The sequence below is a fragment of the Antedon mediterranea genome, chromosome 5, assembly GCF_964355755.1.
Source record: "Antedon mediterranea chromosome 5, ecAntMedi1.1, whole genome shotgun sequence".
Classification (NCBI taxonomy): Eukaryota; Metazoa; Echinodermata; class Crinoidea; order Comatulida; family Antedonidae; genus Antedon; species Antedon mediterranea.
In genome coordinates, this window is record NC_092674.1 from 25,676,070 (window position 1) to 25,778,142 (window position 102,073).

At 32.8% G+C, this 102,073-nt stretch overlaps 3 protein-coding genes across 3 annotated transcripts; 2 read left to right on the forward strand and 1 right to left on the reverse strand.

Moving 5' to 3' along the window:
* Nucleotides 1-5,435: 5,435 nt before the first annotated feature.
* On the reverse strand, nucleotides 5,436-81,573 carry LOC140050098 (cGMP-dependent 3',5'-cyclic phosphodiesterase-like). The gene is made up of 28 exons (XM_072095119.1): nucleotides 81,298-81,573; nucleotides 77,670-77,759; nucleotides 72,913-73,016; nucleotides 69,356-69,477; nucleotides 57,302-57,357; nucleotides 56,406-56,465; nucleotides 28,426-28,563; nucleotides 27,947-28,021; nucleotides 26,237-26,278; nucleotides 25,588-25,656; nucleotides 22,826-22,956; nucleotides 21,178-21,289; nucleotides 19,315-19,354; nucleotides 16,978-17,041; nucleotides 15,676-15,803; nucleotides 15,099-15,227; nucleotides 14,205-14,243; nucleotides 13,626-13,699; nucleotides 13,441-13,518; nucleotides 10,994-11,113; nucleotides 9,870-10,063; nucleotides 9,445-9,532; nucleotides 9,307-9,354; nucleotides 8,913-8,987; nucleotides 8,560-8,659; nucleotides 8,156-8,268; nucleotides 7,501-7,646; nucleotides 5,436-5,870 (listed from the first exon to the last, which is right to left on the reverse strand). The coding sequence occupies exons 1-28, from the start codon at nucleotides 81,457-81,459 to the stop codon at nucleotides 5,663-5,665; spliced, it is 2,805 nt and encodes a 934-aa protein (XP_071951220.1). The 5' UTR covers nucleotides 81,460-81,573; the 3' UTR covers nucleotides 5,436-5,662.
* Nucleotides 81,574-84,175: 2,602 nt separating this feature from the next.
* On the forward strand, nucleotides 84,176-91,109 carry LOC140049861 (major facilitator superfamily domain-containing protein 8-like). Its single transcript, XM_072094812.1, has 11 exons — nucleotides 84,176-84,348; nucleotides 86,531-86,631; nucleotides 86,931-86,974; nucleotides 87,164-87,413; nucleotides 87,923-88,036; nucleotides 88,165-88,377; nucleotides 88,624-88,723; nucleotides 89,058-89,189; nucleotides 89,610-89,713; nucleotides 90,144-90,373; nucleotides 90,813-91,109. The coding sequence occupies exons 1-11, from the start codon at nucleotides 84,176-84,178 to the stop codon at nucleotides 91,107-91,109; spliced, it is 1,758 nt and encodes a 585-aa protein (XP_071950913.1).
* A 2,151-nt stretch (nucleotides 91,110-93,260) lies between these two features.
* LOC140049862 (major facilitator superfamily domain-containing protein 8-like) lies at nucleotides 93,261-99,758 on the forward strand. The gene is made up of 11 exons (XM_072094813.1): nucleotides 93,261-93,433; nucleotides 94,975-95,075; nucleotides 95,575-95,618; nucleotides 95,785-96,034; nucleotides 96,642-96,755; nucleotides 96,894-97,103; nucleotides 97,392-97,491; nucleotides 97,884-98,015; nucleotides 98,342-98,445; nucleotides 98,741-98,970; nucleotides 99,462-99,758. Exons 1-11 carry the CDS (start codon nucleotides 93,261-93,263, stop codon nucleotides 99,756-99,758), a joined length of 1,755 nt encoding a protein of 584 aa, XP_071950914.1.
* The last annotated feature ends 2,315 nt before the right edge of the window (nucleotides 99,759-102,073 follow it).

Here is a 102,073-nt window from a genome sequence, read left to right on the forward strand (position 1 = left end):
GAGAAAGAACCATGGTCCAAAAAGTTCGTGATCGAAGCTTAATAAATAAATCGTAGCAACAAACTACCTTGTCTATAAAGTCTACACTATCAAACTTTATGTGACAACAAAATGTAATGTGTCCATATATATGGACATGATGATGATGATATCACTACCATAATTGGGCACATCACACTTTTTTTGTCAAACTGGTTTGATAGTGTAGACAAAGGGTAGGACTCTAATGGTGTTCAATGAGTGTTTTCCACTGTATATAGTCTGTATATTAAATCGTACATATTGGATACAATGAAAAGCAAATGAGAAATTAATTTCTAAATTTGTAAGAAAGAGGATGACATTTTAATAACGGAATGTATTTTTACAGAGCTTTAATTTTTATACATGGATGTACGTGTTTTATCGTCATACATGACATGTGCGATTTCTTAAGGCCTACTCTGTATAAATTACTTTGAGATATTTGATTAGGGTTTATTAATACATGTGTTTGTACATATTGTATTACACGATTTTCTCTAACCGCTCGACGACGCATGTGCGAACTCTGCGCATACAAACTTTTGACCAATCAGGAGGCTTTCGAAACAGACATGTAATTGGAATAGTGTGAGTGAATTACATTCGTTACGTTCGGCAAAATATCAATCAATCGTTCCAAATCAGAACAAGCGAGTTTGAGAAGTGACATAAAACTGTCCAAAGATGTCGAGTCTCTATAAATTATGTATACGCAGATAGATTGTTCCAGAGCCTAGGCCCGTACGTCAGTACTGAAATTCCGATCTCCCCAGTTATTTTCTCAAAATCTGCAACAGTATAATTTAATTTTCTTCCATTTGAACAACCCTTGACCTCCTTGGGATTGGAAGGTAGGAATATTAACCACCAAGCTACAGCTCCGGTCTAATTGTTATAATAATAATAATAATATATAGGCCTACGCGTACGCGAGTCGAAGATAGTCGGTACAAAATATACGTAGAAACAACTTTCAGTATTTGTATCTAAAATTTAATTATTGCAATAATATCAACTATTGTGACGATCGATCACATCAATGGAGAAAATGGCTACAACATTAGTCATGTGATGTTGTCACCACCTAAACATAATGCTAAAGTCAAGGTACACAGTACAACAAATCCAATGCTGAATAGGTAACTAACACCAACACCTAAAACTAGAATTAATAGTGTATAAGACCGAATATAAGCCCATGTTCGAGTATCAGCTCGCACTCGAGTACTGTCTAAGACTAATGTTTAAGTACTGTGTGAGCTTACCTCCGAGTCTAAATTCGATTATAAGCCCATTTTCGAGTACAAGTTTATTTTCGACAATAAACCCATTTTAAGTATAAAACGATTATTCAAAAAGAGGAATACGACCACAACGCGATCGTTTTCGGTGATGTACATAATAGCGAGCACATGGGCTTATATTCGGTCCAAAACAACCATGAGGGTGGCACTATACCATTCACGTACATCCCTTTGATATCTATAATTTATCATTCAATCGAATAAGATCTGAAACAAACCTACAAAAATTCTAATTTCGTTAACTAGTTTCAATTATTTTCTGTAACAAGATAATCAAATATTTAATTTATTCAAAAACTAATAACCTATTATTTTCAGGTGAATTTAATCACAAGCATACCTTACACAACTTCAAAATATTTACCCTTTTTTTCAAGAATAGATTCTATAGTACAACCATTTAACATATAAGTTGTATTGGCAAACACTTAGAACATACAAAATATGTCTCCAAATAATACTGTTACATGTATCAGAATGGAAACCATGAACAAATTTTAACATTTTAGCATTTTAGTCAAAACAAATACATTATAAATCAGTGAAATTACATTCTTATTTCACTCTTCCCTGTTATAAACAAACTGTGAATGCTGATTAGGCTTCTGTATATCGTATTTCATATTTTAAACGCAAGATAATCCAATTGGTCATATCAAGTAAATGAAATACTTGATTAATATATGTAAACGTTGTATACATTGTTATGTATCATGTTAGTTATTTTATATGTGGGTGTGGGCGGATTTTTTATCTCAATTATTTTATATTGAATTGTATGTAGACACTATATTATTGTCAAATCGCATCGCATAAGCTCTGTCTACATTATCAAACTAGTTCGACAAAAAAGTGTGATGTGCCCAATTATGGTATTGATATACCCAAATATGGTAGTGATATGACATCATCATGTCCATATATGGGCACATGACATTTTTTTGGCACATAAAGTTTGATAGTGTAGAAAGTTAATAAATGGGAACTTTGTTGGAATGGTTTGTGCAAATAAAAAATGTTTTTTTGTAGCAATACGCTTATCTATCAATATAATTTCATATGGCTTCATAAGCCATTATATGTTGCAAACGAATGAGCATAAAGCCAAAAAATATAATAAACACATTAAATTGTGGCGAACGGGTTTGACTACACTTTAAAAAGGTGTTAACATTTCGGTTTGGTCAACAAATTAATGTTAAGTGTAAAGTTTTGTTTTGTAACAAGTTGAAATTATAAAATAGATTTGAATATTTTTAAATAATTAGTTGAATTACAAAATAGGAAAAAAGAGATAAAAAACTATAGTTGGATTTGAAATGAAAATTAATACATTATATACAAAAGTAATATAAAACTACACTATTAAAATAAAAATGATATACAGTATGTATAAAAATGTGGTAATAATTCTAGAAAAATGAACATAAATAATATATATACATTCTATGAATTCTAATAAATATATATAACATAAATAATATTTCATATACAAGTTGCAGATTTAGCAATTAATAAAGTTGTATTACGGTGACTAGATTCGATTTTCCACAATTGTATTAAAACAAATTAAAATATACTAAAACGTACTAATAAAATATCATATAGAAGTTTATTAATAATTTATAAATCTTAATTATTCATAAATTAACTAATTCAAATTTTAATATTACTAATGATATATTTGAATAGATATGTAAATTTTGTTATTTAACAAATTGTATTGAATTCATATTGGTATGAAAATAAAAAATAATTTAAAAAAATGTTCATAATACTATTTGATTTTATTATTATTATTAAATATATTTTATATTTGTGAGTTATTTTAGGAAAAATGATTATACTGCAGTTATTAGATTGATTTTTTAAACTGCAACAATCTATGCTTTGTGATACAGTAGAATCCCTGCTTTGAGAAACCTCTATTAAGAAGACACCTCTCTTACAGGGGACAGCTCTATTCAGGGGACAGCTCTATTCAGGGGACACCGCTCTTCTGGGACACTCCTATTCAGGGGACACCGTTCTTCTGGGGCACCCTTATTCAGGGGACACCTCTCTTCTGAGACACCTTATTCAGGGGACACCTCTCTTCTGGGACACCCTTATTCAGGGGACACCTCTCTTCTGGGACACCCCTATTCAGGGGACACCTCTTTTCTGGGACACCCTTATTCAGGGGACACCTCTCTTCTGGGACACCCTTATTCAGGGGACACCTCTCATCTGGGACACACCTATTCAGGGGACACCTCTCTTCTGGGAAACCCCGATTCAGGGAACACCTCTCTTCTGGGACACCCTTATTCAGGGGACACCTCTCTTCTGGGACACCCTTATTCAGGGGAAACCTCACTTCTGGGACACCCCTATTCAGGGGACACCTCTCTTCTGGGAAACCCCTATTATTCAGGGGACACCTCTCTTCTGGGACACCCTTATTCAGGGGACACCTTTCTTCTGGGACACCCTTATTCAGGGGACACCTCTCTTCTGGGACACCCTTATTCAGGGGACACCTCTCTTCTGGGACACCCTTATTCAAGGGACACCTCTCTTCTGGGACACCCCTATTCAGGGGACACCTCTCTCATGGACACCCTTATTCAGGGGACACCTCTCTTCTGGGACACCCTTATTCAGGGGACACCTCTCTTCTGGGACACCCCTATTCAGGGGACACCGCTCTTCTGGGAAACCCCTATTCAGGGGACTGTAATGCAAATGATGGGCAACAATGCCCCATATTAAGGGGACACTTAAGTCATGAAGTTTATTTTTAATGAAGATTATTCTATTAAATTTTATGTAAAAAAAAAGTGTCATGAAAGGGCAGTAGTAAAATAGTAAATGCTTTCACATCTTTTTGTCAAATTAAACCACCTATAATACATGCATATAATTACTGTTTTTAATATCAAGATATGGCTTTATGTGCAAGGAGGTAGTAGTAGAGGCGCCCAGCCTATTTTAATGCTTTCGACTCCTTAGCTAATGGAGTGGGAAATAAAGGTGACTTCAGTGTTCATTTTAGTGGCTTAACATAATAGTGTATCATTCCTTTCTGTATGTTCTACTTTTTCGTCTGAAAATTCAATATATTAATTAAATTAATAATTTGTTTTTAATGCACATATTTCCTGAGGAATTGATATGATATTTATGTAACAATTGAATCATAGCCTTACAATACCATCATCACTATCAACAATATATAATTCTGGATTCTAAATAAATACAAACAAAACCCTATTACAAACATCATATTCACTATTATATCCTATGTTGATAAACTTCTTTTTAAAAGTATTTTTATCTAAATTTACAATATTTTTTTTACGTTAAATTTACAGAATGTGAGGCGATAGACAGTTTTTTGAATTTTATATTCATTTTATAAACATTTATACAGTGCCTGATATTTACAAAGGTTAAAAGCACCCGACGTCATTCGTAACATAAAGCAATCTGGGGCTGTTGGTTGCATCTAAATGCCTCACAAAAGACTACAGAACATGAGGACCATCTGTGTATCCTTAGAAACCACTCATGCGTTGCAATAGGTACAACCCTAGCAGAAAGCAGGATTCAATCCTGCTTTCTGCTAGGGTTGTACCAACCTTTAGCTCTGTGGTATTGATATGACATCATCATGTCCATATAAGGACACATCACATTTTTTTGTCACATAAAGTTTGATAGTGTAGACAGTGTATAGTGTATTAGTTGGGAAAGCCACTCGACAGTGCAGTTCTTTTGAACTGATCCACTTTTGGTTACCCGCAGGTGCTGATAGTACTTTTGTTCTGTTTTGTTATATAATAAAATAAAATAAAAATAAAGAGCTTTAGGATTGAAAGCAAACATGTTAACCGTCAAGTTTGCTTTGAGTATTGATGAAAATTAGGGAGCAGGACAATTTCTTCCTAATGTCAAAAAACTTCTCCCTAACGCTCATTCTTCTATAGTTTGTGAACGTAATCGAAGCCCAACTTCTCCGAAACATATGATAAAGGCTTTTTATGTAGGTATATGCAGGAAAAATAAAGGTATATACAGTATATATAAATGTTAAAATAAAAAAGGGGAATGATGTATGGGGGGGGGGGGGGGTTGAATGGGTGGTGTCGGGTAATAAATTATTATAGAAATGTCGAGAATTCCCATGTAAACCACTTGAATCTCCTTCTGTACTGATTTGAAAATGGATACATTTTGTGAATAGACTTTTTGACACAACAGCTTTTTTCATTCATTTTCTTTCTTTTTTTTGCACTGTTAAATACATTCATTTTTCCTTGTTCGGAAAAGTTTTTCCTTATTCGTAATTTTCATTCTTCTTTGATGGTTTGCTCTCCGTTTCTATCTTCCAACAGAGCTGGCGATTCACTGTGGAATTGCATATCAAAGAAGTCAAGAGAGTTTGTGCTGCTGAGTCGTCTTTGCTTACTCTCGTCACGGAGTTTGATCCACATGCCACGATTGCCATCAACCGTGTTTAACAAAACTTGTGCCTCTGGGAAAATATCCGCAAGAATCCTATAAATAACAAAAAATGATCAAACAATAAGAGAAATTTTGAATTCTTTCAAAAAAATCTGCTTACTATACGAAAGCAAAAAAAAACACATTATTATAATTTATGTTTATTAGTTATTTAGATATTGTTGGCTCTTTAGTTACAGTAAAATGGTCAGCCTTTCACTCACTCAGAGAAAAAAATAGTATGACATTAGAGATGATTTGAACCCAGTACACTGGTATTGGTATCTACCAACACACAACTCATCTCAATGGATTTAGAATCAAAGAATAAATTAACATCAATGATAAAAAAACAAATTTCAAAAATGAAATGATTGTGCTATGCAGCAAATGTATGTACATACATCTGATTCATTATAATGTGTATATTGAGACACAGAGAATACAAAAAAAGCTGTCTGGTGCTTTAAAAAAGAGGTGAGATCAGCTACAGACTACAACTCCCTGCTAGAAGTATAGAAAAAAGTTATTCTAAAAGCCAAGATGTAGCACCTTCAATGTGGACAATAGGTTCAGCTAAGTTAAGTATTTAATGTGCTATTGTTTCTTTTTATGTTATTACACCCTATTGTTTAATTCTATCAATGAATCTGTAGCTTTCTGAAATAACCAATGATATTATTGAGAAATATTAGTGTTGTACTGGGAGTGGACATTAGCAATATAATATTGGTGATTTAGAAAGTAGAATACTCAAGCTAAAGTGTTGAAATATTTCAACACTTGTTATGTTATTAAAGGTATTTATTTATTCTGTCGTTATACTGAATGACACTTTCAGTGCTAAAGCATTGATTTCCAAAGTGGTTCAGTAGAGAAACGTTAACAATATAATAAAAATAATTCAAAGACAAACTAACAAAGTACTTTACATTAGTACACACACATTTATAAAAAGGTAACTATCTACAAAACATATATTTCAGTATATATATAAAAATGGTATTTTGGGTTGATATACAGTTTGTTTTTGTGTCATTTGAAAGTTTGTTCCATAATTTGGAAGGTAGATGACATAATTCTTCTTTTTTTTAGGATTAATTGGGTTGTCTTGAATCTATTCATCTTCATTATTATGTTATATCCTTTGTTTTTTCCTGATGCTATATCAACCTCTTTTATATGTATGATGTATGGATTCAAAATAAAAAGATAACTTTTTAAAACAACAAAATCAAACAAGAGTAACTCCAAACAAAGACATTCGATCATTTTCACATGGACAGTATTTACCAATTTACAAAAGTGTCACCAAAAGCAAGCCAATTTTACCAATGGTGGCTGTTATTGTTTTAGCCAAAAAACAGACAATTTCAAAAATATTCTCCCATTTAACTCATAAACATTCAGTATTCCTTTTAGTGATACATACAATAACAGGAGCACTGAGGAGAGACAAGCGGCTGTCAAAAACAACTCTAAAGCTTTGTCTACACTATCAAACCTCATGTGACATGTGATGTGCATGTATGGACATGATGATGTCATATCACTACCATATTTAAGCATTTCACTACCATATTTGGGTACATCACATTTGGGTACATCACACTTGTCACATAAAGTTTGATAGTGTCTATAGAACTAATTTGATACTGTAGACAGAGCTTTAGATATGACTTACTGATACACAGGTCGTGCTATGTGTTGAAGGAAATTTAGTTGAAGTTCAGGAATGAAAGCCTTTTCTCGGTCGTACATCTCTAGTGGCGGGATACCTATTGCCTTCTCAAGGTCACCTTGTGTGAAAAACTCTCTGTAGATCAGCTCCTACAAATCAAAAAAATACAAATTGAAAAAAAAACAGTTTAAAAAAATGTTTATTTATTGATATTTTTAAAGAGATATGCTGTAATGGTTTGGCAAAGCTTGGTTCCCACTAGGACGTAAACGCAACGCAAGCGTTTTAACCAATGACAAGCAAAGTTATAGACAGTTAGCAATCAAAGCGAATAAGCCATCGCTTGTGATTGGTCAATCCACTTGCGTTGCGTTACGTCCTTGCGTTGTGTCGCTAGTGGGAACCACGCTTAAGAGGCATGAGTTTGAGACCTGTCTGTGCCATTATGGCCTGTATCTTTGTCGAAGATACATTACCCTCATTGCCTCATCTTTGGATGGGACATACAGCTGTTGGTCCCCTGTACATACAACATAAATTGTCTCCCAATGTGTTCATGGTATTAGTGCGGCACTGTGACTGCTGTGGGTGGTCCGAATTTCCTCAACTGGACGATAAATAACAATACATTTACATTGTTTAAATTATAAATACTTACTGCAATTTTCTTAGTTGTCTTCCAGCCTTTTGTCTGATCTGATAAATCACAGCTTGTCATCAATAAACATAGCAGCAACTTTCTACAGCGTGGATCCTCCTTTTTGTACCCCTCTACAAAAGAAGAAAAACAAATATAAAACAAATAGTTATGAGCTAGGCTAGTTGGGTCTATTCACCAATCTAACAGCAGAATGCTGATCGAGCTCCGGAGATCAAAGGGTTTATCTGTGGCTGTGAAACGATCAGTTCAGTAATAGACACTGCGCGCCGCGGAGAATATGTACATAGTACAGTACTATTAGTATTTGTTGCAGCCAGACATAAGATGAAAGGACTGTTACAAGTTCCTATCTTGGCAAGGCAAGCTCAGTATCATGTTAGATTGCTTTGCTACTACATTACCCTTTGCCATTTTCTTCAAGTCTTTGATGATTCGTAAATGATGAGCTAAGTCTGTTGCCAGTATAATGTCTTGCATCAGATCAAGTACCTCTTGGTAATCCTTCAAATCAAACAATTTTAAATATTTAAAGCTCTGTCTACACTATCAAACTTTATGTGACAAAAAAATGTGATGTGGCCAATTATGGAAGTTATATGCACAAATATGGTAGTGATATGACATCATCAAGTCCATATGGGCACATCACTTATTTGCTAGACCACAGGGAATATAAGTGGTATAATGTAGTATTAATATTTACTGTACAATGACAATTTACACTGGAAATCGACAATTTTAAACTAAATCTTACTTGTCGTGATAGTGTTTCAAAAATATTGCAACCTTCTGTATTTAAAATGCACATTGCTTGGGCAAAGTGATGCCTCTGTATTGAGATAAAACAAAATAAATAATTAATTGATTTTAAAGCTCAGTCTACACTATCAAACTTTATGTTTATGTCTAAACTAGATATTGTACAGAGCTTTAAGCAGTAAATTACGACTTCCTTTTTTAAAACTCCTACTCTACTTTCTATGAAAATCATTCTCTCTACTGCCCCTCCCCCTCATACCCACACAACCCTTAAAACAAAGCACCAAAACTACTGCATCTCTAATAACTAGATTTTGTTTTGTACAGTATACGGTTATTATGGATCTTTTGATTTTGACCTATATTTATTTTATTTATTAATAATTTACCTCCATCACTGAGCCTTCTGAACTATAGAGGGCAGCAAGCACTGAATCCTAATAATTAAAAGAAAATCATTTTATTTATGAAGTATTGTATATTTTATTGGTGGGTTCTTTAGAAATAACAAATAACAGTAAACTTACAGAATGGACTTGAAAGCTGTTGTTGGTGCCTCGGTGGTCAAGGTCGTGACAAAGACAAGCAACAAATAACGCTAATATTTCAATTTCCCTAGAAAAGATGATTACATAAAAAATAATGATAAAAACTTATAAAGTGCATTATTCTAGGCCTCAAGGATTTAACAATAAAAGAAGAATTACGAAAAATACAAGTAAAAAGGTTGAGGTTTTAATGCTCTAAAATTCTCAATTGAAGTTGCCTGGGGGGATAGAAATATTGGGTATAATGTGTATTTTTTATTGGTTGGAAGTTTGTATGTCAACTTTTATATATTGTCCCCCCTTATTAAAACTAAAAAATAACCTATTCAAAGTCTGATTTTATTAATCTTTATTTTTCATCTTTTTGGGGGACAATACGTCTTTAAACAAGTAAAGTAAATTACCTGAGAGCATTTAAATTGTTGATATTTTTGTAGAGTAGATAACAGAAGTGTCCTACAGTAAATGCATGGTACCAGTTGTGGTAAGGAGGGTCACGATAACCCTTTTTCACCATCAGAAAGAAGTTAGTCAGTGTCTTCTTGTCTATCCTGTAGCTATTCAGCAGACCCATATCGTCAAACATACTTAGACATACCTAAAGAATGAATTATATAACAACCAATTACATAATATTAGTGAGTGGTCAAGCGGGTAAGACAGTGGAAAAGTAATTACGTATAGCCATAAAGCCAATTTTTTTGCTGAGCATTTCGATTCGCATGGGTACTCATGAAAGCGTCATAGCTTATTTCCTGATCTCTGATTGGTTGCGCAATATTTCGCTTCGCAAAAAGTAGAAATAATTCGAACTAGTAAATTTCGCTGAAGAACTTAGTACATCATTCGAGACAAATAGAGGGTTACGCCGGTGTACTATTACATCACAACCACTGATCATGACTGGGCCCTCTGGTAGACCAGTTTTTGCCTGAAGAAGTTTCCCAGTATAAATAAAATATTTCAATTCAATTCAGTCAATCAAATCTTTTGTTTTGGAAAAAAAAACATACCTAAGGTGAATATCTATTATCAAAATTAACTTTAGACCAGTGTTCCTAAAATTAGGCCTAACAAAAGATAATTGTTATGTCATTCAAGCCCGACCGACAACAGTCAGTAGTTCTTTATCCTGTTTGTTTATCATTGATGTTGTACTTAGGCAACATTGGGCCCTATTGATCATAAATATAGCTGACGAGGCCTAGTGTTTACGTTATGCATTCAGTCATACTGTATGACCAAATTAGCTGTGGACGAGCTGGTTATAAATTGGTCTAAAGCTCTGTCCACACTATCAAACTTTATGTGACAAACAAAATGTGATGTGCGATATATGAACATGATGTCATATCACTACCATTGTGGGTATATCCCTATCATATTGGGCACATCACACTTTTTTTTGTCAAACTAGTTTGATAGTGTAGACAGAGCTTTAGGCCTTTTGTTATGTAGTCATGATTGATTCACAAGTTTAAACCATATCGTAGCAAACATGGTATATTACTATACATGGGACCCTTACCATGATAGTATCATAATCAGCAATTCCTCGTGGTGAGTATGTCATATTAGTAATAAGAGGATCATATTCCAATATCGGTCTTATTTCATCACTTTCAAACACTGTGTCTTCATCAGTAACCTGAAATACAAAAACAACAAATTTTGTAATATCAATTTGCATTTATTTTAAATTATTGTATGTTTTTGTTATTAAATTACTATTTATTTTTCTTTTTTTGTGTATATATTTTATTAATTACAAAACAAAGCATAAAAAATAGCTACAATAAAGCATACAGAGTTAAAGCAAACAAATAAATTGAATGATATAAAAACAAGATTAAATATAAAGTACATAAAACCTAAGCGATTGTTGAAAAACTCAAATTTGGAAGTATAATAATATTTTTTTTTCTTTTTTGATCATAATAACAAAGTAAAGACATCCATAACTATTAACAATATAATGCATAATAATGCCATATAAAATAATGATAAAAAAATATATAATGAATGAATATTCACAATAATATAAATGTAAATAAAAATATTGAAAAGTATTGAAAATGTAAAAATGTGTTTCCATAATAATAGACGGTTAAACAGCTGCTAGTAAAAATATTTTAAATTAAGAATTTTAATGGCATTTTTTTTCATAATAAAATTTTATGAATAATTCTGTATATATCATCAGTATTGAATGAATTGTTTGTATTTTGATGAACTTAACTTTTAAGGTATTAATTTTTATGATATTATGAATAATTTTTTTTTTCAAGCCATCACCAATTACAGGATGGATAAACTAATTTATAATTTATCATGCTTATAAAATAAGTCTTATTTGAGGCTAAGGGAGTGAAGTTGAAAGAATCGTGAGTTACAACCCTGGAACTAGGTCAGGATTGAACCCTGGACCTTGGGATTGGAAGGCAAGCATGTTAACCACCAAGCTACAGCTCAAGTAATTTTCTGGTGCACCAGATGAATGTCACTGATATAAAACTAATTTTAAATTGCACACAAAAAATATTAGTATGTTTTGACAATTCACCAATATTAGCAAAATTCTGAAAATAATTTAGAAAAAGATAAATAGATTAAAAACAAGCAATTAACTGCATTAAACTAAAACAACCCACTGACCCACGCTAAACCACATGACACAACTTTGAGAGAAGAAATAAGTAGAGAAAATCACCAATATACTTTGAAAGTACTGTAAGATTTGATCAAACAAGTGCAAGAATTTAAAGGCTATAGTTTGCTGTCAAAAAGGGATTTGACAGGTATAAAGACAGTGCTTGTGAAATGCACAAAAGAAATTTTAATTTAGTGGAATAAAGTGCTTAGTCGAGTACGCAGAAGTGACACGCGTGTATTAATCGGATATGTAAATACTAGATACATACTTGATTCACCAAAAAATATGATGAGCCCATATATGGACATGATGGACATCATTTTACTACTATATTTGGGCATATCACTTTTTTCGTCAGTTTAATAGTGTAGACAGAGCCTAAGAATTACTTACAGCAGAACTTGTTTGATCATTTACAGTTAAAAAACACATAAAAAAACGTAGAAACATATAAAATTAGTTATTAAAATTCAGAAGAAAAAGTTGTGCTTTTACTGTGTGCTGTACAAGTATGTAAGAAGGAAAAGCACAGAGATTATTACCCCTCCCTCGCTTCTCTAAGTTACGCAATTGAACAAGGAAAAAAGAAATTGTTACTTATTAATTAAAAAAACAAAAACATAACATAATAATAACTGTTGATGGGCACAAAGTGCATATAATAAATAAATGGATTGTTTATTTAATGTCATAATATCCATGCTTATGAAATAACTTTGTGTCCATTTGAATACAGTAGAACAAAAAGTGTTCCCTTAATAGATGTGTTCCCTTAATAGATGTGTCCTCTTAATAGAGGTTAGTTTTAGTGTCAAAACATATATTTTTTGTGATGTGATGGGAGAGTGTCTTGTAAATAGGGTTATCTATCTTTATCTTTATCTATCATACTCATCCCACAGCGAGTAACTCGCCAATTACAGGATGGATAAACTATTTAATAATTCATTGTGCTTATAAACTAAGTCTCATTTGAGGCTTAGGGAGTGGAGTTGAAAGAGTCATGAGTTACAACCCTGCACTAGGTCAGGATTGAACCCGGGACCTTGGGATTGGAAGGCAAGCACGTTAACCACCAAGCTACAGCTCCACTACGCTACAGCTCTATCTAAAGATCTGTTTAGTTTACACTGACCAAAAAAATGTGATGTGCCCAAAAATGGTAGTGATATCATCGTGTCCAAATATGGACACATACTTTTTTTTGTCACATACAGTTTGATAGTGTAGACAGAGCTTTAGGCTGGTTGTGACATCATTAAAGATATTTATAGGGCTATTTCTACCTGATGTGTATACAATAGTTAAATTGTAAAACTGACCTTCATGTGGTACATCATAAGCTCATTGGATAGCTTACTACGGTACTGAGCATCTTTCATTCTCGTGTAGAGCAAACTCTATAGAAAAAAAACAACAGTTTTGATCTTAATCAAAAAGATCATGACAAAGATTATTAGAGAGATAATGATGATGATGTCACATCTCGGTAGTATTGCATACTTACATGAACGATACTAATGCCGCAGTAGACAGAAAAGGCACTGGCTACCTCTTCATCGTGTTTAGTAAAATATAATCCTGAAAAGACAACATATATATAATTTATTAATATTCGCTTAGCGACTTAAAAGTACTTAAGTATTTACTATCTCTAACCATCAAGATAGTATAACCATAACCGTATAATGGATTGAAATAACATTTTACAAAGTGTTTAGAGGGTTATCTAAACAGCGCATAGAGACTATCTGTATTTTGCGCTATATAAATTTAAAACCATTAAACCATTATCCTTTGCTCCTACTCATGTTCTTTGGACTGTCTTTGCTTGTCTTTTTTTCTTTGTTTCGAATTTGTTATTTTTAAGACTTTTTGATGTTTTTTGTATTTTTATGAGCAATAAATAAAAACAAACAAAGAAACAAGTAATCATAATCTAAATATTATTTTATTAGGCATTATTAATATTACGCAAAAAAAATTCGTTCGAACAGCTGTGTATAATGATATACTTTCCACGATGATAATGAATAAGGTAGTCTACATTATTGCATTGTAGTAGAGAGAAGAGAAAAAAACTTACCGTCAATTTTGTTACATAGTTCGGCAATACCTATCACCTCTACAAACAAATTAAGTACACATGTATTACAATAAACAAATGTTAACAATATTGAAAAAAAAATTATTAACAAGTACATTAGATTAAAAAGAAAGAGGAAAACGAAGAAGATTTAATGGCAAAATCAATCAATCCAGCTGAAAGAAAAAGCTGCTGGCAAAAGCTATTATGGGTACATCCCTGAATAAACACATGTAGAGCCTACACAGTGTATGACCCACAGTAAATTAATAAACTAGTATTAGAAATCTTTAAAGATGTATTGTCCCCCAAAAACATGAAAAATGAAGATTAATTAAATCAGACTTTGAATATGTTATTTTGTAGTTTTAATAAAGTTAATCAATTCCGTAGAAAAAAAAAAATGTTTTCACTTATAAAATGACAAAATAAATGCTTAAATTCAACCAAAAACCCATTGGCTGGCAGCCAATTTGACATTTTTTTCCTTTAAATTACAGTTTTTTCAAGTAAATACATTTTTTTTTTGGCAAACCAACTTTTGGTCAAAGTGGATAACTATTAGGTGACATTAAAATGGCATATTCAACAAAAATTGTAAGAATTGTTTTTTCGGGGGGACAATATATCTTTAACATGACAAACTCACAACCGAATCGAATCCCTTGGTCTAGACTAGAAAATAATGAATTTTTATCGCGTCTGATCTTTGTCGTTATCATCATCATTCATTCATTCTCTTTTTTGTTCTCTCAATCTCCAGTTGGTTCAGTATCTTTCTGTTTGTTCATTTTAGTAACTCTAACCAGACAACAAGTGTTCCAAAACATATTTACTGTAGTACATTTTGTGTGAACTTGGGTCAAATAAACAACCAAAATGAATGACACTTACTTGAGCTACTATTAGAGTTATCCATTATAGGAAAGCAAAGAATATTCTTGGTTTTAAAACCTGTTTCCTTATCAACTCCAGAGTAAAATAATGGATGCGAATATGCATCTTTTATGTTCAACGTTTTCCCTGAAAAAACAAACACAAAATCCACTTTTTGTTATCATGTCGATCTGTATTTTTAATTTTGTTGTTATCTACCTTAGCATAGAAATACATGTGTATATGTATTTCTATGCTATGCTAATGTAGACATCTGTGCAACAATAAGTGCTACCCATTGGTGGGCTGATGATTGGTACCAATACTTATAGAATCTGGCCACCATTTGTAGTAGACTAAGCCATGTACTATATACACAACAATGTTTATGTATGATTTGATTGTAATTGGCAAAGACCAACTCCATGAAGACGTGACCATTGGGACGGCTGACAAAAAAATAAAGACATTTAGTTGATAATATTATACACCTTTATACTTTTAATTTTTTTCTCCTGTAGCCATATCTACGTTCAATTTTTGATAATTCAATAGTTTTTAAAAATAAAATAAATATAAAATGTATAAAGTTCACCTGTTGTGGCAACATGGCCTGCAATTCCTTGGTTGATTGGAAAACGAACCTCAGCACACTCTTCTTTGACATTACCATCAAACACCTTAGCGACTAACATGTCCTTCTCAACTAAGAACAATGAACATCTAAACACAAGAAAATAATCAATAAATCAAATAATCAACAGTTTTTCATGCATTGAAACTTGCAGTAAAGCTCTGACGACACTATCAAACTAGTTTGATGTGCCCAAATATGGTAGTGATATAATAATAGTTCATTCTTATATAGCAATCTACAAGCAAGATTCTCTAAGCGCTGAACATTATCACCCCAGTAATTTTTTGGATCAAACACGTATGGAAACATACTCCCATAATGCAGCTAGTAATCAGCGCAAAGTTGTGTCTTGATCTAACCGGGTACCCATTTATACACCTGGGTGGAGAGAGGCAAACGCAAGTAAAGTATCTTGCCTAAGGACAAGCAATGCGGCAAGAGTTGGATTCGAACCTCGGTCTAACGATCAGTAGTCCAACGTCCAACACCATGCGCCACATGCCCAAATACAGTAGTGACATGACATCATCATGTCCATATATAGGCACATCACATTTTCTTTTCACATAAAGTTTGATAGTGTAGACAGGGGCTTAAGGAATTATGAAAAAAATGGGAAGATTTTGCTGGCCACACAAGAGAAGCTATGCTGAAAAGAAGTACTTTAAAGATCAATTGTATGGATGCAACTTATGTACAAGACATGATAACCAAGTCAATATTGACATTAACAATTTGGAGATAATTTCATGATAAATCAAAATCAATGAATTAGATCGTGATTACATGCATACATAGTTGGTTCGTCATGTTTGTAATATACAAACTTATGATGGTTATATCTATGCTATTAAAGATTTCCCCCAAAAACATGAAAAATATAGAGTAATTAAATTAGAATTTGAATATTGTGTTTTGTAGTTTTTTCTTCTGTAGAAAAAACAGAAAAAATCATGTTTTCACTTATAAAATGACAAATAAATTCAACCAAAATTCCATTGGCTGGCAGAAGATTTGACTATTTTTTTTGCTTTAAATTACAGTTTTTTCAGGTATATAATTTTTTTGTCGATCTATTTTTTTCAAAGTGGATAACCATTATGTGACATTAAAATGGCATATTCAACAACAAAAAAATTGAAAAATTATTTTTCAGTTGGACAATACATCTTTAACTTTGCAGATAACTGAATAAATAGACAATCGATCAATCAATATACGAAGATTGTTTTTTTTTTTTTTAACTAAATTGAAATTCACCTTTCAGCTTGTGTGAGATTTCTAGCTTCTTGCATTATCTCCCGTAGCAACATTGTGTCGTCATCTAAAAAATTAAAATTCAATATATAAAAAAATTTAAAAATACATTGTTCAATAATTTATTTAACATAATAAACATGCACATATTCAAAATAAAGTGTATATAGGTTGTATTGTACATAAAATGTTTATTGTGCGACTGATATTAAAGCTCTGTCCACACTATCAGACTGTGACAAAAAAATGTGATGTGCCCATATATAGACATAATGATGTCATACCACTATTATATATGGACATATCACTACCATATTTGGGCACATCACACTTTTTTTTGTCAAACTAGTTTGATAGGTTTAAAAAAAGCTCTGTCCACAATATCAAACTGTGACAAAAAATGTGATGTGCTCATATATGGACATGATGATGTCATACCACTACTATATATGGGCATATCACTACCATATTTGGGCACATCACACTTCTTTTTGTCAAACTAGTTTGATAGTGTAGACATAGCTTAAGAAAAAAAATGTGGAAAAGTTGATTGAAGAGAAAGTATGGAAAGCTGCAGAGGTGTTTATTGCAACAGTAAGTAGCTGTGTGAGGTCTGTATTAATCCATTATACGTAAGAAGTGTCTACTGAAAATTGATGATGACGATGATGCTTGTTAATTCATATCTCGTAGGAATTTAATTACAAATATCAAAACAAAATTAATGTGAAAATTGAACAAGCAATTATGAATTAATGAACAGTGTGAAAGATAATGAATATTAATAAATCGTATAAGAAAAACGAACTCAAAAAACAAAAACACTTCAACAACCGAAAACAATAAAATATTCAAAATGAATAAGGTAACACTATTGTAATTGTGTGTACAAAACTAAGCAAAACATTTTGAATTTATAACCCTAGGTTTTACATTCAACAAATAGAATTTCAGAAGCTGAAACTCTTGGTACAGTAGGCCTACTGTATCTATTATTTTTACAGTATTATAGGCAAAATCTCAGTGTGATACAGTCATAGGCTATAAGCAGAATTTGCCTATAATACTGGACATACTGCCATATATGGAGATGTTACAGTACAGAGTGGAATCTGTTTCAATGCCAGAATTTACAATGATATAGAATCTAAAGCAAAGTCAAGTTGTAACACCTGTATTCTAAAATAGTTGTACTAAGTAACACCTGGGATGTAAAAATTAGAAAGGAACAGCTGGATTGTAAACAATTATATTAAAGAAACACCTGGGATGTAAACATTAGGTATAACATCTGAAATCTAAATATTAGTAAAAGTAACACCTGGATTTTAAACAATTGCAGGCCTAAAGTTACACCTGGGATGTAAAAATAGTTATAGTGCTATTAACACCTGGAATCTAAATATTAGTATAGTATCTATCAAAATAGAACACTAACTTAATTGAACGCAACTAAGTACTACCTACACGAAGCCAAGTTACCACATGTTGGCGTTTGCAGGATACAATGTACACTCAGAGTTCTTGGTGACCAATTCAAATCAAGCACGCTCTGCTGACTTCTTAGTAACCTTTCACCTAGATCTGAATCTAATGGTGCCGACTGCTCACAACCTGGCCTTGAAACTAACTGGCTCTTACGTACAGTAGCTACACTTTCCTGTGTCCTAGAGAACGTGTCTGCCTGACTTGGATCTACATTATGTGAAGATGGATCTTCTATCTCTTTCTCATCATCAAATAAATCATCTTCTCCCGTATCAAATGCTTCTGCATCGTCGGACGACAGAGTCGACCCACCGGTCTGAACCTCTAAGCTTGAGCTACTCTCATGACTCATATATGACGTTTCTAATCTTAATAAGGGTGGGTACCTAATGTTACTTTCTTCTGGGAATGTAGTGGGGGATTTGCTAGTTTCTTCCCCAGGGGAAGCGGTTTGGTACTGCTCGTCACTACCCCTCGGCGACGTTTCATTACTTTTCCTGACACTATCCAAATCCATATGTACCCCAGACTGGTACCCACTTAAACGGTCCTGCCTCATCTTCTGGAGGTCATTAAAGGTCAAATAAGATGGGTAGGGTTGATGACCCCTACTAGCAACATGGATACAATTATGCTCTGATTCACCCATTAGTTTATTTGCTAAGTTTTCTTGGGATTGTAAAATCTCTAAGTAGCTATTGGAATATGTAAGTTTGTTGTCCTTCTCTACCTGAGCTAGGCTTTGTTTTACTCTCTCTAATGGGCATGTGGCAAACATGTTAAGTGTGGCCGTGATGTTACTCAACTCCGGAGGATGTCTTGTCCAATCACCTGCCTGAGATGATAACTTACCGAGGTGTGTAAATAAATTCTTGGCAATTTGAAGTAACGACTGAAAAAAAAAGAAAGAAAATAAACTACCATAAAAAACATGAAAGAAGTTCAGGAGTAATTTCAATAATTCAGAATTAGATCAATAAACTGATTATGATGGTTAGCTGAAATAATTTGGTTGGCAGTTAATTAACCAACATAATCAAATTGGAGTTGCTACAGTATCTAGAATTCACATTTCTCAAAAATTATGTAATTTTCAATTGTGTAGCAAGTAGCTGAAACAGTGAACAAACATATTATTTTAAAAATGTATTATTTATTTCTTTAGGATCTTTTCTGTTTTAATGTGCACACTGAATCTGGTTGAAAACGTTTATACAAAAAGACTTAAGCTCTGTCTACACTTTTAAACTTTATGTGACCATAGAGATATTATAGTGAACAAAAACATGTTGTGTTTCCATATATGGACACGATAACATCATAGCACTACCATATTTGGGCACACCACACATTATTTGTTAAATTAGTTTAATAGATAGTGTAAAAATTGGACAATATCGACAAAAGATGGGCTGGAGATGAGTGTCTTTCTTTTGTTGTTGTTTCTGTATTTTTACTTTGTGAGTCAGTTTAATATACTGGGTCCTATACTGAATAAGCTAACCAGTAGATATAAAGAAGAGATAAATAAAGATGATACTGTGTAATATTTTTGTCTCTATATATTATCATCATTTAATCATGGTGCTTACAAATCTTAGTCATCTAAACTGCAGAAGTATGATGTCAACATTTCATACGCATAGACGGAAAGCTATTAGACAGGCAATATAAAGAAATTGAACACCACTAATGCAACTTAATGACGGGCAAAAGAGCGCTTACAAATCACTTGAAATCCAACACCTAAATACAACTTATGAATATAAATTAATTTGAAACTCGAAAGCAGAAATTATTGCGCAAACTGCTTTTAAAGTAGAAATGGATTTATGCTATTTTGATTAGAAAAAGCAGCCCTTGTCCTAATGTACACTAGGGACCCTAACCGAGGTCGGAGGATTACGTAAAATTAACTATTTGTTACAGTAGTGTTAGCCTAAACATGCGAGTAGGAGGTACACATATTAAATTATATATTGAAATCATTCTGAATAAAACATGATGGTATATTGAGTTTAAATAATTTACAATTATAACAAGCTACAAATTAGGTTAACTAATTAAGAATAGAAAGCAATGTTCATGATAATCAAAGCGTTAAATTTGAGGTAGCATGTTATCGGACAAGATGCGCTTAGTTCACGAGAAGTCAGTGACGATATGTTTGTGAATTAGAGTATTATGGTGTCGGTTTTTATACCTCTAGAGAAATCTAATTCTAAAATTAATAGTATCAAAAGCAAACTGTATTATAAAATATGTATATTTATTTATGATCTGTCAAATAACATTAGCGTTATTATTCAATTGTCTTGTCCTTTGGAAAGGATGTTGAACTTTACTCTTGGTTATGTGCATGAACCATTTGTTCTGTTGTGCTATCTACACTTAAGCCCAGCTTTATTAAAAATGATTTAGAATTAGTTTATATTATAGATACAGTTTATATTCACTTGGATCAGTCAATAGATTCTATAAAGTGAAGAATGGAAATGAATGAAATCTAAGATAATACTGGTGTCCAATCAAATGACGTCACATACGATTTTATTGCTGTTACATGATGATGTCATTTGATTGGACATGTGAGAATATTATTTTCATAAAGGCAGCATAAATGGTTATCTTAAGGTCTAGAATGACTTTTCTAATTTCTTTTTGCTTTTGTTATTGTTTTTATTGCTGATCGTTATCATCCTTTTTTGTCCTTACTTGTGTTTCTTGTTTAAGTTTTCGTTCTTTCTGTAAAGCTAGTGTACTTGTAAGTACTGGGATGGTATATCTGAAACACTGCCTAATCACGTCATCATCAAATGGTGTGTAACTATCAAATATAGAAAGACAGAAATTAGTAAAACTCATACAAAACATCAATTGGTGTGTAACTATGAAATATAAAAAGACAGATAAATACAGTATTCATAACAAATATTGATTGGTGTAACTATGAAATATAAAAAGATAATATAGTATTCATAAAAAACATTGATTGGTATGTAACTATCAAATATAAGACAAATATCAAATATAAAAAGACAAATACAGTATTCATAAAGAACATCAATTGGTATGTATCGATTAGTTATAAAAAGACATAATTAGTAAAATTCATATACAACATCAATTGGTGTGCAATTATCAAACATATTTTAATTCAATATACTGTATGTATACAACATCGATTTATGTGTATCTATCAAATATAGAAATACACAACGTTTAATTCTTTCACATTTGTATAAACTGAAAGACGTCATCAACAGGCTTGGCATTGAGCCAACTAAAGCTATCCATCCGTTCAAAGTTAATTGAAAACTTACACACACGTTATGTTATTTGTATGAATAAATAATACAAGAAAATTACCGAAATTAATTTTTGATGATGATGTCATAATTGTATCAAGCATTAGCTCAAGAATTGCAGCTTTCAATTTGTTCGATGCATTGATAAATATGATTGGCATAGGTTATCTCTCGCTTAGTATATAATAGTGTACGTATGTTATAATTAAACAACATAAAATGTATTCAATTGTCTTTGCAATATTATATAAACGAAACAAGTGCATGAAAATTCTGAACAGATCTGATTTGCGATGTTTTGACTCTATGACGCTGTAAACGCAGGAACTGTAAAATCTTAGAAAAATGATCAAGCGCAGGTGATCTATTTATGTTTTTATTTTTTGGTCTTTCTAAGATCTGAAAGTAGTGATGGATTCAAGTCCATGACTTGAGAACAACTTGCAAGTACGCGAGTTGAACTACAGTAAGGCAAGGAACTTTGACGTAACTAAGCAGGTTTGATTTCACGCAGACAGGGGCAAGTACAATTATGGGAAGGGCATTTTCTTATGTTTCATTGCGTCACTAGTGGGACCCATGCTTTAGTGGGAGGCTGGAAGATGACTCAATATACATTAGGAAACCTGGATGTCTGAGCGATACTGAGTGTTAAAACACTTTCAGATTAACACTATCTAATTAAACACATACAGTATTACGTGTTGATCTGGAGGTCTGATACAAAGTATTTGGACAACTTTTAACACATTGTTACCTTTCTTAAATACACAAACAATTGCTACTGCAGCCCTTGTTGGTGGTGGAAACCACGCTTTAGCAGGAGGCGGGAGGATGACTCGATATAGGAAACCTGGAGATCTGATACTGACTAATTAACATATTATTACCTTTCTTTATTAAGTTGATCAAATGCACAAACAATTGCTACTGCAGCCCCTATTTAATTACATTGCGTCGCTGGTGTGGGAACCATGCTTTAGCAGGAGGTGGGAGGATGACTTGATATAGGAAACCTGGAGGTCTGATACTAACTATAATTAACACATTATTACCTTTCTTTATTAAGTTTGTTAAATGCACAAGCAATTGCCACGGCGGCCCCTGTCGCTTGGTTAACTACAGGAACAAACATTGCACATGTGATCTCTAATCCTAACCTTTGATTCAACTCCAATCTGCCAGCCTGAAATGAAATTTTAAAATGAACACTGAATATTCTTATTTATTTTTATTCTATTCTCATAAAAAAATGGATGATAAAGCTTATGATTGCATTGGGATGTAAAATTGTTGTGATGTCAAACTGCATTTTGGGAAGCAAACTGCATTTTGGGATGTCAGATTGCTTGTTATTGTTGGATGGATCTAACAAAATTATTTATCCATTATTCAAACCGTAATTTTTTTTCATAAGAGAAAATTGAACAATTTCATTAAAACTACAAAATGGCCTATTGCAGTTATTAATTCATTTATCTTTATATTTCATGTTTTAAGGGAACAATACTTTATCTTTATCATTAACAATCTTTAACATTACAAAATATTATTATGGTCAGAGTTGACAACAATAAATTGAAATGCTGTAATAAAAATGATAGAAGTTAACATGTTATTGCGTCAAAGCCAAAATTAGCATATTGAACAGAATAACAATTATGTTTACTCAACTGAATAAATGAATACGGTATGTAACTATTCACATTCAATTTTATTCACATATAAATACAGTATAATATGTAAAAAGGAGCCAAACATTATTCCATGATTATAAAACAAAATAATAATATAATATGACAACGTTTATATTTGAATTATGGACATAATTACCGTTCTACAATACATCAACACAAATAAAAATGATTAGTATAAAAATACAGTGGAAAATACTAGTCATTTCAATAAAATAAACTATTAAAGTTACTCTGATATCAAAGCATATTTTAATAAAAGTATTCTTTATAATTTTTCAATATTCTTGATATTGTTATTTAATAGTTATTCTTCATTCAAAACTCATTGTATCCTTTTTAAATAATTGTACTCAATAGGCTAATTTTCAATATTCTTGATATTGTTTTTAATAGTTATTCTTCATTCAAAACTCATTGTATCCTTTTTAAATAATTGTACTTAATAGGCTAATTTTCAATATTTACATATTTATTTAAGTGGTTTTATATAGAGTATTTATTGATCTGTTTTCTGTTTCATACCTTTAAGTGGCAACTTTCGTTGCTTTTGGCTTTGACGAAATAAAAATAAAAATAATGTATTGTTAACCTGTGTAAATTGATAATAAAATTAACCCATAATATTGACCTGATGAAATTTTAAATTTATTACCCATGTATAATTGTAATACAGTACTGTCAAGTTTTATTACCCACAATGCTTAATTGCTGTAGACATGTTTTAGCTCCATTACTTTACCCATAATACTTTGCAAATAACTTATTTTAGCTTAATATACAAAATGCAGTATATAAATAAATCAATCCACATTTTTATGCAGTAGACAACTGAGTTTAAATATCCACTATGCTTTGTAGTAGGCATATTTTAGCTCCATTATTTTACCCATAATACTTTGCAAATGACAGCTTTAAATAATACTAAATGCAGTATTATGTAGTAGACATGCTAGGTTTAAATACCCACAATACTTTGCAGTATTCTTGTTAGAGCGCAATTACCTATAATTCATCGCAAGACGTATGTTACTTGACATTTCAATAACAAGAAATTACCATGAATACAAGAAAAACAAAATTACAGTTCTAAAAACACAGCACTGTCTCATAAATGTGTGCTATTTAATACAAATATCTTGTCATCAGATGAGCAGATTGTGGCCTTATTTATTATCTAGCTCTGTAAATTGACTGACAAATTTGTGTAATAAACTTTGATGCATGTAGGTTGGATACATTATGAACGAAAACTAACATGAACAATAAATTGAAATGGCCGAGGAAATGAGAAATTAACAAGAGACTGAGTGATAGGAAACGATTTTTGAAATGATGAGAAGAGAAAGGATGACGAGCACCACAAGGAGAATTAAAATCACAGTGACAAGTAAAGAAATAATGAGACTATGATTGAAAATGATCATAAACTCTTCAAGACTAAGAGAGACTCCCAAAGAGGTAAAAACATCTGGTAACAGAAAATTGCAGTGATACTCTAGCTTGGCAGGAGACAAGCTTGTTTTCAAATATCCAAAACTTTGGTTCATTCAGTACCACATTTTTTTACAAAGTATAACAATATTTGTTATTGTTGTCACATGCATGGTAATATGCAATAAAACATCTTGGTGGGACACAAGCTTGCCTTTAAATTTAATTTAAATGCTTTTTGGTCCATTCATTACAACATTATGATTCCACACCACTCCATACCACACTTTTTACAAAGCATCAAACACTATTTTTTATTCTTGGTACATGCATGGTAGTATGCAATGAAAAATCTTGATGGGAGTCAAAATTTCAAAAGCTCTGGTTCATCATTACAATATTCTACACACTCCACATCTTTCTAGTAGTGGTGTAATGGCTATGAGCAGTCACTTGTTCCAGAGCTTAAGGGGCCCCGAGAGCATCAGCAGCCCCATGCAACTACCAAGTGTACACAGTCCCTGCTAAATCAGGGGCCTCTCATGCATTATGTTTTCTAGACTTTTTACAAAGCATATCAATATTTTTTATTTTTGTCACATGCATGGTAATATGCAATAAAAAAATATCTAATTAAAACAACCATAAAAGATATATTTTTTCAGAATTAAATCAAGAACACAACTCACTTCACCAATATCGGCTAACTTCATAGTATCCTTGGCAATTAATATAGAACTTAAACAGCATGTTGGAATCTAAGAAAACAAGAAGATTATATTGGTTTCATTTTTATTCGACCAGCATAAACAAAATTAAACAATATAGCAACAAAACATAAAATGCAACAATGCTAGGCAGGGAGAGGTTTAAAAGCAAAGTAACTTGCTACCGTCAACTCTCCTAGTAGAGGACAGTCTTTGGGGTGGGCTATAGCCTAATATGTCTGGTTTTCTGGAAAGTCTGGTCATGGAGCTATACTCCATGGTCTGGTATTTGGAATGTGTTTCTAATGGTAACAATAAATTTGGGAGAAAGGTCTGGTTTTGGGAGAGTTGACTGTATTAGTATATAATTACACTACAATTTTGAACAACCTTTTCAAACTACATTGGCCCATCCGCATAATTTTGTTTAGGCCGAAACTAGGGAGTTAAATTTTGTCTTTACATTATTGAATATATGCATGATGCATGACACTAACATGGCATACAGTATCTACTAATGTGCTAATGACTACGATTTCTTCTCTCATTTACTTGACATAGTTCCAGGACATTTAGAAAACCAAGCATAAAAATTACAAAAGAAAAAAATAGAAAATGAAATAATACTTACTGCAAATCGAACCTCTTGTTCAAGAACATTACTTCCAATAACCTAAACAAGAAAACAATTTGAAATAATTTTATTTTTACTATCTTCTAAGGACAGGAGGGGCACATTGAAAGTATTGTACATTTAGCTCTCTCTCCTCTAAACTAGTTTGAAAAAAAAAAGTGTGCACACATACGGTAGTAATATGCCCAAATATGGTAGTGATATTGCATCATTATATCTATAATATATGGGCACATCACATTGTTTGATAGTGCAGACAGAGAAGCAACATCTTTTTACAAATTATTTTGGTCCTTTAAGTTAACTATAACATTGAATTTTTTTTATAGGATAGGATACTTTTTTCACTAAAGATTTTCACTGTAGATTTGAGCAGTAAATATTGTTCTTGTGCATCATCTTATTTCTCGGGGTTATTCTTAGCTCTGTCTACACTATCAAACATTATGTGACAAAAAAATGTAATGTGCCCATATATGGATATGATGATGTCATATCATTTCCATATTTAAGCATATCACTACCATATTTGGGTACATCACACACTTTTGTCACACAATTAAGTTTGACAGAGCATTAGCACATTTCATGGACTTTTTTTTGTGTAGCACGTAGAAATGCTTTAGACAACCAAAATATTATTATAACACTGAAGAGCTCTACTACTATGACATAAATTGGAGATCAGACTGTAAAACCACAACAATGGCAGTTCTAAATGCAAAGGACATCTTTTATTGAGAAAAAAAAATTAATGACATTGGATTACTTTATAGCTATAGCATCTGTTTTCATAATCAGACAAATTACGTTTGAATAATAAATAATCATTTTTTATTATTGTTGTTCCATTAATTTGTATGAAAACATCATTACGATGAACAAGATGTTTCTATACTGGAATTAACGCTGGTTTATTGTAAAGTGGCCGTGTATCTAAAATATTAAAGGGGTCAAATAAATTTCTCAAAGATCGGTCTTGAAAATAAATATTATTTTGCATTAGAAATTTCATCCATTATACTGTTCTTGTAGCCATCTTCTGCTGAATACATATGGCAGTCATTGACATCATCACTGCTGGAATTTGCATAGGTCATTATCAGAGTTCATCATTTACAGAGGTCATCAAAACATGTCACTATGAGAGGGCAACAACAAAGGTTATAACTAAAGTCATCATTTACAGGTCATCATAGGTCGTCAAAACAGGTCACCATGAGAGGGCAATACCACAGGTCATACCATCCATCAAGATATTAGATCATCACCAGGTCAGCATAGGTCATCACAGCAGCATCGCCACACATTTTGATCATGCAGGTCACCACAATACTGTATGTTGCCCTCATACTGTTGGTCATCACAATAGGTCATACTGTAGGTCACATACTGTAGGTCATACTGTAGGTCACAACTATGCTTTGTAGGAATACACAGTGGTATGTGATTGAACTACAGTATGCCAGTTATTATACAGTATTCATCCGCATAAAGTACCTCATCTTTTGAAATTATTATTGACCCTGAGGCAAAGATACTGTAACAATAAATCAGATCATCAAATGTTTCAAGATAAATATATGAAACATGACATACACTAAAGCTCTGTCTACAATATCACACAAATGTGATGTGCACATATATGGACACGATGACATCATATCACTACAATATTTGGGCACATCACACTTGGTTAGTACTTACTTGGCAAAATAACTCTGTTGTATCCTCAGATACCACTAATAGGGCACAGCATTCAGATTTTGTATGTTTCTCCAACTATTTATAATAAGAAAAGATTTCTTTGTAAGGAAAAAGAATGTCACAGTTTATTTTGCGCTAATAGGGAGATATTATTTCAAGTTCCATGACATCATAATTGGCCCAAATAGAATAATTAAGAGGCCCTGATTCTTATTCCTACAGCTGTGTTTTTTGTGGTTTATCTTAGCTTTATACACACAGTGTATCATAATTACCAAGTGATTTAACTATCAGTAAAACACCTATACTAAGGACACTATAGGACCCAACAAAGAGTCCCCCCCCCCCCAAATAGTGGTTGACCATAGTTTAAAAACATACAATTCCCATTTCGTTTCAAAAGAAAAGTGTTTTATTATTAATAGGGGTGTACCAAAGGAGGGGTAAACTCCTAATCGGATAATAAACAAAGAACTTACATATTTAATAACTTTTAACTGCATTGATGCCGCATTGCCATCATGGAGATCGCCGCACAACTCCAGTACGTCACTCTGATTCATCGTGGATTCTTGATCAATCTCACAATTTTTTAGTCTTTCTATACACACAGCAATCTGAAAAAAACAAATTAATAATTGTTCATACATCTTTTATAATGCAGTTTTTATACGAAAATGATGAGAATATACTAAATTGTATTCTAACCTCTCATGTAGTGTGTTGCACGTACTGTGTTGAGGAAATAAGAGGAATATTACAAACAAAATAAGAATTCCCTACAAAATAACGATGATGCAAAAATATAGAGATTTGATGAAAATGTTCTATTGTTGGTTTGAATAGAAAAACAGGTGTGTCGGATATCCCTAGATTCACGTGGGAAAAAAAACAGCTTTGTTTTACTTGAGGCACATTTTTTGATCAATAATAATCATAAAGGTAAATAAATTCTTGGTCAGTAGTTTCCAACTTATTTTGATCGCTAAAGAATTTTATTTCTCAGTGTCTAAAGTAGGTACAGTGCCATAGTTGGAATTTTTTGTTGGGTAAAAGTATTCCAGTAATAGGGATTCTAAAGCGTGGTTCCCACTAGCGACACAATGCAAGAAGAACAAAGTATGAAAATGCTGTCTAATAATTGTGAGTCCTCGTCTGCGTGAAATTAAACCTGTTTTGTTGCCACCATGTTCACCTCGCTTATTTGTCTACGTGCGGTACTACTGTATGTTTCTCTTGTGCGTTTGCCTTTAACGTTGTTGCATGAAATCAAACTGACTTGATTTCTTCCCGAAGCGACGTCGGTTCCCACTTGATTATGCAATACAGCATTTTGCGTTGTGATGTCACTGCATCACAGTGGAAACCACGCTAACTGTGTATTTGTATTGGAAACGGCAACAAAAAACATTACATTGATCGCAGCTTATGTACTATAAATTATATTGCATTGCAGCTATAATACAATAGTTTAGTTCAATTCATAATAATCCACAGGCTATATGATATAAATAATATATCCATATTAATTTTCCTAAACAATTACAATGAAAAAGTACTATCACAATCATAAAAAAACTACCTGAAAATGTCGCAACACAAATAATCAATTGAGTAGGTTGATAGAAACTAGGACATGCGTTTCATTATGAACCAGCGGCAAACTTGTCTACGTTCCCAATAAAAGTTCCAACGCACAAATTGCTTCAAATTTATGTAATGAATATTTCGCTTGTAGCAATATTGTGGTTTTATGGGTAATATCTGTTGATCGTGTTCTCGTAATTATAATCAGGTATTTGAAAATCTAGATCAATGATAATGAGATACAACTTGTTTGTTTCCCTACAGACGAGAATGAATATTGAACGAAACATATTTAAATTGCTCTCGTTTTCACGCAAGCATTATGTAAACAACAAAAATGTGAATATTTATATCAAGTAACTATGGCAACCTCACTAACAAGTACAATGAATATGTTACATAAAAATGCAAATTAAAATTTCATACAAATTGCATGGATTAAAATTCCTCTACAGAGTTTGGGTTTGAATATAATCCAGTCCTGCTAAATCAGGCTTGTCTATTCAGACTCCATGGTAAATTTGAATAAAGTTTTACAATGCAACTGAAATATTTGAGTTTAAGTGCATCGTCCAGCTATTCAAAGTAAGCTTAAAGATTTTTAAATATTTTATTTTACACTTAAGCGAAAACAAAATTATTTACCTGAAAAAATGTAATTTAAAGCAAAAAATACTGTCAGACAATGTTTGGTTAAAATTAACAGTATTTTTATTTAATAGTTAAAAAATGTATTTTTTTTGTTTTTTTTCTACAGAAATGAACAATGTTAATTTATTATTATTTTCCATAAAAAACAAAGCAGACAAAATCAGGAAATAAAATATGAGATAAATTGCAAAATGGAAAAAAGTCATGGTAGGCTCTGATCTTTTGATTATGTGGGTTCGTAGAGGGCCTAATTATCAAAATGGACAAGCAGGACTAAGGTTTGGCAACCAAAAGATGGAGGAAAAGAATCTAACCCAGAATAAGATGGAGAGATGACCTGAGGGAATATAAAAACAACTGGTTGTTTTACAATTAGCAAAAAAGAGAAGTAAATGGAGAGCTTTGCAGGAGGGATGTGTCCTACAGTGGACTGACAAATCCTGAAGAAGAAACATTATACATTTTTAACCCGGAGCTACCATTTAAGTGAGAGGTTTCAACTATGTATCATCCATTCCCAGTATGGTAACATGGGCTTCAGTTCAATTCAATGTAATAAAAACTTCAACAAGGGTAAATCCAGCAGGTGAAATTTACATCTTTTATAATGATGATGTCCATCTATCTCGAAATCCTGGATTCTTCACCGACAATTACATTAATAATTATCATTCTCAAGATTCAATGTAATATGACACTTTGTTGAAAGAATAAATGAACAAATTTAGTTTTAATTTGATATGTTTATGGCTGATTTAGTGAAAATCAATAATAATTAATTTTAATTTTAAACCATTACTCATAGAGAAATTCAATCGTCATAATTCCTGTCTGCTTTTATATTGATCCTTATAGTAGCTTGCAAGAATATGTCTAATTCACACACACACAAAAAAAATGTATGAAAAATGTATGTAACGTATGACGTTTTATCAGATGATTATTATTAAAGATGATTTTCCCTGGTAAAAAATTGTTTAAACACTTTAATAACATAATAGTTATTCACTTTGACCAAAATTGGATTAAAAAAAATATATGAAAAAAATCTGTAAATTAAAGAAAGAATAGTAAAATTGTCTGTCAAACCAAAGAAGACTAAAATTCTCTGGACATACTGTACAGTGAGTGTTTGTTTAAATTTAACTGTTTCTTTTCTCATTTTATAAGTGAAATCGTTATTTTTGGATTTTTTTTTCAATGGAGGTAAACAATTTAATACTAAAACTACAAAGTGGCCTATTTAGACTCCGATTTTTATTAATTAATTTTTTATGTTTTTGGGGGATCTTTAATTTGAGGAGAGGGATAATGTAAATAATAGTCTATATTGCCGTTTCTTCAAAGTTATTCACATAAAGTTATTTTAAAGGTCTTTTACTCAGCCTAAACTTTAAAATCTATTCAGGGGACATCCCTATTATGGGGACACTTTGTTGGGTCCTAAAGATATCCAATATGAGGATTCCTACTGTATTATTAATCCTTATATAATGGATTACTACTTTTATGGATGTTTGGATGTATCATGAGCTATTTTTAATAAGATTTGCCTGATAGCGGTTTATCATTAATAGAGAAATAACTGCGTGTAAATTGCACTTCCATGGCAACACACCGTTTAACGTCCCTTCTTACTATCATTCCTAAGTATGATGAACAAGGGTAAATTACTTACATCTAATCAATATGAAATATTCAGTTATTATTAATATCAAATTATGTAAGAATGGAAGGGAATTTCATTGCTGTAGGTTTTTAATACGCACACTGTAAATACAATGCTGTTTAACATAGGCGGCAAAATAACTCCAATATCAGATGCAAGATTTTTAATAGGGAAGGGGGAGGATGGGCTCTCCTAGATCTGCCTGCTTTTCTTATTAAAAAATTATGCACTGTGCAGACAAGCCTATTACGTGGCCATTACTTCTTTTTCCCGTGCTTTATCTTCCTAGGAAAACAACATTTTGTTAATTGCACTTACATTACTATATTTATTGGTAGCGCTTTGAAGTAATTCACATGAATGAGAGCTATGCAAACAAAAAACCATTAATGTAATTCAATTTATTGTTAATTATATTTGTTCAAGTTTGTTTTCTTAAATTCTTGCACTATACAAATTGCAAATTATCAATGTAATTGCACTGATTTTGCAGGATTATTATTCATAATAATTCAAAGGCTTCAAGTCAGTAAATTACATTATTAATAATAATATCCTGGATTTATATAGCGTGGAACATTATTACCCCAGTCATTTTTTTCCTGATCAAACACGTATGGAAACATACTCTCATAATGCAGCTAGTAATCAGCGCAAAGCTGTGTCTTGATCTAACCGGGTTCCCATTTATACACCTGGGTGGAGAGAGGCAAACGTAAGTAAAGTGTCTTGCCTATAAGGATACAAGCAATGTGGCAAGAGTTAGATTGGAAACTCTATTTCACGATCAGTAGTTGAACATCCAACACACGTCTGCGCCAAATGCCCAAATTCACATTTGATATTTATAATCCTATTATTACTACTATCAGTATGACGTACAAAAAATATACTATAGATGCATGGAGTTCGTGGTTAAGCAGCGCAGAAACTGATTCCTTGGTTCAAATCATATATTAGTCCACTCGCAATCGCAACAGAATTCACAACATGCACATGCTTGAAGTATTGAATCTTTTTTTGCTATGTTGAAAAAAGTGGCGTGTTATTGAAGAGGGGTGGAGGTTGGCGAGTATAGGTATACAGTTATGTACTGAGAAGGCTTTAAACTAATGTTGAAACCCGCCCTGGCTAGTTCTTTATATATAAACACCAGGTCTAGTCCTCACTTTCTAATTGCATGCACAATTTGTGCAATTCACATTTCTTTTTAAAGTTTAAACATAATTCTATTACATCCCTCAAATCTAAGCTGTAAAAAGAGAATGAATTTAAAAACAAAAAATCATTAATTTTTTTTCCATTAACACATAGTATTATTTCAATATGTTTCTGTATTTTAGGCTTTGTATAACATTTTAACAAATCTAAGCTGTAAAAAGAGAATCAATTTAAAAACAAAATATCTTTAATTTTTTTTCCATTAACACATAGTATTATTTCAATATGTTTCTGTATGTTAGGCTTTGTATAATTTTAACAAATCAAAGCTGTAAAAAGAGAATGAATTTAAAAACAAAATATCATTAATTTTTTTTTCCATTAACGCATAGTATTATTTCAATATGTTTCTGTATGTTAGGCTTTGGATAACATTTTACGTAATGATCATATCGTACGACTTTTCCGTGATCATATATTTCACCGTAAAATAAAATCCTTCTAAATTATAATTTTTTTATGACCATATTATATTTTCCATTTTATGTAAGGGTTTGTTGATATATTAATTGCTTTAAATAAATAATATATTCGAAATTGCATGGGATTATTGAACACTTTTGTAGAGTATGCCATAAACCATCAGAAAAATATAATCGTTAAATATATTCGTTCAATATTTTTCTTAATAACACTGTAACATGCCTTATAAAATGTTGCCAACTGGCAAACACAGCGCCAAAATGTTTTATTCTATGATGGTTTGTAGATCTACTGCAATAGTATAACTGTACATTGTTTCTACTGTACACTCAGTAAAATAGACAGTTAGAAATCCTCCTTTGAGATACTCCTATTCAGGGGATAAACTTACAATACATGTTTCAATGCAACAAACAAGACTAGAGGAAACATAGGAATAAGCTATCTTTAACCCCTATGTAGGAAATCATTGGTCCACAACTCTATTCATGTTTCCAACTCAACATTTCAAAGATAGTTTGCTTACTTGTTTACTACTATATATAGTTTTAATGCAATGTATTGATATTTTTAATGTTTTATATATTGTATGTGTTTTTAAGCATTTAAGGAAAACCAATTTCATGTTCGCCTGGTTGTGTTCATGACAATAACGATTTATCGTATCTTATCTTATCTTATTCAGGGAAAAACCCTACAATAAAAAATACACGTTCCAGTGAAACGAGAACAAGAAGAAACATATTGAATAAATGAATAAAATATCAGGGGACCTTAAAAAGAGGACACTTTATTGCGTCCCTAAGTTTTCCATTTAATAGGGTTCTGCAGTATAACTATAAGTATGTTTTTTTAAATCAATTTGAACATGCTCACTGTTTAATACATTAGCCCCATCGTATGAAAAATTAAACAAGCCTTTTTGTGATAAAGCTGTTACAAAATTGATTCTTCGGATTATTTTGCAGATCAAATTTGTTCCTATTTTATATTATAATTTATATACACTTTTCAGAGCATGTTGCTGTACTATATAACTTAACCCATGAACAGCTTAATTTGACAAAACGTTAGCTCTTAAAAATTGTCAAGCAGATTTGTTTATTAAAGTGCTCACATACAAAATTGAAGTATATCTTTAAGGAGATTAAAATGTTGAAATGTCCCCTTTTACCAGCTTATCCTGTCTTTTCACATTAATATATTATGTTTTTAAAACCTTTATTCACAAAGTTCAAAGCATCTTTCTTGTTTGAGCCCATAAACGTAACACATTTGCATATACAGTACTGCATTACTTTTATACCTTAAGGGTGTCTGCTGTACTGGCAGTGTTATGATAGCTTCTGTAACTACCCCAATTTCTGAAATTAGCTATAACTGCGCAATTAGGAATATTTGCATGCATACTGTACAAGTTGTTAAATCTATATTCACAAAGTTCAAAGCATCTTTCATGTTTGAGCCGATAAATGTGCTACAGTACCACTGTTGTGATAGCTTCTTTTACTACCCCAATTTCTAAAATTAGCGATAACTGTGAAAGTAGGATGTTTGCATGCATACTGAGTTTTTACAATCCATGCTTAATAATATTAGTCTATAGTGCTGCGAAATCATAATATAAAAAAACTGTCTCTCTACTCCTGCGATAAGGACTAAATATGTACAAATGCACCTGTTATACTTTCATTGCTCTTACCATCAATTGTTAATTCAAAAGAAAGATTGAGTAGTCTAGAGCTCAGATCAAAAACCTTCTATCTACGCCTGTGATAAGGACTAAAATATTGCACTAATGCACCCGTATTTTCATTTATCATGTTTCAATCAACATTTTTATTGTTAAAAAAATGTTATTGCTAAAGTAGGATTGAGTAGGTAGTCTAGTGCTCAGATCAAAAACCTTCTATCTACACCTATGATAAAGAATACATTAATGTACCCATATTTAGGTTATATGCATGATATGCATATAACCTCTTGATTCTGTCAAAATCTTTATTTATTTATTTATTCTTTCCTTAGCACTATTTTGTCCGTGCATTATCTTGGCATCAGTTTAATCTAGCTAAGTCAAGTTTTCAGAGTATATTCCTCATGGCCAGGAATCGATGTGGTTATATTTTCACAATGCGTAATCAAAAATTACGCGGTCTACACGCGATTTTACGAAATCACGTTTGCAATCATATCTTCACAAGCATGAATCACAATTAAACAAAATTTGGTACTCATAAATTTCAGGTCATATTTCATCATATGGCAATAAAATTACGTGCGTAGCGCATATAACGCTTGCGTACGCGCGCTTAAAATGTTCAAAATTGTCAAAATTTATTTTCGATGAAATTAGAGTACGTTTCAGGCAATTTTAAGCGTTTAAAAAATTGCCATGAGTGCGCCGATTTTTGCACGCGCACTGCGCGTTAAACGTTAATGCGCACTCTTTTTGCCCGATTTCTGTTTTACAATCTTTCTTTAATAATATCATCATATTTGATTCACGTTTCAACTCGAAATTGCGTTATACGAGCACGTCAAAAGTGACTGGCTACGCACGTATAAGTTAACAAAATGGTGAAAATATGCTAAATTTTAAAATTAATATATATCGTCAGAATGCAGGGGAACACCTATTTTTTATTTCATTTTCTTGAAGTGTATGTATCATATGTATGATTTATTATCAAATAAAGAGAACAAAAGTTGATTAAGTCATCATTAATTGCATATTAAATTTAAAAAAAATAATTTCGACAATCAAACAAATTATGACATTTTCTTAGGCCAAAATAACAAACTTAACATTAACTTTCTTCCTTCAAAAATTCATATATTAAAGTTAAAAGTATGTAGTTTGACAGTGCATCATTTGTATACATTTTAAAGATGTCATCATAGTAAAAAATTATAATTCATTTCGGTATGTAATAATCTATTTGCATCAAAGTGGTTACTGCATAGTAAATACACGGAGGAATGTTTCTACAACTTTTAGTCAGTTGTGTACGGCTCTGTGGTCTGTGCTCGTGTCTATGGCATTCAAGGTACCGAGATTGAGTCTCACCTTGGGAAACGAAATAAGATTTTTTTTTTATTATCCGTATTGTGTGTTCAAATTTATCTCTTAGTGTATAGATTATACACATGATTTATAATGAAATCTAGATAAAAATTAACTTATGTCTTTATTATTATGTAACAACAAATGTGGTTTATGACATTATACGCATATGGATCTTTGATCGGATTGTGATACCGGCTATGGTGTTCGCGTTAGCAAGGTCCTATCATATATTATAAATAATTAAAGATTCTGAGAAAATCAATCAATCAATATATCTTTTAAAAATCAATTATCTTTATTTAAATCAATGCATATAACCTATAATTCGTCATAGTGACGAATTAAATCTAGTTTCATTTAGCATTTTCCATTCAAAAGTTTGTTGCTACAAATAGGTTAATGCAAAGTAAGTCTAGTGCTGTATATTCATATCAAAAATTGTATATCTACCCCTGCGATAAGAACTAAAAAATACACTTAAAGATTGTTCCCCTAACAAAATTTTTTTTTTTTAATATGCCATTTTAATGTCACATAATGGTTATCCACTTTGACCAAAAATTGGATCAAAACAAATTAGTTACCTGAAAAAACTGTAATTTAAAGCAAAAAATCGTCAAAATGGCTGCCAGCCAATGGATTTTTGGTTGAATTTTGAATAGGTTATTTTGTTGTTTTAAGTGAAAACATTATGGCTTTCATTTTTTTTTTCTACAGAAGTGATTAACTTTATTAAAACTACAAAATAACCTATTCAAATTTTGATTTAATTAATCTTCAATTTTCATGTTTTTGGGGGACAATACATCTTTAATGTACCCATACTTTCATTAGCATTTCCATTCATCCTTTTATTGCCACAGTTGTGCAATGCCCAGGTATGCATTAAGATTGAGTAGAGTTACTTAAGTCTCAGTATGTAAGATTATTATCAGATATTAAAGGGCATGTCCTTTTATGGTTTCTATAGTAATCACAACATAAACAGCTTAAAATCTTTAAATCGAACCACTACATAAACAGCTCTGACTTTGAAGTAAATTACAAGTGAGATAGTATAGTGCAAGTACCGAAACCAAAGCTTGTAGGTAGGTTCGGTTACAATTAATGACGGGTTGAAAGTAGTGACTAGAACACCGGGGTTAAACAAACCTCCTATTTTTCCAAAAAGATGCACTGGGTTCTTTAATGCACTCAATCCAGAAATGTACACTGAAGTACTTTGAACCTTTGCAGATATATATGGCTGTAGTTTGCCTTGCTCCTGTATTAACCGCTCCTCCACCCAACTTAACTAAAAATATTAATTTATGCAATTCTGGCGGAAGAAAAAAAGGTAATGTTTTTGTTCTGTAACAATAAAGTATTATGTTGTATCATTCAATTCGCCAAACCAGACTTGAAAACCAAATTTGAATGGTTATTTATTGAAACTGAATAACCTATTCGATCAAAGACTGGTATCTCAGAGGGTACAGATTAGTGGCTGTGTGTGTACTAGGTCCCTCAACTTGTCTTGAAAGATACTAGGTAAGTCTAGGTTTTTAAAGTGCACATGAGCTAGATAGACCTACAGTTTATAGTCCTTATCCGAGAAGACTTGTTCTACCACAAGAACCATGGGGCGAGTGAACCCTTGCCACTGTTATGGCCACGTAATTATGATTCCACTGTCTTAACCGACCAGCCATTCGCTTGCTCGAAACAATATGGAAGATTGCTGTTTTTTATTTTTCTATTCCTCCTTTTAAAATGTACTGTGAATGAAAACATAGGAGAAAAACGTGAAGAGACAGCAAAGGATGTCCAGTAGGTGATAGTTGACTGTAGGAATACACAGCAAACAAGCAAGTGTAAAGAAATAAAAAAGTAATGTGTTATAGATGCATCTGTAATATAAAATTAGACTAGACAAACACGTGTTTATAGATACATAACATTCACGTTTTACATCCATTTTGTAATACCATGGCACAGAAAGTTAACCTTACTCAGAAAACAAAACCTTATAAGATTAAATTTAGCTAATAAATGCAGACACCGTTTTACCACTGAGCTTATATACAACCACATTTTATTTATGTGAGGTATTTTAATAAAGTATTAAGTTTATCACATTTTTTTTTAAAGTCTTATCTTACAGACTCCAGACAAGAAACCAAGAAGACAGAAATAACATATTTTATTAGAAAAACACAGTTAGTTACAGAGAAATGTTAATTTAAAATGTGTACCGTAGATAAAAATACACAGCTTCCATGGATGTGCCAATGGGTCCAACTCAATTAAACTAAAATCTATATTGTATAAAGAAATATCATATTTAAAAATGTATTGTCCGCCTGAAAAAAATTTGTTTTTACATTTTTTTGCTGAATACAGTCTGCCATTTTAATGTCACATAATAGTTATTCACTTTGAAAATTGGATCGGGGAAAAAAATTATTTACCTGATAAAACTGTAATTTAAAGCAAAAAATAGACAAATTGCCTACCAGCATATGGGTTTTTGGTTGAATTTAACCGTTTATTTTGTCATTTTATAAGTGAAAAAAAACTACAAAATAACCTATTCAAAGTTTGATTTTAATGATCTTAATTTGTCATGTTTTTGGGGGACAATACATCTTTAATGTTAAGAAGGTTTCTAAAACAAAGAATGGGGTTATGGATTTGTAAATTTGTTGTGAGAACATTATGACTTGTGTGTGTGGGAAGCTTCGATGACCTACACCTAGATCGAAAAAAAAAGAAAAATTAGTAGTCCTGTATGACTTATAAGTTCAAATATCATTAATCACACATAATGGGCAAATAATCTAAAACCAACACCGCGACTACACCGAGACATCAATGATCAATATAATCAAAATTAAGCAAACTATGAAAGCCGCTTGAATCGTGACATGCTAAATGTCAGAGAAACCCTAGGGTGGTTGTGTCGGAAGAGAGTAGCAAACCTCCGTGTTGACAAAGGCTTACAATTGCTTAGGCTTGGGGCTGACAAACAGAATAAAATCTCGCTTTGAAAATCTATCGAAACATTAACCTTAATTGGGCAATATTCATTTTGAATGAATAGTAAGGAAGTTGTGAGGTCATTAATATTGCCGCCGACATCTGAAAATATGACAACACTTGAACAGTGTTGTTCACTTGCTTATAAAGGGTCAATGTGCTTCTTTAGCAAAATACTCTCATATCTTATAGTAGAACAACAGTCACCCTCCTTTGGTTTGGACATCCCCCTTCACCACACAAACTATTCAAGAGGAAAGGGAGGGGGAAGGTTGCACCACTATAAGTAGACCCCGCTATAGTGGATACACACACAATAAATGTAATTAAAACACTCAATTCCGGCCAAACTCCAAGGGAATACTTACTTTATTGTCCCAACGTGTCGGTCTACTATGATTTGAAAACTTGACAACTTTAATTAAACAAAACTTTAAGTGAACTTAATATTTCATGTTGTTCATTTTGCCAAGTCAGCAGGAGCATTAACATATTACCAGCCTCCCCATCCATTGGCTAATAACTCATGTTGTTAAAAACAACAAGATTTGGAATTATTAGCAAATTGCATGTTCATTATGGCAAGGTCACAGAGGTCAGTGAGTACATCTCCCTCTCTCTCTCCATTGCATCATTTGAATATGTTTGACAAATGAATGAGTAATTCAGTAATACTGATTTGAATAAAAGTCATGTAAATCATGGTCATTAATTCCGAATGAATTCAGTATTATATCTCAGCACAATACTACCACATACTCCCTAAAGCACTGTCTACACTATCAAACTAGTTTGATCAAAAAAAATGTGATTTGCCCAAATATGGTAGTGATATGATATCATCATGTCCATATATGGGCACATCACATTGTCACATACAGTTTGATAGTGTAGACAGAGCTTTAGCTAGAATTGAAAATTATAGTACAAATTTTGCAGATTTAACATAGCATTAATGTATAAGGAACTTTGCACGTTATTAGGTGCTTTGCAATAGATACTGCACTTGCAATTAAAAGCAAATTAAACCAAAGGAAAGATTTCACCCTGAATTATTAAGACTTGATATATGAGCTATTAACTAATTAGTAAGTAATAAGATTAACTGAATAAGAAATATAGCAATGGAGTTAATTGCCTTCACAAAGCAGATTAAATGTTACAATTACCATTTACTATAATCTATCTCTTTTCCTCTGAACATAAAATTATAAATTGAGTACAGTATAACCTCTGTTAAGGAGACACTTTCGAGACCAAACAGTTTTTAATTTAGGGTGTCCACTGAATAGAGCCATGTTAAAATATAACATTACCCTTTTTTTAGTTTCACATGAATACTGTACAGTATGTCCTTTGTTCATTTTATAAGGAAAAGGTCCCACAATAGAGGTTTCCTCTAAATAGGGGTGTCGCAAAGAAGAAGATCTAGTGCATCCAAATACAGTATAAATTTACAGTACGTAAAGCCTGGTTTCCATAAAATCGCTACACAACATAGTGTAGCGATTGTATGGAAACGCTAGAATTTATCGGGGATCTAGTACGCGAGCGCTAAATATTCTTTGGTACGCGTATACGATTCATCGCCGACACAATCGGCAAACTTGAACATGGTTGAACTTTGCCGATTTGACTCCGATGAATCAAATCGATTGCATCGGCGACATCTGCGCGTGTAGCGATTTTAATGGAAACGATGTAGCGATTTTAATGAAAACCAGGCTTTAGGGCAAAATTCTGTAAATCGAGCGTTACTTCTAGAATTTTCACTCGATGGTACAGTATATAAAGTTGAGTTCATACTTTCTGTACTTATTTTAACCCCCTATACTAAGTTGAGTTAGATAATTAGTTATTGACGATTAAAACAAATTTAGGTTAAAAATGGTTCCTCTTTGCACCCACCCTCTTCCATCCCTCAACCCTAATGTTACAATACAAAACAAAAATTGGGTTTGTTTAAATTTGACTCAAGTAATTCCCAGGGTGCTAATTTTTTAGTAAATCCCATTTATTATGTACATTTGAAATCGGCAGTTTTTTTACGCTAAATTACTGTGTATTCGAGAACCATCTGTGGGCAAGACCTAGACGGGCGAAGTGAGCGTACCATCTAGTATTTTTAATTATCAATCATGATCACACTATTTTACATCCTGTAATTTGAATCCTGACACATTTAAAGCATCTTCTACTGAAGAATGAAGTAATTGCTGCACATTTTGTTGAACCATGTATAGTATTTTAAGTTTATCAAACTATAGATTGAAAAAAAAAAGTGTGAAGCTGTGTCAAAATATGCATGGCAGTAATAATTAACACTTTCACCGCCAGGCATTCAATACAGGAAGTACCCCTCACCGCCAGCCATTTTAGATAAATTTACCTGTTTTTCAAAGCTCATAGCAAAGGTGTTCGTAATCAGAATAACATGCAATATACACTCAAATAATGAGATAGAAATAAACTTTCCAATGGTACCAAACACTTTATTGAAATAAAACTGCAATACCACATAATTGTACAAAGAACTTGGCTCACTTTTAGCACTTTAGGCTCAATCGGAGAACAAAGCAGAGATAATGAGGATTTTAGCCTGGCTGCACCGTCTGTCAGTGTCACGATTCTCAACCTATTCTACAAACTAGCCTAGGCCAGGCTAGCTAAATTATCTCCAATTATTTATTAAATTTTATAAACCAGATTTAGGTACAATACCATCATCATCTGGGGATAATAAATAATCATTTTCAGAGTCAGAGTCGGCAAATATTTCTGCAATTGTTTCATCCGCCTTGAGCACATTATGTTGTTTACGGATAGGCCAGCTGGGGTCAATGGCACTAGGGGTTAATAAAGTATAAAAATATTTGCGGTCCAGATCGATTTGGATGTTGAAATTTCTACATGCGGTCCATATATACCTGATCTAACAAATTGTGCAATAAAAAGCCAAAGACGGAAATTTCCGTCTTTGGCGGTCTGGCGCTGGGCATTGAAAGACGGAGATTTCCGTCTTTGGCGGTGAAAGTGTTAATATGCTCAAATATGGCAGTGATATGACATCATCATGTCCATTATGGGCACATCACATTTTTTTGTCACATAAAGTTTGATAGTGTAGACAGAGCTTTAGAATTATTCTGAATTGACAACTGGGGGGTCTTAAATCTAGGTTAAGTTATTCATTTTACATTCATTAAATTTAATGACAGGCTCTATTATATTATTGAATGGCATATGGGGGATCTTGGAGCAAGCATAGGGTGGAATTATAATTGAATTATGGGAATATACACAACAGTATGTATTTATGTTTTGCAGCCTCAATGATATTTTAATGACAGCTCCTAAAAATACTTAGAATAATGCAGAGTTGACCATGGGGTCTTCAAGGAAGACAGTCTAGGTAGGGGTAGAAATATTTTCTAGCATGGGACTAGGTCAAATATATAAATTATAATTCATTATTGTACCAACATAAGAAAAAACATTACTGTTAAATTTTGATGGTGAATGTCAAAGCAATTAAATGACCACCGAATTGTAGATGGTTATTAGAAGAAGTACACACCTCAGACAACCACGATTTATGCAATTTTGATGGAAAATTAATAATTCTTTTAATTTTCTTACAGAATACAACCATTGGTTTTTTTCTTATCAAACGAATTCTAGAAAAAGACCATCAAAATTCAAATGTAAAATAAAACGTAATATTTCCACATTTTATAGAAAAACCAATCAACTTCTAGGCATTTAAACAAAGTTATTATTAATAATTTTAGAAATCTAAACCAATATCAGTTTGCAAAGCTATATTTGCAAAACTAAATATACAGTATCATCAGGCACAAATGATATACTGTAGTCATAGTATGCTTAATTATAAACATATCATTGTGCACAAAGATAATTAAAAAATGTTGAAGCATATCAGTAAGAAAGAACACCTGGTTATGAAAAAATGTACAGGTGTACCCCCAAAACCTTATAATAAAGAATAGAGCAAGGTGAAAAGACTATTGAATTTACTATGAGAATTGCTACTACAACATAAAAGAGCAGATGTTATTACACAGTACTTCACTTTGTATCATTTGATATCAAAAATACATTCTCTATTGTATAAATAAAATAGTTGTATTTTTTAAATGTTTTAATCTTCTCAAAGTCTCCGATATCAATCTAACCCAACAAGGCTCGTTCATCTTTTCTTCTATTAATTCCAACCTTCCCAAACATCTCTGCTCCATGTTCACTCCAAATTCTTCAATTCATTATCATAATACCCGTATTTGTTCAAAATTACATATTCCATCGCATAAAACCAACCACTTTCAACACAACATTAGGTATTCCGGACCCACTTTTTGGAACGATCTGCCACTCCCCATCTTAAACTCTGTTTCTAGTAAATCATTTTTATCTAAACTTAAAAGTCACCTTATTGCCAAATATTAACTTTTCCTCGGTCAATTTTTTTTATTTATTTATTTTTTTATTTTATATTATAAATTTTCATTGTCTGTGTCTGTAATAGGTACGTCCTCCACAAGATGTGTTTTTCATCTTTCTGGGCGTGTACCTTCTTCTTTCGAAATTTTGTTTACATATTTATTGATCACTGAAATCTATTTTGTATATGAAAGGAGAAAATAAATGTTGCTTTGAATTGAATTGAATTGAGGTATAAGTTAGTATTAGAATACTATACACTTATATACCTATTCTACTTGTAGTACTGTATCTAAATGCCTTAATATTACTTTACCGTGCATCATTTGATAAAGTATCAAAAATACATTTTCAATGCAGTATAAACAAACTAATTGTATTTTTAAAATGTTAATACTATACACTTATACCTATTCTACTTGTAGTACTGTATCTAAATGCCTTATTACTTTACTGTGCATCATTTGATAAAGTTGGAAAAATACATTTTCAATGCAGTAAAACAAACTAGTTGTATTTTTAAAATGTTAATACTATACACTTACAGTTACACCTATATTATTTCTTCTTTGTAGTACTGTATCTAAATACTTCATTACTTTACCTTGCATCATTTGATAAAGTATCAAAAATACATTTTCAATGTAGTATGGAAACAAACTAGTTGTATTTTTAAAATGTTAATACTATACACTTACCTATACTATTTCTACTTGTTGTATAGTAGTACAGTATCTAATCTTTCAAGTTTGATTCTAATGTAAAGGAATCCAGGAAAATAGCACACTTGATAGCAGACTTGACAATTAAATTATCTCTATAATAACAAACCGGCGAGAGCAGCATTTCACAACATGAATGAGAGCAAATCGTTTTTAGCGTGCCGACTATGACGACGATGACATGTGTGATGTTTGCATCAACAGACTTTAGCTGAATATGTTATCCAGGGGATACTGTTGCCTAATGGCTATGTGTGTAATGATCCTAGAGAATTTAACTAGTAGAATAGAGTATTAGACTTGCATGCCATTTCACTACATGTCAAAGTAACTGTTTTTTATATGAAGCAGTCACAATAAATAATTCACATATTTACGTATGCTTCAAATCACCTGCTTGCATTTAAACTGTATGACAGTACACAATACAAAGTGACAAATTCATACATTTAAAGATAAAATACACTTAATTTCTCATCAATTATTAAGTAATTTTAACCTTGTTTGTACCTTTTTCCAAATTAATTTAGGAACGTTAATTTCTTTGTGTAAAAATAAATCATATTTTTCTTTTTTTATTTATTATTAAAATTCTAATGAATTTTATTGTTTTTATATTTTTACAAAAATGTATGTATATAATATATTTGTATAAGGTACCGTACAGTATAACAGAATGAATATTGTGGGTGACCCTCACAAAAGAGAAAACAAAAATAAAAACAACATTTAATAACAAAAATACACCAAGAGGAAACGATGGGTCAATGGCCAAACACAGAAGTGGGAACCTCAAGTTTTTTGCACTTTTCGGAAAGGTAAGATTTCTGCGGAATAGTACTTATTCAGTAAATGTAGATAACATGTTTCCTCAACAGGAAGGGGAGCATTTAATTTCACAAATTGTAATGCAAAAGATAGGACATCAAATTAACCTCAGCCCTTAATTTCACCCTTTTCAAATTCCTGGATCCACCAATATTCATGGAAAGTATTTTTATGGCAATTTTCCTAATTGAAACCAATAAACTTGTGCTCAATTGTTATCAAACAGAAGATTACAAATCGAGTAATTAAGGAGGGAGACTTTATACAAAACATGTTATCAAAGAATACAAACGATATATAATTAGTACAAGTGAAAGAATTCATGACACCTTACAATGATTCATAGACATGTCTTCATCTTGCCATTATAAACAAATTTAAATTTATTGAAATACTGTAGGAATTCAGTTATAAGCCCTCATGCATTATATATAACCCTACCTTAAAATCTGAAGTTACAAAGATACCACACAAGCCATATTCTAACTGTGAATAAGAATTTATTTAAGATATTTATTGAAGAAATCCACAATAGGAGCTTTTCAATTCGCATCGACCAATATCAATTGATGTGTTGTCGGTCAGTGTCTGTATTTATGAGTTTATCTCTCTCTACACTATCAAAATAGTGTGACAAAAAGTGTGATACTGTATGTCCAAATATGGCAGTGATATGCCTAAATATGGTAGTGATATGACATCATCATGTCGATATATGGAAACATCACATTTTTTTGTCACATAATGTTTGATAGTGTAGATTCAGTAGAGCTTCAGAGAATGGAAAAAAAATAAAATTTGCAAGTTTAAACCTATGCGTAAGAATACACTGAGTTACATGAGTTATGTTTTAAGGCTAATAGACACAGTCGTGTACTCTTTAACACTATGCTTACTCTTAATGACGTCAATCCCTGCGTTTTGGATTATAATGTGTTGTTTAAGTAGACAGTAGTAATAAATGGATTTAGTAATGATCTTTTATCAAGCCCCACAGGCTTGTATTCTAGTATAATTAAAGTAGGTACTATACGAGCAAGCATAGCTTTACTGCAAAGTGTACTATACAAACATGCGTAAGATGTAATGTTTTATCTTATTTACAAATTAGTTAATCTTGCTTGAACTACAATCAATATTAAATACTAGTGGTTCGATGGTTCAGCATCTGTACTGTACATCATGCAATGAGCTTCAGTTCAAGTCTTGGTTGCAGTGACTTGTTTACTCTAGCTAAAATAGATTTTTTTAGACCTATTGGATTAATTTTTTTTAAATATCACTGAAGAAAATAAACATTTACACTATTATTAATATTATTAAGGGGGCACGTGGCGCAGTGTGTTGGATTTTGGACTACTGATCGTAAGATCGAGATTCAACTCAACAAGCATTGCTTGTATCTGTAGGCAAGATACTTTACTTTTACGTTTTCCTCTCTCCACCCAGGTGTATAAATGGGTACCCGGTTAGATCAAGACACAACTTTGCGCTGATTACTAGCTGCATTATGGGAGCATGTTTCCATACGTGTTTGATAAAAAAAAAAAATGACTGGGGTAATATTGTTCAGCGCTTAGAGGTTTCACAACATTAGGCGCTATATAAATCCAGGATATTTATTATTATTATTTCTGAAAAAATCCCTTTAATATCACAAGAATCTACTTACACAAACTCTTAGTATGTGTCAATTATATATTACAGTCACTATTATTAGTTTTACGCCGATCATAGATATTTGATATAATCATTAACACAACATAGGAGTAGATGTTTAGTAACTGTTAGCATATGGATTACATAATACTTAATAGTATCAAGTTACCAATAGCAATAACAAAAGATCAATAGTTACAGTAGCTATTCAAAATGATATAAAATTGCTGTAAGAGCATGAACAACCTCACATAATAAATATTCTCTATAAACTCACATAATAATAATAATAATAATAATAATAATAATAATAATAATAATTTATTAGGAAATGACACCTTTGCATCAGTGGCACACACAGAAGTGGTGCATCCAATTTAACATAATGCATCAAAACAATACATTATATGACGGATACAGGTTCTTAAACTATTTGCAAAAATATAAAAGAAAAATTATTACCAACATGGTAATATAGGTACCGTATTAAATTGTCCTACAGTATCATAGGTTTGAGTTGATAATTTTAAAAGGTATATAAAAATAAACATAAAATATAGTAAAGAGTTTACAATACAAACCATTGTGTTTCAACATCAGGTACTGAAGACCTATAGTTGTTATCACAGGTGTATAATATTTACAAATCTAAATACAAATGAAAAACAATCTATATATTGGGAGATTTAAGTTCTGACCGTTTCTCCCATGCAGCTCTTGTGTATTGTTTACAAAACAAATCAAAATCAAATCACAGTAATGTATATTTGAACAATTATTGTCTGGTGTATGAAAGCAAAAAAATAGTAATTTAATAAATTTGAAAATGCCAGCATCTGATGGAAAGTGCTAATGTTAATGTTACAGTCTGAAATTGAGAGTTAACATTTACTTAAATGAACAAAGATAAGATATACTTGAAACTCTATGTTTTTCATGAAATCATTTTTTGTTTTTGTTTTTTTTGGGGTTTTTTTTTGTATAGTTTTTTTTAATCATATTCATATGTACTGTAAATGATAACTTGTGTAAATGGTTTTGTAGTAAGTAACGGCCTTGTGAAAAACACAAATCTGGTGATTCAAGTGTTGCATTCATTTTTAAATTAAGTTTTTATTATTATTATTATTATTACTTACAGTACTTCTACAACCTATAGGAGTTATATCGGATTTAAACAACATGGATAAAGGCTCATTTACACTAGGACAATAACGATCGACGATAAATAGTGAAGAATGCATTTTTCTTAGAAACAAAAGAAATTAGAACAATTTTCAAATGACGTCATTATTGATAAAAACGATAAAATCGTTGTATTGTCACGATAGATATTATTGATCTTATCAATTTCATGAAGTCATTTGATTGGACGTGTAAAAATATCATTATTTTCATCAAAGGAAGCATACTGTAGATGGTTATCCTATAGTTATAAGATGAAAACTTGTCCGATTTCTTTGGATTTATGTATGAAAAATACATATTTATTTATTATATGTGTAAATGGGCCTTTAAAATTAACCTAAGGTATCACATATTCTACCAAACTTCTGAGATCTGTAGCTACCATTTGCACATGGCTTTAACCCTGTGCGTTTTGTCATTATTGAATCATAATAAATGTTCAACTTGAAACACTTTCTTCAAATGGACATATGGGAGCTTTAATGTCCATCTGATCAACATTCAATATTGATTTCGTACATATTGACGTTTCAACACAAAGATTATACATTCAAATTACAATAGGTAAATTCCAAGTGACATTTTAATAACAGGAGATCATATTGATGTTGAATATGACATGCAGAAAACTATAGATAATATATATTTGGATTGAATTACGTTTTTCTAACAACAGATCTTTGAACAAAAACTAAAAGCTCTGTCTACACTATCAAACTTTCTGTGACAAAAAAAATGCCCATATATGGATATAATTTCATATCACTACCGTATTTAGACATATCGCTACCATATTTGGGCACATCACACTTTTTTTTTCAAACTAGTTTGATAGCGTAGACAAAGCTTAGGAGGGGAGGGAAGATTTATTATTGTAATTAAATTTATTAGTGTAGGCGAAAAAGATTAATTTATAATAATCAATGATAAATTTAATGGAAGGGGGAGGAAATTCATTGAGGAAAAATGTTTATATTTTTTTATTTCATACGCATCCAACAGGGAGTAACTCGCCAATTACAGGATGGATAAACTATTTAATAAATTATCATGCTTATAAACTAAGTCTCATTTGAAGCTTAGGGAGAAAGATTCGTGCGTTACAACCCTGGAACTAGGTCAGGTTTAAACTCTACCTTAGGATTGGAAAGCAAGCATGGTAACCACCAAGCTATAGCTCCACTATGTTGTTTTATAATGAAATTGAAATAAATTGCTTTCACAGACTTCTATCATTATTCAAGTTGCTTGTCCGTAAAATAAGTAGTGTTATGTTAGCATACAATATCGTTAGATTGAAGTAAAACATGTACAAGAATTGTATTGCTGAAAACCGACAATACATGACTGCTTTCACGGCAGCAATAAACAGCTTTGAACGCCTTGATGGTAGACATCAAAGGAATTTAATTGACACTCATAAAAGATGATGAATGTATAGAGGTTATAATTTGAACAATTATGATGACATTGTGGTTTAAAGAGATGAAACATTCAACACCTAGGACTGACTGATCTGAAACTTTGTAATTAAGTTTTAAATAGAAGAAACCAGCTTGTAGTTAGCCCATGGGGAGTACTATGACGTCACGGGTCAAATTTCTTTTTGTAAATGTAATGCAAGATCAAGACTATTACAGTCTATACAAATGTAATCAAGTTTAAAAATCTGAAAATAAATATCACTAAATAAAAATGAACAAAACGTTAATTCTCTAAAACAAAAAATCATTAATAATAACCCCCTTTTTACAAGTGCAAGTGCGTCTATGGTTTTAGAATAAGAGTTTTGAATAGTGAAAATTGGTGTACTATAACTATTTCTGTTACGATCTTCAAATCTCTAGAACACGTACCGGTATATGGAAGAACATTTTGATTTAGTGTGATTTTCCGTTTGTTTTGTTTGTTGTATATGGAATTTTTATTCTGAAATAGTGATCAATCAATCAATAACATCTAATATTAATTATCACAATATGGTGATCTAAATTAAATTGAATTATGTTGTAAAGTAGAATCCATATCTGGAACAGCCCTATTCAAGGCCCGACATTCCTATTTCATTTCATTTTCAAATAAACAGTTATTTTCTTCCTTCAACATAATTGGTGATGCCACCATTTTGGAAATAAATGTTAATTTTGATTGATGATATAAAACAAAGTAAACAAATTAGGAGTAGGCCTACATTTTAAAATGACTGTGAAAGTAGGGAGGAATCAATTAAAGGAATAAGCTAGATGTCCTACAAGGTAAACATCTTGAGTTGGGCCAGCCTAAACAAACAAGAGAGCAATATAAAAAAGGGGAAAAATTCCTATAACACAGAGAAAACATGAAGAAATGAGAAAATATGAGAAATATGCGAAATATATGTTGACAAATATACATTGACAAACCTGTAACTAATGGACACGCCTATTAAGGAGAAACTTTGTTTAGTCCTGATGGTGTCCCCCTAATAGAGGTTTTTCTACTGTATTCCATTTTAAAATCATAGGTTATCTTTAAAACGATTGTGATGGTATTCAACCAAACCAACATCAATCCATGAGCAGATGTTACCATAATATAACATTTTTGAACGTGAAAGAAAAAGTTAAGACACAATATATTACCCATATAGCCTACTTTTCTATGCTACATTTATGCCTTATAGGCAAAACACAGATTGAATACCTACAGTACTGATTATCTTTCAATACAATCAACCAATCGGTCGCCCTAAGTCTTATTAATAGTTATGAACATTCATTATCTGATGGTTACAACATTTATTATACCTCTCTATAAATATTAAAGATGATTTATTAAAATTGCTATTTTATTGGGACAATATTGCGACTACAGAATACAAAGGAAAACAAGGCCACTTTGATTAAGGCAATTTAACAACAGTATGCTGAGCTCTGGTGATCAAAGGGTTTATCTGTGGCTGCGACATGATCAGTTCCCTGCCCATAAACAGACACTGCGCGACGCAGAGAATATGTACATAGTACTGTACTATTAGTATTTGTTGCAGCCAGACATAAGATCAAAGAACTGTTACAAGTTCCTTTCTTGGCAAGGCAAGCTCAGTGTCCATGATTGCTTGGCTTTGAATGGCTGGAACATTTTAATAGCATACCTTTATTGTACTTTAAACCTCATTAGTTCAAGAAATATTCAAAATGAAAATCCAATATCATAATACTGTATTAAAAAAAATCAGGAAAATAATATACTATATTACTGTAATATTATTAATGTAAAATATCTGATATTGATTTATATTTTATGAAGTTTATTTAAAATTTATATTTAATTAAAAATATTATATTTATTTTAAAGTAGTTATTGATTTTTAATATTATTAAATTAAAAAAACATTTTAAAGTAAAATTATATATTCATAAACAATTGATTAATAAACAAATAATTATTTAATAATTAAAATGTGATTCATTAATAAATATACAATGTTGTTTGTTCATATTGTATTAAATATAGTTTTGTTATATTATGAGTTTGAATTTATTTAACAAATGTTTGGAAATTTATATTATCAAAACTAATAAAAAATTCTAATACTTGGAATGTACTATAGATTGTTAGCAACTAAATGCAATGTTGATTCATAATCTTACTGTACAGTTTAAGTATGACTGCTGTTATTGCAAGAGAAGAGAGCTGTAGTTTACAAGAGACACACAAGGGTACGGGGAGCATAAATAAATCACATTCATTCTTCACAAAATAAACTTCTACGACTGTGTAGCACATGAAACCTTTAAACTTATTATAAACATTTACATATAAATAGCTGCAAGCACTCTGTTATTGATGTACTGTATAGTCGTAACTACTCTAGTATAATTTATCTTTTTTTTTAAATTAAAGAATTCACGAAAAGACAAAGTTAAACTAGGTACATAATTTTACTCTGGTCATTTTTGGATCAAAAGATACTAAAATAACGAAGCTAGTAGAAATCAGTGCAAAGTTATGTCTTGACCTATTAGGTACCCATTTGTACACCTAGGTGGAGAGAGGCAAACATGCATGTCTTGCTTGAGGATACAAACAATGTGACGAGCGTTGGATTCGAACTCTGGATCAGCAGTTAAACGCACTGTACCACACGCCCTTGCATTAAAACAAATCATATTGAAAGTAATACATACCAATACTACAGAAGGTTATAGTTGATGAGTTAAATTGCATATAAAAAAAAAAAATATAAATTACCGATATGCAATCAATTTGAAGATTATTCAAATGTATAATACGAATTGTAACACCCACACAGACTTCAATATAAAGAAATCAGCCTCTTAAAGAAATCGACCAATCAAAACTAGTAGATTTTATAACAGCAGTTGTATCTGGAATTGTAATAGTACAGTAGAGCTGGAGCCGAGTCGGTAGAGCAGAACCAAAGTATTTGATGTTTTGATTTCCATGCCAGCACCTTTCCACATTTAAATCTTTAAATTGTTTAATGTTGAAGCCATGAATATTTTAATTTAGAAATGGAAACGAACGATAAACCATCAGGTCGTATACATAAAGGTTACAGAAAAAACATTGAGATTTTGTGTGTATGTGTAGTAAACATACGATCATTGAAAGACAATAAGCTATGCTATGCTATAATCAATCCATAGTATCATAACAAAAATAATATAAACAGAAATCAAAAACGCTTCAATTCAAAACATCAAAGGCACATCCATGGCGAAATTAATCAAAAGAATTTCAAATGATGCATTATGAGTACCAGCAGTTATCAAAAAAGATGTCATGGCCTCTAATTAAAGACCATTTAGAGACAAATATGTAACCATAGCAAAACAAGTTAATCATAATTCCTATGCATCATATATGCAAATTCGACAATAAAGAAAAAGGTCAATTTCTGCAAACATTCATTCATTCATCAGTGAAAACTACTTCCATTTATTGTCAATTGCATATAAAATATACATAGAAATTATGTTTGCTCTGAGATACACAAAAACAGAAAAATGAAAAACTAACAAAACATTTATAAAGTGAGTTTCGCCGTAGCCATCATGAGGCGGACGCTGAAATGTTCACTAAACACAGCTTGTATTTTGTATACTAGTCTTTTAATAATTATATTTGTCTTTGCATCCGTCTATTTTTAAGCTCTCGCTATGGCCCTAGAGGAGGAAAAAAGCCACCCTAATAACTTCTTTAAATATTTTTTAGACACTACTATTCTAATGATATTCTCGTTGGATTGGTCAATTTAAAAAATGGCGGGTGACAAACTTGAATAAAAGCAAGTACAATAAAAATGTTTTCATCCGCGAGACGTTTTTTTTTTTCGTACACAAAAATGTTTCAAAAAGTACTATTAAACGATCGTTTAATAGTGCGTACTATTGCACGCCATGTGACCCACAATCGTCCAATCAAATGACAGGAATTTATTTAGGTGTTGTATAATACAAGGCCTTTTCACACAGAACTTCGGCAATATTGCGGTAAGCAAGCCGGCGTTATTGCCGGTCTAAACCCATTCACACAGAAGGTAATATTACGGTAATTTTACCGTCTTCTGTGTGAAAGGCCACAGTGGAAAGGCGCAATATTTAAAGATTACTGTCTTCATAAAATAGAGGTCGCACTTTTTGAGAAAAGAAAATGGCGGGCACCTGCACAAAACATGCCATGCGCGCACATGTTTGCTGATGTTGTTTTGTGTGTCCGTCGTTTAGTTTTTTTATTTACGATGCATAAAATCTATATTTTTGCCCAACACCACTCCGTGCTAATAACTGCCCGATCGTGATGGCCATTCTACAGAAACAAAATCTATTAGGCCTACAAATAGACGCGAATTTAATTATCAGAAGCTGTTATGAGCTAGCACCGGGAGCGCGCACCGGAGGATGTTCCTGCTAGAACTATGCTAACTAGGGCCTAGGCTTACGTACGTTACAGCAAGTTAAATAATCTTTGGACCAACATCTGTTATATTTTTATTATTATTGGCCGTATTCTTCCATTGTATTATTTACAAACTAACCTAAAAATATATAATATAATAGATATAATCTAATAATTTGGCCTAAAGTAATTGCCACAGTCTTTCTCAATCAAGGAAAATGTCCCCAATTTATCCTTGCTCAAAGAATATATATTCTTTGCCTTGCTTCACTGCGTAAGCAGGCGTTATATCGTGGACTCTTTCACACAGATCAGGCTTACGACCGTGACGGTAATATTACCGCAATTTTACTAGGTCCAGAGGCGGTCTAACGGAAGCCGGCATTAAGGGGTTTTTACCCTTTCACACATAAGCCGGCGTTCGCGAATTACCGCAATATTACCGTCTTACAGCTCTGTGTGAAAGGGGCTACAGATTAAACAATGTGTCCCATATTTTGCAGGCTCATATCATGTTCACAGGAATTTTGGGATCAAAATCTGACAGATTTGGTCTACTACAAATTACTGTAGAAACTTATTAAAGCTTTTGTATAGTACTGAACCTGAATTTTATGTTTATGACAGAAAAGAAGTCTTTTGGAAGATGGTCTTACTTGGAGGTTGTTATGAAAGAAAACATCATGGACTTCATTCGCCTCGAATGATTGCAACCTTTGAACAAATTGTGTGAATTGATTAAGTATTTATCTTGGTAATTAAAGAAACTAAATGAACATGGGACACAGTAATTCCACTTCGTATTTGATTTCAACCTTTGATCGGTGCCAGAAATTTTCATATACTGTACAGTACTCACATTAAGTTGTTTTTATAGGTCACTACGATAAAATATAATCTGCATACTATAGTACATAGTCTACATGAATGTTTTGAACAGGCTGGAAAATTCAATGAGAACTGTGTGAAAAACCTGTCAAAATTGTTGAGAAGGTTTCTTGGCAATACTGGAGCGTCTAGATTTATACCACTTTGGAAGGTGTTAAGCTCCGTTTACACTATCAAACTTTATGTGACAAAAAAATGTAATGATGTCATACCTCTACTATATTTGGGCAGATGACACTTCTATTTGTCAAACTAGTTTGATATAGTGTAGATAGAGATTAACACCTGGTATAAATTTACAATTGGGTTTGGCGGGCATAAAACACAGAATTAATCAATGACATGGGAAGGTAAGTGAATATAGGAATGCAAGGCATCAACATAGATGTGACCCAAACAAATAAATTATAACCAGATCCTGGATCACCTGTAAGAGTAAATGTAGAGGTGGGGGGTGGGGGATGGGGGATAATGGGGGTGGTAAAAAAAAAAGAACAACCGGACTAGAACCAGTTACAGTTCAGTATAGTATAGTATAAATATACATTATAGTACAGTATTATTTGTAAATTAGTAACTTTTTTTAGATCAAACAAACAAACAAACAAATGATATTTAATTTGACGGTAAACCTTAGTTACAACCTGGTGCTGTCAATTCTCCTTGACAGGTAGACAAGATTTTCAAATACAGGTAAGGGTTTTATTTACGTCAATAAATTAATTATCACTATATGTTGTAATAGAAATCAGAATAACAAATAAATGTAAATTGAGCCTCTCAGTCATAAATAACATTTTTAGAAAAGCCTTTTGTGCACAAATGTGATATTATTAGCCCAGACGAATGAATTTAAAGCTTTTACGAAAGATTAACACTTTCTTTCTGGCTGTTTTTATTTATACTATTTTGATTTAGATTTTTGCCAATTTATTTTGTATCTCCATTGAGATCTAGCCACTAATAAAAACAGCACTGTTATTTTTTGAGTGCTTATTTTAATTTGTATCGCCATTGAGATCCAGCCACTGATACCCACAGCATTTTCATTTTTTCAGTGCTTATTTTATTTTATCTCCGTTGTGATCCAGCGACTGATACGCACATCATCAGCTTTTCAGAATTTTCCTTTGCATTTATAAAATATGATATTGCATGTATAGTACTTACATGTTTTGAAAAAGTAAACAAGCATTTCTGATGTAACTCTGAAGGTGTAGCACATATAACCTGTGAATAAAATAATACGTTGTTAAATAATAATAAAATGATACGATGATATGAACAATATAGTCAGAGAAAATGTTATATCAAAGGGGATTAGTTATTGTATACTGCATACCTCAGGAGAAGAATTGAATAATTATAATAAAGAAATATATCAGCGCGTATTGTGAAAAAAATAATATTAAAACAAATAAACGGTACCCGAGGATAGGCAGCATAATAATAAACAGAATTACAAAATAGGTTTACATAACATTACATGAGATAACTACAGGTCGTATGCTGTGTATGGATTTTTGTCTTGTATGCCAATAAGGCAATAATTGTTGAATTTTCCAATTGATTAGTTAAACTAAAATACAATTAGCTTCAGTGAATTCTACTGATGATTGTATGAATGGTTACTTAATATTACAAAATAAGCAATTGAGGGGGCTATTTAAATGTACCCTGGATCACCATATTATGGGCTATATTGTTGATACGGCATCATCTAAACGTAGACATGCATCTTTGCATTAACAATCTGCGTCATGATAGCACTTGTGGGTTTTTTTTGCACAAACACCATTGGTTTAGAGTCAGCGTCCACTCCATATCTGTCTCCATTATATCTTAAAACTCTGTATACACTATCAAACTTTGTGACATAAAAATGTGATGTGCCCATATATAGATTTGATGATGTCATATCACTACCATATTTGGGCAATCACTACCATATCTGGGCAAATCAAACTTTTTTGGTTTGTTAGTTTGATCATGGAGGTTTATACCTCCATGGTTTGATAGTGTAGACAGAGCTTTTTTTTATGGAATAATAAATTAGGAAATTTTACCACAATGATAGCAAGAACGTTCTTGGATAATTCACTGACTGATGGGCAACAAACAACTGAAATGAAACCAGAAAAAAATATATGGATTATTTGATACATTGATGAAATATAATTTAATTTAATAATAAATCGTAAAATTTTTTGATAGGTTTGCCATCATCAGCATCCTCAATATAAAGTATGCAAGCTAGACATCCTGAAGTTGGTCATTTGCTATAAGCTATATCTACACTATCAAAACTTTATGTGACAAAAAAGTGTGATGTGCCCATACTGTATATGGAAATGATGATGTCATAGTGTCATTGACAAAAATGGGAACATCAAACTTTAAAAAAACATCAACAAGTAAAAGGCATTTTTTTCAAACAAGTTTGATAGTGCAGACAGAGCTTTAGTGGTAAATTGAACTGTCTACACTATCAAACTAGTAGTGGCCATAGTGTTACTGTAAAGTGTCCCATTAACCCATCAAGGCCCAAACATAATTTTATTGTTAATAAAAAATTTTTACCAAGTTTGTATTACTTATTACACATACATGAATCAGTTCCATATGTTAATTTGAGCCCTTTTGACCTTTGACCCTGTTTTGGGTAATGGGTCATATATGTCCCAATGGGTTATAATAGACAACAAATCATTTTTTTTAACAGCAAAATATTTATTGACATTTCCAAAAAAAGATCAAAAAATCACATCATAAGTTTCAGTAAAAAGATTTGTTATGCTATTTACAATTTTACACATCCAAATTCTGATTAATAAACAAAAATTGTGATTGTTCTATTGTTATTGTATTGATACAATTATGAAAAGTCTATTTTTGTGGTATTCTCTAAAGCAATTCCTCTTCTCTGTAAAGCAAAGAGCTACTTTGCATTTTTCAAATGTTGTATCTGTCTTGTTGACTTTACAGATAGCACAACGACGGCGTTTTTCATCTTTTAGTGGCCAATGGGCAACCTTATCCAACCTTACATCGTCGTTTGCAAGTGGGCGTTTTTGTTGACGCTTTACAGGTTGAATATTAGCTGCAACTGAAGTTGATGGTCTGCATGGTTTTTTAGTGTTTATTTGAATGAGTGTTTGTGCAACTATTGCTTGAAACTTCCTTTGATTCAAAATTGAGTTCTTTGCGACGCCTACTTCTTTGCATTCCCGGCGATATAGAAGCCAAGCATTCACAAGGGCTATGTACACACCTTGCCAAAACAAATACAGATACCAACGCTTTGAAATGATGTGATATTTGTATCTGGCAATGCAAGCATCCATTAAGTCAACTCCTCCCATATGGGTATTATACCGGCTTACAATAGATGGTCTTGTAACCTCTACAAATTCATTTTTCCCTTTGTCCCAGCCTTGTCTGTTGGTTCAACGCCAGCATAAATTGAAATTAAAGTTACTCGTTTTGTGTCCAACCAGCTAACAACTACTACATTACTCGACTCTTCTACTCTCCAGTCACATGCTCCCCTTCCTTTTTTTCTGCATTTCCTTTTCTTACATGAGATTGCTACCGGCAAGACGATTTCCGCGCAAAATTATGTTGGCGATTACTATAAAAAAAAAATATAATAAAAAATGACAATTATAAATTAGACACAATAAAAATAATAATTTTATAAGAAAATAATACTTTTTGAAAATGAATAATATGGTGTAGTATTTTTAAAGTCATAATAAGATCTAACATTCTATAAATTATTGACATATGAACTTGGATAATTATAACACAATACAAGCATGGTGACCCATTGGGACATATATGACCCATGTTCCACAACATAGAGGGCCATAGGGACATATGTCCCCATTTTTTAAAACGCCTACCAAATAAAAAATTTAAGTAATATAACTTATTTTTTGTAATAATCATGATCTATAAAGTCTATTGATAATATCTATCTAGTTTTTAAAACAAATAACACAATATTTTAGGTGTTATAGGCTTTAGAAGATCCAAAGACAACGAAGCATGCTTACCTGCTTGAAGAAGCCATTGTGTAAACACTGTAACAAAATACTCTAGGCTCAATTGACTTCCTGTTGATCTCAAACTGTGCCTTATCTGTCCCTATGGGTCTTGCAGTGATTTTTTTTGTTAAAACATTTGCCTAGTAAAATCACATGACTAAGTCATGTGACGGGTCAAATATGACCCCATGGGCCTTGATGGGTTAATAGAGATGTCTTAAGGCCCATTTACACTAGGACGATAACGATCGACGATAAATATATAAGCATGCATTTTTTTAACATAAAACAAAAGAAATTAGAAAGGGTTTCGTTCTAGGACTATAGGATAATCATTTATGCTGTCTTTGATAAAATAATATTTTTAAAATTCCAAACAAATGACGTCATGATACATAAAAAACAATAAAATCGTTGTATTGTCACGATATTATTGCTCTTATACTAATAATGACGTCATTTGATTGGACGTGTGAAAATATAATTTTCATCAAAGGAAGCATAGATGGTTATTCTATAGTTCTAGAATGAAAAGGTTTTATATTTCTTTTATTTTATGTATGAAAAATGCAAATTCATTTTCATTTCATTTCATTTATTTATTTCACTTCACAAATACTGTATATAAATATAAAGTGGAGGAGCCTAAAAGAAAGCAAAGCTTGTGGTGAATAGGCTCCTCAAAACAAAACAAATAAAATATAAATAATATAACACAATTAGAAACTCCAAAAAAAACAATTTAACTACTATCTTTTCTCTAACAGATAAGTTTAACATGTTTAAAACTAAAAAAACAAGTAAAAAATAGATTATATAAATTATTGTCTATTATCATCGATCGTTATCGTCCTAGTGTGAATGGGCCTTAAAAGAAAGGATTCTATTTTATATTATATAAAATATAGACAGCAGACAAATACAAGTATATTACTTACTGATAAAGTTATATGTCAATGTACCTCGAATAATAATTATGATACTGAGTGCAAAGATAAATGTACCTACGTACAGTACCATAGAGTCAATGGTTTATGAAACACAATAAAAGAGTGATGAATGACTTGTGAACACTTTGTCAAGCTTTAATTCACATAGTTCAACTCAACGTAGAATTTTGACACTTTGACATGGTGTACCTGTATGTTTACTTTGAATATTATTTTACTTGGCTACATTTTTTTCACTCCCAAAATGCGAGATGAAAAACCATGCTAAAACAGTTGTTTTAATTGAGGAAGTCAATGCACTTTTATTGCAGTGCCATAGTTTAAGTACATAGACAAGACTAGATAGTTGAACTACTAAGTATTGCAAGAAATAATATTGATAGTTAGCCACACCAGATGCTTGAATCTGAGGGAGGTATATGCATATTTTATGTTTACCTTCTTGGTAGAATGTTATAACACATATTTCTATATTTCTGTAGTTAAAATCTCTTTTTTGACACTACATGTATTTAAAGGGTCTTTCACACCTGTTCTGGCACGGTTCCGGTCTGGTGAATCGAACGTCAATGTTTCGTTTTCACGACGCTCCTCCACGCAGCTTTTCGCCAATCGATAAGCGCTTACCCGTGTGAAAACAAAACTTTGAAGTTCGATTGGATTTGCCAGCGCCAAACCGGAACCGTGCCGGAACAGGAGGAAAAGATCATTTAAGGGGACACTTTCGTGTGAAATGAATGAAGGACAAAATATGTTTTATAACACTATGGTGAAGACCCTATTCTGGGGACAATTGCTGGCATAGGTTTTGTGTTGTCTATTTGTCCTCTTTAATAAGGCTTTTATTTTCTGTATTCCATGGCTTTTAATCTCACTTAATCATTTAAAAATAAGTCTTGCTCTCAAAAACTTGTTTAGCCTGCTCTACACATCCACCCCTAGATAAATTTATCAGGGGGTTTTCCCACAGCAAATATAAATTCTTTAGATCAATGCACGGTTTCAAATGTATTATTAGAAGAACATTTCATTGAAAAACCTTTTCTTCATAACTAATGGACTTGTGTATTTATTATTCAGAAGATAAGCAGAGATTTTACAAGGACAATATTTAATTGATTTAAGTAATAGAATTCAAATGAAAAGAGTACAGGCATTTTAAGAATTGTTGAAAAACTGAAATAGACAGTTAGTTAAAATGAAACTCTATATAATCCTACATTAAAAGTAAAGAAAAAAAATCATTTACACTACAGTCTGTGAGTCACAAATCATAAATGTGATAATAAAAATAAATTAAGGAATGATTTTAATTCCATTCAGATAAAGTAATAATTATCAAAATAAATTATCATCTTCACTAAAAGTTCAAGTAAAATCTAGCCTACAGTAGCTCAATAGGAATTTAGCAATGACTCCTACCTACAGCAGCAAGTAGGGAAATCTATCTACTTGGCTAAGGCCTAAAATAATCATTTCTTCAGTAGATCCCCTCTTCCACATTTGGTTTAAAGTCTTTCATTCTCTTTTGCTAAAAAAAGAAGCTCCTTGTAAAAAGCCTGCTTACAGACTTAACTACCTGATACATGTAGATATTCTACAGAAAGATCTAGTCCTACTAGTATTAAAATTTAATCTGAATATGGTTTTGTCGTGAAAAAGATATTGCACACGCATAAATGCAGTTTCTATAAATTATTTAATGTATTTTATAAAGTATTAGAATATTATTTATGACTATGGCAATTCAAGTCATAAATCACATTGGTAAATGTCACAAAATTGATCCGGTTTTTCACTTACAAATATTCTATGATCGATATTGCTTGAAAAATATGAATACACTTTTTTTAAATTGAGCTGGGATTGTCTTGGAAATTTTAAGTTAAAAGTGTCTAGATGTATAGAATGAGAGTATTAGTGGTTAGACTATCCCTGCATGATATCTTACAAGTACTTGCACATTTGTATACTTTTTTAAATGTCACAAATTACAATGTGATCTGTTGGCAAAAATTGCGGTGGTGACAACTGCAGCGGTGACAAAGTGGTGAGAATTGCAGTGGTGAGAATTGCGGTGGTAACAATTGCGGTGGTGAGAATTGCGGTGGTGAGAATTGCGGTGGTGACAATGCTGTGGTGACAATTGCAGTGGTGACAATTTTAGTGGTAACAATGCAGTGGTGAAAACTGCAGTGGTGACAATTGCAATGGTGACAATTGCAATGGTGACAATTGCAGTGGTGACAATTGCAATGGTGACAATTGCAGTAGTGACAATTAAAATGGTGACAATTGCAGTAGTGACAATTGCAGTGGTGACAATTGCAATGGTGACAATTGCAATGGTGACATTTGCAGTAGTGACAATTGCAATGGTGACAATTGCAGAAGTGACATATGCAATGGTTAGAATTTCAGTGGTGACAATTGCAATGGTGAAAATTGCAGTAGTGACACAAACGGATTCAACGTAAATTCACCACTGGATGGAAGACTAGAGAAACATATTCTGCCTTTATTTTAGTTTTCTGATGCCTGAAATGTTGCACTCCGAAATATCATTTTAGAATTATTGAAGGGTAGAAAGTGAAGCCAATTTTCCACTAGGCGAATTTGTACGTGCACATCCAACGATTCGATGAGAAAAAAAACGCCTACTCTCTTTCCACTATATGAGCAAATAGCTGCGACGTTCCTCGCATGGTTGCTGAGCATTTCGATTCGTATGAGTGCTCATGAAAGCGTCATAGTTCATTTCTGCGACGTTCATGTTACTCGCGTGGTTGCTGAGCATTTCGATTCGCATGAGTGCTCATGAAAGCGTCATAGTTCATTTTTCTGAGCTCCGATTGGTTGCGCAATATTTTGCTTCGCAAAAAGTAGAAACAATTCGAACTAGTAAATTTCGCTGAAGCGAAAAATCAAAGGAACTAGTATTCGTCGAAGAAGGAAGTACAGTACAGGTATGACAGACAGAAACTTGAATACGTACTGTATGCGCATAGCAGCATGACGCTTTTGATTCGCCTATTGGAAAATCGGCTTTAGTCATGCTCCTGCACATCCAGGTGGGCAAAAATAGCTACAGTACAGTAGGGAGATCGTTCTGCTGGACCTAGGCACTGGAACATCTACTTTCAAACATTACTGTAGATAGACACTAATTATTATTTGACAACTTTAAGAAGTCATTACTAAAATCTCACATATTCTGATCTCTTTTTAGCAATGATAATTGAAATGGTGACTTATACAAATGGAATGATTGATGTTTCTGCTGCATCCTCAAACATAGTTTTCTTTTTAAATTAACAACCTCATGGCTGTTCCAGTTCTTCTCTTCATTACCCAAAATGATATGCCCTGTTTCTGCTGCCAAATAAAATGTATACCAGTTTTCGTATAAAAACAACATTTTAAATACTTTATACCGACAGTCGAAACAGCCAAAATGTTGTTTATCGACACAAATGAAGACATAGCAGACTAGAGTGATTTTTTTTTACAGAAATCAGGTTAGTAATAATAACTAAATCAAGATAGCGTGCAAGGACAATATATTTTTGCTTAATTTGTTCAAAGTACTAAAATTGAGCAATTACTATAACAATTTATTTTTTTAATAACGAACAAATCAGTAATTAGTACAAGCAATGCAAATACATACAGCATTTGGAATAAGTTATTATGTGAGATAGAAAAAAAAACACATAAATCTTATTAAAACGAACAAAAACTAATTAATCAAAAAAATAACACACACACAGGAGACAATTACATGTACTAATACTAAAATAATACACTAATAAATTTTTGTAAACTGACTCAATAAAATCAAAAATTAAACTTTAAAGATGTATTGTCACCCAAAAACATGAAAAATAAAGATGAATAAAATCAGATTTTAAATTTTTTTTTTTATCCAGTTCTTGGTCAAAGATACAAGATACAAGATACAAGAAAACTTTATTCATCCCAACTTGGGAAATTGTGTTGCTGTCTAATAACAATGCCGTATTTAAAAGAGAAATGATAGGCCTAATACATAAATTAAAAGAGAAATGATAGGCCTAATACATAAATTAAAAGAGAAATGATAGGCCTAATACATAAATTAAAAGAGAAATGATAGGCCTAATACATAAATTAAAAGAGAAATGATATGCCTAATACATAAAAAGTGAAGAACTATTATGTGACATTAACATCGCATATTAAAAAAAAACTATTTTATTTTATATCAGATACTTGTCAAATTTTCTCTACAGTTAATTTAAACACAAGCAAACATGTTTTAAACAAATGTGAACTTTCTACAAAAAAAAACACGGATTTGCTATTAAACACATACAAATGAACGTGGCCGAAACATCTTTAAAAAAGTGAACATCTTGAATAAAAAAAAGTCAGTGAGTGTGTTGTGAAGCATCATAGCTATTACATCTATTTAAAATGGAGTCTGCATTCTTAAAACATGTCTGGAAGTAAAATTAAGTCTTATTTTCACCAGGTTCAACCTACTTCTTCGTTTTTGTAATTACTGTAAGTATGGAACATATAAACATCTCATTTTATTTTTCTTTATGCTTGTAAAATTCGACAAGACAAATTACTTTACATACGACAGAATGTATTTATATATTTTTTTTCCCACAAAATCTATGAATATTTTATGACTGATTATGTTTGGTATTACGGTTTAACTACTCAGACAAAAATACATTAAAAAATGTTCCTATTGAATTTTGGTCTTTCTTGAAAAACTCACAATGAATTTCATGAAGAATGAAACAACATCCAATCATGAATTTTTCCATTTAAGACAATGTATTTTTGTCTGAAATATGATTAATTTTGTATGCAAATTTGATACAGAATACTGAAAATGCTTTATTATAAAAGTTATCTACTTTTTTATGACTATTTAGAGACACTGTACTCTTGTTAAATGTCGCTATAATTTGATTTGATTTTATTCAGGTTTCAACATAAAATTACAAGACAAATATTAAAAATACAAAATGAAACCAGGAATTGCACAGAATACAAGAAACCAAGGATAGCCCATAAAGTTGAAAAAACATCTTATTTCTATTGGGGTCCTATTATTATACAGTAATAATATAATACTGTGAGAGTTTGTCAAGAATGACAAATTTCAAATTGAAAACATTATTGTGAACCTGATAATGATATTAGTATGAATAGTTCATTGTATGACGAGTAAATAATGATTATTAATGCAAATGACGTAATTAGTATCATCAGACCTGCAGTATGATTAGGTGACAATTCGTACGAGGGAAATTTTGTAGTATGAAAAGTTCATGAGTAAATGTTGATTAATGCAAGTGACGTACATTCTGCAGACTATCATATGGTGTCTGAATACACAAGTTAAGTTTTGTAGAAAAAATGAATAATTCTTGTTGGCAATCACATTATTTAGAAGTACCATAGAACCTCTATTAAAGGGACATCTTTGAGACCTAACAGAGTATTCCCTGAATAGAATAGGGATTGGCCACAGTGTGAACTCATACAAAAATAATTTGTGTTGACAATTTAAAAATCACATTATTTAAAAGTACCATAGAACCTCTATTAAAGGGACATCTTCCAGACCCCACAAAGCGTCCCCTGAATAGGGATTGGCCATAGTGTGAACTCATACAAAATAAATTCTTGTTGGCAATTAATTAAAGGAATCACATTATTTAGAAGTACCATACTACCTCTAATAAAGGAGCATTTTTGAGACCCAACAAAGTGTTCCCTCATAGTGTGAACTCATACAAAATTGCTTGTTGGCAATTTAAAAACCACATTATTTAAAACTACTGTACCATAGAACCTCTATTAAAGGGACATCTTTGAGACCACAGAGTATTCCCTGAATAGAATAGGGATGGCCACAGTGTGAACTCATACAAAAAAAGTTTGTGTTGGCAATTTAAAAATCACATTATTTAAAAGTGTACCATACTGTAAAACGTCTATTAAAGCTTGGTTCCCACTAGAACGTAACGCAACGCAAGCGTTTTAACCAATGACAAGCGAAGTTATAGACAGTTTAGCAATCATCAAGCGAATAAGCCATCGCTTGTGATTGGTCAATTCATTTGCGTTGCGTTACGTCCTTGTGTTGCGTCGCTAGTGGGAACCACGCTTAAAGGAACATCTTTGAGAGAGACCCAACAAAGTGTTCCCTGAATAGGGATTGGCCATAGGTGACAATTTAGTCATCACATTATTTAGTACAGTAAGGGGACGCTTTCAGGATCCAACAAAGCATTCCTGGGTTTTTCCCTGAATAGGGGTTGGCCACAATGTGAAAACATACATTTTCCTATGTTCATTTCACCGAATATGGGTGTCACTAAAGGAAGGTTTTTACCGTATTCATAGTGGGATTGTGGCTTGGTAGTATTAGTATGGTTGCCTTCCATTACAAACCCTCAGTCTTTGGTTCAAATCCTGTAGTAAGTAATTGTATTCCAATAATAAAAATGAGATTTATTGTACAGCATATAGTTTTCATAACTGTAAATGGTAAGCTAAAAACAGAGATGCACTGCACTGTACGTTTAGGATATTTTTGTACGTGTCGTTCATTGCGTACGGTTAAATTAAATTTAGTTGGATCTGAATCGCATCTTACTCAACCGTATTAGCACTTATTTGTCGACTCTTGACCCACTCGACTTGTTGACCCACATATGACATATAGTTCAACAGAACAACGCAGGACATTTAATCTCCAGGAATTGGCATTACCATCAATCATGTCTAATTAATTGTAACTTAATCGATTTATCCGATTCTAAACTCAACAACTTTTTCTAAGCATTATAACGTAATGACATTTGATACTATCTATATTCAGCAAAGTAGTAAAATTAATCATTGTTAATTCTGTCTTTCAATTTGATAAATGTGATGTAATTGAATATGGATTAAAACAAAAAACATGTCCTCAGAGCCCAACAATGTCATTTTTTACAAAGAAAGACATTCTCACATTCATGCATTTATGAATACTGTTATAAAGCCAGGAACTACTACAGATGGCGCAATACTACAGTAGCGGAACGAATAGATTATGACAAATTAAAATGTAATGCCAGTTTTAAGATATAGAGGGCAGTATATTGATTTAAAAGAATATGCAGATTGTAAAACAATAAAACTACAGTTGAACCCTTCCTTGGGACATCCCTCTATTTATGGGACATCCCTCTATTAATGGGATACCCTCTATTAATGGGACATCCCTCTATTAATGGGACATCCCTCTATTAATGGGACATCCTTCTATTAATGGGACATCCCTCTATTAAGGGGACATCCCTCTATTAAGGGGACATCCCTCTATTAATGGGACATCCCTCTATTAATGGGACACCTCTATTAATGGGACATCCCTCTATTAATGGGAAATCCCTCTATTAATGGGACACCCTCTATTAATGGGACATCCCTCTATTAATGCGACATCCCTCTATTAATTGGACATCCCTCTATTAATGGGTCATCCCTTTATTAATGGGACATCCTTCTATCAAGGGGACACTTCTCTATCATGAGGACACCCCTTTATTAATGGGACATCCTTCTATCAAGGGGACACTTCTCTATTAATGGGACACTTCTCTATCATGAGGACACCCCTTTATTAATGGGACATCCTTCTATCAAGGGGACACTTCTCTATCATGAGGACACCCCTTTATTAATGGGACATCCTTCTATCAAGGGGACACTTCTCTATCATGAGGACACCCCTTTATTAATGGGACATCCTTCTATCAAGGGGACACTTCTCTATCATGAGGACACCCCTTTATTAATAGGACATCCTTCTATCAAGAGGACACTTCTCTATCATGAGGACACCCCTTTATTAACGGGACATCCTTCTATCAAGGGGACACTTCTCTATCATGAGGACACCCCTTTATTAATGGGACATCCTTCTATCAAGGGGACACTTCTCTATTAATGGGACACTTCTCTATCATGAGGACACCCCTCTATTAATGGGACATCCTTCTATCAAGGGGACACCCTCTATTAAGGGGACACTCCTCAATTAATGAAAACACCTCTCTATTAATAGGACACCCCTCTATTAAGGGGACACTCCTCTATCATGAGGACACCCCTTTATTAATGGGACATCCTTCTATCAAGAAGACACCCCTCTATTAAGGGGACACTCCTCTATCATGAGGACACCCCTTTATTAATGGGACATCCTTCTATCAAGGAGACACTTTTCTATCATGAGGACACCCCTCTATGGGGACAACCTCTATTAAAAGGGACATCCCTCTATTATTAATCGGACACTTCTCTATCATAAGGACACCCCTCTATTAAGGGGACACTCCTTAATTAATGAAAACACCTCTCTATTAATGGGACATCCCTCTATCAAGGGGACATTTATCTATCATGAGGATACTCCTTCTATTATGGGGACACCCTCTATTAAAAGGGACATCCTTCTATCAAGGGGACACTTCTCTATCATGAGGACACGCCTCAATTAATGAAAACACCTCTCTATTATGGGACATCACTCTATCAAGGGGACATTTCTCTATCATGAGGACACCCCTCTATTAAGGGGACACTCCTCAATTAATGAAAACACCTCTCTATTAATGGGACATCCCTCTATCAAGGGGACATTTCTCTATCACAAGGACACCCCTCTGTTAAGGGGACACTATTATTGGGACATCCCTCTATTAAGCAGGCACCCCTATATTTTAATGGGACACTTCTCTATTAAGGAAAAACTTTACTATACAATGCAGCAAACAATATGAAAGCCCGCTCCATTAATTATTTTGTAACGTAAAATTATAATCTATTTCAGAAATGTATTTATTTTTTTATTTATAACAATTTGGAGAAGCCAGATAGTCACATAACCGTTAAGGCTAGTGGCTAATTAAGCGGCCTCTAAACTACAGTATCTTGAATTAATACAGAAAAACAGTGGGGCTACTGTAGATGATGGTTTGAATGTTAACAGACACACAAGGCAAAAACAACAAGCACTTAAAATCATATCAGAATTAATTGCATTCATGTACAGTATACCTACCAGATTTGTGAACTTTGACACTCCGTTTTAGCAGCTGCGATGACGATGGTATCAACCCACTCAATGGATCTTCATCAAAGATACTGTCACTTATAACCAGCATCTTCTTCTTCATACAATCTCTGAAAAAAAGAAACAGTTAAAAAAAGCTTGTCAAAATTTCTTTCCATTTTTGTACTTTTTGTAGTTAAAAATATATTGTCCTGCAAAAACCTGAAAAATAAAGATTAATAAAATCAGACTTTGAATAGGATATTTTGCAGTTTAATATTAAAGTTATAACAAACTATTATTTCACTTCTAAAAGGCAAAAGAAACAGTTAATTTTAATTTAGGTATATTTTGCTTACAATTTTTTTTTTCGACCTCGTTTTTGGTCAAAGTCAATTAATATTATGTGACATTAAAAAAATGGCATATTTAAAAAAAAAATTTTAAAAAGTACTTTTTTAGGAGGACAATACATCTTTAAATATTTGCAGATTAGATTGTTTAATTCATTTGCTTTAGACTCTGTGCCCAAATATGGTAGTGATATGCATAAATATGGTAGTGATATGACATCATCATGTCCATATATGGGCAAATCACTTTTTTTTGTCACATAAAGTTTGATAGTGTAGACAAGGCTTTAGACTCTTCTGTTGAATGCCAATCGAAATGAAAATATGCATTGAAAATAAAACATTATACTACATTGTTGAAATCTTTCTCATTTTTATTACATTTGTAGATGGTTTGTCTGAGAATTAAAACAGAACATGAATACATCCCCAGTTACTACTACTGTATGTTATGACGTACGTAAAACTGGTGGCGCTTCACCACTCAGATTTAAAGATATGTGGAGTTAAATCAACATTTTATCCGCTCCTACACTAATATTAATTATTATAATAACAATAACAATATCATATTAACAATAATTACAATAATTAAAAATAATAACTACTACAGTAGTAGTAGTAATGACTATAATTTTTATGTTTAAATTTTAAATGTAAATATGTATAATTATGTTTGTATGATGTAGTAATAGTATGTTTAAGCGGATATTAGCCCTTGATGGCATTTGCAGCAATAAAGAAATTGAATTGAATTGAACTATTATTTATAGTTTGTTATTCACTTTAGAAACTAGTACTGTACTGTAAATTATTATAATGAATTTCTAATGTCATTAGAGCTACTTTAAAAATTCATGGTTATATTGAAATTTTCTAAATTTAAAATTTGGAAATTTTGCAGTACGGCATTTTAAACCGGACGCTCAAATTGGACGAATAAATGTTTAATTAATTAATATCATGATAAAACAAGTCTATTGCATATGTTATTACCATAGTTACGACAACAATCAGAAATGATATTACTGAAAATAATTGCGCACTTTGGTTTTAAAACGCATGTTTGTGATAATGCATCCACCCAGTGGTAATGGATACTAATAACCTTCTATCTAATGTAAATGCTAATTGCCACTAAAAGTAGCTTTTGTAGTTGCTAAGAAAGTCTTCTTCATAATCATCATAGTTTTAATGAAAATGTTATTCTTGATTCTCTTCTTCACTCAGTCTTGTTGTAAAAAGCTTATTTGTATAATTGGTTGGAAAATTCTACATGTTATTGTTAAAAGTATGTACAGTACCATACATTTTATGTATATTTTAAAGAATATTTTCTAAAAGGCTCTGAAACCTTACAATTAGATTGGAATGACACTTTAAACATGTTTAGATCCAGTCGAGGCATGACCTGTTTATACAGTAGTTTCTATCTTAAAATCCTGATGTTTTTTTGGGGGAGTCGGAGTGGGGGGAGGGGGGATAGATATATTAAATGTGTAGTAGCAGTAAGGTAGTTTTAATATACAGCTTTTGCTATGCTACTAATTGCTACACTGGCAAAATTATTCCCTGCGTTAAGCTCTGTCTACACTATCAAACTACAGTTTGACAAAAAAAAGTCTGATGTGCCCAAATATGGTAGTTGATATGCCCAAATATAGTAATGATATGACATCATCATGTCCATGGGCACATCACATTTTTTTGTCACATCAAGTTTGATAGTGTAGACAGAGCTTTACAACACTGGCAATGGTACAAGTCAGGATTGAACCCTGTACCTTGGGGTTGGAAGGCAAGCAGGCCTGCATCATCTTATATGCATGTCTACTGCACAGCACATAATATTGAATAAACTGCATGTCGACATTTGATAGGTACTCCATTGATGCTCTGTTGATAAATTAATGTGGAGCCACAGTTAACAACAAAGAAAAATTGATCAAAAACCTCTTTTTGTAAGCTGTCATTGTCAATTATTTTCAATTTAAACGTACTGTACTACAGTAGACAATTAAGTCTGCAGAGTATGATATTATTACAGTATTTGTATATTATATTAAGTTTCTAAAGCTCTGTTTACACTATCAAACTTGATGTGACAAAAAAATGTGATGTGCCCATAAATGGACATGATGATGATGTCATATCATTACCATATTTAAGCATATCACTACCATATTTGGGCACATCACACTTTTTTTGATAGTGTAGACAGAGCTTTATGGTTAAGTTTTATGGAAGGAGACATTGCTAGCTAGCATTTGACAAGGCAATCTGTCAAGCTCATAGCATTATGTTAAGTAAATAATCATGCTAATGCAATGTCTTACACATGCCAGAACATAAATTACAACGTAAACGTGTAAATCTCAAATTTGGTTCTTCTTTACTGAAATAATGATTGGATTTCTTGTATTAATATGACAATTTCTTCAAAAATTAAATAGATAGTAAATATAGAAATAAAATTGAAAATCTCAAAAAGAACGCTCATTTAGACTAGCTTGTTGCTTGCTTGAAAATAATTTGTCAAGAAAAAATATTATTAAACATTTTTTTTTATAGTTTTCCTGTGCTGCATTCGCAATTTTATCAGTCGTTTTTTTCTATATTCCGAAATCAGTAAATTCATATACACTACTTTATGTAATTTGATATTAGTAAATTGATTTTTTTTTAAATGGTACCATTTACTACAAAAATAAATACCAATGGTTTGTTCAATCAATAGTATTGTAATTTTGATAATTTAATATATTTATTTATCATTATTGTAAATTAGAAGGCCTAATCAGTCCAAAGAGTGAATGAAAAAGTTGATTAAATTAAACATTTGTATAAAAGGAGATTTATAGCATTTGTGGCCAGTGGCGTAACGCAAAGGCCTGAGGCCGTGGTTTAGGAACTCGGTGGCCCTCTAACGCTGGAGGCCTCGGGCGTTTTACATTTTTTGACATATTTTAATGCCTGTTTTTTTTCCTCTTGGCACTGCTCAGGGAGCCCCATAAGCTCCGGGGCACCACCGGGGTTTATCCAGTGCCCACTCATAGCCATTATGCCACTGTTTATGGCTGCCACATTACCCCCTTTCCCTCAAAACCATCTCTCTCTCACACTAAAGTGTGATACCATTCATTTAACAGGAACTAACTGTCAATACTATTTCACAGTTAATTAATTGATCTGTCCAATCAGTAATCAACTCACTGTACTATTCCACTGCTTGGTAGGTAATGTTGGACACCTCCTAATCCATCAAGGCTCATTAGTTGACTGGTGCTTGTGTCAATTATATACACTAACGATTCACTCTGAAAACAACCAAATATATATTTATATCATTAAAAACCTTTTACACTTAAAATAATACTGCAGATTAGAATTTATTGTTAATTATTAAAAAATCTACATACTTTTTTATTTAAATACTTTCTTGGAAATGTATTTTATATTATAGTAAAAAAAACATTCAACATAATTACAACAAAAATTTGCAGCTAATGAAAAAAACAAATATACTCAGCTGTTTATGTTTACACTATCAAACTAGTTTGACAAACAATGTGATGTGCCCAAATAAGGTAGTGATATGTCATCATTATGTCCTTATGTGCACATCACATTTTTTTGTCACATAAACTTTATTAGTGTAGAGAGCTTAACATACTGTGATTAAATAACGTTATCACAATTAATTATTCGTTATGTAGTGTAATGTACACAATTCCAAAGATCAACCAAGGGTCTATAGTACAATACTTTCACTGTAAAACAATATTCACTTGTATACTGTACGTTAAAACACAAGTGATTACAATACATACAGTAATTGATATGTAAGATTATAATCCTGTTTAGTACGTTACTGTAAAAACAATACAACATAAAATGTACTGTACATGCTCAGAGGAATTATAGTATGTTTTAATATCTTAAAGTGGTTCAGTTGATATGATTACTGTATTGTAGTCTTATAGCATTCAAGTTGTGGGGCCAAGTCCTATAGTACTCATTTTAAAGACTGCATGCTATGATTGCTAGGGCAGTTTTCAAGTTTCCAGCCATTAATTGGCCTTAATGGAAGACTCCCTGATCTTAATATTTGTTTTATTTGTTTTTTGGGTCAAATAAATAGTTCTTGATTTTGTATTCAAAGTACTGTAAGCCTTAAAAATAACACAGGATCTCATAACAATATTTCTGTACCTATCCATAAAACCAACTCATTCCAACACAATATTAGATACAGTACTCCAGACCCACACTATGGAATAATCTGCTATACCTCCTTCCATTTGAAAATCTGCCTCCCAAAATGTATTTCAAAAAATAAAAAATCATTATCTTCTCTTAATATTAGCCTGTCATGTCTTGACCAGTACCTACAGTACAGTATCTTTTCCATACTTCCTCCTTTTTTAAAACTTATTTTTCCATTCTATCAATTTTGTCTACTCTGTCTATTACAACTGTATGCACGGATATAATCAGGCAGAGGTAACAGGGAACTCCTGCCTCCAAAGTCTACCATCAATAAACTATCTGCAGTACAGTACTTAAGTTAAAGTATATTTTAAGGCCTTCTTCCACCTAGCCTAATCTACTGCAACAACAACCCCCATAACCTCTGGGCTGGGTACTAGTGATACAGTAGTAACAATAGAGAGGTTTCGCAATCTTACGAATACGATAACGAAAACGGATATGTCACGCACACGTATTCATTTTCGTAAGCCATAAAAAAATCTGTTTCGCATGGCAACAAAATATTGAGGCGCGTCCAAAATATGACTGCGGTAAATTTGAGCGAAGCGCAGGTACGTGTTGCTTGGTGCTTGGCTGCCTACTGTAGGCCTAGCGTAACATCAAAGCGAGTGAGGACTTTAAAAACTGCTATTTATCAAAATTGACTAGTAAATTACTTTCAATAAATCTATAATTATATTATAATCATGAATCATTCCTGATTCAAATGCAAAATGTGCAAAATAGATCAAAAACTCGTTTTGTAGTTACGAATATGACTGGTGATATTCGTCAACACGAATACGCTTTACGAATATGAAATGGGGATCAGCTCAAAAGTTTCACAAATGTATGACGTATCCGTTTTCGTTATCGTATTTGTAAGGTTGCGAAACCTCCCTATTTGCATTTTATTCCAACAAGCAATACTTAGGCCCTATTTCTGCTCCATATCATCGATGGAAAGAGTACAAATACTAGTGTCACAAAGAAAGATAACGTGTCAAATACAAATCTGAGATTTAAATCAGGAGTTCAGGACATAATAAACTGCATAAAATCAAAGAAATGGAGGTGGGCAGTACATCTGGCAAGGAGATATGACAACAGATGGACAGTCAGACTAACACAGATTGGACTCCAAGAACCTGCAACAGAGACAGAGGGAGACAAAAGATAAGATGGAGGGATGAACTAACAACATATGGTGGCATTGCATGTGGCAACGAGTAGCTAGAGACAGAAGTGAATGGTCAATTGGTGAAGAGGCCTTCGCCCTGCAGTGGAAAAAAGAAATTCTGTAGGTTAAGAAGAAGAAGATCATCAATGTATGGTACTGCATGATGATATGCTCAACTGGATGACTTGCTTGACAGGATTTTAGGGATCCGGCCATACCTATCCATCCCTCAATCCATACTTCCAACAAAATGTATTTTGGGTATTATGAAAGTCAACTTTTTTTTAACAGTCCTCCCACAAGGTAGTTTCAGCAAAAACGGGTCATCAAATTACAGTATATTATTCCTGTTATATTTTAATAACTTGATAAGTTAATCTTTTAACAAATAACAGTTTGTATAGTTTATAATATGTACATCATAGAATTTGATAGAATCATTGATTACTAAAATTAAAAAGCATGTCAATTGTTATTCACTGTTTCCCTACCAGCTACTAACTAAGAATTTGATGTTTACCTCGCGTTTGTAAATTCACTGTTCCCTACTGTATGATGTTATAGTATATAATACATCATAACATTTGATAGAATCATTGATTTTACTAAAATTAAAAAGCATGTCAATTGTCAATTCACTGTTTCCCAACCATGTTTATCTCAGGTTTGTAATAAATTCATATTTGAGCACTTCACTCAGAATAGAGTGCAAACTAAACACAAGCGTATTTACAAACTGCAATGCTAATATTAACTAACCCAGGCAATTATTCACCTTCCTAACCTAGGTGTATGTAATCCACTCCATACTAATTGCCTTCTGTAGCTGGCCAATTATGGTGCAAGAACTGATGATATAAATAGACAAAAACAATTGAAACAGAGATTACTAACACAGTAATTGATTAAAAAGGCACGCCATAGAATAGATGATTGTAATGGAAAAGGATGATTATTGAATTATCAATTCTTTTAGATACAGGCACATTTTGTTTACCTTTTTTTAGGAATATAGAAGAGATGAATGAATATTATCAGGGTAGGAACCCTTCCCAACTGCACCAACCTCTCTTTTACATTACAAACAAGGTCCTACAGTATTTTAGACTTTAGATGTAATATTTCAATCTTCTACTAATCTATTTAGTTATAGTGTATAACTCACATTTGAATTTTTGCTAATGACATCTTTGATTTACTGTATCTAAGAGCAATTTTGTTTGAAATTAAATTTTGTTTGTTGGTTATCGCTATGCGCAAAAAATAAAGTCCTTCTTTCTACAGAACCCCAAATCTGGATCCTCTATTGAATTTCTTTGACAACAGACGATATTTAAACATATTACTGTAGGAAATGTTTTAAGCTCTCATGAATATTTAAAAATATTCATGAGAGCTTAAAATACAGCAGCACTTATTTGCAAGGCGACGCAAAATCGTGGTTTCAGTTTTCAACGATAGGTGGCGCTTCAAAATCGTTAATGCGGAAGTAAGTTGATTTTACACGATTTAACGGTCAAAACGCGAAGTGGCTTTCCCACTGTAAAGAGTTCTTATTTCAACCAATGTTATAACAGTATGTAAAGCACCGCTGATTGTGCAATCATTGCAATGTGCGCCATATTATAAATGTTAATTATTTTTGTCTGTGATACTGATAGGTCCACGAATAATAGACACGTTTCGCGCTCGCGACCAATCAGAAATAGTGGGTATAGATTTGTAAACAAACCGAACACCTCTCGCCTAGTGCGTGTTGAAGCATAGCGAAATGGCTACTGCCGAGTGCTTTTGTTGCAAGGTGCATCATAAATGTTGTATAAGTTGGATAAATCGTGAATTTAACTACACAAAATCACTGAATAATATTCCTGTTTTTAATTTTCAAACACTTGCTGAGTGGTTTGCGTCGGCTCCGAGAAGGATAGTGGCGCAAAATCTTGGAAATGTTTCAAGGAAAGGTACGTCCACGATGTGCTCGTGGCTCTCCGCCCGCCCGATGGCGTTGCCTGATGCGGTACTTCGTCTACTAGGCCTAGGAGGCTTGGGTGTCTGTTTAAGTGCCGAAGAACACCACATAATACATGGAAGATGCAATAGGAGCATGAAGAAGAATGAACGATAATAATTAATATATTTACGCAACATTTGTAAATAAAATCAACAGTTAACATGTATTAAATGCACCGTGTCAAACCAAAAATGACAATACATAAATAAAGTCGATGATTCCGAACCAAATGCCCAAATAATTCTACAGTGAATATAAAACATAAGTTTAGAAAATAAATAACATCCTTACCATGCCATTCCATCAAAAGGCTAGTTTTGACGATTGCTTTTTAAGATGATCATCTTTCAGTTCTCCCATGCTTTAACATACCTCTCGCTGTGTTTGTTTACCATTGTATACCCACTAAAAGGTCAAACTGACGGTAACCTCGCGAGCGCGAAACGTGTCTATTCATTTTGTTTTTCATTTATTCACACAGGAGTAATTAAAACTTTGAATTCAATTAGTTTTCTGTGTCCTACTTACCACATCATCTAATAACATGTTGACAGCCTTGTGCAGAAAATGTCTCAAACTTGCAACATCAACCACCGCTGCTAATTCCAACAGTGCCTCCTGAAACCAAAGCAATACTAAATGAGAATGTAAATATAATAAAGTAGGACATTTTAAAAGTAATTTTAATTTTTGTTGAATGAATTTACCTGAAGATTAAACCTTATAAATAACACCACATACATATGGGTAGTGGTTTGTTCATTTGTGTATTATGTAACAACTGGTTCTATACTGTAGGGCTTTCCCAATATTAGAGGATCTTTTTATAATAGGGGGCTCCCCAGATATCAGGGGGCTCTCCCTATATTAGAGGGATCTTCCCATATTAGGGGGCTCTCCCCATATTAGGAGGCTTTTCTCATATTAGGGGCTCTTCTCATATTAGGGGCTCTCCCTACTGTATATTAGGGGCTCTCCCCATATTAGGGGGGGCTCTCCCTATATTAGGGGCTCTCCCCATATTAGGGGGCTCTTCCCATATTAGGGGATCTCCCCATATTAGAAGGATCTCACAATATTAAGGGGCTCTCACCATTAGTGGCTCTCCCAGTATAAGGGGCACTCCCCATATTAGGGGCTCTCTCCATATTATTAGGGAGCTCTCCTTATATAAGGGGGCTCTCCACATATAAGGGGGTTCTCCACATATAAGGGAGCTAGCACAGTTTGGTGGTTTCTAGGTTCAAGCAATGAAAGATGACGCAGCAAGACCGATGAGAACAGGAACAGTGGACAATGGTCAGGGTGCTTTGCACTTGAGACATACCAACCATCCCATACTCAATTTTTCTTTGCTACTACTAGTAATTTTGTTCTTACTACTACAGTATAGGTCATACAGTTAGACAAAAATAAACATATCAAAAAGATATACTGTGCCCTGTTGTAGTTAGTAATATTATCTAATTCAACAAATAACATGGAAACAAATTTTGGAGAGAAAACTTAAGGAAAATACATTGCTGTATGTAACTCTGAGCCAGAGCTACCTCTTTAAATTGAAAAAAAAAATGGCATTAAACTGAAATTGTTTCATTAACAATCATAAAATGTTAAAAACAAAAGGCCGGTTATCCAGGTATACTTTAGATAGCTAAAAAGACAATTACACCATAAATATTAGTACAGAGAACATTTTCGCCAAGGTGTAGCATAGCAAAAATCTATACAAAACAACCTTATTGCTACACATTTCTAAAATTGTGTAGCAAAAAATACAATACAAAACTATGTTTCTCGACTTAAAAATCAGTTTGATTAGCAATATTGCTAAACAAAATTTTTAAATGAAATTTTTCCCTGTAGTAACGTACAGTACTGTTTAATTGATTATACAAAATACAATACTGTACCTTTTTTCTATAGTGCAAACAGACAGAGGAAACTACTTTTAAATTAAATACTAATATTAATAAAAATTATATATATTTATATGAAGAATAAAGAATAAAGTACTGTATGAGTTAACTTAATACTGTAGTTTATAGAGTATAGTTACGTGCTTACAAGTTACAATTAATCTTTAATGATGTCTTTGAAATTGATTAGAAGTAACCAATTATGAGGTAATTTTGATATTAAAATAACACGTACCTGAAACCGCATTCTCGGTTTTACAAATTTAATGAATTCTAAGCTCCAATTCTATAACACTACTTGTCCTTCTAAGTAATTACTTTAAGAACAAGCAAACTAGATGATTTTCAATTTATTTAGCCTCATATAATCAATTTTCACTTCATTGAAGGTGATGCTTTTAAATACAGTAAAGACAACACGAGCAGCATCAAACATCACGTTTACAAACTCCAAATACGAACATTAGGCTTTTACGATGAAATGAAAGAATTAAGAGAATATATCGGTCGGTGTGACAAAAACGGTAAACACAGATGGCAGGAACCAATTAGACTGGTTGTGTTAGATGGCTAATGTGCATGTGGATGAAAGGTGTATTTGTGAGGATCAGAGAGAGAGATGAATATAAGCGTACTCATGTAAGAATTGTTATGATATTAACCATTGCAAACATACTAATGTACGTTAATTATTTAATATTAGAAACTGCCCAGGTGTTATTTAACGAGTTGGCCAACTATAAAAAAAACCTCAAGGTTTTTCTATGATTGTTGTTGTTGAAGAATATTTATTTTAATAATTTGTAAAATACTAATTATTATAATATAATCATTTTTATTTAAAAATATTGATATATAAATTGCACCTCTATGAGCAGATTTGTTATTCTTTCACTCAGATGAGTTTCAACTCTGGTATCTAGCATTTAATTATAGAATTCATTTAAATAAAAATATTAATGGGCACACAATACATTAGCCAGTACTGTAGAGTTTATACCCTGCAACAGTATACAAAGAATACAGTGGCATAACAGCTATGAGCGCTCACTCGATATAAACCCAGGGCCCACTTGAGTGCAAAAAGACATTAAATTAAAATATATTAAAAAAGGCTAAAAATGCCAGAGGCCTCCAGCGTTGGAGGGCCACCTAACGCATCTCCTTCCTTGTTTTAGTAGTGTCTTACAGTAAATATATTAACAATTTTTAAATATTTTTATGTAAAATGTACTATGAAATACATTCAAAATATTTTCCTATTGAGAACGAAATAAAAAGGGATTTGATTTTGATTTGATCTGTGTAATACGCCACTGACAGAATACCTATCAGATTGTTTGTAAACCCCCAATCTAAGAGTTCCTGTATTCAGTGAGATATTACTCTTAGTCTTTAGTTTGTTTTTCCCTGCCTGGGGATATTTATTATTATACTTCAATACTCACAGGAGTTTATAATAACCTCTTACGTAGGACACAAAGAACGGGATATAACACACTTGTCCTGCCTAGGGTATCAACTACAATATGCACCGGAGTTTATTTATTTTACAATACAAATGATGAGACTTAGTTTTGTGAATTAATATTATTAAAATGATAAAGTTAAGTACTGTACCATGCCGGTGTTGGTCTTGATAGTTCCAATGCAAAATACAATTGTAATTTTGAATTAATTTTATACAGTAACTTCAAAGTTTAATATTTATTACAAAGACTAAAATGACTAAATTTAAATGAAAAATATTTAAAGAAATAAATTCATCCAAATGTAAACTATATGTCACGCGCAGATAAGATAAGAAGAGATAGGCTAGGGCCTAATACTATAGGCCTAGGGCCTAGTATAACTAATAATTTTCATACATACTATATTAAGCCTAGCCCTAGCTAGAGACTAAGTAGGCCTAGCCTAGTAGGGTCTTCCTACCTCGCTAGGCCTAGCCAATCTAATTAATAAGGCCTAGGCCTAGATATTTTTAATAGTTTAACCTTTTATTTTAGCTAGGCTAGCCTCCCTAGGCCTAGCTAGTCAGGGCCTAGCCTACTACTAGCCTAGGCCTACTGTAGCCTAGGCCTAGCCCTAGGCTAGGCCTAAATTCTAAATATTAAATAATGATTGATTGATACGTTTAATGCCTTTTCTGAAATTAACTTAACACCTTAAAAATTTGAACCAACTTTAACAACAATTACTTGTTTTTAACCAGAGGCATGATGATTAGCCAGGCCTACCTGAAAACTCTCTTGATTTAGGAGGATGTGCAGATTGTCAGTTTCCAGGCACGGTGTAACTCTGCTGTCAGTGTCAACCTGATTATAGCCTGACAACATCCTAGCCTTCGCTCGAACGAATTGGTAAAAAGAGGTAAACATATCCCTTATAATTACAGCCATCTTTAGCTAAAACTGGCAATACTTCACTTTACAGATTTAACTTTTCTTCATTATACTTAAGGAACTGTAAGTACAATGAACAAAAATATCAGTTAACCCTGAAAATGCACAACATTTTATTCACATCACAAGTAATTGTATATTCGCGCTGTATGAGGTTGGAATAATTTATATCGTATTATTAATTTCACTTCAAAACGCCCTCTATTACATTGTGGCAAAAAGTGCATCCTAGATTTTTTTTTTCTTTTAGTTCAATAGGCCTATAGATTAAATAAATGTTTGTTTAAACAATAAAAATGAATGGGTAGCGTGCTCCATTTATTATCTGTGGTTGGTTGTAGTAACTACTAACGCTAAATAAAATTTTGAATCGTTAGTGTCACAAAGCATAATATAACACGCGCGTGCGCGTCCAATTATTGATAAAATTTGGACAATATTCTACGCACGCGCTTTCTACTGTGATTGTCTTGCCGGTATCCTTGACGTACTGTGGATATCTAAAACTTATACGGTGTTATTTTTTAAATAGGACATGCACCTATATTAACACTAAGAACGAATTTCGGAAGCTCCATTTATTATCTGTGGTTGGTTGTAGTAACCCTTGTACTACTAACGCTAAAGTTTGATTAAATTATCAGATGTATTTTGATAAATAGATATAAGTTAGACATTAAATTTATAAATAACTTCGCAAGTCACAGTGAAAATAACTGAACATGTAAATATAGTACTCAGGCCCGTTTATACAACGCACGCGGGGTTGGGACGCGTTCGGGATCTAACACAATGTGTGTCCTTCCCCCCACCAAAAAAAAAGGACTCTTGTATGCAATTGTCTAGTTTGTAAACCAATTTTCTGTTCGTTTATTTCTAAAACAAATCAATCCCCTAATGCCTTGCATTTATTCTGGCGCAAGAGTGAAGGTAAAAGCATGTCTCAAGTTTCAAAGTAAGCCTAAGTTGAAAGTGACTATTTATATTATTTCATGTTTCGAATGTAAATGCATACAACGCCACCCAACTGGCAGAAAACGTTTGTTTACATACAAAAAATATAATAATACAAAAATAAAAAATAAATTACACATCGATTAAAACACATGGAGAAAAACAAGGCCATATACATGGCTGTAGTCGCGTGCTCAAGTTAGTATTTACCGACCGACCAACCGACCGACCGACATACTGTAGAGTCGATCGCGCTGCACGCGACTAAAAATGTTGAAAATCAGTAGATGAAGGTTGATTCAAATTTAATAATGTGTGTAATCAACAGTACATCATGTTTGATAGTAAAAAAACATACCAGCCTCAATCATGGTATGTACTAATATGGCAATATGATTGTGTATATATATAATATATATTATTCGTGAAACTTCCTCACATAGTGCACTAGGGCACAATGCCACAACTATCGAGATAACGGCTATTCAAACTTAATTCACTGCACATTGGACTCGAGATTGGGCGTTTTGAGGTTAGTTATGACTGGTTGGAAATAATGAAACATCAAACCAACTCGATCAAACATTATTATACATTCGTTGTTCTTGTAGGCCTAGATAACATCTTATCGCACGACGTTTTTTAAATAAGTTCATTTTTCTCATTTAATAACATTTATTTACAAACTTCTCTTTTTTAATCCTTTCATCGAGATTTGATTCGGTGTCCAGCATCCAGTAAACCACGAAGTAATATTATTCAATGACTATACAAATCACAGTAATCATAATCGTGCGATACTTCCATAAGTAGAATCGGTCCGATTTTTTGTCAATTTCAGATAATAAACATCGTTATCATGGCTTTATTTGAAGTTCTTTCAAACTTGATTTTAATATAAACTTAGCGTGATTGCATTGCACCAGTTATACTTTGTGAAGACTTGAGTACCAACACATATCAAGTGATTTATGGTGGCTGTGACATAAAACTAAAAGGTAAGGTCATACAGTTTATGTTATTATACTTAATTATCTTTTCATAAAATTAATTAATTAAATATGTGAGTTTATTTAGTTATCCTCTGATCACCACTATGATATTTATTATATCATTATCATACAACGAAACAGATTTATGTCTGATGTTTAACCAAAGTTATTCATATTTTAAAAAAAATTAAATGTGTAATTCGTTAAGATCGAAACTCGCTATGGTAAGGAGGATCAAACAAAAACGTATTTTCTTTAACAAGTTTAAACTGCTTTAAATTCATTGAATCAAGACTTAATTTAAAGACTTCACCAAGTTAAAGGGAGTTATTAGTGTCTCTTTCCACAATTGAGTGAAAGAAAAAGAAATATGTGATATAAAGTGGTCCACCGCGTGTATGTTCTGAAATAGTTTCTCGACGTTGCAACCATCAATATACTTCTATCTTCCTCAGGGTGAGAATGTGGGAAAATGCTTCGTAATAAAATAAATGTCTAGAACACAAAAGCCCGAGTTTAAATTCCTAGATTTTATTTCCTCCATTCTCATGTCATTCAACAAAATTGGGCGAGTTTTGTCACATAAAGCTGAACAAAATTTAGAGATATTGTTGTAGCAACTTTAATTACCATAATGTCTCTCAAACTTACACGCGAAAATCCAAATGTATTATTAGGAGTGCGTGCCTCATTGATGATCCTACTGGTTCCATATAACTATTATCAATTAACAAAGGTGAATTTCGTTCTTTTTTTGTATAGAAAAAATGGCACATCCACGAACAGTGAGTGAATCTCGCTCTAGATCTGCTAGTAAACTGGAACAGAACTTGGATAATATAGGAGCTCCGTTAACCTACGGCACTGAACTGTATAATCCAAGAACAACCCATGGAGCTGTATTGCATGAACATGAAGATTTCGGTGAACTTTCAAGAAGGTAAAAGTACAATATCAAAAAATGTGCATGTAACCAACAGCAGAAAAGAGTGTTAAATTAACAAAGAATGTTTAGTAATTAGTAGCATCTTCTAAAAAATTATAACTTAAATTAGAACAATCAATGACAACATACATTGAAGCTAATGCTTAATAATGATAGCCAACAAAGAACAAATAAAAAGAAACAAAGATAATAAATTGAACCGGACATAAATCAAGAACACCTGAATATTCCTCCTCCAAAGTTCTCCATTTACTTCTCTCTAATTTCTCAGTTTGCAATTCTCCACCAGTTGTTTTTATATTTCCTCATGTCATCTCTCTATCCCCTCATTCTAGGCTTGCCTATTTTCGTTTTCCATATTCTTGGTTGCCAAACCATAGTCCTGCTTATCCTGGAGTCTTCCAACGTAGCCTGCTCATCTCCACTTATTTTGAGCAATTATTGCTGGAAGCAGATCTCTGGTTCTTGATCATTTCCTCATTAATTTGCATGGAATCTTTTCCATTATTATTTTGATCCATAATAAGTGTATCCATTTGTATTTGTTTATCTTTTCTGAATCATAAGTTTCACCAAAGTTATTCACCTAAACATTCACGTACATAGCACAAAGTTCACTGGGTGAGGGCAATTCATCCCTGCTATCGCTATCCAAAGATAAGAAGAACTTGGTCATTCCGAACTTTGTAACATCCTGGAAATACCTACAATTCAATTTTTTTTCAAAAAGAGAAACTAAATCTATATGCCTAAACTTATTTCATACATCAAGTAACACATCAGCTTCGGCTGGATGGACCACCCTTTTTAAATATTGTTAAAATTATAATAAAATAAAATGCTATATAAATATAGTGTTAAAGTAGGCCTATATTAATAATGATTAATATTTTATTTTATTTGTATGATCTTTGAACTTTGACCCTGTCTACGATAATATCAGTGAATTGAACAAGAAAAAGAAGTAAGTATACTGCATTATTTATTTATATTTTATAGTTTCATTCTTGGTTTAATTTTATCTAAAAATGGTTAATCTCGAAAGATAATAATGCGCATGCGCAGTTTATTGAAATCTGAATCGATTAAAAAAAAGCAAGAATACTATTAGAGATAACTTATCTTAAAGATAAACAACATTTGGATAACATAGAACCATAGCATTGTCTATAATAGTAATGAAACGCGCTTACTGGAACTTAAGAAAAGTTTTGATTTGCTATTATGTAGAGGGCGCTATTGAATACTTAAGCAAGAACTACATAGTTTTTAGTCGCGTGGAAGCGACTCTATAGTTCACTAAGTCGGTCGGTCGTTCTGTCTGTCTGTCTGTCTGTCGGTCTGTCTGTCTGTCGGTCTGTCTGTCTGTCGGTCCGGTATCACTATGCGTTTTGTCGCTTTATGACCTTATCTTGATATCAGTTTAATCTAGCTAAGTCAATTTTTCACAGAATATTCCTTATGGCCAGGAATCGATGTGGTTATGTTTTCACGGTGCGCAATAAAAAATTACGCGGTCTACGCACGATTTAACGAAATCACGTTTGTAATCATATCTTAACAACCATGAATCACCATTAAATAAAATTTGGTACTCATAAATTTCAGGGCGTAAATCATCATATGGCAATACAATTACGTGCGTAGCGCATGTAACGCATGCGTACGCGCGCTTAAAATTTTCAAAATTTATTTTCGATGAAATAAGAGTACGTTTCAGGCAATTTTAAGCGTTTACAAAATTGCCATGAGTGCGCAGATTTTTGCGCGCGCACTGCGCGTTAAATGTTATTGCGCACACTTTTTGCCCGATTTCTGTTTTCTTGACTTACTTTTCAACTCAAAATTACGTTATACGAGCACGTCAAATGTGACAGGCTACGCACGTGTAAATTAAAAAAATATAAATGTTTTTAAACATTTCAACATTTTTAAACATGTTCAGTAATTTCGGTCAGTATAGTTCACTATGTCGGTCGGTCCGTCTGTCTGTCGGTCTGTCTGTCTGTCAGTCTGTTTGTCTGTCGGTCCGGTATCACTATGCATTGTAGCACGCGACTTAATGGCTGTTGGCCTTGTTATTACTGTGTGTACAAATAAATAATTATTGTAAATAAAAAATACTGCAATGTACATAACTTGTATGTATATTAATACATATTTTTTGTTTCAAAAGGGAAATGGCGATGGCCGAGACTGGAGAGACCTCTGAAGAGTATGATGTCCGATGGCGTTCAATCTACATTACTTATCTCACTGTGTTTTTATCAAGTACTGGTACGATAACGATTGTGATTGGCCATTTGCTTGTGTCGCGCTTGGTTGTTCAAGCGGCGACACTGTCTTACTATAGTGTTTTATACAAAGCAAGAGAAATGAACAGATCCGTAACCGAGAAATCTAATGAAACACTTTTTAAAATGACAAACTTCTTTGCACAAAATAAGTGACTATTAGAAATTAATCTTATTAAAGAAATTGTTTCTTTAACCAACTGTATGCCGAATCCATACTTCGCTAACCACTACGTATTTTTGTTTTATTCATTTAGTAACAAATAGTATTGTATTTTTCAGGTTTTTCATTAGTCTTACCGTCTATATGGCCGTATATACAAAGTGTAAGTCCTACAACTTTATCAGCTACTAGAAATCCATCAACTTTTTTAGGAGATTTTCAGTAAAACGAATGATTTTAAGAACAGGATTGTAGAGAGACGTTGGGTTTAGACATAATTAATTTCAGGTTAAGTTCCACTAGAAGTATTAGATCTACTATTATATTCTACTGTTATAATTATTTTATACAGGTTAATAGTGACGCTGGACCCGAGATACTTGGTTGGACAATCGCTACATTCGGCTTAGCTCAGTGCATAGGTGCACTGTTCTTCGGTTGGTGGGCAGATCGTTTCAAAGTAATCAAGATAGCAATGATAGTCTCTGTTCTACTGACTATCATTGGAAACGTAATATATGCCTATGCAGCAGTTCCGAGTAACGTAACCGCCGGAATAGTGATGATAATCATCGGTAGATTTTCTGTTGGTCTTGGTGCAGGTACGTTTGTCAACAGTTTTGATTAAAGAACTTGATTCTACAGCTGTCGTTAGATAGATCCTAACTGACCATCGCAATTCATTTAGATACAACTAGACTAGTATCTAGACTTGCGATGGTCAGTTAAGATCTGTCTAATGACAGGAGATTTCCAAAGCTCTTGAAATTTGAAAGATTCGTCCGAACTTTTCCACCACTAAAGTTCATTAATACCTTCTTATAACATAATGCTTAGTTTTCCAAAACACTTTCTCCTCTTTAGTTTCTTTGCTTCTTCTCCTCTTCATATATTTTCCATAACTGCCTCAATCCATGCATACGTCTCCTCCAATCAGCAATTTCCACACTCTTCTAATTTTTACACTTCTCCACCAATCAGAAACCTACACAATATCTTTCTTTCACCATTCTTTGGAATCCTGCCTCATTGACTTCACAAGTATTAAAAAAAAAGGAAAACCAATTGGACAACTTGTGACAAATGCTGTATTTCGTTTTTATTTCTATAGGTGACGTCGCTTTAGGTAGAACTTATGTATCAGCAGCAACAACAATGACAGAACGAACTAAAGCTGTAGCAACCCTAAGCGCCGCCATTGCTGTCGGCTACATCGCAGGACCACGTAAGTTTAAGTTTATTTACTGTGATCTTGTGATTGGTCAAATCACTGCGTTGCGCGTACGTCCTGCTTTGTTTAGTCAATTAGATAAAAAACAAGGATGATCTTTTAAATTATACGATTGATCTTAGTTTTGCAGACGGTATTTACTAAGATTGGCGAGGAAGGAGTGACATGGGAAGCAATTCAATTTACATTAAATATGTACACAACACCAGTTTACACTAGCGCCTTTCTTGGTATACTCAACATCATCTTGCTGGCTCTTAGATTTAAGGACTGTCCTCTATCTATTATTAACGAAAGTGACGACGCAGAAACCGGAGAAAACAAAGAAGGAAACCGTAAGTCTTGATTGGGGCTATGTCGCCTAATTCTATTTATGAGCAATTGTTGTTGAATTTGTTTACACATTTGGCAGAGCTTGTCCACCGATATCCCATGTTTCTTTGTATTGTGACTTTCTCGGACGGCTACGAAAGAGGATTGATCATAGGTAGATGACCAGGATACTTTAAGGTTTATAAGGTTCCAGATCATATATATTGTTATTGATAATCGCTGAACACAAACTATTTATTTTCTTAAAGAAACTGTTGTGGAAGAGGAGAATTTGTTAGATTGGGTAGCAGTGGGGACGACTTGTTTCCTGTTCTGTGTGACAACATTTGTATTCGCTGCCTACGACACGTAAGTATATTGTGACAACATTATGTGTACGGTACTGTACTTCAACTTCAAAATCAGTTTCCATTAGATAAAAGTGACTATTTTGACCCAATATTGAAAAGATAAAAGTGACTATTTTAACCCAATATTGAAAAGATAAAAGTGAATAACATGACGCAATGTTGACAAGTTAAAATTACGACGTTACGAAATGTCCTCAATTAATTATTTCTGTTAATATACAAAAAATAACCCTTTTTCTAAACTTTTAAACCACTTTTGTAATTTTAATAATATTAAGTCAAAACTTCCATATGGGAAATGAAATTTGATGTTGTTTGTGATATTTATGTAGGATTGGCACAACATTTATAATGGATATGTATGGTTATGAACCGGACACGGCTGTATTTTATCAAGGTCTTCTACTTTCGGCTGTTGCCGGTGTGTTTGTAGTTGTTGTCTTCTGCCTGAAGCTTCTGAAAAGGTACGTAGGCCGACATAAGTTTGGCATTACAACTTTATCTTACAGATGAAATGGCTATAGCGCACGAAACTGCATACAAATCTAATTGTGTTGTGTACAGCCATTCGACTAGACTTTTTATGTTAGTCGACGTTTCGAGTTTTGTCTGAAATCACAAGCTCAAGCAAGTAGTATAAGTATGAAACGCCATATGTGCCAAACTATTTATCAAAACTGGAAACAGACTACCATTCGACGTGTAATTGCGGAATGCGGGTCAGTATTACCGTACCTTGGCGATTAACGTCCATTTTAGGTGACTCTTAACTGTTTTCTGACGATGACGAAATAAAATTGGTTTATAAATCGATGTGATTATTATTCACTATTAAATATAAGGAGGAATCGAATTATATTTCTTTGTTTTAATGATTTTGCTAGGATATTAAGTGAACGTGCTTTATTTTTGGCTGGTTTTGTTATTACTCTTGCTGGTGTGTTTATTATGATGCCATGGGGAACTAATACAATGCTGGACGAACAAGGTAAGAAAGAACGCTAAAGCATGTTCAAACACTCTTTTCTCTTTCGGAGTTATAGTGTTTCAAACGGTTTAACTTTTCGCGTTCGAATAATGCGTGGTAACATCGGATAGGCTCTGAACAGTTCATCGATGTTTATATCGGAGGTACATCGCATTGCTTGTATCCTTAGACAAGACACGTTACTTATGTTTGCTTTTTCAACCAAGGTGTACAAATGGGTACATGGTAAGATCAAAACAAAACATGCGCTGATTACTAGCTGCATTATGGGGCGGTATGTCTCCACGTTTTTGATTTAAAAAAATTCCATGGGGGAATTACATTTATAAAAGATTTGTGAATTTAAGAAAACATTATCCTGACTGCGACTCGCGCCCCGGCTGACCTGGACCCTAGAGTTAATTCCTATTCTGAATTATTTTTTCTACAGCAAAGAGAGCAGCAGAAGAGGAAGTTTCTCTTTTCAACACTGTTATCGATACCGGTGGCAATATAACATACAAGATTTGCTATCAGGAATACGTTTGGTGCGAAACCACGGCGTTCATTACCTTGCCCCAATACCTGATCGGCTTTATTTTAAACATGGGCATAGGATATGGATTTGCTTTTATCATGGCGTCGACAATTTACTCAAAAGTTCTTGGCAATTTGAATCAGGTAAGATCATTGCGTTGATGGCTATGGTCACGGTGACCGTCTTTTTAGAGACAGTGATAATGAATTTGAAGATCACTGTTTCGATGGCAGTAATGTCCTAAACCAGGAGCCAATTCTTCTGTCATGTCTGTAAGCGTTTATTATTGTTATTATCATCATGCCTTTTGTTGTCCATCGAATGCTATTATTGTAGGCAGTCCTTATTCTTATATGAAAAGCCTCCAAAATGGACAACAACAGTTCCCTCAGCTCCTATGATGAACAGAATAACCTTATCATGAACAAATAAAGCCCCTATTATCAAAGATGGTATATACGATCTTCGCTATTATACGACAGATTTTACCAACACGGCTCTGATACCACGCAGGCCTAACGGAGTTACTGTGCACTACAAACAGCTGCGACAATGTTAACAATTGTTCTTTTTACAATTTAGGGTAAAATGATGGGGTGGCTGACTGCAGCTGCCAGTGTTGCTCGTATCATAGGCCCAATATTCATCTCTCAAGTGTACGAATCTCAAGGCCCTCGTATGGCATTCGGCATCATGTGTCTTATTGTTATTGTATCTATATTCATGATCGCCATTTTGTACGAGAGGTTTGTACCGTACGGAATGCGAGAAATCTATAAAATACATTTTGAAGATTTGAACTCGGAAAGTGACTACGGTGACAAAAGTAAGGACAATGCAGGATTTATCGCAGACGATGAATTAGGAACAAAGTTCTGATGCTACATACATTCCACTTTTATAACAAAAAATACAAGAGAAAATAATCTGAATATTATTATTATAGTCAATGTAAAGATTGCCTTGTAAAAGAAATATGATTCCTTCTGGAAATGGCACAATTCATTCAATCGTTCCACGTTTTTCTCATCTTTTAGAGTTTAAACGGGTGTTGCGAAAAGAACTATTTTGTAGCTGGTGGAGTTTATAATATATCTTTTAAGGCGTTTTAAGTAAACTTACTACAGTACTGTACTTATCTATTAAGTGTTAATTTACTAAATACCTTGTTTCTACTGTGATTGTCTTGTTGATATCCTTGACGAAAAGGTAACTGGTTGTACTTATAATATTAAAGTCACTGAACGAATTTCAAAAGCTCTCCCATTTATTATCTGTGGTTGGTTGTAGTAACTCCTGTACTACTTGTACCACTAACGATGAATAACTTATCAGATGTATTTTTAATAAATAGACATAAGTTAGACATTAAATTATAAATAACTTCGCAAGTCACAGCGAAAATAACTGAACATGTACATTTAGTATTAGGACTAAGCACGCGGATAGGGGACACCTTCGGGATCAAACAAATTTTTGTCCAATAATGTTGAATATAGTAGATGAAAGTTGAATAAAATGTAATAATGTATATAAAAATTATACAGTACATCATCTTACGACTGCAATATTGTAACAATTTAAATTATATTGCTAAATAAATGTGAATAACAGCAGATAGTAAACAAACATACCAGACTCAATCATGGTATGTACTAATGTGTCAATTTCCTCACATAGTGCACTAGGGCACAGAGTGTCACAACTATCGAGATAACGATTATCCAAACCTAGTACACTGTACATTGGACTGGGCGTTTTTTAGGTTAGGTATGACTGGTTGGAAATGATGGAAAATCAAACCAACTCGATCAAACATTATTACATTCATTGTTTCTTGTAGGCCTAGATAACGTCGTGATACGTTTTTTAAATAAGTTAATGTTTTCTCAATTCATAAAATGTATTTACATACTTTGTATGATCTGATCCCTTGGTCGAGATTTTATACAGTGTCTGCATTTACTAAACCATTACGTAATATTATTCAATGACTATACTAATCACAGTAACCATAATCGTGCGATACTACCCTAAGTAGAATCGGTCCGATTTTTTGTCAATCTAATAATAGATAATAATAAACAATCTAAAAATAAAGATAATAAACACTGTTATCATTGCTTTATTTGACGTTTTTCCAAAATTTATTTTAATATAAACTTATCGTGATATTGCATCAGATATACTTTGTCAAGGCTTGAGTACCAACACATATCAAGTGATTTATGGTGGAAGTGTCATCAAGTATAAAAGGTAAGGCCATAAACGTATGTTATTACTTAATTATCATTTCATAAAGTTCATTTATCATTATTTATCCTCTGATCACCACTATAATATTATCGAAACTGACGGATTTAAGTATGATGTTAAACTAAAGTTATTCATCTATTTAAAAAAAATTAAATGTGTAATTGTTTGGTAACATTCGTTAAAATCGAAAATCCCTTTGGAAAGATCAAACAAAAGCGTATTTCCTTACCAAGTTTAAACTGCTTTCAATTTATTTAAATAAGACCAACAATTTAAAAACATCACCTAGTTATTTTATAGGACAGCGGGTATTAGTGTCTCTTTTCATTCGAGTGGAAGAAAAAGAATAAAACATGATATGAAGTTTGTGGTACACCGCGTGTGTGTTCTTAAAACGTTGAGTTTCACGACGTCATGAATATACTTCGATGTTCGTCAGGGTGAGAATGTGGGGGTGGGGGAGCAAATGCTTCGTAATAAAATACATGTCTAGAACACACAATCCTGAGCTAAATGCAAAAGTTTGAAGTCTTAAAGTTTCCTTTTATTATTTTAATTGAGATGAATTCCTAGGTTAATATTTCCTCCATTCATATCAACAAAGCTGAAAAAAATTAAGAGATATTTTAGAGCAACATAATTCGTATGTCATGATGTCTGTCAAACTTACACGCAAAAATGCAAGCGTATTTAAAAGTTTCTCTCCTATTGGTTCCATTCTATCATCAATTAACAAAACTGAATTTCGTTCATTTTGTGTAATTTATAGAAAAAATGGCACATCCACGAACAGTGAGCGAATCACGCTCTAGATCTGCTAGTAAACTGGAACAGAACTTGGATAATATAGGAGCTCCGTTAACCTACGGCACTGAACTGTATAATCCAAGAACAACCCATGGAGCCGTGCTGCATGAACATGAAGATTTCGGTGAACTTTCAAGAAGGTAAAAATACAATTTCTAAAAATACAAAATGGGCATGTAACCAACAGAACAATATTGTGATATGTTGTTATATTTGGTAAATACAGTTAAACTTCCGTGAGTGGCCACCTCCCGTAAGCGGCCACCTAGCTTAACGACACTTTCAAAAGCCCGTTTGTTCTTCCTATCTATACTAGTTAGTGCATTTGGTACCTCGGCCGCGGCCACTGTTTTTTACTAACAATTTGGTTGATTGTAAAAAAAAAAAATCGTATTAACCTTTGACAACAAAAATACAATTTTGATCATATTGTACCTTATATAGGCCTATTAGCTTAATTTCGAAGCGATTTTAAAAACATTTCTGTGAAGAACATTCCTCCTGTGTTTTGTAGATGATGAGAAAACTACACAGATTTTTACCGATCATGTAAAAGACCGAGATAAAAGCTTTTAAAATTTGTCTGAAAATCATAAATAATACATGTCTAGGCCAGCTGAAATTATTTTTTAGCAATTTCTTATCTTGATCTTTTCCTTATTACTTTGGATGGAACCTTTCCATTATTATTTTGATCAATAATAAGTGTATTGTTACGTAATCCATTTGTTGTTTATCCTTTCTGAATAAGTTTCACCAAAGTTATTCACCTAGCTAAACATTCACGTACATAGCCTAAAGTTTACTGAATGAGGGCAATTCATCCCTGCTATCGCTATCCAAAGATAAGAAGAACTTAGTCATTGCCATTCTGAACTTTATAATATCCTGCAAATAGTTTTAATTCAATATTTTTTTTTTCAAAATGAGAAGCTAAAAATATAGGCCTAAAACAAATTATTTTATACATTAAGTAACATATCAGCTTCGGCTTGGATGGACCACCCTTGTTAAATATTGTTGAAATATAGTAATATATAAAATGCTATATAAATATAATATTAAGATATATTTATAATAATAATTAATATTCTAATTCATTTTGTATGATCTTTGAACTTTGACCTGTCTATGATAATATCAGTGAATTGAACAAGAAAAAGAAGTAAGTACTGCAGTATTTAGTTATTTATATTATATATTTTTTTTTTATTTTTTTTTTCTTTTCTCTTTCTTTTTTACTGTTAACAAGTCAGTAGAATTTGTGCTGCTTGATATTATGTAATTGTGAACCATTATTAACTTGTTGTACCTGTGTATATATATATTGTAATAACTGTATGACTTTATTTTGTAAACATTTTGTATGGGTCGAACCTCTTGTTACGAGAGTGTTCCTCCGTTTTAAAGGAGAGTAACCAATAAATATTATTATTGCTAGTTAGCTAGTTTGGTTATTCTATCTAAATTGTTTATTTCGACAGAAAATAATGCGCATGCGCACTTCTTTGAAATCTGAATCGATAAACTTTGCTTTGCTTTGCTATTAATTAGAGGGCGCTATTGGATGCTTCGGCAAGAGCTACAAAGTTGTCTATGTGTACAGCTAAATAATTATTATAAAAAAACCTGAAATGTACATAATCCGTATTTAAGTTAATACCTATATTTTTTTTAAAAGGGACATGGCGATGGCCGAGACTGGTGAGACTTCTGAAGAATATGATATCCGATGGCGTTCAATCTACATTACGTATCTCACTGTGTTTTTATCAAGTACAGGTACGATAACACTTAACCTTGGACGAAACGTAGGCACAACCCATGAAAGTTAATACATCCATAATTATTACTCCATGATAAAGTAGTTCGGATGGTTCAATGCGTTTTGATTGGGCATTTGCTTGCGGCGCGCTTGGTTAAGTTGTTAAAGTGGCAACACTGCCTTACTATAGTGGGTACTGGACCAGAGAAGCCCTTGATCAATGTTAGGACCAATCAAGGTACTTTAAACAGTCCTGGCTTTATTTGTGTCAAACCTACCTGGCGGTAATTATCGCTGTTGGTTTCGATTGAATAAAAAATAAAATAAAGAGAAATTAAGATCCTTAACCGAAAAATCTAATGAAAAACTTTTTCAAATGATCTTTGCGCACAATAAGTGACTTTTAGAAATTAAACTAATTAAAGAAATTGTTTCTTTAACCAACTTCAGACTTATGCTAAATTCATATTCTTATTTATTCATTTATTAAAAAATAGGATTGTATTGTATTTTCAGGTTTTTCATTGGTCTTGCCGTCTATATGGCCGTATATACAAAGTGTAAGTCATACAACTTTATCAGCTACTAGAAATTCACCAACATATTATTTTGAAGATTTTAGTAATTTAACCTAATGATTTTAAAAACGAATCGTAGAGAGATGTTAGACATGTTTTAATTTAATACTAGAAGTATTAGGTCAACTGTTATGATTATTTTATACAGGTAAATAGTGACGCAGGGCCCGAGATACTTGGTTGGACAATCGCTACATTCGGCTTAGCTCAGTGCATCGGTGCACTGTTCTTCGGTTGGTGGGCAGATCGTTTCAAAGTAATCAAGATAGCAATGATAGTCTCTGTTCTACTGACTATCATTGGAAACGTAATATATGCCTATGCAGCAGTTCCGAGTAACGTAACCACCGGAGTAGTGATGATAATTATCGGTAGATTTTCTGTTGGTCTTGGTGCAGGTACGTTTGTCGAAAACTTTGACTAAGAACTTGATTCTTCAGCTGTCGTTAGATAGATGCTAACTGACCATCGCAAGTCATTTAGATACAACTAGACTTGTATCTAAATGACTTGCGATGGTCAGTTAAAACCTTTCTAATGACGGGAGATTTCCAATGCTCTTAAAAGTTAAGATTCGTCCACTTTTCCACCACTAAAGTTCATTAATACATTCGTATAACATAAACTTTTCCATAGCATTTTCTACTCTTTAGTTTCTTTGCTTCCTTCTATTTCGAATACCTTTTCTATAACCTCCCCTCCATTCAACATTCATTCAACAATCTCATTTCCCATGCATACGTCTCCTCCAATCAGCAACCTCCACACTCTTTTTTTAACTTTTACATTTCTCCACCAATCAGAAACCTACACATCATCTTTCTTTCACTTTTCTATGCAATTCTGCCTCATTACATTACATTGACTTGACAAATCGCTTTAAAACAAAAGAAAAGTAATATAAATACAAATAAAACCAATCGAAAAAAAATAGAAAAGTACATCAAGTACAATTTATACATTTTATGTAACTTGTCACAAATTCACTGTTTCGTTTATTTATAGGTGACGTCGCTTTAGGTAGAACTTATGTATCAGCAGCAACAACAATGACAGAACGAACTAAAGCTGTAGCGACACTAAGCGCCGCCATTGCTGTCGGCTACATTGCGGGACCACGTAAGTTTAAGTTTATCTACTGTGAACTTGTGATTGGTCAAATCACTGCGTTGCGCGTACGTCATGCATTGTTTAGTGAATAAGTTATATTAGATAGAAAAGAAGAGGTGATATTTTAAAAAATAAGATTTATTTTAGTTTTGCAGACGGTATTTACTAAGATTGGCGAGGAAGGAGTGACATGGGAAGCAATTCAATTCACATTAAATATGTACACAACACCAGTTTACACTAGCGCCTTTCTTGGTATACTCAACATCATCTTGCTGGCTCTCAGATTTAAGGACTGTCCTCTATCTTTTAACGAAAGTGACGACGCAGAACCCGGAGAAAACAAAGAAGCAAACGGTAAGTGTTGCTTGGAGCTATGTCGCCTAATTCTTTTTATGAGCAATTGTTGTTGAATTTGCTTACACAGTGAGCAGAGCTCTTCCACCGATGTTTACGCGCTTGAGTGAAAACTCCCTATACTAAAAATATCTCTTTGTATTGTGACTTTGTCCTACTGCTACACGAAAGAGGATTGTTTAAAGGTAGACATAGATATAGCTAGGGAACTTTAAGGTCTATAAAGTTCAGATCGTAGATATGGTTAGTGATAGTTGATGAACAAAAGCTACTTATTTTCTTGTAAAGAAACTGTTGTGGAGGAGGAGAATTTGTTAGATTGGGTAGCAGTAGGGGCAACGTGTTTCCAGTTCTGTGTGACAACTTTAATATTCGCTGCCTACGACACGTAAGTATAATGTGACAACATTATGTACGGTACTGTACTTAAAACATCAGTCTCCATTAGATAAAGGTGATTAATATGACGCACAGTTGAAAAGTTAAAACTTACGACGTTACGAATTGTCTTCAATTAATTATTTTGTTAATATACATAAAGTAACTATTTTTCTAAACTTTTAAACCACTTTTTTTATAGTTGTGGTTGATTACTGAAGTTAATTAAGGACCATGTGATATTTAGTATAGAATTAATTAACGTATATACAAAGCTTTTTTCCATTTGATACTCCTTTAAGATTGTTACCCCTCGCTCATGAGAATTCAACACAGGTAAGATAAAACAAAGCAAACACAGAGGTTGGAAATGAAATTTTGTTTTTTTTTTATATTGTGTAGGATTGGCACGACATTTATAATGGATATGTATGGTTATGAACCGGACACTGCTGTACTTTATCAAGGTCTTCTACTTTCGGCTGTTGCCGCCGTATTTGTAGTTGTCGTCTTCTGCCTGAAGTTTCTGAAAAGGTACGTACACAAGTTTGGCATTATAAATTACAGATGGAATGGTTGTAGCGCACGAAACTGCGCACACATCTAATTGTGTTGTGTACAGCCATTCGACTAGACTTGCCCAAGTCTGTATTTATTGTCTTTTTTTATGTTAGTCGACGTTTCGAGTTTTGTCTGAAAATACAAGCTCAAGTAGTATATGTGAAACGCCATATGTGCTGTTTTTCTGACGATGACGAAATAAAATTGGTTATATAAATCGATACGATTATTATTCACTATACAATATAAGGAGGAATCGAATTATCTTTCTTATTTTTCTTTTCGGTTTTTTTTGCTAGGATATTAAGTGAACGTGCTTTATTTTTGGCTGGTTTTGTAATTACTCTTGCTGGTGTGTTTATTATGATGCCATGGGGAACTAATACAATGCTGGACGAACAAGGTAAGAAAGAACACTAAAGCATGTTTCTGCTTTCAAATAACATTACAGGCATTGGAGTTATATCAGAGGTACATCGCATTGGTTCTATCTTAGTGTACAATGGATACAAAATTGCGCTGATCATTATATAATACAGCTATAGCTGCAATGTGAGAGTATGTTTCCAGTTGTTTTAAAACAAATGACTTGGGTAATATTTTGAAGCGGTTATAGATGCTACACGACAAAATTATCCTGGTTGCGACGCCACATCGGCTGATCTGGATTTTCTTATTCTGAATTATCTTTTCTACAGCAAAGAGAGCAGCAGAAGAGGAAGTTTCTCTTTTCAACGCTCCTATCGATTCCGGTGGAAATATAACATACAAGATTTGCTATCAGGATTACGGTTGGTGCGAAACCACGGCGTTCATTAGCTTTCCCCAATACCTGATCGGGTTTATTTTAAACATGGGCATAGGATATGGAATTTCTGTCATCATGGCGTCGACAATTTACTCAAAAGTTCTTGGAAATTTGAATCAGGTAAGATCATTGCGTTGATGGCTGTTGATGGCTATAGTTACGGTTACCGTCTTTTTAGAGAGAGAGTGATAATGACAAAGGTCTTGTGAATTTGAATTAGGTAAGAAGATTGCGTCGATGGCTGTGGTCACGGTGACTGTCTCTTTACGATGTACTGTTAAGAGACAGTCATGTCCGAAACCACGGTGCCGATTCTTTTATGGTATTATGTCTGCTAGCTGAGTGCCACTAGACCTCCTTATGTGGAAAGCCCACAGAATGGACCCAACAACAGCGCCCTCAACCACTATGATGGACAGAAAACCCCATAATGAAAATAGTTTTTATTTAATATAACCAAAGATCGTATATACGATCTTTGCTATACGACAGATTTTACCAACACGGCTCTGATACCGCACGTATAGGCCTAAAAGAGTTGTTGTGTAGTATTAAACACAGTTGTGACAATGTTTACAATTTTATTTTATCAATCTTTTTTTACAATTTAGGGTAAAATGATGGGGTGGCTGACTGCAGCTGCCAGTGTTGCTCGTATCATAGGCCCAATATTCATCTCTCAAGTGTATGAATCTCAAGGCCCTCGTATGGCATTCGGCATCATGTGTCTTATTGTTATTGTATCTATATTCATGATCGCCATTTTGTACGAGAGGTTTGTACCGTACGGAATGCGAGAAATCTATAAAATACATTTTGAAGATTTGAACTCGGAAAGTGACTTCGGTGACAAAAGTAAAGAGAATGCAGGATTTGTCGCTGACGATGAATTAGGAACGAAGTTCTGAGGCTACATACATTCCACTTTTATAACCAACAATACAAGAGAAAATCTGAATATTACTATATAGTCAAGGTAGAGATTGATTTGCGAACGACTTGTAAAATAGAAATATGATTCCTTCTGGAAATGGGAAAATCATTAAATCGTTCATATTTATTTCATCTTTGAGAGTTTAAACGGGTGTTGCGAAAAGAAATATTACTTAAAGTGTTTTAAGTAAGCTTACTACAGTACTGTACTTATCTATTAATTGTTAATTTACTAAATACATTGGTTTTCCTTAGAATTGTTTCAGGCGCACCAATAGTAAGAATAATTATTGTCTTGCCTTAATAAAACAGCAGCTGGAAATCAAACCTTTAGGTGACGGCGCCCTCCTAGCTATATAGGATATATACATACATTAATGATAAAAAAGAAACGATCACGTAATATATATATATATAATCATATAGGCCTAATTCTTGTATATATTGCTATACATATATTTGCAAACATAAACCGTGGCCTACAGATGATTGAACCTATTGTGCTATTTGAAAATTTCTCTGAACGATTTCAAAATAAATATTAGTAATAACATTTTTTCTCTGTTTCTTTCCAAAAGTAGTCTAACGCCATCACATCAATATAACGCGTTTCAAATGTGTTTCAAAGTAACGAATTTAATGCACACACACAAAAAAAAATTGAAAAGTTTTCATGTAAGTCATCACATCTCTTAAACTGTAACAATTTGCATGAATCTCTGAAAGTATTCAATCGCCACATACGATAAATGTGAATTGTCCCCAATGTTATTGTCTTTTTAGTCAGTATTGTCCACCCATGGAGTTATATTATATCTCCATGTTTTTTTTGTTTCAAAAATGTGAGCTCGATAATTATACGTATGAATCGCCATATGTGCCAAAATATTTATCTTTTTACTCATTTCGGTTTCGGAATCTTGACTAACGATAAATGAACCGCCAGCAACCAAACCAGCAACCCCACGCCCACCCTTATATTCAGGGGATACATTCATGTATTTGAAACGAGTAAAGGTAATCAAGTGAGGGGTGCATACATACTTTGTTTAATTGTGATTGTAATTTACATTCATTACGTTCATATTTTGGCACATATGGCGTTTCATACTACATTTTCGACAAAAATCCTGTGATGGTTACCTATAAAATTTATTTTGCAGATAACTGAAATAAAATACCCAAACACCAATCGATCAATACATAATAATTGTAAGAATCATTTTCATAAAATTATTGTTCCTTGGTCGTTTTACAAAGGAGTGGTTTTCTATCTTACGGAAAATGTATAGCTTGACGTTTCGTTAAACGTTAAACAGATTTTTCTACCCAATCACACAAAGCCTTTCTAATAATATCTCAACCGCGAGACGGCCAGATTAGAAGTGTATTTTTCTATGCATGGCAATTACTTGAAACAAATGCGGTATAATTAAAGTCTCGGTGAAATTAATGAATTTGAAATTAGTCATTTGCAGAATTGCAATTAGCATTATTTCATCAAGATTGTGTCTCTCTCAGTTTGACGCAATGAAATTGCATCGATAAGACTTATAGACAATACTAAATATTGTTTTGTATATTATTATCATTATTTACAACGGTTGGATTGTTCATACGGATGAACGACGGGTCAAGAGAGAGGGATTTATGAGTGAAGATCTATTTTAAAACCCAATGTGTGAACCGGGGACAACTTCGTCACTCAAAGGGGTGTATTTTACAATACTTAGGAATATTACATATAAAGATTATATTAATATTGTCTTGTTAATAATACAAATGTATACATTTTTATGATATTATCATTTACGGATGCTTGAATGTATATTTATGACTTAGTTAATAAGGCCCGTATTCATGAAAGGGGACTAACTTACTTTTTTTGTTTTTTGTTTTTTTTGTACCATATTTAATGAGGGTGATCCATCCAGCAATTGCTGATCATTAGGGACCCTCAGAAGTTCACAACACAAACATTATACACAAGATGCTCTATATAAACAAAGTCTTATTACAAGTCTTTGGGAGTGGAGTTGTAATTATGTCCTTAGAAAAAATCCTGACATGTGACGGGACTTGAACCCAGGACCCTTGGAGTGGTAGCCAAGCATCATAACCACCAAGCCACTCCACTCCGAAACTAACTAACTAAAGAGGGATTTTTTAGTGAAGATCTATTGTATATACTAAAACCCAGTGTGTGAACAAGGGGACACCCTCGACACCCAACAAAGTGTTTATAATGGGTTTTTTCTGAATGTGGGTTGAATTTTGTAATAATTAGGAA

Excerpts from the sequence above, each read along its gene's own strand:
- LOC140050098 (XM_072095119.1), bottom strand. The coding sequence starts at position 81,459 with ATGGCTGTAATTATAAGGGATATGTTTACCTCTTTTTACCAATTCGTT. Across the intron at positions 28,022-28,425 it reads AGTTAAAAGTTATTAAATAT|TTGGAGAAACATACAAAATC; the intron begins GTAAGTTCTTTG and ends TATTATAAATAG. Across the intron at positions 9,533-9,869 it reads AACAATTTAAATGCTCTCAG|GGAAATTGAAATATTAGCGT; the intron begins GTAATTTACTTT and ends CATCTTTTCTAG.
- LOC140049861 (XM_072094812.1), top strand. The coding sequence starts at position 84,176 with ATGGCACATCCACGAACAGTGAGTGAATCTCGCTCTAGATCTGCTAGT. Across the intron at positions 84,349-86,530 it reads TTCGGTGAACTTTCAAGAAG|GGAAATGGCGATGGCCGAGA; the intron begins GTAAAAGTACAA and ends TTGTTTCAAAAG. Across the intron at positions 88,378-88,623 it reads AGAAAACAAAGAAGGAAACC|AAACTGTTGTGGAAGAGGAG; the intron begins GTAAGTCTTGAT and ends ATTTTCTTAAAG.
- LOC140049862 (XM_072094813.1), top strand. The coding sequence starts at position 93,261 with ATGGCACATCCACGAACAGTGAGCGAATCACGCTCTAGATCTGCTAGT. Across the intron at positions 95,619-95,784 it reads TATGGCCGTATATACAAAGT|GTAAATAGTGACGCAGGGCC; the intron begins GTAAGTCATACA and ends TATTTTATACAG. Across the intron at positions 97,104-97,391 it reads AGAAAACAAAGAAGCAAACG|AAACTGTTGTGGAGGAGGAG; the intron begins GTAAGTGTTGCT and ends TTTCTTGTAAAG.